Source organism: Lissotriton vulgaris, chromosome 5 (genome assembly GCF_964263255.1).
Source record: "Lissotriton vulgaris chromosome 5, aLisVul1.2, whole genome shotgun sequence".
NCBI classification, from domain to species: domain Eukaryota; kingdom Metazoa; phylum Chordata; class Amphibia; order Caudata; family Salamandridae; genus Lissotriton; species Lissotriton vulgaris.
This window is the reverse complement of record NC_141693.1, coordinates 309,764,486-309,908,664: the sequence shown is the minus strand read 5'-3', so window position 1 is coordinate 309,908,664 and position 144,179 is coordinate 309,764,486.

Below are 144,179 nucleotides of genomic sequence, written 5' to 3'. Positions count from 1 at the left end.
GTTTAAGATGCTTAAAACTTTTTCCAAGATAGAATTATGATCACTAATGGTCTTTGCAAAAATTAGGATATCATCCTGAAAGGACTGTACTCCTTTAAGACCGTGAAAAAGACTCTCAATCAACTTTTGAAACACGCTGGCAGCTGACGCCAGGCCAAAAGGCATCCTCAGAAACCTGTATAGACCAAACGGAGTGATAAAGGCTGTCAGATCTTTTGACTCCTCCACAAGAGTCACCTGATGATAGGCAGATTTAAGATCAATGATCGAGAAAAACTTTGCACCATTCACAGCCACCAACATCTCTTGTATCCTAGGGAGGGGATAGGTTTCAATCACAATATTTTTATTTAGTGAACGCAGGTCCACACATAGCCTAATATCTTGATTTTTTTTAAGAGCGATCACTATAGCAGAAACCCACCCAGAACTGTCAGTAGGTTCTATGATACCCTGAGAACACAGGTCATCCAAATGTACTTTAAGTTTGTCTCTCACTCTCAGAGGTACCATACGAACCTTATGTTGAACAGGTAAAGCATCTTTTTTGAGTTTAATCTTGTGAGAAAATCCTTTTACCTGTCCCACAACATCCTCAAAAACTTTTTCATACTTGTGAAGAATGGAAGATAAAGAATCACCTTCTAAAATAATGTTGCTAACAGGCATATCTCTTAACTGGATTGGATGATCAGAACCTGGACATAAATTAACACCAAGCTTACCAAGATCAAACCAACCCACAATATTCTTCCCATCAATTGCCACGTATATTTTAGTAAAAATTTGGCGAGTTTCAAATTTTAGATAATCTTCAAAGAAACCCAACATTTTAATTTTAAAATTACCAAACGCCTTAGGGTTTATGTCAGAAATTTTAAGTTTAACACCATTCCAATTTTCTTTGAAAAATACGTCTGACAAAATGGTTACTGGCGAACCAGAATCCGCCATGGCTTCAAACCCAACTTTTCCGACAAAAACAGTTCCCAAAGGAGCCTTAAAGGGAAGAATGACACTGCTAATATAGCTATCAAATGCATCATCATAAATAGTAATGATCAAATTTTGCATATCATTTTCAACATTAGATACATAACTGACAGTAGTATTCACATTTATTTTAAGAGTTTTGCAGAAAGAAGAAAAATGACCATTTTTACCACACTTAGTACATTTCTTTTTGAGTGCAGGACAATCGGAAGAATTGGCTAAATGTGATTAGGGGCCCGATGTAGGTAAGTAACATTTACCGATTCTTAATTACCGAAAATTACCGAATGTTACCGATTCAGTAATTAAGAATCGATAAATGTGAGGGGCGGGTATGTAGGGAATCCAGATGTTCCCTTTCACCGAATCGGTAAAAGTGGGTATTTACCGATTCGGTAAATACCGAATCGGTAAAGCCTATTGATTCCTATGGGCCTCAAAGCCCATAGGAATCAATATGCTTTACCGATTCGGTATTTACCGAATCGGTAAAGCCTATTGATTCCTATGGGCCTCAAAGCCCATAGGAATCAATAGGCTTTACCGATTCGGTATTTACCGAATCGGTAAATACCGAATTTCACAAGGGTGCAGGGGGTGTCACTTTGACACCCCCTGGCACCCCCTAAACAGGATTGGGTGCCATGTGGCAGGCATACAAGCCCTAGGGGCAGGTCTGCCTGCCACATGGCATAGGTGTGCATGCACACATGTGCATGCACACCGGAATCGGTATTTTACCATGAAGTTGGATTTCATGGTAAAATACCGATTCGTTAAGGCCTTTGGAACTCAGAAGAGTCCCACCTACATATGGAATTTACAGAATCGGTAAAATTACCGATTCGGTATTTTACCAAATCGGTAATTTTACCGATTCTGTAAATGTAGATTTACCTACATGTGGCCTTGAATTTAGGCCCCTACATACCGATTGGCCATTTACCGGTCGGTAAATGGCCTGAAACGGCCACCTACATCGGGCCCTTAGAACCACATCTAAAACAACTTAAACCAGACTCCCTGTTTGTCCTGAAATAGTTCTTTCCTCGGGTTTGAACTGAACAGATGGAAGATACACTTGCACTTTTAACAGACTCAGCTTCAATAATTTTGGAAGATTCTATAGATCTTTCAATGCCTTTGGCTAGATCGATTACTTCCCCCAAAGTAGGATTGCGGCACGCCAAAAGTCTTTCTTGTACTTTTTTGGAGAAGCAATTAAATACAAATTGATCTCTGATAGAGATGTCAACAAAGGCTCCAAACTCACAATTAGCAGCTAATACTTTTAAAGCCGCTACATAGTCTTCAACAGACTCATCACTCAATTGCTTCCTTTTGTGAAAGGCATGTCTCTCAATCATAACATTGGGTTCGTCTTCAAACTGCTTTTCCAATCTAGCAACGGCTTCTAAAAACACATTCCAAACATCTCCTTCACCTCCTGGTGCAGCAATAGGTTCAAGATTTTTAAAAATTTCTATTGCAGCTGTTCCTAAATAACTGAAAAGAATGGCTTGTTTCCTTTCTGCTGAAAATTTAGTTCCATCAGTTGCAACAATATAGTTTTCAAAAGACTCAAACCATTTCCTCCATCACAATTTTGGCTTTCCAGGAATCTGCAGAAAAACTGAAGGTTGATTACAAATTTGAGAAGAAGCCATGATAAACAGTAAAAGAGTTCTTAAATTAGAAACAAAATGTATATCAAAGGTAAAATAAAAAAAAACTGTAATGAAAAGAAACTGTATTATGAAGAAACGTAGCTTGCAATTTAAATAATAGCGTGCAAATCACTGAGTAGAATGAAACATAACTTGCACTTTAAATAATAGTGTGCAAATCACTGAGTAAAATGAAACGTAATTTGCAGTTTAAATAATAGTGTGCAAATCACTGAGCTTGAAGAAATAATTAAGTGAATAATATCAACTTGCTTTAAAGTGAGCGAATCACTGTGTTCGCTGTAAAAGGTTAGCGCTATAAATTGAAATGAAGTAAGAACTCTCGAGTTTGATAATAAAATGTTGTAAAGTGAGCGAATCACTGAGTTCGCTACTGCTGGTTAACACATTAAAGTGAAATATAACGAGCGCCTCCTTCGTGAAGACCAGAAACAATGCAGCGAAAATGGCCGCGACGTTGCGTGTCAACGTGAAGGAAAGCGTTTCAGCAGAGTTTTGTGCGTTCCAGCAGAAAATAGATCACGTGACAGCGTGCAGCGTCACAAAGGAACAGCTCGAGAAAGGAGACGATGAATCATCCAGCGCGTGAACTCAGCGCGAGCAAAGTCCAACGGCCTTGGAGATCGGTAAGGAAGGACCGCTTTAAATCCAAAAAGAGTATTAAAATCGTAACAGTACCTTAAAACATCGGAAAGTTTCAGGGATTTCAGTAAAGATGCCCAATCTTCATCAAAAGGACTGTGGTAGCCGGCACAACCACGCAGAAAGTCCGTATCAATAAACTTCATAAAAGAGGAAATTCTCCTTTTTTTTTAAAGAAAAGCTACACAGTGGGTCGGTAATTAATTAAATAAACCTCGTCGCCATTGTAAAGAGCGGTAGGAGGCAGTAATTAGGTTTAAAGTTATTTATTCAATTAGTAGTATTAAAACCCACTGGTGCTAGAGTCTAGGCATCTCTCCAGATCAGCTCCAACCGCTTCTCTGAAGTAGAATCTAGACTCACAACAAAAGCATTCCGAATTACATACCTAGGAATCTAAATGAGGTAACAGAACTACAGAACTAAAGAAAAGTGAAAGAACTACAACAGAAATAGAAGACATATACCACAGGGGTGTCTAATGCGTCCCCTTTCTGGCTATTGCTTGCCCTTCAGTTCTCTCAAGCTGGACTACTGTAAAGCTCTGATATAGGGCCTCTCCTATTACTCTTTCAAACCCTTGAAGAAGCCGTGACCCTTGTCGCCAGCATCTTGTGTAACCTTTCCACTTCTCACCTCCCCAGGCGGGCCCTACATGGTTTGTTGTGTAGTTTCTTTGAATGAATGAATGAATGAAACGTGATTTATAACCGCGCAACTTAGCCCTGTGGGCGTCAAGGCGCCTAGCTCAATATCTAGCTGAGTCAACAAGGTGACGGGAACTTACTGGTAGGCTTTAATGAAGCACCAAGTTTTAAGGGCTTTCCTAAAGAGATCCAATGAGGGCTGAGATTTGATCTCCAACGGAAGTGTGTTCCATAATTGGGGTGCCAAGATGGAGAATGCCCTACTCCCCCATCTGACCTTCCTGAAACGAGGGACTACCAGTTGATCCAGCTCTAGAGAGCGAAGACATCTGCTAGGCACATAGCGGGTAAGCAGAGACCCAAGATCATCAGAAGGGCCTGCCATGAGAGCACTGTAAGTGAGGCAAAGGAGTTTGAAAGAAACCCTGGAAGGAATAGGGAGCCAATGAAGGCTCTTCCTTGCCATAGTAGCAGATGAAAGCCATGGGAGGGCCAACACAAATCACGCAGCAGCATTCTGCACCACCTGCAAACGCTGCAGAAGGCATTTGTTGGCCTCAGCATAGAGTGAATTATAATAGTCAAGCCTGGAGCCAACAAGAGCGATCACGATCTGCTTGCGTGCCTGGGGGGAAAGATAATGAAGAATTCTTTTTAGGGTCCTGATAACTCCCCAACAGGTGGCAACTGTCCTATTTACCTGGAGCTACATAGAGAGCGAGGGGTCGAAGATGACGCCGAGATTCCTGGCAGATTGGGCGGGAGTGGGGCAGGTGCCAAGAGATGAGGGCCACCACTCGCCCTACCACACGTCCTGGTTCTTACCACAGACCAGGACCTCTGCTTTGTCGCCATTCAACTTTAGGGAGTTAAAGATCATCCACTCTGCAACAAGCTGCATGCAAGACCTAAAGTTGGACGCGGATGTACTCACAGAGTGGGCCAGGGACACCATAATCTGAGTGTCGTCGGCGTACGACACCACCTCCATCCCTGTGATCTTACTAATCTCGCAAGGGGGGCCACGTAGATATTAACCAGGGTCCTAATGTTTAAATACATCCATGATCCCACCTTTCACACTCCTCCCCTCGCTTTCCCTGTATAAGGGATCTCAATGTATACAAAAGTCCACACCTTTCTATCTTGCCTTCTCATGCCAAGGTGATTTTTTAGGTTTGGCCCAGAGGCAACATTAGGTGTACCCGGTCCATGTAATAAATACAAGTCATTAAACGTGCATACATGCAAACAAACATAGAGGGCATTTGGTTACCTCTCTTAATCCATTGGCCCGTTCACGTGGCATTCAAATGTTTTTCCTGCCCACCACAGGACATGCACTGGGCAGTGGCTAAACCCACTTCAGCAAACGGCTCCCTTTCAGCATGGCAGCATTTTGCCTGAGCCACGTTTGCACATTTACCTTGAAAGGAGTATACGTAAGTGCCAGGACTGGCAGATAAATGCTCTACTTTACCAATGCTTTTTTCTTTCCATCATTTATGCTTCTTTATTTTTCCAGCCATTCGTGTTTGTTTGCACTTCTTTAGGTCACAGTAATGCAAAGCAAATGGTACCTTTTCGCTGCACGAATTTGAATTATATGTTCAAGTGATGTGCATTAAAACTAAAAAGGGTTTCCATACATGGCTTAAGTACATCTGCTTGCCAGCACGCATTCTGTTCTTTAAAATTATATCCAATGTTTATTTTTATTTTTTTTGTCTAAAAATGTTATTGTAAGCATATGGCTGTCACGTTTAGGTAGTGCCATGTTTTCTTTTTTTTGTTCTTTCTTTTATTTCTATGGCATATGCTTGCAATAAAGAAATAAAAAATAATCATTGCAGCGGCATTGCCAAAGCTGGTTAGTACAGCGTTTTAAGTTATCCTAGGTATTTGTGGATTTAATTTGGAACAGTGGGTGATGCTAGTTGGGGAGGGAAGAACACAGTAAGGGGTGACATCAATAAGCCTGAAAGGCAAAAAGGGAGTAAATGCAAAGAGAGAGAAAGGTGGAGATGCAGGAATGGAGGACCAAAGAGGAATAAAGGGCATGTGCAGAAGGCGGAGGGCAATGGTGTTGTAGCGCCCCTTGCTTCATGTGGATGCTTTCAAGGACACTTATTTCTCCTGTTTTGACACATAAATGGCATTGTCATAAATTGAATAATTGGAGCTTGGAAAAGATAATAGTGCTTCCCTATTAACTGGGATACACATTCTTCAACCCTACTGAATACCTGTGTTCAAGATTTAGATCGCTCTCCAACCTGGCACAATGCCCGTTGAGCCCTCTGCCCTCAGAGTCATCATCCTCAAACAACCCTGAAGGCCTCCTCCTTCTGCTGGAAGAGTCCCATCATCCCTGCAACACACACAACTGACTTCATGGCCGTGTGACTAGATTGCACAATGAGTGGGAGAATGTGGTTCTGTTGGGTACAGAGTTAAATCGTGGTATACTGAATAATAACCAATAAAACAACAATACTCAAAACATTTCAGCAATAATCAATAAAACGAAAAGACCAAATGAGTCACAAAATGAAAAACCAAAAATAAATCAAACAAAGTTTGCATTTAAGGAAAGATCCATATATTTTTTACATTTTATGGTGTCGAGCTGACAGAAGGCTGTCAAAGTTCATGAACATACAATTTGTTCCAATGGCGCAAGTGATATGGTGCAAAAAGTGCCAAAAAAGTGCTAAATGTGAACAAGATATATACAGTGCTGCAAGAATTGTTGAAATTAGTCATTCAGAGGACATCCATCCCTAGGTACATGAAGCTCCACACCTCTTGGGACTTTAAATTTCCATTTTGCGTGGGGTGAAGAGAGTAAGGTCAGGATTATCACAAGTATGTTGACGTTTCAACCCAGAAACGTGCGTGATTGACTAGTAGGTACAGCTGGTCTTCCTCAGGACTAGACGAACCAAGGGACAGGCATCAAATACTTCTCATTTAAAGAGCTGTGATGGAGAGCTACAGTACTGTGCAGTGCCATTGATGTGATTCACTACCATCAAAGACCTCACTTCAGTCATTGCTTTGAATGCAACCGAACAGTGGACCATACCCTGCAAATCTCCTTTGATTTTGGCTGTCCCCTGCACAGACCCCACAGCAGGTAGCACCCAACACCACGGCTGCCTCCCAGGACACCCACAAAGAAAACCCTGTGTGTTGAGGTGCCAGGAGAATCTGGCTGAACAGGTGCGGATGGGCTTCGACCACATGGCAGCCAAACTAGATGCCTTACGTGGGTGTCTAAGTCCCACCAGGGACCAATCACAGTCCCTAACGGACACCCACAGTCTGCTCCATGCTCTTCAATGAACCATGGCTGACATCGCTGGAGTCCTGACTCAGAGACTAGAACAACTGTCTTGTCAGAGTGGCTCCAGCGATGTTGCACAGGAGTTGGGACAGATGTGGAGGTTAATGGAGTGGACGCAGGTGGAAAGAGCGGCTGCCTCAGCTGCACACCAGCGAGAGGTAGCTGGGTTCCTCAATGACCCTAAGACCATCCTCATGACATTGTTGCAACAAGGCCTGGCGCTAATGCAATCTGCTGCTACCAGTCCATCTACATCTCCGCCCCTGAAGTGTCAGTGCCACACAGTGTAGCAGGCATTCCACCTCTGGCCCCTGAGGTGTCACTGCCACGCAGTGCTGGAGAAGGCCCCCACCATCCACACATGAGGAACATGAAACAGCAGTGAACGAAGATGCGGATGAACCTGCCTTCGTGGTAAGAAGGACGCAGTAGCATTCATCTCTGCCATATGGCTGGTTTCTGCTTGGTTCTGCCCTGTGCATCATCACCCCCGATACACTTGGCGACAATCACCTTGGACCTCGATATGGACTGCCATATGCTGTTTGATTGCCAATGACACAGCGTTCAGATTGCGGACTGAACTCTTCCTCTTCTTTTGGACTTGTCATTCCATGAAGGACTCTGGATGGCCCTCCACAGGCCAACATTGTAATGCTGGGTTAGCATGGCCCTGTACTGCTCCAGCTGCAACACTCCACTGAATGTGCATTTTACATTCATAATCACACAAATGTGTCATGTCTGTGATATTTCAAGTGTGGAAGTATGGATGACTGTAGGGTCGGTGATTCCCCCATACCTCCATGTTGCTCATGTTGTGGAACTTGAGTCACAGGGTGACACATTACAGAAAGCGGTCCGGGTGGCGCCGGCACTACAACAGACACACACGCATTAGTTACTTCCTTGTCCATCCCAGCACTAACCCTTGTACAAAACAACAATCCAAGAATGTTCTAATCAAGCCTCTCCATTCCTTCCAACACACATCTCACATGATGAATTTATGGACCTGGTCAAAGCAAGCAGACCTGCGGGCAGCCCTTCTGACCCCTGTCCGCCACAAACTTTCAAGACAATTCTTTTAACAACCTCTGCTGCCACTCCAATAAGAAGAAAAATCAACGATTCCTTAACTACTGGAATATTTCCAGAAGAACTCAAAAAGTCATACATACGCGCTTGGACTCGCTGAACCCTGATAACCTCAGACCCATTACAAATGGACCTTTCCTGGGCAAACTGATAGAAAGAGCAGTGTTCACCCAGATGTCACAATTCATTGAAGAGAATGGCATACTTTCAGACTTCCAAACAGGATTCTGTCTGGGAAGAGGCACTGAATCTGCCCTCCTTGCCATCTGGGATGACCCAAAGAATACAGTTGACCACAATGGGGTTGCCGCGCTACTTCTCTTGGACCTCTCAGCTGCCTTTGACACCGTTGACCATGACACTCTGAAACAAAGACTTTATGAAGCTGGCATAGAGGGAACTGCTCTAGACTGGATTGCGTCCTACCTTCAAAACAGAACTAATGTCATCCATACCCCACCTTTCTCGTCCAAACCGTACTCCACAAAAGCAGGTGTCCCTCAAGGTTCTATCATCTCGCCGATGCTTTTCAACATCTACATGAAGTCATTACCAGTACTGATCAATAAATTTCACCTCACATGCTATAACTATGCAGATGACACGCAAATACTCCATCAACTGGAATGCCCCAAAGACATTGGAAAATCACCAAATTTCAGCTGTCTCAGAACCGTGGATGACTTGGAGCCATCTCAAATTGAATGCTTCAAAAACTGAAATACTCAATTGTGGCGATTGGAAACATTACAACCCGCTTGCCGCATGGCCTGATGAACTGGGATCACTGCCTAAAGTATCAAAGGAAGTAAGAAACCTTGGAATGACCATGGACTCCAAGCTGTCGATGAATGCCCAAGTGGATAAACTAGCAAGATCAGACTTAGCTACTATAAAAACGCTGCAACAAATTTTCCCTCATTTGGGATTTCCACACAAGGTCCAAGCTACCATCCCCCTTGTTCTGTCCAAACTCGATAACGCCAATAGCCTCTACCACGGATCACCTTTAACAACCATGAAAACACTACAAAGGATTCAGAACTCAGCTGTAAGAGTACTCTTGCATATCAACCAAGATGGATCGCACACCACTAGCCTCTCCTCCGGGTCGCCCCTTGGCACTCTGGTACATGTAGTTCATGTAGATGGACGAGTAAAAAGTAGTTCACCACCGTTGGTGCGAGTAGTTACTCATTATCCCCAAGTTCTCTGGACCCGAGACATGGCCCGGGTTTCGGGACAGTTTCCCTCGTCAGCAGAGCAGTGTTTGGGGTGGATGAGAAGGCCGCCAAGTAACCGTCACAGGCCCTGATGCCTCTCCGGCGCGCAGGTGCGTCTCCAAGAGCTCGTCAGCTCAGGGCTCACGGGAGCAGTTTAAGTACAACCAAGATGGATCGCACACCACTAGCCTCTCCTCCGGGTCCCCCTTGGCACTCTGGTACATGTAGTGCATGTAGATGGACGAGTAAAAAGTAGTTCACCACAGTTGGTGCGATTAGTTACTCATTATCCCCAAGTTCTCTGGACCCGAGACATGGCCCGGGTTTCGGGACAGTTTCCCTCGTCAGCAGAGCAGTGTTTGGGGTGGATGAGAAGGCCGCCAAGTAACCGTCACAGGCCCTGATTCCTCTCCGGCGTGCAGGTGCGTCTCCAAGAGCTCGTCAGCTCAGGGCTCACGAGAGCCGTTTAAGTACAACCAAGATGGATCGCACACCACTAGCCTCTCCTCCGGGTCACCCCTTGGCACTCTGGTACATGTAGTGCATGTAGATGGATGAGTAAAAAGTAGTTCACCACAGTTGGTGTGAGTAGTTACTCATTATCCCCAAATTCTCTGGACCCGAGACATGGCCCGGGTTTCGGGACAGTTTCCCTTGTCAGCAGAGCAGTGTTTGGGGTGGATGAGAAGGCCGCCAAGTAACCGTCACAGGCCCTGATGCCTCTCCGGCGCGCAGGTGCGTCTCCAAGAGCTCGTCAGCTCAGGGCTCACGGGAGCCGTTTAAGTACAACCAAGATGGATCGCACACCACTAGCCTCTCCTCCGGGTCGCCCCTTGGCACTCTGGTACATGTAGTGCATGTAGATTGACGAGTAAAAAGTAGTTCACCACAGTTGGTTCGAGTAGTTACTCATTATCCCCAAGTTCTCTGGACCCGAGACATGGCCCGGGTTTCGGGACAGTTTCCCTCGTCAGCAGAGCAGTGTTTGGGGTGGATGAGAAGGCCGCCAAGTAACCGTCACAGGCCCTGATGCCTCTCCGGTGCGCAGGTGCGTCTCCAAGAGCTCGTCAGCTCAGGGCTCATGGGAGCCGTTTAAGTACAACCAAGATGGATCGCACAACACTAGCCTCTCCTCCGGGTCGCCCCTTGGCACTCTGGTACATGTAATGCATGTAGATGGACAAGTAAAAAGTAGTTCACCACAGTTGGTGCGAGTAGTTACTCATTATCCCCAAGTTCTCTGGACCCAAGACATGGCCCGGGTTTCGGGACAGTTTCCCTCGTCAGCAGAGCAGTGTTTGGGTTGGATGAGAAGGCCGCCAAGTAACCGTCACAGGCCCTGATGCCTTTCCGGCGCACAGGTGCGTCTCCAAGAGCTCGTCAGCTCAGGGCTCACGGGAGCCGTTTAAGTACAACCAAGATGGATCGCACACCACTAGCCTCTCCTCCGGGTCGCCCCTTGGCACTCTGGTACATGTAGTGCATGTAGATGGACGAGTAAAAAGTAGTTCACCACAGTTGGTGCGAGTAGTTACTCATTATCCCCAAGTTCTCTGGACCCGAGACATGGCCCGGGTTTCGGGACAGTTTCCCTCGTCAGCAGAGCAGTGTTTGGGGTGGATGAGAAGGCCGCCAAGTAACGGTCACAGGCCCTGATGCCTCTCCGGCGCGCAGGTGTGTCTCCAAGAGCTCGTCAGCTCAGGGCTCACGGGAGCCGTTTAAGTACAACCAAGATGGATCGCACACCACTAGCGTCTCCTCCGGGTCGCCCCTTGGCACTCTGGTACATGTAGTGCATGTAGATGGACGAGTAAAAAGTAGTTCACCACAGTTGGTGCGAGTAGTTACTCATTATCCCAAGTTCTCTGGACCCGAGACATGGCCCTGGTTTCGGGACAGTTTCCCTCGTCAGCAGAGCAGTGTTTGGGGTGGATGAGAAGGCCGCCAAGTAACGGTCACAGGCCCTGATGCCTCTCCGGCGCGCAGGTGTGTCTCCAAGAGCTCGTCAGCTCAGGGCTCACGGGAGCCGTTTAAGTACAACCAAGATGGATCGCACACCACTAGCCTCTCCTCCGGGTCGCCCCTTGGCACTCTGGTACATGTAGTGCATGTAGATGGACGAGTAAAAAGTAGTTCACCACAGTTGGTGCGAGTAGTTACTCATTATCCCAAGTTCTCTGGACCCGAGACATGGCCCAGGTTTCGGGACAGTTTCCCTCGTCAGCAGAGCAGTGTTTGGGGTGGATGAGAAGGCCGCCAAGTAACCGTCACAGGCCCTGATGCCTCTCCGGCGCGCAGGTGCGTCTCCAAGAGCTCTTCAGCTCAGGGCTCACGGGAGCCGTTTAAGTACAACCAAGATGGATCGCACACCACTAGCCTCTCCTCCGGGTCGCCCCTTGGCACTCTGGTACATGTAGTGCATGTAGAAGGACGAGTAAAAAGTCGTTCACCACAGTTGGTGCGAGTAGTTACTCATTATCCCCAAGTTCTCTGGACCCGAGACATGGCCCGGGTTTCGGGACAGTTTCCCTTGTCAGCAGAGCAGTGTTTGGGGTGGATGAGAAGGCCGCCAAGTAACCGTCACAGGCCCTGATGCCTCTCTGGCGCGCAGGTGCGTCTCCAAGAGCTCGTCAGCTCAGGTCTCACGGGAGCCGTTTAAGTACAACCAAGATGGATCGCACACCACTAGCCTCTCCTCCGGGTCGCCCCTTGGCACTCTGGTACATGTAGTGCATGTAGATGGGCGAGTAAAAAGTAGTTCACCACAGTTGGTGCGATTAGTTACTCATTATCCCCAAGTTCTCTGGACCCGAGACATGGCCCTGGTTTCGGGACAGTTTCCCTTGTCAGCAGAGCAGTGTTTGGGGTGGATGAGAAGGCCGCCAAGTAACCGTCACAGGCCCTGATGCCTCTCCGGCGCGCAGGTGCGTCTCCAAGAGCTTGTCAGCTCAGGGCTCACGGGAGCCGTTTAAGTACAACCAAGATGGATCGCACACCACTAGCCTCTCCTCCGGGTCGCCCCTTGGCACTCTGGTACATGTAGTGCATGTAGATGGACGAGTAAAAAGTAGTTCACCACAGTTGGTGCGAGTAGTTACTCATTATCCCCAAGTTCTCTGGACCCGAGACATGGCCCGGGTTTCGGGACAGTTTCCCTCGTCAGCAGAGCAGTGATTGGGGTGGATGAGAAGGCCGCCAAGTAACCGTGACAGGCCCTGATGCCTCTCCGGCACGCAGGTGCGTCTCCAAGAGCTCGTCAGCTCAGGGCTCACGGGAGCCGTTTAAGTACAACCAAGATGGATCGCACACCACTAGCCTCTCCTCCGGGTCGCCCCTTGGCACTCTGGTACATGTAGTGCATGTAGATGGACGAGTAAAAAGTAGTTCACCACAGTTGGTGTGAGTAGTTACTCATTATCCCCAAGTTCTCTGGACCCGAGACATGGCCCGGGTTTCGGGACAGTTTCCCTCGTCAGCAGAGCAGAGTTGTGTGGCGGCCTTCTCTTCCACCCCTAAACAATCTTTCTCTACTGATGAGGGAAGTCATCCCGAAACCCGAGACATGTCTCGGGCGATATCCTAAACCCGGGACATGTATCGGGTCTAGAGATTCATCAGTCCTACAAGTACCGACTTGCACCCACTTGGTTGATCCACTGAAGAACTGCAAGTACCAGAGTCCCGAGGGGCGATCCGGAGGAGGGACTAGCGGTGTGCGCTCCATTTATGACGAAACACAATACGGCTCCCTTGAGCTTTGGGCCGACGGGCTCTTGGAAGACGCACCTGCGTGCCGGTTCTGGCATCGAAGCCTTTGACTGTTGTGTGGCGGCCTTCTCTTCCACCCCTAAACAATCTTTCTCTACTGATGAGGGAAGTCATCCCGAAACCCGAGACATGTCTCGGGCGATATCCTAAACCCGGGACATGTCTCGGGTCTAGAGATTCATCAGTCCTACAAGTACCGACTTGCACCCACTTGGGTGATCCACTGAAGAACTGCAAGTACCAGAGTCCCGAGGGGCGATCCGGAGGAGGGGCTAGCGGTGTGCGCTCCATTTATGACGAAACACAATGCGGCTCCCTTGAGCTTAGAGCCGACGGGCTCTTGGAAGACGCACCTGCGTGCCGGTTCTGGCATCGAAGCCTTTGACTGTTGTGTGGCGGCCTTCTCTTCCACCCCAAAACAATCGTTCTCTACTGAGAGGGAAGTCATCCCGAAACCCGAGACATGTCTCGGGCGATATCCTAAACCCGGGACATGTATCGGGTCTAGAGATTCATCAGTCCTACAAGTACCGACTTGCACCCACTTGGGTGATCTACTGAAGAACTGCAAGAACCAGAGTCCCGAGGGGCGATCCAGAGGAGGGGCTAGCGGTGTGCGCTCCATTTATGACGAAACACAATACGGCTCCCTTGAGCTTTGGGCCGACGGGCTCTTGGAAGACACACCTGAGTGCCGGTTCTGGCATCGAAGCCTTTGACTGTTGTGTGGCAGCCTTCTCTTCCACCCCTAAACAATCTTTCTCTACTGATGAGGGAAGTCATCCCGAAACCCGAGACATGTCTCGGGCGATGTCCTAAACTCGGGACATGTATCGGGTCTAGAGATTCATCAGTCCTACAAGTACCGACTTGCACCCACTTGGGTGATCCACTGAAGAACTGCAAGTACCAGAGTCCCGAGGGGCGATCCGGAGGAGGGGCTAGCGGTGTGCGCTCCATTTATGACGAAACACAATACGGCTCCCTTGAGCTTTGAGCCGACGGGCTCTTGGAAGACGCACCTGCGTGCCGGTTCTGGCATCGAAGCCTTTGACTGTTGTGTGGCGGCCTTCTCTTCCACCCCTAAACAATCTTTCTCTACTGATGAGGGAAGTCATCCCGAAACCCGAGACATGTCTCGGGCGATATCCTAAACCCGGGACATGTATCGGGTCTAGAGATTCATCAGTCCTACAAGTACCGACTTGCACCCACTTGGGTGATCCACTGATGAACTGCAAGTACCAGAGTCCCGAGGGGCGATCCGGAGGATGGGCTAGCGGTGTGCGCTCCATTTATGACGAAACACAATACGGCTCCCTTGAGCTTTGGGCCGACGGGCTCTTGGAAGACGCACCTGCGTGCCGGTTCTGGCATCGAAGCCTTTGACTGTTGTGTGGTGGTCTTCTCTTCCACCCCTAAACAATCTTTCTCTACTGATGAGGGAAGTCATCCCGAAATCCGAGACATGTCTCGGGCGATATCCTAAACCCGGGACATGTATCGGGTCTAGAGATTGATCAGTCCTACAAGTACCGACTTGCACCCACTTGGGTGATCCACTGAAGAACTGCAAGTACCAGAGTCCCGAGGGGCGATCCGGAGGAGGGGCTAGCGGTGTGCGCTCCATTTATGACGAAACACAATACAGCTCCCTTGAGCTTTGGGCCGACGGGCTCTTGGAAGACGCACCTGCGTGCCGGTTCTGGCATCGAAGCCTTTGACTGTTGTGTGGCGGCCTTCTCTTCCACCCCTAAACAATCTTTCTCTACTGATGAGGGAAGTCATCCCGAAACCTGAGACATGTCTCGGGCGATATCCTAAACCCGGGACATGTATCGGGTCTAGAGATTCATCAGTCCTACAAGTACCGACTTGCACCCACTTGGGTGATCCACTGAAGAACTGCAAGTACCAGAGTCCCGAGGGGCGATCCGGAGGAGGGGCTAGCGGTGTGCGCTCCATTTATGACGAAATACTCTTGCATATCAAACCGCAAGACCACATCTCCCCTGCCTTGAAAGCCCTGCATTGGTTACCGTTTGCCAGAAGATCCATGTTCAAGCTGCTTTGTATCACCCACAAAGCAATACATGGAATAGGACCACTCTTCATCAGGAATAAAATCACCAAACACATTTAACAAAGGAACCTCCGCTCTAAAGGAGCCTCTCGCCTCAAAATCCCACCATACAAGAAAAAAACCATGGGTGGCACATCCTTCTCTGTTCAAGCAGCCAAACTATGGAACTCTTTACCCCCCAACATAAGGTCCACGGACAACCACCTTATCTTCAAAAAACTACTCAAGATTTGGCTCTTCCCCACATAAGCACCATACGCAAACAGAAATTTACAACATATCCCTCTGTATATCAGCATTTGTTTTCACTATAGATATGTACCTATCTTTGTGTATTACTTTATAAAACATGTAAAATAATTATGTTGTTAAGAGAAGAGAAAAAACAAATTAATAATAATAATATTAATCAATAAATAAAAATCATATTTGGTCTACACTCTACATGTACATACTTCCATTGTGCATCTATGTACCTTCCATGTACTTGGATCTGTTACTTTTCTCCTGAAAAAGCATATCCAATGCACTACCCTATTTCTCATTCTGTGCCTCTATCAATATCTTTAATCTACATATACTTACCTCCTTATGTATCTCTATACTTTCAATGTACTTATGGATCTATATATTTATCACTTTCTTCTAATTTAGCATTTCCAATGCACTACCCTATTTCTCAGCCTATACTTCGCTCAACATATCTTCTAGCCCAACCTTCTGACTCATCTCAAACTTCTTTCTACTACTCCTTCCAATACACTACCCTATCTCTTATCCTATACATCTATCAATACATCCTCTACATCCACTCTCTCATTTATCCCAAACCCCATACCACTACTGTGATCGCCAAAATAACCCTTTCTAGACTCTCCCCTACTCTACCCCTCCTTGCATCATCTGACACCTCTTTTTACTAAACCGATCCCCTAAAACAAACCTTTCTAAACTCTTCCCTCTGACTCCTCCCCTCCAAAACTCCTTTTTACTCATCTAAAAGCATCCTCCTACTTCTAAAACCTAAAAAAAATCGTTCACTCTTGTTTCCCTCCACTATCCTTTTCAATCAAAATAACAGACTAACATGTTCACTTCTCAAATTCCATATTCAACTATATTACTATACTACCCAAATAACTGAATAACATATCCACTACTCAAATTTCTTCATATTTATACTATACTAATTTTCAACACTAATTCTTTATGGGTTCCGGAGTGGCGTGCTACTCGCCAGAAAAGCGCTTCAACACCCATCAGGGGTAACAAGTGCTATATTGCTATATAAAGGCAAATCTTTCTTCCCCTTTTATCCCTCTGCTATTCTTCTCACTCCAAGTAACTGACTAATATCCACCACTGAAATTACTTCATATTTCACCACTAATCCTGAATAGCGTGTGTCAACTAGCGCTTTATAAATACAAACCTTTGTCCTCCTCTATCCTTCTGCTATCATTCCAAATCCAAATAACTGACTAACCTATCCACCACTTAAAATGTACTTGCATGTTTCACTATACTAATTCAACACTAATCCTCTATGTGTCCCGGAGTAGCGTGCTACTCGCCGAAAAAGCGCTTCGACACCTCGTCAGGGGTAGTAAGCACTATATAAATACAATTACAATACAATGCAATACCCTTACGCTGGACTGGCATACGCCAGGCCAGCCCACTACTCTTACGCTCACAGGGGGGGACAACGCTACATGTCCCAAGTCTTCCCTGTAGTGATCTGCTGATCACAGGTCTAGTTGTCAGCATGCCACAGCCACTCCCTCACGGCTGGTTTACACCCACACCACACCCATCCAGCACACCCGTCACAGGACATGTGACCCTGCCAATAAAATGGTCCGAGCGCACATGCTCAACGCCATTTCCACTGTTTCTCTGGGTGTATCCATGTGGTTATTAGTTATGCATGAGGGCCTATGGCCCTGCAACATCACATTCCCCAGGGCCGGAGGTGACATGATGGTGTTCGCACGGCGATACTCAATCATAGAGGGTCCATGACTTGCGGGGCACAGGCATGGTGGCAATGGATACACTGCACTACAACACAAAGAGGAAGGGGGGGTCGTAGGGAAAATTTTAAAGACCTGCCCTGGTTCATATCCCCAAATACAATCTATGAACAATACAAGAAACCGGGGGTCTAAAGGCCACTAATCTGGTCCAGTCCCCCGTGCAGATGAGTGAGAATTTATTATGTTTTATTTTATGGTTAATATTGTGATATGAAGGAACTGTATAGTTGGAAATTGTTGTACAGTACAGCGTGTTAATATTGTTTCACTTAACATCTTTTGTAGATGGTACTTGCATTCACTGACACAGAGGATTAGCATCTTGCAGGTTGTATTCATTCCAATCTATATTTCATCAATTTGTCTATTACGTTGGTTTACCACGTTTTTCTTTTCTTTACATATTATGGCAGTAGCAATACTTTGAGAGCAAGGGCCCTGACGAAAGCCGAGGGACCATTGGCCCAACAGGCTGAAACATGTTGGCCTTTTTTTCCTACAGTTATTTGTTCTTACTGTCGTTTGCACTGTTCTGTTTTTAGACTAGGGGATGTGCCCATACTTCAATAAAAATAGCGTCTTTGGGACACATCACTCTATTTTAATTCACCACACCGTTATGACTTTTGCACTGCTTTTTTCATTATTATTTCAGCCATGATATATTAGCAGTCTTATGGTGGTCCACATGTGCTTGTGGGCATGATCCAGTCCAGAAATTACTGAATGGTAAAGGGTCTCGATGATCAAGGGACTTACCATATCTTTTGTTGGATAACCATATGATAAGACTGATCACGAAGTTCATTTGATGGCAATCCACACACTTTTGGTTTGGATCTTGTCAACTTGCACTGTATCCATCTGTTCCCACACTTTGGTTTCTTTCCATTTTTAGGTTCTCCAAGATGACTTTGGTACTAACTCACTAAGCGAAGTTATGGAGTGCCCCGGTTTCTTGTATTGTTCATAGACTGGATACACTGCTGCAGGCACAGGCACACCACCACTGGAGAGTGACTTTTGGTGCACTGAGGTAGGGGCACCTTAAGTGCTGAGCGGGTGTGCAGTCTGTGATGATTGCTCGTCCTGGCGATCCGGACTGTTCAGGATTTGTGTGCCCTGGTGGACTGCAGTGTAGGCCAGAGCCAGCAGGCAGTGCGGGCAGCGCAGGCCTACCGCCATGTGGCGTTGCCTCGCGGATCACAGAGTTGGTGGCACCTAAAGGGCTGAGCGGGTGTGCAGCCTGCGATGATGCCCTGTGCAGTGATATGTCCTCTGCCATAGCGAAATCAAGACCCAGAATCAAGTGTGCGACCTGGTGGCCCGCTTAGCGGGGTTGCATGATGTGGAGGGTGCCATGTTCGTGGGACCCGGGCTTGGGGCTTGCACCGGCTCGTGGTGGGCCCTCTTTGCGACTTGCCAGTGGCGGAAGATGAACAATGAGACCTGGCTGTGCAGGGGGGCAGCAAGCACCACTGGGCGGCGGGAGGAGCTGGATACAGCTGCCTGGGTGCACAGGAGTGGGCATGCACCGCTCAGCAGAGGGAGGAGCTGGGGTGCAGCTGCCTGGGTGCTCAGGGGCGGACAGGCGATGGTGGCGTGTGCACTTGTATGTACTTTGCCATTCATGTATCTGGACTGTTTCAGATGAGGCATCTGTTTCAGATTAGGCACCTGGTGAACTGCGCTACATACCGGCACATGGTTGGAGTCACACCGGTGGCATCAGGTGAGCAGTGACGCCTGGGTGCACTGTGTCGGCACTCTCTCTCTCTGTGCTTCTCTACTCTTCTCTGTGTCTCTCTCCCCTTCTCTTTCCATCTTCTTATCTCTCCCTCTCTCTCTGTCTTCCTCTCCCTCCCTCTCTTTCCGTCTTCCTCTCCCTCCCTCTCTTTCTGTCTCTTTCCGTCTTCCTCTCCCTCCCTCTCTTTCCGTCTTCCACTCTTTCCCTCACTTTCTGTCTTTCTCTCTCTCCCTCTCTTTCCAACTTTCTCTCTCCCTCCCTCTCTGTCCGTCTTCCTCTCTCTTTTCTCTCTCTCTGTTTCTCTCTCCGCCTTTGCTCTCTCTCTGTCCTTTGATGAGCGCATGACACACCATCTTATCTGGATTTTTGTCTTGCAGGCTGTGACCTACAGATTGTCCAGAGGAGAGCCGCCATGCGTCTGTGTCTTCATTTGTGTTCTTCTGTATTTTTTTAAATACATTTTCGTTTGGTAATTCGAAGGTGAATGTGTGAAGCTCATTTTTGTTACGACACATGCATGTTACCTGTTGTAATTGTGTGACATCATGCGGATTCTTCGGAACATGATTTTGTGAGGTAGATGTGACATGTCTTTGCCAGGGGAGGTGGGTGCCGGGGATGTGGTCCTGAGGGGGGTGGCGGTGGGTGTTGTGACCCTCTTGGGTGTCCGGCCTGCATGATCAGTGGCTCCGTGGCATCTGTTGTTCTTCTGGTGTGGCTCTGGGCTGGGCTCCCTTTTATGGTGCAAGCTGTTGTCTGACTTTACACCAGGTCAGAGCAGGTGTTAGTTTCCTGCTGCTAACACGCCTTATCGCCTGTTTTGTAATCTTATCGCCGATCTGGCTGGTCATTGAGAATGTTGCGAAGTGGTGTGGTTGTGGCTTTTTCCACGGGAACGCCTGCTCTGCATAACATAAGCGATAGTTGCCGGGGTCATCCGTGGCAATGTTTTTTGCGGCTGCTATCACAGGTAAACTGGTGATATGGGCTGTTAGCACCAGCTTGTGAATAGGGCGATAAATTTATCACCACTTTGGCTGCGATAAAGTGCTGTTAACACGGTGATAAATCTTTGAAAATATGCCCCTTAATATGTAGAACGGTTACAAGACTGAAGATCTGAAGCTTAAAAGTGCTGAACACACAGTATGTTAATTTGTTAATTTCGATTTATATAGCGCCAAATCACCGACAGGTCTCTTAGCGCTTGCTTTGGGAACCCGTCCTGGCTTTCCCTGCTAGATAACCCCTACTGGGCATCCCCATCCCAAGGTGAAGACCAGGCATCCCATCGCGGTGGGGCCATAGTGGAGATTAAGCAAGCTATTGCCCAGAGTTGCAGAGTGTGAACCCATGATTCAAGTAGGCACCGAGGCGAGAATTATCGAGTCTTATCGAGTCCGTGGACATTTGAGCTCAAGACCCTGCCGCGTCGGGAATTGAACCCTGGTCCCGGCTCTGACCTCTGCATCAGGGTCTGCCTCCTCTAACCAGTGAGCCACACTTCTCCATCTTGTCTTGTCTGATTCACTAGTTCTAAACACCAATTCACCACCGTGTTGGAGGTCTTCTAGTGCACGAGTGCTCTTGAACATTCAGATGTTGACTTAATATCACTCTTTGAACAGTTTCCAAACAATCAGGAATTAATTGATATGTACTTGGGCACCCATAAAACTGATCACTGACTCGTCAACTCCCACTGCCTCATGGCTGATTGCACACACCATTGTGCAATCAGGTTGGAACTCACACATTTGCAATAGTACTTCTTTACAACATTTATTAAGATGACTAAGGTTGACAAAGGCTCGTCCTGGTGCTAACTCTTCCTTGCACTCACTGTGCAACATATCTGAACACTTAGTTTACATATGCATGCTTCAATTGTTTAATGTACAGACTGCTCAAACATAAATTGGGTTTGAGCATCACGTGATGACGTTGGATCAATATAAAGTCAGAGCAGAGTACACGGGAGGTTGAGTGTTGGGTCTGGCCATGGGCACTCCGCTGTGTGATATGAGCACCAGGGAAGGTGGGTGAAAGCCTGGCCGCGGGCAAGGCACTGTAAACAATCCCTGTTGAGCATGACCTTGCGTCCAACCTCAAAAACACAGACAGCTGTGTTCAGCTGAGGTTGGACTCGAAAAAAGGGATATAAAGTATATCATCAAGAAAGTAAAAACATTACTGAAAAAATTTTGGTAAATGTGCTTTATAGTGTCTTCTGCTCAAACCCCTTAACATAAAAATGTTGCTTCTCTTTAAAATCCACAATCACGGTGAAGTTATGGATACTAAGAAAACTGCAAACGACCTAAAATTGGCAATTTATGGACATCTGAGAAAACCATAATTTGTGCCTGACCAGGCAACATTAACTCATATCCCAAAAGCTTCGTTTTCTGGAGTTTCAATATCATAGCTGCCAGTAGAGAATAATCCAGTGTCAGGCCGTAATTCTCAGGTGCAGCCAGAGAAGAGGTAAACTGTTAGTGTTCCCTAGAAAATGAGGCCTTTGCAGAGAAAAAGGCTTGTAGGTTCTTGGCAGGCTTCTACTTCTGCAGCTCCAAGAGGGCATTTCACGGTGAAAGAGTGTTTTATTAAAAAACGAAGACATAGCCAAAAATGCAAAGTCTTGCAGATCCCGGCTGCCGCTCAGGATCAATTTATTTTATCCCATGTATGTTAAACAGACTATGTTGTTTAAGAAGGATACATTTCCTCAATCTTGGATGACTCTGTTGTATATTATTGCAGTAAGGCAGCTCTCCAAAATACTATTGAACTGCAACGTTCTGACAGGTATCGAAAAGTGGCCTCTCACTACCCATTCTTGTCTCAGGCTATCCTGCCCACATGGTCAGAATATTCCACACTCCGTGATACTTCATTTTAACGTCCTACAAATGGCATGGATTCAAAATTTAATGTACAACGCTGAGTTATTTCATAACACAAATGATTTCAATTTGCACTTTACATCACATTGCAGCACTAGTTCAATTTAATTTTTAGATGTCCGGATACAGGCTGTTAACAACAAACTGACTACTACTGCATACAGAAAACCAACAGCAGGGAATGCAACGCTTCATGCCTCAAGCGCACACCCTAAACACCTAGTCGCAAGTATACCCTATGGGGAGATCTTGCGATTAAAGCACATATGCAGCACCCCTGAAGAATTTGAGAAATGTAAAAATGAAAGCTTAGAAAGAATGAAAAGAAGGGGCTACACAGATGACATTCTAACGAAAGCCACAGTTAAAGCTAGTGAAAGACCCAGATCTGAGCTATTACCATTATCCAATAGAGTGGAACATGAGATAATTGAAAAAGATGAGGCATCCAGACTAATTACTACATTCAGTAGACAAGAGCGCAAAATAAGAACCATTTTGAATAAGAATAGGCCAATTGTGTTAACAGATAGCATTTTAAAAGAAAGTTTACCAGATAAGCCTAATGTAACCTTCAGAAAATGCAAAAATATGGCCGCATACTTATCTAAAACCCAAGGAGCAGGGGTTCCTACTACTATGTGGTTACCTGTTAGACAGGGTTTCTTTAAATGTGCAACCTGTCGGGCGTGCAAATTTGGTGTAAATACTACCAAATACAGCACGCCCTTTACAAATTATGAACTGGAAATCAAGGGTAGTTATGATTGCCGCACGGAGTTTGCGGTTTATGTACTCACGTGCACCTGTGGGCTTAGATACGTGGGAAGTACTAAGAACCAGGTGCACGTGAGGATTTTACAACACATCAGAGCAATCATAAACTGCGACCCTGCCTATCCGGTAGCGAGACATTTTAAAGCGATGCATGACAAAGACATTAACTTTCTCTCATATTTTGTTATCGATATGGTACCGGTACCTAAGAGAGGCGGGGATAGGGAGAAGTTATTGAGGCAACTGGAGACAAATATATTTTAAATTTAAACAGCAAGTCTCCCAATGGCTTGAATAATACAGAGGATTTGCACACATTCCTTTAGGAATCTCTTCGTTTTCTGAGAATAGATGCAGAACTATACAGTACATGCATGGCATGACTTAAGAATCTAACAGTGCTCAATAATAAAAATAAGAATAAAAATAAAAACTATCACAATTATAAAATAAAAACAATAGAAAATAGACTTTGCTGAAAGGGGAGGAGTTAAATGTATTTTGGATTAATCCCCCGAAGATGAAATCTAAAACGCGACGGTCTTCACAGCTCTCTTTTTTAATTACCACTTATTTTTTTCATTATTAGCACCGAGCACTTTAGGCAATGATTAAACAGAACATTAGAGATGAGTAAGGGTGATGTGGCACGCGGGATCGGATGTCAACCTTGAGCTTATGGAAACTTATGAAATGCACTTGAAAATGTGAACCTGTAAATAATGTATGAACATCGGTAGAATCACAAGAGCAGCCAATCCTTGTTATATTTGCACATAGGCGACTGCATTGAAGCAGGATAATTTTGCACTAAATATTGCGTTATTTTGCACATGTTGTTTTCAGCATTCATGCTGGCATTTTTTTAACTCAGAATTTTTTAACTGAGTTTTTACAATGATTATGAGATTGTCTGGTTTTAAAAGTGAAAAAATCTTTTAAAAGGCATGTTCTCTTAGTTGTGAATAGTGTAAATAATATGATAAGTATTCATTATCGTATTTATTGATTATTTATTGCAAAATTTTGCACACAAAATTAACGCATTTATGCTGCTATATGTCAAACTAAAAGTGAAATGAAACCGATTACAATGAATGTATATTTACACCAGGAAGTGCACGTTTAAAAGTCTCTAACGTTGTCATTTATTTATATATGCACTTGAGTATATCTTCACTATTTACTATCACGTGGTGGTCAGCGAATGAGAAGAAATAAATGAGTATTTAAATGTGAATGCGTACTGCATGGTCGCTATGTGAGCAAGGGTATTCATTACCCGAAATGCGTCATACCAGAGGTGACTTTTGAAGAGATAATAAACCTTCTTTAAATACTTACGAGCTGCTTGGTGGTCCGTGATTCTGTGGTGTTACGCCGGTGAAACAGAAGCTGTGTGGATGTGGATATATATATATATATATATATATATATATATATATATATATATATATATATATATATATATATATAGATATATAGATATATATATATATATATATATATATATATATATATATATATATATATGCAACAAAAGTTCCCACGTTACTGGAGCCCAGGACCCTACAGAGAGGCCTCACAAAGGAATGGGCACGGGGCAGCCCATCAATACATTGCTGTAGCACAAAGACGTGAGGCCCACTACTGCAAATGCCATTTATTATTCCAAGTACAGCAGTGCATTATTCCATCTTCTAACGTTTCGGCATACTGCCTTGATCACAGAAGGAATTGAATAACATGCAGGTGTGCTGGGGCGCGCTTTTTTAAAGGTAAAGCACGTGACTGAAAATTAACTCCTACAAGCCCCATTGTGCATTGTGATGTTATTAAAAAGTTCAATTGGAAGTCCTCCGATGTTATTTACCTTTGTGGTACTTTTCCCTCTGAACACAAGCACTGGTCTTTATACGGTAAATACTGGAGTCAGTCCGGTAAGTAGAAGCAGTGTTTAAATGCTGGTAAAATACAGACTTGAAAAATAAACCTCACTCGCAGCACGATCATGGCAGGAAATAATCCTGTCTGAATCTCTTCCTTGCGCCTTCCTTTTTTGCACCATCATTGGCTTCTCCTTGCTACAGCGATATATTTATGGGCTGCCCCGTGCCCATTCCTTTGTGAGGCCTCTCTGTAGGGCCCTGGGCTCCAGTAACGTGGGAACTTTTGTTGCATATGAATGGAGGAGCCTGATCCACTTGCGCACCTAACCTACCAAGGAGAAGCCAATGGTGCAAAAAAGTACGACTTTATAAGGACAATCTCTTACATTAATTGGGAACCTGACATGTTAATGATTGTTTTAGATGTCACAGGTCTATATACCTGTATATGTCATCAGGATGGAATACATGATGTGCAATATTTTCTGAAAAGTCGTTCTTTGAAATTTGCATTACATAACACCATGCTTATTGAATTTTTAAATTTCTGCCTCACTAATAACATCTTTCTTTTCCAACAGCAATACTATAGACAGATCAAAGGCACAGCGATGGGGACCTGCTTCGCACCCAACTATGCAAACTTGTTCGTAGGCTGGTGGGAGAAGCAGGTTGCCTGGGCCAATGAGAATTACCATTGTGTCACTTCGATTATTGGGTGGCACCGATATATCAATGACCTTTTCATTTTTTGGAAAGGCTCAAAGACAGCCGCCAAAGCATACATAGCACACCTGAACACTAACTCGGTAAATTTGCATTTTAGTGGCCACATAAGTGACACAGAAGTCAACTTTTTGGATCTTAAAGTCTTCATCAGAGAATGCAGAGTTTGTACTTCTCTGTTTCATAAGACAACTGCAGGGAACTCTGTCTTAGAAGCCAAGAGCGGCCACCCCAAACCTCTCAAAAATAGCATCCCGTATGGGCTATTACGACTCAAAAGAAACTGTTAAAGAGATGAGGATTTCCTGGGAGCGGCACAGGAGTCAATTGACAGGTTCAGAGTGCGAGGATATTCTGATCAAATTTTACAGAAAAATCTTGAGAAGGTTATCAAAATCCCAAGAACATGTCTTTTGAAAGATAAAGTGAAACCACCAAAATGTCATTCTCTTTATCACAACATATTCCAGGGACTCGGAGAGAGGTCAACATGTCCTGTCACGAAATTGGCATATTTTTAAATCTGACAGCGTGATTGGGAATGATATACCAGATCACCCAAGAACGACATATAGAAGAAGTCGTTCCCTAAAAGATCTCTAGGTCCAAAGCCACTTTGATTCAATTCCTCGTAATCCGAGGTTGAGCAACCTTACTGTTTTTTTTCCATGTAACTGGTGCAAGGCTTGTAAAAATAGTACCAAAGTAATAACATATCAAATACCTGGTATGTCTGATTGTAAGAAAATTACCAAATGTTTAACTTGCACCACATCTTTTTGCTTATGCTGTGCCCATGTAATCTAAAATATATCGGCAGCACCATACACCCCACAAAGATCAAAATATTGGAACTCGCCAGGGCAATTGAACACAATGACCCGAATTACCCAGTTGCGAGGCATTTCGCTAGAGAACACCAGAGCAATCGTAATCTGCTCAGATTTTTCTGTCTGGATCATATCCCAATCCAAGAACGAGGAGGGGACAGAGAAATACGATTACGCAGATTGGGATCTAAATTTATAATAGACCTTCAAACCAAGACTCCTCTGGGTCTTAATACTGAGGAAGAGTTAGCTATTCTCCTTGGTTAATTCAATTCCATATTCTGATTAAATTGTAAACTTTTGCCCGACCTCTTTTCTGTTATCTTCGTAGATCCACTCCAAAGAGTAATATTGTAATTAACACTACTCACCACCCATAATCATGCTTCCCGCTTATAGAGGTGATAAAAATGTAATCATAATGAGGTAAAATATTTCACATATATTTGTTTTGCACATGTTAATGAATTTGCCCATCCAGGACGAGATGTTCTTTTTGAAACAAAATTGGAAATTCAGGGCGAGATGTTCTTTTGAAATCAAACTGTATACTGTGAGGTATTGATTAAAGACAAATTGAATTGTGTATTGTAAAATGATTCATACTTATTATTTTTTGACTGGATCGGTTTTGATTATTTAATCAACATCTTTCTTTGTGCCTCTAAAAACTCATAGTGCATTTTATTCCAATAATGATTTATTGTGCATGTAGATTAGTAACTATGAGAGTATAACAATGAATTACACACTGTACATATGTTCACGTTGGGAAGCAATTAAGCATTATGCAATTTTTCGTAGAAACACTGTAAATAATGTTGCACAACTGCCCATCCAGGGCTAAATATCATGGAAAAATGACAATTATCGACTTTTGCGTAGTGTGGCACTTTTATGTTTAACCATTCTAAGATGGCCGCCAAATTAATTGTTTGTAATCAACAGTGCATCTTCTTTGTTTATTAATTGACCGGAAATGACGCAATTGTTAACCCGGATACTGTATTGAATCTTTATCATTTAAAATGGTGGTCAATGTTTACGTGCATTACCAGTAAGAAAAAGGCACGAAGCCGAAGCATGTCCTGCTTGATATACGGCAATGAAATCCGTATAACTACTTCCATCTCAGTGCGGTCCATTCTTTTGTTTTTGCAAAGGAATCTGAGCTTGATATACATATATATATATATATATATATATATATATATATATATATATATATATACTAGCAGCCCTGCCCGGGGCAGAAGGGGCTGGGGGCAGCGTTTTGGGCTTTTGTGCAGTCCCGGCCGGGCCCCCGCCCGCCCTGACATTGCCTAGACCGCCTCCTGCCCCCCGCCCGCCTGCCCGCCGCCTCCCGCCGCCTGCCTCCCGCCTCCCGCCCGCCTGCTTCCCGCCTCTGCCTTACCGGAGCCGTGCTCCGGACTTCACCGCCACTCCCGGGCCCCCGCCCGCCCCGACATTGCCCAGACCGCCTCCCGCCTCCCGCCTCGCCTTACCTGAGCCGCCGCTCCTCCCCGAGCTCTGGACTTCACCGCCACTCCTCGCCGCTCGTCACCGCTCCTCCCCGCCTGTCGTCATCACGCACGTGTAGGTCGTGGTCAGCGCTACGTCGCGGACGGCGCTAGTTTTAGGGGACTACTTTGTTTGTAAATGTTTTTTTTAATTTACGTTTTATTTTTATTTTATGTCGCCTATGTCCATCTACACACCCTGAGGATTCCAACAATGTATTGGGTGTGTGGATTGGCGCTGTGGTTCCCGAGTTTACCTTGCCAAAAGGTTTCTGTTCTCTCTTTATACTAGTATATATATATATATATATATATATATATATATATATATATATATATATATGTACATATCAAGCTCAGACCCTCTCCCCCATTCTGTGACGAATTCCAATTGCTAGGGCAGACTTGTGATTCTGGCCTTGGGTGATGGGCTCAGAAGACAGACACTTATTCAGTTCTCAATAAATACTGCTGTCCTGTGTGCAGCACAGCAAGAGGCTCTTTAAACAAGTAAACTTATTCCTTGATGCAATGAGAGGGCAGATGGAAATGTGTGTCTGCACAGCACTGTGATTAATGTGCGTGCTCACCCTAACAAGCATTGGCAAACCCAATAGGTCTCATCTTTGGAATTCATTGGCATTACCAAAGGATTCTAGTCCTGCTGCACAGCATTCCTGATGCTGTACAGCATGGCTAAAGAATAAAAAAGAGACATTGACTAAGCCGCCTGGGTTATTTTATAGGCATGCACACCACACATGTGCATGCCTTCAAAGTGACATCTGTGCTTTTTTCTGTTTAGTTATTGATCCGAGCTGGATCTGAAGCTAAAAAGAAAAATCATGCAAAAGCATTTTAAATTTAAAATAGAAAGAAAAGCGGTTGGAAGAAGCAATTGGGAGGCAGAAGCAATATGGGTAGGTAAAAGCAACACAGGGGCAACAAGGGGTTCCAAGGGGGTAAGCAATGCACAGACTCCAAGCCCAAACATGCTCTTGAGAAGTCCACAATATGTCTTGCATGAGCTGTCTAGTAGGCAAGACCTAAAAATCGGGAGATATTTTCTTTTATTAAAAAGCTCTGGGATGCCAGGACAGTGCTTGAAAAATCAGGACTTTCCATCCTGATCCAGGACCTCTAATCAACCTATTAATTATGTGTTTTATTATGTGCTGTATTGTTTGGTGGTGGGACCACAGACACCAAGAGGGCTGGAGATCTTGGACTTTCTTCATGAAGTACTGATTCCTCATCTGTGGTTGTGTGTCTAGCTATTTGTCTGTCACTTATGAGAGCGTAAGCAGGAAGGAAGACATGAAAATACTAACAGAGCGAATGCTCAGTAATACCCATGGCAGAGGAGATGCAGTGGTCTCCCTTGATCTTATAATGGGGAAGCACATCACACACAATGATATGGGACCAATGGTGGAGACCCCCAGCAATTCTCCACTCAGTTGAGAACAGTGGACAGAAGAGGTACCACCATAGTATGCAAAGTGCCAGGGCTGCCAGTACGGAGTGAAATAGCTACATTTGGATGATGGTGGGACATTTATAAGCATGGGCGAATTTTGCGAATCTGGCGTTCGTGAATTTGCGTATTTGCGAACTCGCAATCCGCAAAATCCGCGAATTCTCACAAATTTGAGGATTTTTATTTTTTTTTGTGTTCGCAAGGGTTTCTGCCAGTTCGCGGGGGTTTTGTACCAGTTCGCAATTGCGAACTTTCTTGTCGGCTCGCAACGGTCGCGACTATGTTGTTTCTACGTCTGGTTCATCATCACAGGTTCCCAGCACCCTCTGTTTCACCACTGCCACCCTCTGTTTCACCCATGCCACCCTCTGGTACATCAATGCCACCCTCTGGTTCATCATCACTGTAGATTATGGGGGGGAAAAGCAAGCACACCTGCCCTGCTTCAACTGACATGAATTAATTTGGGGTTGATTTACTAATGTGTCACTGTTTTAAAATTCCAGTCTGGCACCTGCTTCCTTATCTGTAATTTGCTTTCTGTTGCAGTGCAATTTTTTTCTCCAGGACCTTTGTGGCCTACTTATAGCTATTCTATGAGCCTGCTGTGAGGGTCAGAGCAGGGTCATAGAATTGTTGCAACTAGCAACTGAACTGTGGAGGGGCCCCAGTCAGGAAGCACTACAGGGAATGGTTACTATTACTAATGATGAGTTTGAACTTTTGCACCTGCTGAGTGCTTTCAGTTTTGCAAAACTCGTTTTTCTGCAGAACAGCAACTGTAATGCCCCAAACAAACATAGGCAACTGAACTCTGGAGGGGCCCCTCAGGAAGTACTACAGGGAATGGTTACTAATGATGAGTGAACTTTTGCACCTGCTGAGTGCTTTCAGTTTTGCAAAACTCGTTTTTCTGCAGAACAGCAACTGTAATGCCCCAAACAAACTTACTTGTGAAAGTTGATTTCTAATCCAAAAGTGATCCAAAGAAAGTCAAAAGGCCTCAAATCCAAAAAAGTGCAGGCAAATGTCCCCTTGAGGAGTTATTCTGATAAAAATCATCATTTTCAGAAGGTCTATGCTGCTTGCTAGTGGATTTCTTGTGCAGAATTGCAAATTTGGTAATTTCGTGAGTGCGAGATTGTTGCTGCCCGCCGCACCTACATGTTCGCAATTGCGAACTCTCGCGATGCGTCACCAAACTCCCACGGGATCCCGCAGCAAGATCCAAAATGGCACAGCACTCACAAAATATCGAGAAAAACAACCCGGCAAACGCTGAATGACGGTAAGTGAACACCGCACGCCGCAAAAAATCCGCTGCGTGCGAATTTGCGGATTTTCTGTAAATTCGCGAGCGTTCGTGGATTGCGAATTTACCGAAAATCCGCAAAATCCGCGAGCGGAACGGATTTTCCGCCCATGCTTAGACATTTAAGGCATATAGAGGCAGACACCAGAGTAAAGTGGGATCTAGTAAGAAACTCTGCCCCAGTGAAGGACTGTCCTAAACTTTTCTACAAGATCAGGAGCTGGCTTACACATGACTGCTGCTCCGTGAACTTGGATCCTTGGTGGCTCCTCTTTGATGCAACGTACTTTGTGGAGCCCCTGACTGAGCAGTCTTATGGCCACATTTTCTGCTTGCTCGGAGAACGACCATGGATGGCAAGGAAAATGAATACGGGTGATTTCTTCAAGCCATGTGGAGGTCTCAATAAAAAGAGGTTGCTCAATGTAGCAGATGATATGACAGAAAATGTGAGCTTCGGGTATAGTAAGAGGACACGCCTGATCAATTGCATATCAACCTGGCTGCAACAATTGGAGACGTGGCAAAAAACACTGAAAACTCTTGAGAAGTTGGAATCCTTAGATCAAGGTTCAGGTCCTTAAGGGCCAGTTGCAGGAGTCTGAAGAGGCCTTAAATGGGAAGGTCTCCTTCCAGGACTTTCATATATCTAGGGGCTTTCCAGGGCAGTTGGCATGATTTATACCTGGATAATTTGAGGAGACGGTTGATACTTAGGGTTCTGAGGGTCCCTGCCCATTTCTCTTAGGAGTTACTTTTTGACTAGACAAATTGAATGTTATCAGGGTTATTTGGTCCTATGGTAGGACTAGGAGAGCCAACATATTCATATTCTTACCTAGGGGCAGAGGGGTATGGGGGCTCCCTAACTTCAAGTTATATTATTTAGCCGCAGCTCTGCAATACTATGGGCCTCTCTTTGGTATCAAGGCAAGGGATGGAGATGACCCCTGTCATGTTCCGTCAATATTTGAGATATTGATTGGAGCACAAGCTAACAACTGCCTTTTGAAATTCTATGAAGCAAGTTCTTAAAAAAAAAAACATGGTTTAAGGTATTAACCACGGCTTTCCATAATTGGGTAGGCATAAGGAAGAAACTTAGGGTAGGTAGGTTTAGTAGGTACACCCCTATGATCTGGAACTATCAGCATCCAAAGGCCCTACAAGATGAGTGTCTGGTAAGGTGGGGAAAAGGTGCTTTTACAGGATAGGGGGCCATCTGGCTGGGGACCACATTGCTTCTTTTGACGTAGTTTGGGAAAGATTTAGTATTGGCCCCAGGGACTTTTAAAAATTTTTACAGCTGAGAAATGTCCTGCTTTAAAAAGCTGGTGGCGCTGCGGGCTTTGGGCACGTATCACTAATGGAATTGCTAATCAGTAGCTCGGGCTCCTCAATTTGACAAATATATAGATGCCTGCTAGGAGGAGTGCCATATGGTCTAGATAAGCACAGGTTGAGATGGCAGGATAAGTAGGGGGTTACGGAGCCTTGTTTTTAAATCATTAGAAATAGGGGATACCGTCCTGTGCTCTGCCAATTTGTGGTCACAACATTTTAACCCCTTCCATGCTGATGACGGAATCGCTCCGTCATCAGCTACAGTTGAGCTGTGCTGATGACGGAGCGGTTCCGTCATGGCCCGGCCGCCGCGCCTGCGCGGCGCTGATTTCGCGCCTGCGCGGGCGTTCTAAAGAGCGTGGCGGGTCATGACGGAACCGCTCCGTCACCAGCACAGCTCAACTGTAGCTGGTGACGGAGCGGTTCTGTCACCAGCATGCGGCGGCCGCGCGGCCGCCCCGCCCCTTTAGCGCTGCGGCGGAATAGCCGCCGCAGCGAAGGGGTTAAGACTTTATTTGATCTTTACATAACGCCTGCGAAAATTGCTAGATGGGGAGGAGTGAAGGGAACTCATTGCTTTAGTGTAAGGCATAGGGTGCGATATAGTACACATTTTTTCCACTTGTCCTCGCATACAACCGATAGGCCGTGAAATATCTGTTTTTTTACAGCATGTATCCCTTTGTCACCCCAGCTTATATTATTAGGTGTAAATAAACAAGAGGAGAAAAACGGAGAAGAGTTGACCTTCATAGCGATGGCAGTTCTTAGGCTCTGTGTCGCCTCAGTTTGCCTAGATCCACAACCCCGACCTTTCAGCAGTGGAAGAGACGATTTTTGCACATATATAACTTGGAAAAAGCACTTCATGAAAGAAGAGGCAGAAAGGGTAGGATTAAAGGGAATAGGATATGTGGCCATTTTACTACCTGGGTTACCCCATTCACTCAATCAGAATGATTTCTATGGTAACAAGTAAAACATGATTTGGTGTATAAACTGAAATAACTTAATCTAAAAATCTTTTGCCTACTGCATGTTTTTAGCTTTTATTACATTCTATTCTCTAGCCTATGGCATACTGCTTTATAGGATCAATGCACTAATAGGCTGATTATTATTTCAAATGAAATTTGGTTTTTGGATTTTATGTATTATTATTCTGAATTTTTGCTGCATTTGCACAGTTTTTTCTGGGGGAAAAAAGGAATGTTAGCAGGGGTTTTTGAGAGAGGTGCAGTGATGGGTATAAAACTGCAATCTTTGGAATGGAGGGGAACGTTCTCACTGAGGTCACCAAGCAGAAAGTTGTGACTTGAAAGCAAGTTGACCTCTGTTCTTCCCTAATACCTGGTTAGTTGTCAATAAAGAGAGTTCTCTTGGAGATCTGTAAATTCATGGTGGTTAAGGGTCTGTTATCCTTGGTGACGGTCTGTATGATACTGCAAGTGATATACCAAGGGGCAGATTTATGTTAACTGGCGCATCCCCAGGGATGCGCCAGTTAACGTGCGCCACAGTGCGCCACAGCTCCGCCACCCATGGTGCGCCGCATTTATAATGCAGCGCACCATGGTGCAAAAACGGCACAGATGCGTGACGCATCTGTGCCGGAAATGTGGCGCATTGCTGGAGTTGCGTCGCAAGCGCGACGCAGCTCCAGCAAGTCTCGGGGGTGCCCCATCTAGACAATGCTGCGTCAAGACCTACGCCTGCTTCAAGCAGACGCAGGGTTTTGACGCAGCATTGCCCTGAAAGTGACTGAGTGAAATCTCATAGATTTCACTCAGCCACTTTCAGGAGTCGTTCCTGCGCAGGAACGCTCCCCCCAGCGCAGGAACGCCTCCTTATGGCGCAGTGCTTTACAACGTTACGCATCTCCTAGATGCGCCACGTTGTAAATAGGGCGCATTGTTTGCGCCGCAGTTGCATCAAAAAAAGTGACGCAATTGCGGCGCAAAGAGGCGCAACGGCCTCATAAATCTGCCCCCAAGTGTTTACAAAAGTACAGGTTGCTAAATCCTTTGAAGAGTTTTTACTTGGATTCAGAGTAAAATGAAGTGTCTCTATGCTCTTACAGGGGGCTGCTGTGGTGGCTAAAGGGTTCGTGGCAGCTTCAATAAGGTCTCAGGACTTTTTTCTGGGTAAGGGAGCAGAGGTGCTAATTTTTTGGCAATCACTGATATGCTGAATTTTCTTAACTTTGTCCCTCTGCTCTTCCTCTTTACATCCCTGCGATCGTGGGGTCCATACTGTGTATTATCCAGATGTATTTCAAGCAAGAGTATTCTTTGTAGTAAATTTGGGGGTTGAAAGTGTCATCTTTCTGTGAGGGACAGTGCGAATTTTTGTGGTTGCTTAGTACGGTTGATAAGTTTCTTTCACTTTGATTGCGGAAAAAAATATTGAATCTATAAATATACCTAAGATATTATATCTCATACTACACTGCACTGTAAAACTGGGACATGCTGGTGTCCATCCCTATGGCTACACGGAGTGCTTGCATGCAGGAAGTAGGAAGCACATATTTGTGTTTTTTTATTCTAATAAGATGAGTGTTATCTGGTTGCATGTGGATGCATCTCCGGTAGGCCTCTCAGGTGGGAGTGCAGATAAGGTAGGATAGTCGAGCGGTATTCCCTAGTTGAAGGTGGCTGGTAGCTTGACTTGCTGTCATAACTAATATATGTGTATGTATATGGCAAGGTGGACACATAAGAGATTCTGATGGCTGCCTGAACTAGAATATTTTTGGGTTAGGGAGAGGACTCTGGGTAGATTACTCAGAAAGTGAGACAGGTTCTTAACACAGTGTGATACACACTGGATCAAGCACTCCTCCTGGTAGGCCCTCACCAGGATTTGACAGGCGCGAGTAGGAGCACAAGAATAGGTCGCTTGAGGACTAAGTGTATCCTAGCTGCTGACCAGTGATCCTTCATTTTGTTTGTTTTTTTTTTTTTTTTTTTATCCTCATATTGCGGTTTAAAGGAAAGAATGACAGGCATTTGGGAGACCAACGTCCAACGAGCCAAGTGTTTAACTTGAGCTGCCTCTAATCGTCTAACGGGAGGTACAGAAGGCAGGCCTTGCTCTTGGTTTCATCCGTTCTCCACTGCATACCTCCATCTTATTCAATAATTCCATTGTCTTGGTAGATCTTTGACCCATTAGGCACTTAGCAGACTTCCAGTCATGCCAGGAATTATTGTCCGCTTAATCATTGGAATCAAAAAGAAAAAAGAAAAAAAAGAAAAGAAAAAGAAAAGGAAAAAGAAAAGGAAAACAAGCGGACGTAACACAGGGGCCTCTTGTACAGAGAGATAGGTTATTGTCTAGATTCGATATACTTTTCCAAAATCTCCCAGTATTTCATATTTTTGTTTTGTTTCCTTTTTCTATCTAGGTTACTAATTCTTATTGCAGTGTTTAACCAGCTTTCATGTGTTGGGGGAGATGGTTTTATCCAGTTGATACATATCTCTCTACGTGCTAAGAGAATCATAACAAATAATAGACTTTCTTGATGTTTATCTAGCCTTATCTGGTTGGATTGAGTATTGAGGTATATCCCAAAAATAATTAAAGTAATACTCACAGTTATTGGAGTTACCAGCATTGCTGTCAGGGTCTTACCAATTTCTTGCCAATACGGTATAAGCGAAGGGCACCCACCAAACATATGTATATCATCCGCTTTTTCCTCTCCACATTTACTGCATGATTTTACTGCTGCACCTCTGAATTTTGACAGTTTTTTAGGGGTCCAGTAAGCTCTATGTAAGGAGAAAAGGTGGTTTCTTTTTAATGGTGCGGCCTTTACACATGTCCAGCATTTTTCTACTGATTTATTCCACAGTTGGCCGAGATCTGAAACTTCGTGTTGTAAGTCTTTCTTCCATGTCTTTTCAACAGTTGTTTGATCTTCTTTTCCTGTCTCAATTAATGCCCAATACCATTTTGATACTTCTTTCTTTATTGCCGTTTCGCTGATCATTTCTGATTCTAAATTTTCCGGGTCTAGCTCTCCTTTTGGAATGGTGCTTGCCCAGCTGCTTAATTGATAATATTTAAACCTCGAGATTTTATGATCTGCAATTCTTTGCAAGTGGTCCCATGATAGTAAGGAATTCCCAGATAGAAGTTGTCCCCATTTTTCAATTCCAGCTTGTCTAATTGGTTTTGATAAAGAATCTTTTAAACAATCAGGGGTGCCTGGGGAGTCCCATATTGGAGATGAGTTACTATAATATGGAATTTGTGTGATTGCCCTTATATAGTTCCAGATCTTAACTGCATTATTCAGAACTTTTAGTTTGACTTTTTTGAAAAATTTCGGATGGCCGAATTTGAAGAGAAAATGATCCTCCCCCTTTGTCAAATGAAACAGATGTGTTGGATATGCTTGATGTGCTCTTAATAAGACCCTGATGTTTTTGAATTGAAAGGATCTGTAATACTCATATATATCCGGACTTGCAATGCCCCCTTGTTCCTTCTTTCTCCTAAGTTTATTCCATGAGATTCTTGTGCTCTTGGATGCCCAAATGAAGCTAGCTAATTCTCCTTGTATCTTTTTTAGGGTTTCCTTTTTAAATTCTAGTGGAATATTGTTGAAAAGATATGTGAATTTTGGAATGATTGACATTTTGATTATATTGGATTTGCCTAGGAAGCTTAGTGGTAGACCTGACCAAGTTTTCAAAAGTTTTCTAGTTTCATTCATGACACGTGTGAGGTTTGTTTCTGCTAGTTTTCCAAGATCTTGTGTTATGATGATTCCTAAATATTTTATTTTATCCTTCAAAAGTGGTGTAGTTAATTGTGAGTTCCAGCTCATTATTTCGGTTTTATCGATGTTAACCAGATATCCAGATACTTTACCAAATTTATTCATCTCTTCCTCGATTGCCTGATTAGAGTTATTATAGTCATCTGTGAGCACCATTAAATCGTCTGCGTAGAGCGCTACTTTTCTTGTCCATTGTGAATATCTAAACGGTGTGATGTTAGTATTATTTCTGATAGAACATGCCAATGGTTCAATATATAGATTAAAAAGTAATGGGGATAGGGGACAACCCTGACGTGTGCCTCTTTGGATCTCAATATTTGCCGTTAGATTGTTATTAACAGCTACCTTTGCTCTTGGACTTGAGTATATATCCCTTACCATGTGATTAAAATTAATCCCGAATTTACTTTTCTCTATACATTTAGTTAGAAAAGCCCAGTTAACCCGATCAAAAGCTTTAGCAGCATCATAAGTAAGAAGTGTAAGGGGCAGATTTTCATGAGTAGCTATATCAATTGTTGCTATAAGCTCATGAGTGATTTCTTGTATCTGTCTTCCCTTAATAAAACCTTTTTGGTCCGTATCAATTAATTTAGCCATAACCTTAGATACTCTTCTCGCTATTATGTTCATGAAGATCTTGTAATCACAATTTAGAAGCGATATTGGTCTATAAGAAGCGCAATTCATCGGGTTTTTCCCTGGTTTTAATAGTATACTTATCGTAGCGTTGTGCCATGAGTCTGGAAGCCTTTCATGTTCTATATATGATTTATTAATTGTTTCCGTTAACGGTTCAATTAATGTTTCTTCCATTGCGATATAAAATTAATTGGGCAAAGCGTCTGGACCTGCAGCTTTCCCCTTCTTTAAATGACTTATGGTGCTCCTTACTTCTTCTACTGTAATTACGGAATTCACCAATTCCGCTTCTTCCTCTGTCAGACACGGAAGTTGAATCTTCTCAAGATATTTTTTGATTTCTTCCTCCGTAGGATTTATGTCTTCTTTGTATATTGAGGTGAAGAAATTAAAGAATTCCGTTCTAATTGCACTATCATCTGAGAGAGTAACTGATTGATCCTGGTTATATATATTTAGTATATTGTTTCTGGATTGATCTGTTTTCATTTTCCACGCTAGAAGTTTCCCGCAGCCTTCGCCATACTCATGGTACGCTAATTTACTGCTCTCCCATTTCTCTTTGATTATATTCTCTAAATAAACTGTCAGGTTTTCTTTTGAGTTGCGAAGTTTTTCTTCCAGATTTTCCTTTTGAATTAGTGGAACATCACACTCCAAGTGTAATTCATCTTCTTTGATTTCTGTTTCCAATTTTTTGATTTCCTGTTTTTTTTGTTTGTGTCTGTGAGCGCCTAGACCAGGGGTACTCATAGTACGGCCCGCGGGCCAGGTGAGGCCCGGCAAGCCTTCCCTGGCGGCCCGCGGACCCTGCAGACATCGCCCTGCAGACATCGCCCGTGTTTTCCATTTTTTTTTAAGAGTGTCAGGAAACACCCTGCGCAGCGCGACTCAGACAGCAGCTCTGTGGGGGCCAGGCGATTCCTATCATTGTCAGAGTGGGGCTCCAGGGGCGCAAAGAGGTGAACAAAGCCTCATTAACATCGGAATGGTCTTTTAACGACCTGTGAAATGCTTGGTGTTGTGTTTGCGCGTTCGTGCACGTGTGTGTTCATCTGCACATATATTATCGTGCTATTGTAATCTAATTAGTGTGATCCTGAACAGAAGTATCCTACACAGCAGCACAAAAACTAATATAAAGCCTCCGGAAGACACCTCATCACATAACGAACTGCACCCCTTCGGTGTGGGGTTTGGCACTTGTGATAGACTAGGTGTGACCCAGCAGGGCTACAGCACACCCTAGATTCGCCTCCATGCCACTTTCAGCACATGCCAACTTGCAAATTTCTGAAAGAATTCCTGCTGAAAAACACATTTGTTTGCCACCTATATATTAGCAGAGCCCTCGGTGACTACCAGGGTACTGACTGCTGTGTGTGCCGGCGGGGAAAGGGGTCAGTCAGTAGCGGTTAAAATGAGCCCAGTGGCTTTCCATAATGCAACCAATTCGGATCCCGCACTAAATGCTTCGAAAGAGACAGCAGCATGACGTCAGAAGCACACACTAGCACCGCATTAACCGGAACCTGTAATGCAGATTAATGTACAGGAGCTTCCCTTGTGACAGCCTCATAAATAAGGCATCAAACCTAGTCCAACTGCACATTCAACTATTTCTGTGTACACATTTGTTTGCCTCTGAAGCAGCTTCCACGACACTCACAGAACAGCGGGTTTACTTTGATTCTTTAAAATAAAAGCAATAGGTATTATGTTGTCATTGGAAACGTGTTCTATTCGCAAAACTCCTGAGAGCTCAATGTAGACATCACAATGCCTAAGACTTGCTCTTTCTTCTGTCTTCGTCTCAGAGAAAGTAACGCTCAACAGTACCTCGACTGTCACCCACAGCACCCGTGCTTTCATGCACCCTCTGCTGCTTCCTGACATGATGTAGGAGTCATTCAAACCTCCCGGCTTCACCTCACAAACTGCATGACCGACCCACGCCATCTGCCTTAACCACACAGCGCTCAGTACTTTTATACACCTCTACGTTCACTGCATAAAACTTTTGGTTTTTCCAGTACTTCTACCCTCTCCTACAATAAATGCACGAATTTCTCACGTCCTGTGTCTGTCCCTGCTTTCCAGCACTTCTGCCTGCAGCAACTGTGTGTGTGTGTCTCAGCCCGGGCGCAGGGGGAGACAGGGAAGGAGAGGAGGCGAGGGAGACCTCAGAGTGAGTGAGGATGACAGAGGGAAGGAAAGGAGAGAGACAGAGGAAAGGAGGCAGCAGGGAGGGGGAGGGAGGCAGACCTCAGAGTGAGGGAGAGGGAAGGAGAGAGAGGGAGACAGAGGAAAGGAGAGAGAAAGAGACGGAGGGAAGGAGGCAAAGGAGGGAGGGAGGCAGAGGAGGGAAGGAGGCAGAGGAGGCAGGGAGGGAGAGGAGGCAGGGAGGCAGAGGAGGCAGGGAGGGAGAGGAGGCAGAGGAGGGAGGGAGGCAGGCAGAGGGAGGCAGAGGGAGGGAGGGAGACATACCTCAGAGTGAGGGAGAGGGAAGTAGAGAGAGGGTGACAGAGGGAAGGAGGGAGAGGGAAGGAGAGAGAGGGAGACAGAGAAGGAGGGGGAGAGGGAAGGAGAGAGAGAGACAGAGGGAAGGAGGGAGAGGGAAGGAGGGAAAGGAGAGGAGGGAAAGGGGAGGCGGGAGAGGGGAGGAGGGAGAGGGGAGGAGGGAGAGGGACAGAGGGGAGGGGGGAGAGGGAAGGAGCGAGAGGGAGACCTCGGAGTGAGGGAGAGGAAAGGAGAGAAGGAGAGAGAGGGAAAGAGGGGGAGGGAAAGAGAAAAAGGGGGAGGGAGAGGGAAACAGGGAGAGGGAAACAGGGGGAGGGGGAGGGAGACACAGTGAACGAGAGAGGGAGAGGGAGGATGAGAGAGGGAGGGAGAGAGAGAGAGAAAGATGTGTGTATGCCGGGTCTGGTGGCTCAGTGGACTAAGGCGTCCGCTGCAGGGATCTGTGATCAACCTCATGGTCACAGTTTTTTTTGTTGCTCTAGCTCCGCCCCCTCCCCCACTGACCCCGCCCCCACCGGTGCGGCCCTCGGACACAAACCACACTGTAAATTTGGCCCCCGAGAGAAAGTTTGTGAGTACCCATGGCCTAGACTAAGCAATTTTCCTCTGATAACTGCTTTATAAGCGTCCCATATCATGCTTTTAGCTGTGCTGTTTGCGTTATCTTGAAAATATTGTTGGGTAGTTAATATTAGTTCCTCCACGCATTGGTCTTCTCTGAATATTGTACGGTCAACTGTCCACCTGCTAGGCATTTGTAGTTGCGGTAATGCTATATTTAATTGAACGGCAGAATGATCCGATAGATGAGCAGGTAGATGTTCGATACTTTTAACTTTATCTCTCAAATTTTTGTTTAATAAAAAGAAATCTATTCTTGATTTGTGCCCTAATTTTTTATTGTGGAAAGTGTATGGGTAATTCTTTATTCTTTTTAATTTCCACAAATCTTCAAGCAGTAAGTCTTTTTTATAGATACCTAACCACTCCCTCATCTTTGGTAAGTTCCATTGCTTTATTGGTGGGGATCTATCAATCTTGGGATCTCCTATCAGATTAAAGTCCCCTCCCATTATAATTGGAGCTGGGTATGTTAAAAGCTCGGAATAGAGTTTTTGGAGTGGCTCCGCATCGCCCCTATTAGGACCATAGTAACCCACAATAATCAAAATGTGCTCTTCAATTCTGACTTTGGCAATTGCCCATCTACCTTTACTATCCACTTTCTCCTCCTCTACTTTGGCTTTGAGAGATTTCTTTATAATAATTACTACCCCTTTTATATTACACTCTTGCGTGGTATGTATACTTGCTCCAATCCAGTTTAAGTTTTTTGCTAACTGAGACCATTCCTCATTTGTTAGATGGGTTTCTTGTAGGATAATAACTTCGCTCTCTGTTTCTTTGAGATATTCCATAATTCTTCTTCTTCGTGATGTTGTTCTTAGCCCGTTAACATTCCATGTTAAGATTTTTATAGATTTCTCTTTTGCCATTTTAAATTGATTTTGCACTTGAGACAGCTTTCTTCTCCCTTGCCAATCTTTTCATGTTCCAATTTTGAGGATTTTTTTTGTTTTTTTTCCCTACTTTGCTCCCCACCCATGTGTATTTACAATTCTGTTTCTTGTGATTTCCTTTCGGTTTCCCTCCCTGGGGAAGCCTCCTTTTTTTTCTTCCAGGTGTCGTTTCACCCGGTTTCGTGCTCCGTTTTCTCCAGGTAATTTCTTCTTTAAGTTTGAGTTAGTGAGTGCTTCAGCCCATGCATTTCTATTTGTCTTTTCTTTTCTGCGTCTCAGGTGGGAGTGCAGATAAGGTAGGATAGTCGAGCGGTATTCCCTAGTTGAAGGTGGCTGGTAGCTTGACTTGCTGTCATAACTAATATATGTGTATGTATATGGCAAGGTGGACACATAAGAGATTCTGATGGCTGCCTGAACTAGAATATTTTTGGGTTAGGGAGAGGACTCTGGGTAGATTACTCAGAAAGTGAGACAGGTTCTTAACACAGTGTGATACACACTGGATCAAGCACTCCTCCTGGTAGGCCCTCACCAGGATTTGACAGGCGCGAGTAGGAGCACAAGAATAGGTCGCTTGAGGACTAAGTGTATCCTAGCTGCTGACCAGTGATCCTTCATAGTACCTATATTTCCAAAATGCAAAAAGAACAATTGATGGACAGAATGCAGAACAATGTCATACATTCACTCCAAACTTTCCTTTGGAAGATGGGACAAATAATGATACCAACACCCTTATCCTGGACCTGGAATCACTCGGTCTTACTCAAAGGATTACAAATAGCACACACGAAGCAGGGCATACCCTTGATGGGCTATTTACTAATGACAAGAATCTACACATTACGGAAATCATTCTATTGGGATGGACTGATCACCATGCAGTCGTATTCACTATTCCATCCTTCCCTTCGTCCCATAAGGAACATAATTTTCGACCTATTAAAACGTTTAAATCCTGGAAAAATATTGATTATAAACAACTCCATGAATTGCTGTCTGCTTCCGTAACTAATCTGCCTCCAGATCCTAATGACGCAGCCACAGAATATACGAGTTGGCTTACTCAGACTCTAAACAAACTGGCACCTACCATAACTAGTTCAAAAAATCGGAGTACCCCATCGGCACCCTGGTACTCAGAACAACTAAGATGCAGAGACAACTCTGTCGTAACAAAGAAAGACATTGGAGAAAAACCTACTCCAATCAAGACAAGGAAAATTATAAGAGAGAAATGTCTATATACAGGTCCCTTATTCTTCATGCCAAAACTTCCTATTATTCGTTGCAAATTGAGCAGGCCAAGAATTCAAATAAAGAACTTTACAAAGTAGTAACCAGATTATCACATTTACCTCCACAAACCACTCCTAAGCCGACTCAGGCATTTTGTAACAACCTAGGCACATTTTTCTACGATAAGGTAAACAACATCTATGCCAAATTTTCACAAGAAACTCAGTCGGACCCCTGTCCTAACCCCGCCCCCATCAATCACCCCACTTTTTCACAATTTCACAAAGTCAACCCTATTCAAGTCGTCGAAACCATGAAAATCATCAAATCAGGATCAGCCAAGGACCCGTGTTCAGTTTCCATTCTCCTTCCTATTTCAGATCTCATTGCACTCCAACTTGCTAACATGTTCAACATCATGTTTAGCACTGGAGTCTACCCCGTAATCTGGAAGGATACTATTCTCAAACCCCTTCTCAAAAAATCCCACCTTGACCCGGAGGACACCAATAACTATCGACCAATAGCCAGTCTGCCATTTCCAGCAAAAGCAGTCGAAAAATTGATGAATTCCCAAATATCACAATACATAGAAAAATACTCTCTATTGGACGATAGTCAATTCGGCTTCCGTAAACTTCATAGTACTGAGACTGCACTCATCAAATCCACCGATGAGATTAGGAAAGCACTTGATCAGGGAGGAGCGGCGGTCCTCATTTTGCTGGATCTCACCGCGGCTTTTGACAAGGTCGATCACAACATCTTGATCGACCGTGTCAATGCCATTGGCATCCAAGCCAAAGCTAAAGATCTTATAAGATCCTTCCTAACAGGCCGTACTCAGACAGTTCAGCTAGACACATTTTCATCAGAACAACTGACCTTACCCTGTGGGGTTCCTCAAGGCTCGTCCCTTAGTCCAACCCTATTTAATATCTACGTCACTGATCTGGCAAGGGTAATTAAGGACTGGGGGATGAGCCTAACATCCTATGCTGACGACACCCAGCTGGTTCTCACCATCAAGGAAGACGGAGGAAAAATAGCTGCCAGTTTCCAACAGGGCATGCTAGCCATCAGTCACTGGATGTCAGCTAACTGTCTTAAATTAAACTCCAACAAAACAGAGGTTATGATTTTTGGCAAACTCACTCCTTCATGGTCAGAAGCATGGGGGCCTACTGATTTGGGCCCCCTCCCTCCCCCTGTCACCAAGGTTAAAAACGTTGGTATAACCTTAGATAATACACTCTCCTATTCAGCCCATGTCAATACTACTTTGTCATCTTCCTTCTTTAAACTGAAAGCTATAAAAAAAGATTCTTCCATTTCTTCCCCCCAACTCTGGTAAAACCCTGGTCACCTCATTTGTTATGTCCTCAGTGGACTATTATAACGGACTTTTAATGAATGCCCAAAAGAAGGTCATCAAAAGGTTACAATCTATACAAAACGCCGCGGCCAGACTACTTTCCGGCACCCCCAAATTCAAATCCATTGCTAACATTATAAAAAACTATCACTGGCTCACAGTCAACAACAGGATAAAATTCAAAGCACTCTGTATAGCCTAGAAAGCCGCGCATAAACAAGGCCCGCGCTTTCTTATCAATCCATTCACGTATCATGTCCCCAATCGATCACTTCGCTCCATGAACAACTTCACCATGACAGTCCCTCGCACCAGAACAGTTGCATGGGGAGATCGCAGCTTCCACATTGCAACCGCTAAACTCTGGAATTCTCTTGATCTAGAGACCAGGTCAGCTCCTACTCTCATCATTTTCAGAAGAAAAATCAAAACATGGCTCTTTGATCAATAAATCAATCCCTTTTTCCTTTCTTTCTGCCTCATCCATAGCGCCGAGACGCCCTTGGGCAATTGTTCGCGCTCAACAAATCCCATAAATAAATAAATCTGGGCCTAAATCCATCGTTTTTTTACTCACCATGCCATTCCAGTTTGGACCCAGCCATATGCAAATCAGTCTTGACCCTGCGCCTGATTTGAACAGTCCAGCCCGAACTGCCAGGCCAGGTCCTCCCTGGACTGGAAACAAGCATCCTAGGACCGGTTTCAGGCTTTCAGCCCTCATCTGCCAGGATAGCTAACTCCAGTGGAATGGAGAGCACAGGACCCACAAGAACGATGGATTTAACCCAGATCTTTTGACTAGGAGAGAATATTTGCATAGTCAGCATTCCGTCCATCATTTGTTTGCTGTAACACTTTTCGCCCTAAGTGGGATGGGTTTGGCCAGACCTGGGTCTCTTGCTCACTGTGCCACTGTGCCAGCTAGCCTGGCTGAAGAAGGGTGATATACCCTGAAACTTGTCTCAGGATGCTTGTTTCCGGTCCGGGAAGGACCTGGCCTGGCAGTTCGGTCTGGACTGTTACCATGGGGAACAGGGTCAAGACTGATTTGCACATGGCTGGGTCCAAACTGGGGTGGCATAGTGGGCAATAGAACGAGAGTGTGGCTCAATGATTAGAGCGGCAGACCCTGATGCAGAGGTCTAGCCCGGGACCAGGGTTCAATTCCCCGCCTCAGCGGGTCTTGGGCTCAAAATTTCCACAGACCTGACAATTCTCGCCTCGGTGCCTATTCCAATCATGGAGTCCCACTCTGCAACTCTGGGCAATAGCTTGCTTAATCTCCTCAACGGCCCCAACAACGCTAAGGATGCCTGGTTTCCACCTTGGGGGTGCCCAGGAGTGGACGCCTCACAGGGAAAGCCAGGATGGGTTCCACAGCGGTATTCGTACAAGCGCCTTGAGACCCTTGCGGGTGACTGGTGCGCTATACAAGTATCAATTTACAATTTACAACAATGGATTTAACCCAGATCTTTTGACTGGTGGAGAATGTATGCATTGTCAGCATTCCGTTCATCATTTGTTTGCTGTAACAATATATTTTCACTAAGCTATTGCAGGTGGCATGACACTGAGTGTCCGGCGGAGTGTAATGAGTCAGCCCACCAGCGTCAGGCCTTGTTACAGTTTTCTACCAGTTCTTCCACGATTGGTGCTGTCCAGATGTGCTATGAAGAATCCTGGGTATCTCAATCCTTAAATAGATTTCTTAGTGATAAGAAGAAGCACACATGGTATGGCACATGGCACTGCTGGGTAGGCAAGATGCAGGCAGGTGGACAGCAGAAATAGGGTGGGACTCAGGCAGCACACCGCAGTGACACTAGTAGCTGGAGTAACATAGAAGACATGTCTTCCAGGAACCGGTGTGCTCACTTTTGGTGGCTTCCACTCTCTCGCTCTCCCCACTCTTGAGGGGCGGAAACTAATCTCCACACGGGACAGAAAGGGGAATGCTGGGAAGAGCTAACAGAGGACAAGTGACAAAGGGTGTGGGACACTGGACTGGGCAACAACATATGGCAGGGAGAGGGAACAGAGCGCCATCAAGCTCTGGTCACATCTGCACAATGTGTTGTTGTCCTTGTGTGATGCCGCCACCGCACACAGCATCACTTCTAGCCCAGCGCCCTTGAGCAGCCCGTGCAGGTAGGAGAGGTGGGACGTGGGGCCGGGTTCGGGAGGGATTCGACAGACTGCCACAAGGGAAATTTTAACCCCTTGCATGCTTCTGTCGGCCAACGGCCGTCGCGCGCACTACCTTCGTAGTACTGCGCACGTCTGTTGGCCAACGCGGCCCCACCCACCCCGCTGAACCGCCGCACCGCGATGGAATTGCCGCCGCAGTTAAGTGGTTAATATTTCATTTTCCGTCGTCATCTGTCGAAATCCCCCCCACCCAGCCACACCTCTCTTACCTGAACGGGCCGCGGCTGCCAGCGCCCACGTTCCCAGCCCACTGTTAGGACCAGCTCTGGGTATCATTGCAAGCTGATAAAAAATATTTTTTTAAAGCGTATAAATGTTTACCCCTCTGGATATTGCAATGGAAGTTCTTCGTAGAAAGAGTAAGGATATGAGACTGCAAAGAATTTTGTGATAAATGCACCAGCTACCTTGACCGGGAATCCATTAGAAGGAAGATAGTCCCCAATAGTTTCCGCCTAATGTTGCTATGCTTCAGTGACTACATAAATAATAAAGAGCATAAGGGCTGTCACTGATAGTTGATTTTTTCACAACATGCATTCCGTGCATTATGTCTATTTAAAGCAGACATTGACAAAGCCGATAAGTCTGCCTTTGTGTTCATAGTGAAACTCGTTTATCAAGGATGAAGATTTGAGTTATGCTTCTCGAAAATTTTGCTAGTGTAAGGTAGATGATTTCAAAGAATAATAATGTTAAAGACTCTATACGTTTATATCTGTGTGGGAGAGAAAGAGGGGCCAAAGAGAGAGAGAAGAACTAGGAGCATGCGATATTTTACTAGTTGTACCAAGAGACAATTTATAATTCTAATGATGACAATGGTTTTCAAAGATAATTACAGCATTTAGATCACTAGAGCAAAGATGTAACTTGAGTGTAAGTAGTGAGTATGTGCAGCAGGCATGGGAATAGGCAACGTGATATAATGATAGCTATTTGGAGCCAAGGTTCATTGAACATGCTCTTTTTATCTGATTCACAAGCTATTAATTAAAAAAGGCATGCCAGACACTGACTGCCCTCCCCCTTACTGTGTGCACATTTGTTTCTTTCTTTCTTTCAAAAAGATTGCTCCTCAGCTATTTTTTCTATTTTTCTGGTTGCTTTCTCTTTCAAAGCGTCATTCCTAAAGATTATGCTATTTTGAAACAAGCACATACCTTTTAAACATGATGGTCTTCTAGTACCCATAACAAAATACTAAATGAGAAGAAAAATGAAGCTCTTGTTAGCTAGACCTAAAAAGACGGATCTGCTAGGCTGCAATTATAAATGAATGCCACTGCAGGAGTGATTAAACATTAAAAGTTAACTATCTTTTGAAGCGCGCTACTTCTTAAGTGTCTGTTAATTGCTTTATTTTCATGAGCTATTTTTGTATCTGTACGTATTATTTTCGGTTGACTTGTTATAAAGCCGGCTCACAAGCAACATATGGATCTGTAGGCGTGTTTGTGTTACATTATGTTTGTTATGGTAATTTTATGCAGTTGGGCTATTTATGTTAACGGTATGCACGTGGATTTAATCAAGCTAAACTAAAAGACACACTGATAGGGGCTGGCTTAAATATTAGTTCTAAATTCGGGGAGGAATTATTTAACCCTTTATTTCCCATGGTGCACGCACACCCCCATTACAGTATTTGTTTAATTTTTTTTAGTTTGCCCAGGGTTTTTCAGCACTGGAGACTTTATCAAATATAATAATCCCTTCCTGCTTTATATCCAGGGGCCTCATTTATGAGAAATGACGCATCGCTGCGTGAAAGCAGCGATGCGTCACTTCTCAGTGCGCACTCCTTGCGACATTCCTGATGCGTCATATTTAATGTATGACGCATCATGTGGCAAGGAGTTACAGATACGTCAGTATTACTGACGTATCTGTAAGCGCAAAAGTGACGCATTGCTGGAGTGTGTCACAAAAGTGATGCAACTCCAGCAATGCGTCCATTCACATGGGGCAAGCCCCATGTGAAAGGGCCTGCGTCAGTCTTACGCCTGCTGTGTGGCAGGCGCAAGATTTTGACGCAACGGCGTCCTAAAAGTGACACAGTGAAATCTCATAGATTTCACTGCGTCACTTCTACGACCCTTCCTTGCGTCAATACGCCCCCCTTGCATACATTATATCTGGCGCAGGTATAATGTGGCGCAGGGGTTTACAAAGTGACGCATCTACCTAGATGCGTCACTTTGTAAATATGATCGCAACAAGGCGCATTTTTTACGCCACTGGTGCGTCACAAAAAGTGACGCACCGGCGGCATAAAAGTGACGCACAGCCTCATAAATGAGGCCCCAGATATTTAAAACTAATGTCTGAAAAAGAAAATTCCATTAGTGTGCTCCAGGGGCTTGTAATTAAGCCCCTAAATGTAATACGAGAGTTTGTACCTGGATTTACAAAAAGGCACATAAAACTAACGCAACCCCGGTGCAAAGCAGAAGTAAATCTAAGTCTTGGTTCGTACATATGGAGGAAGTACAGCTGAGCACAAGCAGTACCAGGTAGATTAGTATTCACATAGTATTTGGCGTGAGCAGTACTAACTTAGTCCAACCGAACGTCAGGATTACCAGTTTAACCAGATGCCATTCCGGTGTGGCTATTGCAAGTTGCTGATTGGTTTGCTTTGTGACCCACCGGAATTCATCCTACAGTTCAGGCACCCAGATTTTAAGAATTTCTGGTTCAGGACATGGTGAGACACAGATCATTCATTCTGAATCTCCTTGGGGGAAGCTTTAGAAAGGCCACAGCTTAAAAGGGAAAGAAGATCTTTTTTTCAAAACATTTTGAAGTTGTATGAAAGGTTGAGGAGTTTGTTTTGCCCCAAAAAAACAGTGGTTGTTTTTCAGATCTGGGAAATAAATTACTTGTTTGCCTACAGGGCCTAAAGATTCACCCTAATTAAGTAAGGGTAACGACTGAAGGCTGCAGTTCCCACACCCACCTGCCTCACATCTCCATTTTTTTCTTTTCCTGCATATTTTTTTAATTTTTGCCTTTCAGGAGAGACCTTTCATTCTATGATACCACTGGTGCCCCAAGGGTGCAAAAGTGTCTCCACACCTAGCTTGATCTTGAAAGGTTGCAGCAGCCTCAGCTCCTTTACACCTGGGTCCTGGCAGGAATGCCGATATCTTTTGGCGGCACAGTGTGGCTGCACACCAGGGGGGTAAAGATCAAAAGGGAATGAATTATGTGTCATGGGATTCCAGGGTCTATGAATGGTGTTCAAATGCCCTCATTCACTCTAAATTGTTAATAGCTGTATATCTTGGTTCTCCGCTTAAGGTAGTTAGGTGAGCAGTTTCATTATTGGGTCCTTTTCCGCTTGAGTTTCAACCACGGCCCGTGGAGGGAGTTTCGATGGGGCGGAGAGGCGGGGTGGGTAGGGGCAGGGTGGGGATGCTAAAAACTGGAGTATGGATAAATGAAGGTAAGTAAACAATTTAATTAATAAAAGGAATTTTGTAGCGCGCCCTGCATCACAAAATGAGATGCAGGGTGCGCTGCGAAATTCGTTTTATTGACATGGTCATTCTGTATAATCAGCATTGGAATGTTTTGACCAACCAAGTGTCTCAAAGGATACAGCTATTTAAACATCTGGATATCAGACCTTTTGAGTGGCTAGAACAAGGCTGGACTACGGCAATGCCCTCTACTCTGGAACCACGGCTACACTCCAGAAGAGAATCCAATGCATACAAAACGCCTCCGCACGCCTCATCCTCGGACTCCCTCGCCACAGCCACATCACCACCCACCTTAGAGATCTACACTGGCTCCTGGTCAACAAGAGGATCACCTTCAAACTCCTCACCCACGCTCACAAAGCACTCCACAACGTCGGACCAGCATACCTCAACCAACGACTGTCCTTCTACACCCCGAACTGCCAGCTTCACTCCGCCGACCTCTCCCTCGCCACCGTCCCACGCATCCGCCAAACAACCACAGGCGGAAGATCCTTCTCCTACCTTGCCGCAAAGACCTGGAACACCCTCCCCGACCACCTGTGTCAGACTCAGGACCTGCTGACCTTCAGGAGACTCCTCAAGACCTGGCTGTTTGACCAGTAGCTGACACCCCCCTCAGTGCCTTGAGACCCTCACGGGTGAGTAGTGCGCTCTACAAATGCTTGATTGATTGATTGATTCAGTTCCAGTAGATCAAGAGAAATCAAAAGCTAAAGTTCAGGTACCCCAGGATACTAAGTCTAACCAGGGCTTTCAGGAGCAGTATTATTGGGACTTTTATTATGTTGTTTTTACGTGTAATTCAACTTAGATTCTATGTTGCATCAATTGATATAATTTCCATTTACTTCAAGAAATAAGTCGATGAGTAGTCAAAGGTTTAGTAAGAGGATTAGTTGTGGGTCCTCTGCAGGCACTTTTCAAGCATATGATCTGTTCCACAAAGGATCCCTTGATACATTATTTCAGCACTCTGAACTGTTCGAGAGCTGCCCATGCTACTGAAACTGCTGTCAGATAACTTTGTCCCATTGATTCCTGTGAAATGCTCCCTAGCCGGACCAACCTAACCCGAGCTGCTGCCGAAATGGGCCACCAAGACATGTGCCACCTTCAACCCAGGCAAACCTATAGATCTCATAATGTTAATGGTTAACAGTCTTTTGTTCTTCATTTTCATTTTTACTATTTGACAATTGTAAAGTTTATCAATAAAATGTTCACTTTTTATCAAAAAGAATAACTTTGGCTCTATATTCCATTTCATTTCAATGTTAATGACTGTGTTTCTAGACGTAACCTTCAGCTATGCCTTGACCACGTGGAGTAAAGAAGATTTTGGGGGGCTAGATTTCTGCATCCTGGTCAGGAGAAAAAAACACATTCTTGGCTTTGAAAATTCAACTCAATCCCTACAACTTCAAGCATATTGAGAAAATCTGACTGTGAAATTATGGAGAGAAATGACTAGTTTGACGTACAGAAGAGCAATAGGATGAATTTGTCACAGTTATGAGGTCACATCTAGAATTCATGACACAACCCTGGTGGAAGGAGACTTGCCAGTTCACTCTCTTGCAAACACATGGGCTGGTTGTTTTGGGTTGGAGAGCATCAGGGAGGAGGTATGTGCCTCTCACACTCCTCGCTTCAGAGAGTGTTGGAGATGTGTGTGAAGATCGGACAGTCTATTTCTGAAGAAGCCGTGCTCATACACTTGATATGCTGTACACTGTGTTTCCCAGCTATGCAGCTACCTATAAGTAGCTCTCCAGTGTGCCACAAGGCATACTAAATTAGAATCTTTGTTTGGTTCAACAAAAATATGTATCCCAAAATTGAAAGGTGTGTTGTTGCTATAAAAATGTGTGAGAGTTCAGAACTCATAAGCTGTCGTTTAGAGAAAAAAGGATTTCCAAAATATATTTAAAGCTTATATTTGAGTATAAAATCATGTAATATTACCCTGATTCTTGGTGCATTCAAGCTATGGCTGCTAGGTAATACCCATGTAGAGGCATTCAGGTAATACCCATGTAGAGGCATTCAGGTAATACCCATGTAGAGGCATTCCAAATTGAAAAAACCTTTTTTATATTAGTGCTCGCAACTCTGTGTGGTGCACTGAGGTGATCACTGTTAGGAATCATGCTTGGAGTGGCCACTAACTTAATCTTGTCTGACGTGGTTACTATTACAACACTATTAATATTGCTGGCTCAGGATAATTTTTATTGAACATAAGTAGTTCTAGTTACAGAAAAGGTTGGAGACCCCAACTTCCACTTTAGGCCCCACTATGAGCTGCATGCTGAATCCCATGCTGTCTCCTTTATCGCTATCACCTTTCCATTTCCAACACTACTCAGCATCCGTCACGGGGTGCTCATAATTAAGTCTGGGTAGTAAACTTTTCTCCCCTCCACTCATGAAGTTTGTGGAGTTTTCTGCATCCTGCGTTGCAGGAGCTCGCGCGTTACGAAAAACTCCACTGCACGCAGTGCAGTGGATTTTTCCCCTCGGTCGCATTCATCAATGTCAAGTTTGCGAGCGAGGAAAAATCACCTCCCGGCAAGATTTTTACTCGTTTGCGATTGTCAACATCAAGTTGGCGAGTGCGAGCGTGGAAAAGCATCCTCCCGGCGGGATTTCTCAATGCAGGGGGTCAGATTTCTCATTGCAAGTGGTCGCGTATGATTGCGACCGCTCGCATTGAGAAAGCTGCTGCTCGAGTAAAAATCTTCTCGAGCGGCAGAAAGGAAGTAGCGCCCACATGAGCTGTGCATGATGCCGTTCGTGATTATTGCACAGTGCGGACAAGCACCTGGCACTGAAAATCACTGTGAACTGCATTTATCTTAAGAAACCCCGCTGCTCGCAGAGCTCCGCGTAGTGTGGCAGAGTGTTTTTTTGCACTTCGCAAACTTTGCCCAGGGTTACTAATAATCAGAGCTTCCCAGAGGATGTTATAAAGGATATTGCGAAGCGCGCACGACTTTGGTCCATGATTTTCTGGGACATTCCGTGACATTATTTGTGACCTTTGCTGACTGTAACCTGTTCATAAAATTCACCCAAAGAGAGCATTTCTAAACCTAAAACAAAACATTGGGGGAGATTTACTAAGATTTTGCACTGGGTTTGCTTCACAAAAGTGATGCAAATCGCTGCAAAATCTTTTTTTCATAATTTATTTTCCTGTGCTAAACTTATTGTTTAGCGCCAAGGTGGTGTACCAAGGGTGGTGCATGGCATTCCCATGAAACCACTCAAGGTTTCTCACACTAAACCCAATTTACTAAAAAAAAGAGATTGGGTTTAGCGTGAGAAAAGGCGCACATCAGCTGAATTCAATGGCTGTGCTAGTGAGAGGGATGTATGACATCACAACGCATGCTTTTACATCGCATGCTTTTACATCGCAAGTTTTACAACGCATGCCTTTACAACGCATAGTGTTGAGGGGTGCTGGATAGTGAATAGTTTAATTTACTATTCCAACTCCAGTCCCCGTGGATAGTAGGGAAGGTGTTGGATAGCAAATTAAATCTATTCCCTATCCTAGAGCGCCCCCCAGCGCAATGCGTTGTAATGGTTTGCGTTGTAAAAGTTGCGATGTAAAAGGATGTTTTCCAGTAAGAGGGCAGAAGAGTGCCTTATTTTAGTAAATGGGATGCGCTTTTCCTCTCTCCTTTTCACGTAGCACAGTGCAGCATTTGCTGCTGCTGCAGTACGCCACATAATAATTGTAAATCTGCCCCATTGTATTCTGAAATCAGTTTAGAACTGATTTTGGATGCGAATAACTGATTAATAAAACAAAAGAATACAAACGTATAAACATAAAAAAATAAAAGTTGACAATCTAGTATTGTCAAGGACACAAGAAGAAAGATATATTATAACCCCTAATGTATTTTTAATGGGATTTATTTTTTATGGTAATATACTTGACACATGCTTTTGTACTGAAAAAACACGTGTATTCCCCAATGAACGTGATTCAGAGTATTACTTTCATGTACAATTGCCTCTGATGCTCAAAGGAAATTCAGACGTCAACTTTACTCGGTAGGATAATGCGCGCCGGGATAATGTACCTGTCACCCGACGCCTAGGATGTCGATGTCGTTAGAGTCAGAGAAGCTTGTCTCACATTGTTTCCCCGCGAGGAGCGCGCGATAGACTCTCGCGAGGGCCCAACCCACTTTTGTCCAATCACAACCTGCTGTTCATCTCCTCAAAAATCAAAACCGTCTTTCATCTCCCGCCCACTCGGTAGTTTTTATTTGGCAAAATCGTGTTGTTTTTTTGCAGCGATATAAATGCAAATGATCAGCTAAGCATAACATCTCGCGCTTTGTTTACCTTGAAAAAAAAAACTAGAAGTGACAGAAGAAAATGAGCCCTGATTTGTCAATGTGATAATTCTTTCCAAGGGAATTTTTATTCAGGCAGTAATAACTGACAGTAGACGTCGATTATGGAAATATGATTTTATACTTGACAGCCCTAGTACAATGGTAAGTCAAATGAAGTAGCACTGTGAACTGTGATTGGTCTCAATTTTTATTGTTGTTGATGAGATGGAGGACTTAATTACATTATTTAAATACTGAAGAGAAAAAATAGACTACGTTTTATTTGCTGCTTACTCAAGATTGTGGTTGAGTCTAAAACGATGATGCCCATAAAATGGGATTCTCTTATTTAGCCAGAACTTAATTTGTGAAAGAAGCATTAGTGCAGGGACCAAGGTTTTATTCAGGGGCACTCCACCGGCACCGCTGCATATTAAGGCATAGTTTTCGACAAAAAACAACCTAGGCAACTAATGTTTTAAGATGTATAACAATATACTATATAAGGACAATTGGCTACAGCTTATTACAAAAATACTTATTTTATTATTAGTTTTCAAACATTTAGAAAAATCAATGACATACATGCAATTAAAAAATAACAATTCAACAATATTGGAATCATATTTCATACATTATCAATACAGATCATACATTCAAAACAATATACAGGTTAAAAAAGAGATTAAAAATCTAAGTGGCAGAATGGGTCTCTACGCGCGTTTCGGCGAACCAGCGCCTTCTTCTGGAGTAGCCACATAAACTGAGAATAGTGATAATACAGCTAAGGTTGATAACGTTTCAGTTTGTTGCCTGAATATTCACTTTGTTGATTGAATGTTACAGGCGCTGATTAGATGAAGCCTATCAGTATGATTCCCGCCAACCGGAGATTTGTAGCAAGCTGGTTATGTAGCTTTAGTCAAATGAGTCTTCCTATTTTACATAATTCAGAATCCATATACCAGATTATCTTTGGTTGTGTATTGTTACGGTAGGATTATGAGAGGTTCTCCAAGGATCATTGGTGATAAATATGAGGTGATTGTTTTAAAAGGTCTCCCTGCCCGAAAAAATTCGGCAGAGCTCCGTGTGTCGATATTTTAAAAAAATGTCTCCCTGCGACTCGATTGCAGGCTTGATGCATCAAGCCTGCAATCGAGTCGCATCTTCCTGACGTCCCGCCGCCGGTCATATGGAGCCCTGCAGAATAACCTCTGGCAGGGAGACCTTTTTTAAAAAATCGACACACGGAGCTCAATCACCTTGTCGAAAGCTTGTTTTCCCTGACCTAGGAACCATCGTATCCTCACTTTCAGGGGGTCCTTGTTAAATACACGTCTATTAAGGCATAGTTGCCATCATTTAAAAAAATAATCCCAGGACACCTTGCAGCACAGGGCTGCTGCAAGTAGAACGTTCTTGTTTATGCAACAATATTACCCGGAAAAGCCTCCAATTTGCCTGGACTGTCACTGCAAAGACGGGACTGTTGGCAACTATGATGAAGGTTGCAGAATAGCAAGGCTGCTGCCTAGCCTGGATTCCACCTCATGCCTCTTTCTTCCACCACCCTACATTTCTTGTGTCTTTATCTCATTCCTGGAGACTCTTTTTACATCCCTGCGAACTCCCTATCTTACTGGTTTGTTATCTTTCTCTTCCACCTGCTTTCTACATGTTTGTCCTTTCTCTCTATTCCTGCTTTAAAGTTTGATGATGAAAAGTTTTGGTACCCACAACCAGCCTACACTGGCACAAACTAGGCACTGTTGTAGACCCACTACCTCGATTAAGTCATGGTTGTTGAAAGCCCACGAAGTGAATTGATGACCTTGATTAAGCCCTCGTCAGTGAAGGTCATTAAAGTGGATTACATTCCTATTACCTTGTGTTAGTGGCTATTGTTGTACATCCACGAAGAGAGAGAGGAGAAAGAAGGGATTGCAAGTCTAAATATACACGGGTCTCCAGGAGTCAGACCCTTAATAATGCATCAACTGTGTTGGGCACTACAAAGTGCGTCCACAACACCTGCTGCATGGGACGAGGGCAGGCTGCCCCAGGGCAGAGCCCAGGCCTTGGATGGGCCTGTCTGCACCCTCAGAGCTTGCAGAAGGCTGGGTCACCCACCTTTAATTTAGTCTCATGTGGATTGATGCAGTAAGATTTGTCATAAAGGATCGTTACATCGAATATGCACCATTAGAAATCCTCTAATCTGCTTATTTGTTATGTTTGTGTTGTATACTATGATGGGGAAAAGGAAAATACAGCCGCTAGCTGAAATATCACTCCACCGGCAAAATCAAAAACTCCATGGATTACAAATTATCTGATTACAGTAATGGGGGCTCTCAATTTGAAAATTGGCCTGGTGAAGGAGAAAATTGATGCGGTGAAGGGGCATTTGTTATCATTAGCTGCAGCTCCTCAGTCATCAGTTTAGGCAGAGTGCAACAGTTCATCCTCTCCAGTTAGCGAGCCTCTTGCCTGTAGCTCAAAGGCAGATAGGGTCTCGAGTGAGTCTATGCACCCAATTGCAGGAGCAAATGCAGATACACAAGACAACAAGGGAAGAACTTGTGACTTGCACCAGCAGGGAAAGATATGTGAGGGGCTCTGTGTTAATGTAAACCGCTCAGTAACTAGTATAGACCTTACCTCTCATTTGAACTCACCCCCATCCAAAAAAAGCAGACGAGGCAAGCGGATTCCAACCAAGAGGAAGCTCCAGCATCAATCTTTTACAATCGGAGAGCTTGATGGTTTCTCACCACTAAAGGAGCAACAAAAGGAAAGCACCACCTCTGGTATAGTGGCTCAAGTAGATGCTTTGTTAAAAGCTCGTCATTATGTTTTATTTAAAAGGTTAGAATCCCTGTTGAGATCTTTAAGAGAGGATTTAACAGAAAAAAATTGAAGCACAATAGAAGGAGGTGATAACTTCCTGTGGCCAGCTTTCGCAATATCATCTGGAAAAGGTGCACTTGACGAATATTAGCCTGGCACAGAATCTTTCTACTCCATCGAAAGCCATGAACTTATTGCTAGAAAGTGAGAGTAATATCACTAACAATAAGGGGAGACAAATCGTCAGATGCTCGGCAAGAGAAGGTTCCTCTGATGGGTCAAGAAAGTTAATGAACCCTAATAATAATAGATCAATGCAAAATTTCTAAAATCATCCACGTCTCCATTTACCACTTGAATCAACATCTTATGTGATTATCTTGGACAATGTCCCAGTTTTACCTATGGGGACGAAGGAAACAGAGGAAGATTTCAAACATAAAACTATGAACTGGTTGAAGGCTAATGCACACTGGGTGAACAATCTCTCTTACGAAATATTTACAGTGAAAAGAGTAGCAGGAGTAGACAATGGCCAACAATCTCCTTCTGGGGAGTGTGTAATTGTAAATTTCAGATCCCCTTGGGTGGTGAGGAATTTCCTAGTAGCATTAAACCACCTGGCAAATTTCCCCTCCCGAATTAGAGCTTTACCCTTAGGTTACTTTTTTAGACCTTCAAGGGTTTTGAATAGGGGTCAACTGGTAAATTGGTTAATCCGGTTGCCTTGACACAGCCTCCTACATTAACACTCACCAATAGTTTCTCTGTGATAAATAGCCTTAACGCTTGATGCCCACTGGAGAAGAGTCAGCTTGATCCTAAATCAGAATATATAACTTTTACGCCCCTTGAGCTTGGGAATCATGGCAAAAATTTAAATATTCCTTCTGTCCAAGTTGACTCATATCACACCTTCTCTATGCTATCCTGAAATATTGCTGGGAGCCACTCGAAATTAGCATATAGGGATTGGCCGCACTTTGACATTAAGTTTGAAATGATTTGTTTGCAAGAGACATGGACCCTGGAGAACTGTTATGTAAATGTTTTTTTGTATTGTATCCCTGCTGTTCCTGCGGTCTCGGGGAGGGTGAGGGACAGACTGACTATTTTAATTTTGGTGAAATGTAACAAGGCAAAAGTGAAGTTACTAGATTCCTCCCCCCTGGTATCAACTACTATTTCTTTCAGGTTTGGGTGATATTGAAATGATGATTGTGAACTTCTAGCACAAACTTTTTGACCATCAAAACACTAGTGCTGTAACTATGGTAAATGAGGCGATTGTGAAGGCAAGTGATGTCAGTCACCCATTTTGCATTTCATGGGCAGGGGAATTTAACTGCCCAACGTGTCAGTTTAACGATTCAAGAGTGTGTGGTATTGAAAATAAGGAGGGTTAAACATCATGTCACTTCAAACACTCCCAGTATGGGGATGCACTAAATAATATTTGGATTACAAATTAAAATTTATTTTTTAGCTGGCAGTGCGAAGGCTACCTCTCATTACCACACAACTTTTACAGGAGGAAATATTAGTAGTACCATAGATTTTATGTTAATTACAAATTAATATAATTGTCTGGTAAATGATTTTAAAGCAATTCCACATCCTGCCAGTGACAATAACCCTTTAGTAGCTTTCTTAAAATTGGATCATGCTACAGTTGACCCCAAGTCAATAACCGCACCCCATTGCTTGTAATGCAAATAAAGGGTGCAGAATATTAGGGGAGCAGGTTGATCCGAAAAATTTTAAAGGTAAAATTGTGTCTAAAAATGATGAGATAATAGAGAGTGGGGCGTGGCCAAGCAGCATGGCTGACAGGACGTGAGCCATACCATCTCCCGTCTTGCAGACCCGAAAATCCTGGAAAAAATCCTGCCCGGGCTCTGATTTGCAGTATCTGACGACCGGAGGCATTGCTGGTGACGGGGGGACCATCCTGGCCGAAATACAGCGGGCAGGAGCGGCGATTCTGCCGGGGAGCAGGCCCGGTGTCCCGAGCGCGGCCGCCACTTCTACATGAGTCCGTGGTCTGGGCCTGAGCGGACGGGAGTGGCTGAACCCTGTGGAGTTCCTGAGTGACAGCGGGCAGTTTGGAGATCGGAGGAGCCTTTCCCGGATCGAGACCCTGCCCCAGGAGGAGACGTTGCACGCTGAGGTGCGGTGGCCGGCGCCGGATCCGGAGACGCCTCAGGGAGAGTCGCAGCCCCGGAGATACTGTCCACAAGCTCCGGTGAGCAGGGAGGGGGGCCTCAGGTCCACGTGAGCACACCGGAGTGAATCCTTGCCGGAGCATACCGCCGCCTGAACGGGTGAGGGGGCTGCCTTGGTGAAGCCGGGGAGCGGCGGGAGCGCCCGGGTCCGGTGAGTGCCCCTCCCCCACCGAGCCGCCATATTTGGCACGGCCTTCCAGGCCGGGAAGACTGGGATTGTCCGGCGACATTTAAGGGCCTTGGGGCCGAAGTGAACTGATACTGATCTTCGGCAGGAGCGGGCCGGGGGCCCGGAGTGGCGGACCCGTGGGCGCCGGCGGTGAGAAATTAGGACACTGACCCCCGACCGATTGCGCAGGGGCTACTGGGCCTACCTGTCTCCTGGGCCTACCTGCCTCCTGAGGCGAGGTGGAGAGGGGCGCAGGACTCAACACTAGCTCCTGGGCCTATGTATGCGGTGCTGGGCAGGGGGGTCAATTTGGGCCACATAGCGATGGCGCGGGGGGGGGTGCTCGCCGCAACCCTGGGACCCCCCGCCTAGTCATTGAACAAGTAGCGGGGCCGAACGAGCCAGTTCCTGAAACTGGAGCGGCCCGCTGCCTGTCGAGACCGGCTGGTCGAAGTGGCGGAACCTCGCATCTACCCGATTGGGACCCGAGGGTGTCTCTGGCGAAGCGGGGTGCCTAGTGGACTCTAACCAAGGTTGCGCTGCCCGGCTGGGAGCGTGTGGGTGCCGGTTTTCTGCTTGCCGGACCACGACTCGGCTCACGAAGACCCGCAACTGTGCCTGGGGGGTCCTAGAAGGTGTCCTCAATTGGTGAGCTGGCGGAGCATGGAGACCCGCATGCCTGCCAGTGGGTGAATGGGCACCTCACAGATCTGTCTGCCGACTGGGGTGCAGTGGGTTGGTGTCTGCTGCAGTACCATAAGCACGCTATCCCTCCGTTGAGCGTACCCGGGAGATGCGCAAAGACAGGATGTCCCGGGCGACGCAGGCCAATACAATCACCCAGTACACCACACAGAGGCAGCTGTCCCAAAGGATTACACGCCAATCGGGCCAAGATGAAGAGCCGGGGGACCCTGGCGAGCCCTCCCGGGCGGAGTTGCTGAAGGCAATACAGGGCTCCCACTCAGCGCTGGAGAGGCAAATCGAGACTGTCTCCGTCGACGTCAACCTCCTGCGGACGGACCTCCGCAAGGTGGCGGACAAAGTCACGGATGCGGAGGCCAACATTGAGCAGCTACAGGGGGAGGTAGCCTCCCTCAAAAAGACGGTCACGCACCTTACGGCTGCAACAAGTGCCTTGGAACAGAGAGCGGAGGACGCGGAAGGGAGGGTGCATCGCAGTAACATAAGAGTCCTAGGGGTCCCGGAGCGGATGGAGGCTGGAAATCCTGAACGTTTTCTTGAAGCATGGATCGGAACGAAGCTGTGTCCACGGGGTCTCTCAGAAGTGTTTGTTATCGAGCGTGCACATCGCGCCCTAGTTCCCCCGCCGCGTCCGGGGGCCGCTCCACGAGCCCTGATTGCCAAAATATTGAATTATCGGGATCGGGACTGCATCCTACGAGCGGCAAGGGAAACGCCGGACCTAGCCATTGAGAACAACCGGATCTCGATATACCCTGACTATACACATCAAGTCCAAGAGATGAGGAAATCATTTCTGGGGGTTAAGCAGAAGCTCCGTGCGATGCAATTGCAATACATGCTGCTGTATCCCGCCAAACTTAAAGTGCTCGCTCAGGGCAAGGCGCACTTCTTCGAATCCCCGGAGGAAGTTTGGGATTGGTTGGAAGTCAGAGGAGACAGGGAACTGTATATACATTGTCTCTGGTTGGCATCTGTAGCTCCTGGGGAGGGAAGGGGTATTGATGCACACTGAAATTACATTGTGGCCGGAACCACCAGACTTCGCATTGCGGGGTAGGGCATGGGGACATTTGCTCTGTGAGACCTGGAGAATGATCAGGAGTTGGATGTGCTGGTAGTGGCTCTGGTGCTACTTTGTCATATACGGTCGTAACGGAGCCGGGCGTACTATATGTAAGCAGTGGGTCGTGCGGGGAGCTGGGGGGGGCGGTGCTTCAAGTGTTATAGTTTGTGTGGGTGTGTGATGTGTTGTGAGGGGTGTGTGGGGAGGCTGTGTACGTCCAGGCACCAGCAGGGGAAGGGCGGGGTGACTTGTTGGGTTGTTGTCATTATCCTGCTCGTGGGTGGGGGAGGGAGGGTGTGTTCCTCGAATGTCAAGATACAGGGGGGATGGGGGGAGGGGGGAGTTGTTGAAAAAAGGTATTTCCGGCATCATGTGTATCACTGTTCAGGCCCTTAGGAGGCGGTATTTTGGCAGCAGACTTTGTGGCCCGGCTGGGCGATCACAGGAAACATGGGATACAAGTTCCTAACTTGGAACGTGCCTGGGCTGGGCACTTGTACCAAACGACACAGGGTCCTATCTTTCCTTCGGAGGCATGGCATCTCTATTGCATGTTTGCAAGAAACACATCTGAATGAGGAGGGTGCGCAAAAGCTGGCTAAAAAATGGCGGGGTCAGGTGTTTCACTCTTCTTTTCCACATATGCGCGAGGGGTCTTGATCTGGGTGGCTCCCGGGGTCCCCCTTGCTGTACAATATGCTGAGGCGGACATTGAGGGCAGGTACCTGCTGTTGAGGGTGAAGCTGAATGGAAGGGACCTTACACTACTTAATTCATATGCACCTGATATAGATGACGCAACATTTTACTCTCAAAAGGTCTTAGTGTCGGAATTGGATAGCCCTCTCCTATGGTTTGGGGATTTTAACTGTGTTTTGGACCCCGTCTTAGACAGGTGTCCTCCCCGAGCAGGAACGAAACCTCGCATGACGGCGAGGCTCCGCGAGGTCATGGCTAATATCGGGGCAGTGGATGTGTGGCGTCAGGGTCACCCCTCACAGAAACTGTACACCTGTTACACTCCAACGCACAACACCCGTAGCAGGCCAGATAGGATCCTTGGTGTAAATATGGATGCGTCATATTCATTGAAGGTCACACATCTGGCCCGCTTCCTGTCTGACCACGCCCCGGTGTTGTGCGCTACACAGGAGGTCGACCAGCCTTGCCGCCCCACACTTGGCGGATGCCTACAGACCTTTTACAGGACCAAGTGGGTAGAGACCATGTGCAGACGGCCCTCACAAATTATATCGACTTGAACTGGGAAGGGCCCGACATAACCCTGTCGACAAAATGGGACGCTCTGAAAGCAGTGGTGCGGGGTAAATGCATGGGCCTCACCTATGGGGTCCGGCTACAGCTGACCCGCGAGCTGCGGGAAGCTGAAGACTACCTGCGGGCTCGTCAGGCCTCACCAGATCCTGGGGAACCAGAATTGGCGTTGGAGCGTGCGGCCCGGGAACGCATACATGATATACTTGATCGCCTCGATAAGTTTACACTGGGTCAATTTAGGCAGCGCCTTCACCGGGAGGGGGACAAATCTGGCCGGCTATTGGCCTGGATTTTGAGGAAAGAAACGGCCCCGGTTCGGATAGTTGCCCTGAAGGGCCCTGATGGGGTTATGGTACATTCGGAAACAAACATACTCTGTGTTCTCCGAACCCACCTGCAGCAAGTGTATGCGGCGGATCCCCTGGTCACGGAGGCCTCCTATCAGCCTTACCTCCAGGGACTGCCTCTTCAGGCCCTTTCGAGAGAGGAGGCGGAAGAGTTGGATGGGGCTTTAATCCTTCATGAAGTGCGAGTAGCGATGGCTGGCCTACCAAGGGCTAAGTCCCCGGGAGGAGATGGGTTTCCTTCCGAATTTTACCACACATTCGGAGACATCCTCGGCCCCCTCCTCCTTCAGGTCTTCCTTAAGGCACTGGAGGTTGGATCCCTCCCGCCCTCAATGTATCAAGGGGAGATCTGCATGTTTCTAAAGCCGGGTGGGGATGGTTACGATCCTGCGGCATTCCGCCCCATAACGATGATCAACACGGACGTGAAGATCCTGACCAAACTGTTAGACACCCGCTTGGCGCCACGCATGGCCCAGTTGGTTCACCAGGACCAGTGTGGGTTTATCCCCGGCCGCAACACCGCAATGAATCTACGGCGATTAAACCATATCCTGCATGAGGTGCGCGGCAGGGAGGATCCCCAGGTCCTGGTCGCGATAGACTTAGCCAAAGCGTTTGATACTGTTAGTTGGGGGTACCTGTTAGCAGTGCTTCAACAGGTGGGATTGGGGCCCGTGTTTTGCAGATGGATCCAGATGTTATACCAGGCACCTCGAGCCAGAGTTAAACTTGGGGCCGCTCGCTCTGCAGACTGGATGTTGGAGAGGGGCACCCGCCAGGGGTGTCCCCTCTCACCGCTTCTGTTTGCCCTGGCCATTGAGCCATTAGCGGTTGCAGTCCGTACCACGATGTCTCAATGGGGGATCAAAGTAGGGAACACTGTGCACACGGTTTCCTTGTATGCCGACGATGCTCTGTTTTACTTAACCTCTCCGCGGGAATCGCTGCCGGTTTTGCTGCAGCTGCTGGACCGTTTTGGTTCAGCCTCGGGCCTGTGAATAAATGCAGGGAAGTCCCTGATATTCCCCCTAGCAGGATATGATATGGACATGCGTGGGGACTTACCAAACTTAGGACTGCGGTGGGAACTGGAGGCCTTCCGCTATCTGGGGATCCAGGTGGCGACGTCAGACGAACAGTTACTGACCCGTAATGCGGATTGGGTGGTTAAATTTCTGCACCAGTCGGTGTCCTTTTGGAACACACTGCCGCTCTCCCTCATGGGACGTCTGGCGGTGGCAAAAATGGTGATGTTGCCGAGAATGATATATGTATTGCAAAATTCGCTGTGCCCACTTCCCCCGCGGATATTCCGCACCCTTAACACACTCCTCACTACCTTACTCTGGGCGGGCAGGCGTAGTAGAGTAGCTCTGCACACGGTTGTCTGGAGTTGGGAGGAGGGGGGGCTGGAGGTGCCGAGGTTTGACCTTTACTACTATGCGGCTCAGCTGTTGCCGGCTGCCAGGTGGTTCGCAGACTCAGACAACTTGGAACTGCAACTCCTAGCGGGGAGGGCGGACGAGAGAGCGGTGCAGATGGCTCTGATGCACGGGAGGGGTGCAGATGGAGCTCTACCATACATAGTGCGGCACACCGCGGCAATTTGGCAGCGCTTCGTGGAAAGAGTCTTACGGAGGGCCCCCTTTCACAGGGAGCTGCCGATATGGATCTTGGCCCCAGTGGTGGCCATGGAGGAACATATGCCCTTCCAAGAGTGGAGAGCCGGTGGATGTGAGTTGTTAGCTGACCTTTACTCGGACGATACGTTTCTGTCCATCGAGCGGGCAACGGAGACCTTTGGACTTGGTGGGGGCCAATTCTTGCACTATAGAGGCCTTCAGGCAATGGCGCGGGATACCTGGCCGCAATTCCCTGAAGCGCCCGACGTCCCATACCCTCAATGTTATCCTTTCCTGTGGTAGGGGTAGGAGGCTGATAACCCTACTGTACTCAGCCATGCGGCAGGACTCCACCCCGCCGGTCCCTCCGGCCTGGGCGGCCTGGGAGACTGACCTGGGGATTGTTTTGGAGCCGGAGCAGCGCAGACGCATAGGTACTCTCACCCGAAAGGTGTCGTGCAATGCAAGGTTTAAACTGACTTACTTTAACCATATGCACCACACATATGTGACTTTGGTCGCCTTGAGACGTATCTCCCCGGATAAACGGGATGATTGTCCTAGATGTGGCGCGGCAGGAGCGACCTTCCTCCATCTGGCGTGGGACTGCCCGTTAGTTAAAGCCTTCTGGCAGTCAGTGGTGGTGCACATTAGGACAGTTACGGATCTCCGGATGGAGCTGACTCCCCTTCATAGTTTATTAGCCTTGGTCCCCAAACCCAGGAAGCGTAATTTATCTTACAAAATGTTACAAATGCTGCTGGTATTGGCGAGGAGAAGGGTAGCGATTACATGGATGGGACAGAGGGCCCGGAGGTGGTGCAATGGCTTAGGGATGTAGGGGAATGGTCCCTAGCGGAAGAAACATTCATGCAGAGCGTGCGTAGGGATGTAAAGCTACAAGACGACCTGCTTGCGTGGAGAATGATGCGTGTGGTGGGAGCGACCGCTGAGGATTCAGACGGCACGAGTGCGGACTTGTTCACCCCGGAAGATACAGGGTCCGAAAGTGAGGGCGGGGGGAGGGAGGGCATTGATTGGGGGTAGTCCCTGGCCGTCCACGCACGTGTATGTTACAGATTGGTGACGGTGTGACTTGATCCCTGAAGGTTTCTTTCCTATCCTAGTTAATCATTGCTGTTTTATCTGCCACTGGGAGTGCCGTAATGAGGTGGACGAACTGTATACACATGTCTTATTCGTTGATGCCAAGTTTTTGGGGGGGGGTTTCTATTGGGGAGTTGGGGGGTAACCTGAATAAAAGAAAAATAAAAGCGGATCAGAATATCCTGCCGTACAGTTGTATTGCAAAGTTCTCCGCCAGTGTTGGCAAGATACCTCCTACTGCCGCCCGGCCTTCGGGATGTGGGCTGATGGGCCGTGTAAAGATTACCTGTAATTTGATGGAATGTCATCATTACCAATTGCGCTGTCGGCACAACTGTTTGTATGCTATAAATATCTGCGACAAAAATAAAGTTTAAAAAAAAAAAATTATGAGATAATTAATACGTGTTTATCGGATGACGCCTCCCTGGTGTGTTTAGTCCAGGACTTTGAGAGCTTATGTTCTGCCATTTGCCATCCATTAACGATTTCATACCCCACATCCGATTCCTCCACCCCTTAGTGGCTTAGTAGTGCCTGCTCAAAAGCACATAGGCATCTAAAATTGGTCCTGAAGGCTGTCGGTGCCAAAAGACAGGGAAGCGATTATTACTGCCCGGAAGGTCTATAAGGACAAAGTCGCAGCAAGAAAGGTTGAGCTCAGAAACGAAGCTCAGAAGGATTTGTTGGCTACAGGACGTTTAAGGGAAATTGAATTACAATTGCATTTTTAACCCTTTTAATAAAATGTTAGCTCTTCAGAAAGAGGAATCGAATATGGGGCAAGGAAGAGAATGAACTTTTCAGGTGAGCCAATCTATTTCAATAAAGGAAGTTCAGTAGTAATTAGGTAAGGTAAACGTCGAAAAGCTGTAGGACCTGATGGAGTCTCAGTTGATCTGTTCGAAGAAAATCCTGACTTATAGGCTCCATTGTTTGCCAATATTTGAGGGCTGCCATTATTGTCCCACTCACTTCATCTTGGAAAGAATCCACGGGGGCCTGCATCTTTAAAAAATGTGATACAGCTGACCCGGTGTGCTACAGGCTGATCTCCCTAATAGATTCTACAGCAAAGATCTTGGGGAGGGTAATTTTAGCGTACCTAAAGGAGTGGGCTATTTCAAATAATATACTTTCAGAAGCCCAATATGCCTTCAGGTAGGGAATGGGCCTGGATGAGCAGTGTATTAACTTATTGCTCGTTGTTGGCAAATACACCAATTCCAGAAGGGCTCTCTGCATCTAGCATTCATAGATTTGTGGTGTGCTTTCGACACTGTCAACCATGATAATCTGAGGGACATGTTGGGTATTATGGGGGTGGTATCTGGTCACTCTCCTCTAAAGATTGCATTAGAACACCATGGTAAAGATTTGCTGCGGCCCGGGGGAGAGCGTACACCACCTCTGGTTTCAACTGAGGGCGGCTTTTGCCAGGGATGTTTTCTGATCCCATTTTTATTTCTCATTTATATAAATGGTCTAGAAACCCATCTACTCCAGAAGAAGTTAGATTTCGCATGGGTGGGTACTTGCTCTATACCTACACTCCTTTATGCAGACAATGCTGTCATTCTAGCAAGGATAGCAAATAGCCAGCAAAAAGCCCTTGATACCTATGTTGACTTTATGTCTTCTTTGGATATTAAGATTAATCACGAGAAGCCATTTATAATGGTATGTGGGTCAAAAAGGACTAAATCGAAGACCTTTTATATCCAGGTTGTCCAATTTTTGTTATTTAGGGCTTCTTTTTATTTCATAATTATCCTAGGACCTAACGTTGGTCCCTAGGTCCCAACAAACAAATTGAGCTGAAGAAGCATTTTTCAGTTTTAGTGCTAAATTAGGCCATAATCCAGTGAAAAAATTGACAGTTTTTAAAATGCTGCTTGTGTATTGCAACTTAAGGGGCTGGGGTGTGAAGGTACCAACGTTGTACCAGACTCCAAATATATAAAATGGTTTTCTATGTAGGCTCTTGATGGTCCCCCAGGGAGCCTCAATGTTTTTTTGTCATTCTAGGGCTGATCTGACATTGTTAGATGAAAATGTGAGTTTGGACCCCATACTGTTGTGGATAAAAATTTGGCCGATGCCGAAATTGGAATTCTGTAAATATATTCTTCAGGATTGTCTGGCCCTGGACAATCCTGAAAGCATCCCTTGGCTTGGTTACATACATCGCAGCTTTAAGGAGCTGGGGTTTATAGAGTTTTTTATGGATCGAGACAAAATAACACGAACAGCTAGATCTTCAATTAAGACAGCCTATTAGGAACCTACCCCTAGATGCATCAACAACCCATTTTGTGATTCCTTAATAGCGAAAAATACAGATTCGCTATTAAGGAATAGCAAAATGGAATGCATCAAGAAATCACTAAAGAAATAGCGATTTCCTAGAATTCCTTAATTGCGACTCGCAAATCGCAATTAGCGAATCGCACATTGAGATTGCGATTACAAGGGTGCAGGGGTGTCCGAAGGACACCCTGTTGCCCCCCTGAAATTGATCTGTGCACATATGTTGCGCACACACATGGCATGTGTGTGTGCAACTTGAAACTTTGAAAAATGCACTTTAGTGCATTTTTCAAAGTTTTTGCAAATTACCATGAAGTTGTACTTCATGGTAATTTGCGTGCCCTATTAGCGAATTCGCTATTTTTAAAACTTTCATGCATTGCATTTAAGGAATCTCAAATTGAGATTCCTTAAATGCAAATAATCGCAATTTAGCGATTTTTCAATTTGCGATTTTTGCATTTGGGATGATGCATCCCAAATGCAAAAATACCGGTCGCAAAAGGGCAGGTTCTGAGAATCTGCCCCTTTGCGAGCGGATTTTTGTTAGATGCATCTAGCTGAGGGTCAGTTAAGTGTGGGTGCAATTGCCTTCAGTCCACCTCATTAATACATTGGGAAGTTAAAATAAATATTCAGCCAGGAGACCAAATCTTATCTTCCTCTCACAGAAAACTCGCAATATAGACTTTACTTAACCAGGACCCGATTGAACACTGTACATTTTCTAGTAGTATTTTCTGTTCAAGGAGGATGGTCTGATAACTTGCCACCGTGTCCATGCGATAATATTTCTTGGCAAGTTACTCTGCATTTTCTACTATTTTCTGCACTTTATCAAACAGCAAGAGTGAGATTTATAGCTCATTTACTGAGTAGGCGCAGTGTTAATTCATATCTAGAAGATTTTTTGTTTTTTAATTAATTTCGAAACCCCTGAAATCTGCTATACTGTTATAAGTTTTATTAGAAAAGCACTTTATATTAGGAAAGGTTATGGCCAAGTATTCCGTTTATGATGCTCGGGCCTGGGGTTATTGTAACGTGATGAATTATGACGTTGTGTTAAATGGCTAATTGAATGTAAAGTATTGTAAGTCATTTTATGGCTTATTCTTTTATGACTTTGTAAGCCAAATAAAGATTTTGAATCTGAGTGCTGGTGCTCACCACCAGACTCCACTGGCACAAATAAGGCATTGTTGAAGACCCATTACCTTGATTTAGTCAGAGTTGTTTAAAGTCCAAGAAGTGAATTAATGACCTTGATTAAGCCCCAGTCAGTTAGGTCATACACATGGATTAAATTCCTATTACCTTATGTTAGATGCTACTGCCATACATCCAAGAACCAGGGCTTAATTTGAGCCTGTGCTTTCCGGTGCTCAGCACCAGCACTTAATTGTCAACACCAGTATATATGACAGTCTGTACCAAGATGTGTAATTTAGAGAAGAGCACAACAACAGATGCTTATTAATTCAAGATACATTAAAATGACTATTTCCAGTGTTTATGCCATTCTGATAGCTTTGAGGACTTGGAATAGTCTGAATAGTCACACTTTTAGAAGTATGATAGTTAATAGTTGTGTTGGTACTGCCATGAGCAGTGCTGGCCAGATCAATGGCCGGTGCAAGCTGCAGTGGCCTCTTGGTGAGGGCCCCTGCACTTATTCTTTTACAAACTGAGCACTGTCAAAAACAGAGCAATATGTAATAGCTACTGGTCCAGAATGTGTGTTTGCTTACAGATTATTTGTTCACAAACTATGTTTAGTCTGGTTTGCCACAACCTCCTAAATTCAAATTACTGTAGGGCCGAGAGTGATTTAAAACAAGGGGCACTAGAATTCCACAACAGAGGAGCTCCAAATTATGTGGCAGGATTGACTAAAATATGCTGCAAGTAGTGAAACATTATGTGGCGTAATGCAGCACATTTTGTGGTAGTACTACTTCATTAATTTGTCATTTTAACACGTTAACTGTGACAGGACAAAGGTTGAACATCATTAGTATAAGTTTAACACCCCGAAAGAGCAATAAGTTAAAGAAAGGTGACCAGTAAACCTTTACAAAGTGCCGTCAACCGTTTTTAGTATTTATGTATTTATAAAGTTTTATATAGCGCAAACTTGATCCCAAAGGATATCAGAGCGCTTGTCATGATTACTTTGGTGATTAATGTTCTTCCTAGAGAGAGATTGGAGTTTTGTCTAGTGGAAGGGTTGACTCCTGGAAAGGTAGCGCAGAGGGTTTATATGCCTGCTGCAAAAACATGTACCATGCAGATCACAAAGTGCACATAATGTTAACTAGGTTAGTAGGTTACTGATTTTGTCAGAGAGATCCTTTTGTTACTTGCAGTTTATAAATTAAAATCCATGCGGCGTTTCGTGAGTAGACAAATATTCACCTTCTTCAGGACAGTTTTCTCTAGTGTAAGGAAGTCTGTACTTTTCCTTATCGACAACAAGCTTAACTTGTGTTAACAGCTATCTTTCTCTTCTGTCACACCGGGGTGGGCGAACTTTAAATACATTTGAGGTATAATCTGTTGTGTTAAAATCTATAGATTATGCAGCAGATACATGATGGATGATATGCTAAACCTGCCAAGTCCACATTTTTGGGGAAAATGCTCCTTCTGCAAAATCAACCACAGTTCCAAAATACCCCATAAGTCTAAATGACAGTGCATTCAAGAGCAGGTTCCCATGCCTGCCTCACTACTTCAGCAACATATCCTGCTACGCACCCTCCACCCACACCCTATGCTACTTCCAATTTAGATAACATTTCCTTTTTGCTCTCCTCCCCTGGGCACCATTTCCTATTATGAATTTAGCCTCCACCATAAGCACATTTAAATGTTGATGAAACAGTCTCCAGCGACTTGAAGATCCAATAACTTGGATAAAGAACATCAAGATGATTTTGAGTGCTATTATGTAACTTACATTTGTTGTACATTCTCACTTCCCTCCCTATATCATACACATTGGTTTGTTACCAAGCATTGAAAAATTATGTCTACCGCTCGTGAAGGATATTCTATGGAATATTTCTATTTGAGACTCTGCCCAAATACTGAAATGCAGATCTCTGATGCAACAATATTACATCTACTGTGCTTCTGCATAAGCACTGCAGGATGTCAGAAGCATAGGCCAGTGTCACAAACACTAGACCCTCACTTGCACCTGTGCTGTGAGATTTGCATAGTCTAAGGCTTGCTATTATTCCTTGTGGCGGCTAATCCTCTTCCTGATATTACCACGAAAAATGTCGGATGGGGAGGGTGTGTGACTCTTAGTTTGCAAATATACCATGTTATATAGTACTTAGGCTGAAGATAGCTCTGCGGGTGGAATAATTAGGGTGGGCGTTTGGGGAGAATAAATGACAATGAGCTGATATATCCGGGTGTACAGTTTTAAGCATAATGATATATCTATGCATGGTTAGCCTAACTGCATGTTGATGTAACATGCAACTTCAATTAGTAAATGTATAAGAGTGAAGCCACACATATAGATGTGTACTGTATTTGAATAACGAATTATGCACAAAAATTGTAGGAATACATACTGTATTTACATACCTGTGAATTCCAATAAAAATTGTCTTAAAAACAAATACAGTAATTATGCCTACAAATGGGCCATATGTGGTTCATAATTTCTGGTCGCTCCTAACTGTGGAAGTCTAAAGGGAGGATCTGCGGTTTCCCACCTTATTCTGGTCGTCCATAATTACAATCCGTGTCCTCAAGGGAGCTGGTCTATAGGGAAACTGAAGTAGGGTTCCACGGTAGACCTCACAACGACGGTGCAGCAATATGATCCCTTATTAGAACCCGGCACAGTGCTGTACATGCACTCAGTTAATCAGAGATGTGTACCTACAATGAGAAAGCTTCATTCTGAGATCTTTCTGCTAGTAGATGCATTGCCCTGCCCTGATTCCAGCTCCTTCTGCTGTTGCACTTCTGTCACACTTTTGTTTAAGGAGGTAGTTGGTTGCCCCTTGTTCACACATGTAGAATGGTGTGCGTCACTGCAGAAGGGCCAGGCATAGGGACAAAATGTCTGCCATTCTTTCAGGAAGTTCATCTCCTTAGTAGGATACAGTATCCAAGAATATCTGCCAATTTTGTCAGCAAAGAAACTTGGCAAATTCATGTACGCAGGAAGCTGCTCCCATCTTGGCACTCAAATCACATGTTATGGCTGATGGAAAGTGCAAAGGTGTATAGTGCCAGGAAATTAAAGAGCTACCTTTTCACAAAAGTCTGCGACGACGACTAGAGTACAGTGAACTTTACAGTTCTTGGCAACTAGGACAAGACTTCCAACTTTGTCTAAATATGGCCTTTGTCTGAGAGATGCTGCCATGAGATTTCCTGTGTCTGAACTCCTCGTCTTGATATTTGTGACAAGATAAATGTACCTATGTGTAATCTCTTGCAGCTTGAGGAGCCTGCTTAGCTGCTGTACCTGCTGAACCTTCAGTTGGCTATTTGTGCTGCCAATGCTTGTTGGGCTTGTCGAGCCGCTTGTGATCACCTGGATTTTCATTGCTGTTGTGTACTTGGCTTTTTCCCACATCCTGGTAGCTGGAACCGACAACATCTTCAGAACACTGTTTCAACTGAATGTTTCCCTGCCAGCGTTCCAAAGCGCCATTGCCTCTTCCTGACTGAAGGCCAATTTCCTTCACAAGCTGACATTAATCATGTCGCAACGCTACACTACATGCGTTGATGTGATTTTAGATGTGTGCATTTGTCCATAACCGAGGGTCAAGCAACAGTTTATTTTCTGACATGCTGTATGGGCTATACATTTATGTCTCTTTCAAAGTGCATATGTGCATATACCCTGCCTCGCAATTTTATTTCAGCATATTGATTTGTATTTCTATATTTGTTTTCTTTTTGTTACATCTGCAAGGGAAATGTCTTCAGTACAATAGTACGACTATTGTACTGAATTATTGAACTGTAGTGTAGTATAGTAAGCAATTAGTAATATTGCAGTTTGCTACCTTGACAGATATTTCTCCTCCACGCCTTTCCCGCAAATTCAAGGTCAACCACATATTCCTTAAAAGGAATGGTTCAGGGTACTAAATGCTTTCCTTGGCAGTATTGATGGATATGAATTCAAACCTGGTTGGAAGAAATGGTTATTAGAACATTCTCTGTGAATGAAGGGTCAGAATATCTTCACCCAACTCCCACCATTTGCTTCTGAGGATGAGGTTGAAGAAATTGAGGAAAATAAGGAAGCTGTCAAACAGTTGGAAATGTACATTTCCATACAACCTAATTTAGTGGTTAGAAGATATGTTATTTTCCAGATAACAATCAGCTACAGAGACTGTAGATATGTATGTGACAGTTTCTAGAGTTTTAGCTGCTAAATGTGAATTTGAAAATGTTGCAGATCAACTCATAAGAGTTCAAATTTTCACTCATGTCTGCAATACGAAAATACAGGAAAGACTACTTACATACAAAAGTTATTTTCTTGATTAAGCCATTGATGTTGCCAACAGCATTCAAGACTCTAAGAAATGGGTCAAAGCTCCAAAAAAGAGGAAGAAGAAACTGTTGGTGTTGTTAAAGGAAACAAATTTGTGAACAAGTTGTAAAAAAGAAAGACTTTCAGCCTGATTCATGAAGCGAAATAGCGCCCGCAATGGCTGCAATAACGCAATTGCGGGTGCAAAAGACGGAATCGGCATTCTAGTACGAAATAGCGAAATCGCTAAAAAATAATTGCGATTGGAATAGCGATTACGCAGTAATAGTCGCAGACTCCGGGAAGTCGAGCATTAGCGATACGGAAATAGCGACCAACCACGGAATCTGCAAAATGATTAGCGAAACGCAATATTGTCGCAATCGGCATTCATGCAAGAAATACATTAGCGAAAAAGCGCAAAATCGCACGTTTGCGCGGCGCAATTTAAGGACAGCTCAAAGCAGGTGGTAACCATACAAGCCATGATGAAGGCAAATTTGAAAAACTGTTAGCCAATCACCAACAGGTCCAGGCCTGACCAATCACACATAAGGACATTCAGCAGCAGCATAAGGCGTTCCACAATGCCTGGGATGTACATGGTGGTGAGGCGGCGAAGGCTACAGCGAGCAGCACGGAGGAGACGCATGAGGCAGGCAAGGATTTACCGGCAGCGGGTCACCTTGCTGGGCCAAACCAGAGAACAGATATATGCAAAATACAGGCTGAATGGGGAAATGATCACCTGGCTGATACAAGAACTCGACCCCATCATGCAGCACCCAACAAGGCGAAACAATTCTGTGCCCACACATGTGCAGGTATTGTGCAGCCTGCACCTCCTGGCCTCCGGCAGTTTCCAGGGCATAGTAGCCGCTGCTGGGGGGATATCCCAGCCCACCATGTCACGCTGCCTCCACACTTTTGTTGACGCCATGCTCAGCCAGCTCCACCGGCACATCACATTTGCCACGAGCCAACAGGAATTGGACCTCACTAAACTACAATTTTATAATGTTGCCCATTTTCCCCATGTCCTCGGCTGCATAGACTGTACCCACGTCGCCATCTGCCCACCAGCTGGCACGGAGTATATGTACCGCAACAGAAAGTCCTACCACTCCCTCAACATACAGATGGTCTGCAATGCCAAGAGCATCATCACTGACATTGTGGCCCAGTACCCAGGGAGTACCCATGACTCCTTCATCTTCAGGCACAGCGGACTCCACACACGACTGATCAGGGGAGAGTTTGGGGAAGGACACCTACTTGGTAAGTACACTTTGTCGACAATGTCACATTGCTATGAAGTAACTGCGCTGCACAGGCAATCAACATCTGCTCCTCTCATTCAGGTGACAGTGGCTACGCCCTACGGGAATACCTCCTGACCCCTTACCTCAACCCTGCCACACCTCAGCAACGGCGCTACAATGTTGCGCACATCCGGACAAGGAACTGTATTGAAAGGACATTTGGCCTGCTCAAGAGCAGGTTCCGTATACTGCACAAGACAGGTGGGGCCATGTATTACAGTCCTGCAGCGTGCTGCCGCATTGTGGCTGTCTGTGCAATGCTTCATAACATTGCCACCAAGCGCCGGATACCAGTTGACATCTCAGGCAGTGAATCTGAGGGGGACGACCGGCCACCAGCAAATGCGCACCATGCACGTGGGGAGAACCCAGCTGAAGGCCACAGACGTCGCAACCACATCACAGCTAACAATTTCTAGCCCACCCCCTTCCCCCACCCCACATATCACAATTGCATGCAAAATGTAATGATAACACAAGGCGAATGTGTGCTGCAAAATAAATGTATTTGTTTGATTCACAACAGAAAAGGGTCATGGTAAGAACTATTTACAAAAAAATACAGTATTCCAGCATACTGCATGTGAATGTTCATGGCAGGCTTTGCTTCAGCCTGCGCCTGTGTCCCTGACACAATGTCATTGGTGCTTCCTGCGCACATTTCCCAGGCGCCTTTGAGGCTCATCCTCATCCTGGGCAGATGGACCAGGCGTAGCCCTGGTGCTGCGCCTAGGTGGGGGGGCCTGCGTGGCAGAGTTGCTGCTCACGCTGGAGGCAGCCTCACTCGCATCGTCTCCCCCTACTATGGCCGGTAGCACAGGTGTGAGCAGTGGGATCACGGCGGTGGTCAAGTGCTCCAGCACCCGGGTAATCTCCTCGCAGCACTGGACCAGCTGGTGCTGCTGGGTCATAGAGCGCCGCGACAGCTGGGTGGTGGCATTTGCTGCCACATAATTGGAGCGACTATAGGTCGACATCTGGCTCAGCAGCTGGTGGTGGCGCCTGCATGCAACACTGCGCTGCTTCCCCAGCGCAGCAGTATTGGCCTCCATTGCCGCCGTCATGCGCTCAATGGCCGCCGTCATGCGGTCCACCCGCTGGCCGACTCCCGCCACATTGCGGCCGATCTTCTGCAGCTGGAGCTGGATGGCTCCTTGCTGCTGCGACTGCCTCTGGTGTAGACGGAGCATTCGCCGCTCCACACTCATGCAGGCATGGAGATGCCCTTTGCCCCTCCTGCTGTTCTGCCGCTGTGTAGCGGATGTGGCTGGCCCAGATCGTGGTGGACGAGCTGCAGGTGTTGTAGCAGCTGGTGTCGCAGGTGCGGCGGGCACTGGAGGCACATTGGTGGGGGGCCTGGCCTTGGCAGCCGGTGGGCCTGCAGATGTTGCAGCAGGTAAGGTGGGGGGCCTGGCCTTGGTAACTGGTGGGCCTGCAGATGTTGCTGCAGGTAAGGTGGGGGGCCTGGCTGCTGGTGTTGGCGCAGCGGCAGGGGATGGTGGCTGGGTAGCGGGTAGGGATTCCTCCTCCTGGGCCTCCTCGACGATCACCAGCCTCTCACTGTCACTGCTATCATCCGCACCTGTGAGGGTAAGTGGATACTCATTAGGTGCATGTGACTGTCAGACGTGCAGATGTTACATGCATGCTGGGTGACATTCCCTGGATGGCTGTGGATTTGTGCGCTTTGGAACCTTTCTGGCCGCATTGTGGTACTACTACATTGTGGACATACTACATCTCCCACAATGCCTCAGGGCATTTCCTGATGCACAACATAGGCATGATTAAGGGCCAATGAGTGAGCCTATTCGGGCAGGGACGGTCATAGGGGACAGGGTCGCAGTCGCATGCCACTTACCTTGGGTGTTTTGGGTGGGGCGGGAGGAGTCCAGAGTGGTCACGCCAACACACGCCTCCCTCTCCAAGGTGTCCTCTACCTGGTCCTCCAGGGGGGTGTTGGGTGGGACAGTCGGTCCACCACCTCCAGTGCCTGATGACTCACCGAGGCGCGCCGCCACCTTCTCCTTGGCACGCCCTCGGAGGTCGTACCAGCGCTTTTTAAGCTCCTCCACCGACCTGTCCGCAACGCCAACAGAGTTCACGCTGGAGGCAATCCCCACCCAGATCCTCCGCTTCTCCTGTTCTGGGACCCTCCTGGAGTTGGCACCAAACAGCTGGTCGTGTTTGGCCACCACCCCTTCTATGAGGTTCTCCAGCTCCTGTTCGGAGAACTTCAGTTTGCGCTTGCGGCTAGCGCTGTTGCTGGGGCCAGGCAGAGGTTGTTCAGACATGGCGGTCGCTATTTCGGCCGTGTCGGGAGTCGCTAACGGCGGTTTGGCGGCAGCTTTCCGTCGTGTGCAGTCGGATGATTGCGTCACTGTGGTGTTTGGGGGTGGGATATGGCTGCTTCCTGGTTGTGATGTCATCACGGTGCTCGGAATGCGTCTTCCCGTATTTCCGGATCCCGCGAGAATGCGAGTCGCAATCCCGATCGCACGGGATTGCGAGTCGCAATCCCGTGCGATCGGGATTGCGAGTCGCTATCCCGTGCGATCGGGATTGCGAGTCGCAATCCCGATCGCTGGTGCCCGGAAATAGCGATTATTCTGCGTTTTTTGTAGGTCGCTAACGGCTTTAGCGCCCACGTGCGAGTCGCTATTTTTTCCCCGAAAAGTACATGAATGCCGTTTTGCGTTTTCTCAATAGCGAGTCGCTATTATTCGCTATTAGGGACACGCAAAACGGCATGTACATGAATCAGGCTGTTTGATCAGTAACAACATGTGCTACCAATAGGGATTTCAATTTCGTGTAGCGTCATTCAAACAATGTCCTTCTCTAGGCAAAGATAGTGTGAAATGTGGTGTTATTGGATATTTTGCCAGAGTATGTAAAATGAGCAACAAGTCCGGAAGTGTGCATCTCATGGTTGATGAGCCAGAGCTTTCACTTTCATCCAATTTAGACAATTTACTATCAAGAGTGAGAGTACATGAGAATGATTTCCCAAGTCCAAAGACCCTATAGCAGATTTCCTTGTGGGTGATGGGCTCATCCTCTTCCTCGCTGATTCTCGGTCCAAAAATACTATTGTATTTGAAGAAACCTTCGTCAAGAAAGGCATTCAGAAAACATTGGGTGCTCCTTATATCGGTCCTCAAGGCTACAATGGTTCAACTATTGCCCTAGAACTTGACTCGAACACTGTCGTGGTTCGAAGGATGTGAAGTTCAAGGAAAAGTGTATGTCTCATCTCATGGGCCAGACATATTAGGATGGCCCCATTGTGGTTGCTTAGGCATTATTCTAAAACCTTGTTGTGCTAAACACATTTGTGTATAGAGGAAGTTGATTTAAGCATATGGGTTCACACTGTGGAGAATGTCCAGGTGTTTTATGAGAAACTTGGGCAGCTTGAAGATTTTGACCATAAAATACCTTTGATGGGAGTTAATAGTCCGGTGAAACATAAATTGTTGTGCGTGCCAATGAGTGTTCAAGATAGTTTGGATAAGTTGCCTATTTCACTTGAAGGACCGGGTTTTAGAACCCAGCGGCGTCAGGGAGAACGCCCGATACCTTCGAGTTCTCCTGTCTTGGCACACAGAGACACTGGATACTTCTTGATGACGTCAAAGACCAAAGTTTATTGGCTGCAACCAGGAACAGAGATCTACGGAGCACACACGGGTGGTTCGCTAGAGACTGCACAAATTCAATGAGCGGAGCATGGTCACAAGCCTCAGGCAACATTTCAAATTAGCATTAGGTGCATACAAACTGACCAATAGCAATGTCACAATTTGAAAGTAGCGTATGACGACAATCTCAGACAATCCCATTTTCCGTTGTCCAGCCCACCAGAAATGACCAAGCACATTCCAATATCCTGTTCGATCAGGCCGGACAAACCCATCATAAAACCCTCAACCCAAATCAGTAATTATGTCGTAAAGGAAAGGCAGAAACAGATTGGAAGTGAGATAGAAGGGTGGGAGCAGTGTACCATAAACTCGGGCACGTCCTGCTCTTTGATCTTTATCAGACCAGCTGCTTAACAAGGAACTGGCTCAGCGAGGTCAGCCTCGGGCAAGGAGTCAGTTCGGCCAGGTCACTCAAACGTCAGCTAAGGCATACGTGTCTCAGGGACTCATTCAGCCACAGTCATCGGGCCTATGTGAGGGCAACCATACAAAATGGCTGCCGTACACAAAATGGAACCCGAAGGTTCAAACTAAATCCTTGAATACGGAGTGTTCTCATATATCGATTCATGTGAAAACACTCAGACACGCTACACTCGTCATTTGCGGTCTGCTGACACCAAAATCGTCCATTTCCGATGACCTTTATTGAACGGGTTCGGAACCTTCCAACCTCACTCGCAAACCAGAGAACTACAGACCCTCCTTTTGCCCTTACATAGGCAACAGACCCAAACCCATGTCAATCTGAATCCGGATCTATATTCATCAGATCATCGATGTGCTGCTGTAGCATCATCCTATTACTTAGTACCTCTCTCTGGACAGGTCTCTTTGCACACGAAGTAGCACAGAGGCCACAAATTGCAGGAGCACACTGTACACAGAGACAGAACAGGAAAAGGATAGCTAAGACCATCCCAATGACCATCAAAATCTTCCAACCCCAGGTGGATATCAATCCCCATAACCATCCCATTAACAACCAATCTCCTTTGTCCAAATGGACAGAATCGGAGATCTTATGTAGCTTGGAAATGGCCTGGAAAACTGACAGAGCGTTGTCTGGAATGAAAACGCAGCAGCTCGATTGAATCAGTTTACAAACTCCACCTCGATCTGCTAGTATTGTGGAAAGTGAGCCCATAATTCTAACGATGCCCAGGCTGCTGGCGCAAACCGCCTCTCAGTTCCCATTCTGAATAATTATCAAATAAAGAGACGGGCGCTGGGAGCAGGAATCAAGAACAGAGTTTATTTCTCATGAGGAGAGCATGTCATTTCGGACACGAAACACAGTGTCTTTCGGGAGGTGCTCTAACAAGTGAGCGTGAGACTCCGGCTTTTATACATTTGCAGAACATTTGATGATACAATCGGGTCAATGTGTCGCAAAAGGGAAACATTCCTATAATCCTCGTGATGATCCTATTCCACATACATTCACAATGGGGACCCTTGACCTGCTGATAGGAGGGGAGGGCAACCATGCAGCTGAGTGTGTCGTAGGATGTGTGCGCCTGATCATGGCCCAGGGGGTGGGGTGGCTAGGCATACAATAAGGGCAGTGAATGGTATCTCCTGGCTTAGGCGATGGCCTCGGACATGTGTGGTCAGCCGGACTCGGGGGTAGGGGTCATCAAAGGAGTGGTATTCATGTCTGCGTGGACAATCGAGCGTGGAGGGAAGGCTCGTCAACAGAGGGACATTCATGGAAGGGGAGGAGGTGCTGGTCAGGCGCGGCCGTGACTCGCAAGGACAAGGCTTTGCGAAAGAAGAGGGTTTATGGCTTGCTCATATGAGGAGAAGGAGGGGGGGTCAGGGTGCATGCAGGGCTAGAGTCGCGCAGAGAGAGAGAGAGAGAGAGAGAGATCTTATGACCTGTACATGGGAGAACAGGGGCAGCCAGATACAACTGGGGGGGGGGGGCTATGTCAGCTGAGGCGAAGGATGCTTCTTCGAGAGGGAAATGGGGAAAGCCTGGGTCAAGCAGGAGGGTTACCTTTCACATCAGGATCGCGTAGAGGGAGCGGGTTTCATGGGCTATACATGAGAGAGGGGGTGCAAGATACGCGCAGGAGGGAAGCTGGGGATTCCAATGGGTAAAAAGGCCATGGTACCTAGAATGGCTGTACATACGCATAGGGGTACGGGTTCTTACTGGCAGGGTGATACGGTCGATAAGTTGCAGTATCCATGATGCCCACAGGGAGAGGAGTGGGAGAAGAAGTGAAATGAATGCTGTCTATGTACATAGATTTTGTCAGATTTCACAGTCGCCCCTTTTTACATAGCAGCAATCATTTTTTGCAACTGACGACTTTACAGGCAGGCAGGCATCGTTGATGAATTATCATTTTGGTAATACTAACATGTGGCGTATAATCATAGGCAGTGAAGGTGATGGGCGGATTGCGGTACATAGGGAATTACATTTTCGGTGTATTCCTGACAATTAAACGCATTACATGGCACAAATCTTTCTAACTAAAAAATGCGACCAATGAACAGTTTTGACCAGGCAGTTGAGAGCGGAATTCAGTTCAATGCACAGTATTTCTTCGTCACAGTGTCTTTTTATCAGCGAGCCATCACTGGTAGGCTCTAATCCGGGTACTTTCGGTGGCGCTGTTGGGCACCGGCGATGGAGCTACGGGTCCAGCTCGGTTCCATCCTCACGCGTTGCAGGGTGCGGTCAGTCCTCTGCTGTTAGACCACAGTCCTGTTCCCTAAACAGTCCATTTGGCGGTGCCTTATGCTCGGCACCTAGAGTTCTATGGCAACACCCTATTCCCATATGAATGCAGTTCTTTCCTTTGGCAAAAGGTGACGTGGGAAGGTGGGTGAATGTTGTTCAAACAGTCAATGGGAGAAAGAGTGAGCGGAGTTGGGTCAGAGTTCCTGGGACACACAAAAGGGACCAAGGGAGCAAAGGATAACAAGCAGGCAGGCCCATCAATCGGGCCCAAAGAAGGGGGACGGAGACTCCAGGCACACGTGGGTTAGCAGACGGAGGGCTTCAGGGCAGCCCGTCATTTTTCATTTTCCACGTCGAAAGTGCTGTCTCGTCCGTATCTTGTTGCTCTGCAGCTCCACCTTCGGTCGAGGTCACACGTGTCCCAAGATCTGTAGCCAGGCTGTACGTCACATCCGACCCATCTCCTTCGGTGATCGTGCATCTTTGAATGAGTACAAGACAGTGTTTTAGAGAAATGGCAGAAGAAGATATCTACGCATGTGAATTCCTCCCTCAATTTTTCGCATTTTGAGTTCTTATGGTCATTGGTCACAGTCAGAGGTCTATTACCAAGCAGTGCATGTGTCAGCATTCCTACTGAATTTATGGCAGGTATATTCATTGGCCCATTTATGATTCAAGTAAGGACAAGATAATATTTCCATCAACTGTGCATTACATCATTTTCAACATTAGCGCAGCATTTCCCTTCAGAACCGGCTAACATTTTCAGACAGGGCGGGGGTGCTATCGTCGAGTGTCGGGCAAAACAAGATATCCTCAAGGGTCAGCAGCTACCCATGGTCATTATGTTTATACCGGGGACAACGGAAGCGGTTCTATCAAAAATGGGGCGGGGATGCTTCGGGCGCTTGCGCTTGGGTGCAAAGGGGTGGGGCAATCTGGGTATTGGGTGTCAATCTAGATGTTGGCGTTCGTCCCTGAAGAACAGACATAGGATGCCATTGACATACAGTTCCCCTAGAAATGGCCTGATTTGGGGGACTTTAGTCGTCTTACCTGTCCTTTCCTTCTTAGCCAATTCAAGTTCATTCATTTTGCAGAAAGGAGAGGCAGTAACATGGCAAGATACAGTCATTTTAGTTTTGGTCAATTTCGCTGAACACCTTCGTGTTCAAATACGTATCAAATCGGGGTGGTGCCGGTGGGGCACAATTTTACCAAAAAGATGGACAGAAAATAGGGAGGCTCTCAAAGAGAGTGAGAGTCGTCCGCAGTCTAAACGAGCCATTCGGTACACGTATGACATGTAAGGAGAGAGAGAGAAAGAAGGGTGGAGAGAGAGACGTGTACGAAAATAGGTCATTTAGTGCGTTCACAACACGGAACAGCAAAGGTCAGGTAACATGCAGATATAGACAGAGGGGAGACATATATTCGTACGTTACACACACACAAACTCAGACAGGGAAGACGGCACATGTATTACACATAGACAAGACATTCACAACAAGACGGGAAACAATTGTTAGTCCACAACATCTGCTTTTTATATATATATCCTACATATCTTTACTATCCTATTTATCTACGTGCTTAGCTCTTTCTGCCTTTCCCCCCTTTTTCTTCTCGTTTGTCACGCCTGTGAGCGTTCCCAATTACCAATACTCACACCTCCGTTGGCTGATCGGAAATTAACCTGGTCATGCTAGTTACCCATGGTTGGATCTTAAACCATTTTTCTGTTCCCTCCTGTGGTGGGAAGTTCTCCAGGCTGAGGCAACGGCAAGTATTGATCGGGAAAACAGTCGGACAGCTTGGCTATATCTGCAAGAGTGTGAGAAAGGGAGTAGTGCATTTTGAACATCGGCGACATTTCTAACTTCCTAGACGGGTGGCGCCGTGGCAACCCTTATACGTACGATTTTCTTTGTCCTTTCCCTACCTATTCAAACGTCCGGTTACATTATTTAACACGTCCTTTCTAGTCAAAATTTTGTTCGTCATTCAGTACCTGTCCAGTTTCTATGTCAGTCCATCCTCTCAGTCGCTATGTCCTAAGGAAGAACAGTCATGTTAAGTCTACGTCTTTTCTTTTAAGAACCTATCGTTATAACGACTTCACACATATTTCCTCTTTTCCTTTTTCGTCGGTGGTCTGACCGTCGCTCTTCCACACTTCAGCCGACGTTCCGACGTGACCTGCAGAAGGGAGGGAAAAGAAGGGGTGGGGGTGGCAGCATTCAAAGTACATCAGCATGTAGTAGCCCGAAAATGTTTTTACTTACCACATACTCGACCCATCTTCACGTACCGCCTTTCTTTACCATCTCGGCGTTTAAGCCCAGATGGACCAGAGAGGTCAGACAGATAATCGTTGACGATCTGTGCGACATGAGCTACTTGGTCGTAACCTCTTTTGATCGGGTACAAGGGTGGCGGCCAGGTGGCATTTCTGTGGTGTCGTTTCAGGGCTTCTAAAGCACCTTTCCGGCTGCCTGTCACACATAGTGTGGCTGCTAAATATCGGGTCCTTTTTAACCTTTCGCCTTCATCATACTTTCTCGTTGCTCATAGTAGTAATTCATTCAAAACTCATTAATGCAATCCGCTACAATGATGCTTTCGTTTCCAAAATACCTTTAATAAAAGAGGGTTGACACATAAATACAGGCCTACAACCCGGTGGGCTAGCCACGGAGCAGATTGGAACTGTGCATGGGAAGAACGAAGCTAGTGGCAGTTCATTGTATAAAGTGCGGCAGTGCAATAAAATCATATTAAACTCTCCTACAGAGCAAGCATGATGCATGTCAGTAATTCATCTTAAATACGTTCATAAATACATCGTCCAATGATCATTCATTTATACCAATTCATTTCCCAACTCATAAACAGTACCCACCCTTAAGTCAATTCATTGTTCAAGCACATACTCAATACCCTTCATATTTACTTTCATTATCCAAACGTTATATATATCTCGGTGCAAAAAGGTTGCGCGATCAGGGTGCAACAAAGTTCATTAAAAACGTCACATTTCGCGTCGGCGCCATTTTGGGTGGGGTCAGGCGAGTTCTAGCACAGTCAGAGTGTCTCTAGTCTCGCAAGGTTGGCCCAGAACTTTCCATTGGCAGTTCAGAAAGTCTTGTGCAGTGTGGTTAACAGTCTAACAATATGGACCATGAGTCAAAGAGTGGGAAGGGCGGCAACAATTTTCCTACCGGGTCATTCTGGTGTTCCTCCGGAACTGAACAAGCCTGTGCCGTGGCGGTATCTTAGCCATTTCCGATCCGAGTCTGGTGCCGGCAGGAGTAGCACCGATGTCGAGGTTCCCAGTGAAGGGGGCGGGGGCACCCATGCAGAGGGTCGGGGGCCCCCCGGCTCTTATAGAATCTTCAAGGTCGAGGAGAGGCGATATGGAGCGTGTGCCCGTCCTGGGCAGAGGACCTCTTTTTGATGTTGACCCTTAAGCGAAGAGCGTTGGGGTGTCGCTGGAAGCCTCCACCTGGAGGGAGGTGGGGGAGGGCCGTTCGCGGCACCTCCCCCTTCCAGCGACCCTGCGCCGTTCCCCGGCTCCATAGTTTTCGACATCGGCCATGCCAGCCATTGATGATGGGGGGGGGGGTGGTCGGCGGCTGAGGCAAGACAGCCCCCCCCCTTCCCTCGGCGACATGTGGCGGGACTACCTTCAACTCTCCAGGGAGCGTGGAATGTGGCTGGACCGCCTATACCTATGAAGGCAGGCGGTGAATTTGGCATGTGGCGGGACTATCTGATTTGCCGCCGTTCTTGCCTTGGCTTCGGCTCTGGACCAGCAGATGATGGCATGCGGCGAATTTGAAATGTGGCGGGACTACTTGATTCGCTGTCGTTTCGCCTTGGCTCCGGCCCTCAACAGGAGCCGGATCGGGTGAGAGAGAGGGGTGGTCGGCGGCCGAGGCAAGACAGCCCCCTCTCTCCCCGCGGCCTGCAGGGCGGCAGAAGGGAGAAGACGGAGAGGTCCTTGTCATCCTTTTTGGACCGCCTGCCCAACATCGTCTCCTTCTGACCGTGGGCAGGCAAGTCCCTCGTGCCTTCAGGCCTCGCCTTCCGGATGGGCGTAACCGCGGGCCTGTTGCACTTCGGGAGCTTCCGGAATGGGGGTAGGTACCTATTGAGTTGTTTCTATTTCATGTGACCGTTATTTGGGCGGGGCGGGCAATGAGGCAGACATGTTGGGAACAGGAACAGGCAGTGAAGCCTAGCTACCTCGTGGCTATGTTCTGATATCGAATCTTTTCGCCTTTTTACATTTCTTATTACGAACTACTTCTAATGATTCTTATTTTTGGTGAAGTCAAAAGCTCATCAGGGGGTTACTGACTTAGCCTGATTTCTTTTTATTTTTCTTTCTCTTCCTTAGCGTGTTTCGAGCTAAAGCTTTTTGTTAGTAGGGAACGGTGATCACTTCATATTTTTATGTGTCCTTTTCACTAGGGGGGTACATCTGGACGGACCAGACGAGTCCCCTCCAATAAATGGTCTGGGGTGGAACGAGATTATCGATCAAAAGGGGAACATATATTCCTTCATTAGGGTATCATCCTGGACAGACCGAGCGATGTACTTCCACTTACTAGGGTAGCCTCCTGGACGGACCAGTCGGTCTATTTCTATTAAATGGCCCATGAGTAGAGAGCATATGTCCTCCATAAGAGTAGTCTCCTGGGCGGACCATGCGAGCTACCCCACAATAACCAACCAGTGGGGAGTGGGTAGGACTGACGAATTCACAAAGGGGCATAACCTACCCTTTTCTACTTGCAAAGACTAGACAGAGTGTTTCTATTTCACGTTGTTTGCAAATAGAAAATACCTCAAACGAAACAATTCCTGGAACAACAATGTCCAGGCAACCAACCAATCAGTGGGGAGAAAAACAGGCATGACGGATTACAACGGGGACAAATGTCTGCATTACCTGCCCTTCGCTATCCATAAAGGGAACAGAATATTCCTATTCGTCTCTGTTTGTGGACAGGGAAGATCTCAAAGAGCAACAATCGATTATTAATCGACTTCAAACAATTCAGTGGGGAGAAAAGTAGGCATGACGGATTACAACGGGGACAAAAGTCTGCATTACCTACCCTTCTCTATCTGCAAAGAGGGACGACGTTCCTATTCGCCGCTGTTTGCAAACAGAGAATGTCTCGTTCTCAAAAGAGAACCAATATGTCAAGTAGCCCTCAAAGCTAAATGAACCAATACCAACCAATACAATATCAGTATACAAATACCGATTTCAATACAAACAATCAATCAATCAGGTGGACAGGGCCACCCTACCAATCAGGTGTAAAAACACCCTACTTAATCTTACCCGGACCGGACCATACGGACAGTTCTTCGACTCCTTCCTCCAGCGCCCGATCGTTCTCTTACTCCATGTAGCATTCCTGTGGGATTCCAGTCAGGACAAAAGGTCACTCAAGAGAGGTCCGTTCAGAATTGGTGAAGTTCTGTCGATCGGCAGCCGGGCTAGGGCCCTCTCAAGGCAGGCATACCCCGATCATTTTAGACGTTCACTTTTTCGTCTGGATCTCTCTTACCGAACCCCATGTCACTGATGGACCCCGCGTTGGGACGCCAATTGTGGAAAGTGAGCCCATAATTCTAACGATGCCCAGGCTGCTGGCGCAAACCGCCTCTCAGTTCCCATTCTGAATAATTATCAAATAAAGAGACGGGCGCTGGGAGCAGGAATCAAGAACAGAGTTTATTTCTCATGAGGAGAGCATGTCATTTCGGACACGAAACACAGTGTCTTTCGGGAGGTGCTCTAACAAGTGAGCGTGAGACTCCGGCTTTTATACATTTGCAGAACATTTGATGATACAATCGGGTCAATGTGTCGCAAAAGGGAAACATTCCTATAATCCTCGTGATGATCCTATTCCACATACATTCACAATGGGGACCCTTGACCTGCTGATAGGAGGGGAGGGCAACCATGCAGCTGAGTGTGTCGTAGGATGTGTGCGCCTAATCATGGCCCAGGGGGTGGGGTGGCTAGGCATACAATAAGGGCAGTGAATGGTATCTCCTGGCTTAGGCGATGGCCTCGGACATGTGTGGTCAGCCGGACTCGGGGGTAGGGGTCATCAAAGGAGTGGTATTCATGTCTGCGTGGACAATCGAGCGTGGAGGGAAGGCTCGTCAACAGAGGGACATTCATGGAAGGGGAGGAGGTGCTGGTCAGGCGCGGCCGTGACTCGCAAGGACAAGGCTTTGCGAAAGAAGAGGGTTTATGGCTTGCTCATATGAGGAGAAGGAGGGGGGGTCAGGGTGCATGCAGGGCTAGAGTCGCGCAGAGAGAGAGAGAGAGAGAGAGAGATCTTATGACCTGTACATGGGAGAACAGGGGCAGCCAGATACAACTGGGGGGGGGGGGGCTATGTCAGCTGAGGCGAAGGATGCTTCTTCGAGAGGGAAATGGGGAAAGCCTGGGTCAAGCAGGAGGGTTACCTTTCACATCAGGATCGCGTAGAGGGAGCGGGTTTCATGGCCTATACATGAGAGAGGGGGTGCAAGATACGCGCAGGAGGGAAGCTGGGGATTCCAATGGGTAAAAAGGCCATGGTACCTAGAATGGCTGTACATACGCATAGGGGTACGGGTTCTTACTGGCAGGGTGATACGGTCGATAAGTTGCAGTATCCATGATGCCCACAGGGAGAGGAGTGGGAGAAGAAGTGAAATGAATGCTGTCTATGTACATAGATTTTGTCAGATTTCACAGTATGACATCAAGGGCAACTCTATTTTGAAGTGTCATAAGTCTATCCGACTGGAGCTCAGCAGTCAAGTTACCAAGGGCACCGGCAGTTTCGACTATGGTGGACTCAACCACTCTCGTCAACTGGCGAATATTCCTACTGTTAGCCATCGATCCCCAGAACGGCAGAAAACCCTTAAAGAAATCTCCCAACTCTTGCCCTGCAGTGTCTTCTTGACTAAAGACACCTCTAGCAACTCTCGTCTTATGGCAATCTGCCGCAGCTGTAAAAGTGGGAGGTAACAGAAAAGAAGCAAAACATGTGCCCGAAAAATCAGGGGGCAACTATGTATACGCTTTGTCGTAGCAGACAAAGTAGGTACCCTTAGCAGCTAAAAATGCTGGGGAAGACTGAGACACAAATACATAAGTCTCAGTGCAGACACTCTTCCCTAACTGAGCTCTCGGATTCTTGCCATTACCCTGCAGACAATAGCGACCCTGATGGGGCACTATCCAAATCGGTGGAGAACTCTTCGCTCGCTGGTTAACACTCAGACTAACTCCATATCCAGTAACGTTCCAACCAATGTAGGCTAGTGTCTCATCTCTCGGAATAGTCTCATACGAGCTAATCCCTCTAATCATATCGATTATACCCTTGACTAGAGCGCTATTCTTCGGGTTGTCTTTCACTGAACGTTGGGGATAGACACTATGGGCATAGATAAACATCGTTCTATAAGCCCAGATCGAACCATTTAAACTAAAAGGTAAAACTAAATACGGAATACCTTTATCAGTCGTATGGGGCATTAGACCACAAATCCAACAGTTTGTCGTGTTCATCACTAACTGGTATTGGTGCAAAAGTTGGATGAAGGAATTATTTGCAAATTCCATTCGTCTAACTACCTCATGTTCAGGCAGAGGGTGAAAAGAATGAGAAGAAATAGTAGGTGGAGGTGTAGGTTGCACAGTGGGATTAAACGTCACTTTAAAAGAGAATGTTACATAACCAATTATGAATATCATCAGGCTCAATAGCAAAAACAAACATGGTATCAAAAAACTTTTCTTCGATATGATTTTACATATCCTCTTTCTAAAAGTCATTGTTCGTGCAGGACTCTCCAACTTAAAGAAATCCATCCTAAACTAAATATGCTGCCCGCGGTGGTAGGTTGATTCTGCTAAGGAATGCCTCTGTCAACCCAGGGCAACTCCCTTAGGCCAACCAGAATAAGCATGAGCGGATTTTGCGGATTGGCAATCCGCGAATTTTGCGGATTTGCGGATTCGCAATCCGCAAAATCCGCGAATTCCCGCGAATTTGCGGATTTTTTTTTTTTGTGTTCGCCCGTGTTTCTGCCAGTTCGCGAGGGTTTTTACAATTTCGCAATTTGCGAACTTACCTGTCGGGTCGCAAGTTTTGCGAACTTGTTGTTTCTACGTGTCCAGCCTGTTTGGGACACTCTTCTTCATCACTGCCACTCTCTGTCACCACTGCCACTCTCTGACTACTCATGCCACCCTCTGGCCCACCCATGCCACCCTCTGTTTCATCACCACACCCTCTGGTTGTCCAGTGTACATTATTTTCGGCAAAGCAAAGCACACCTTCCCTGCCTCAAGTGACCTGAATTAATTTGGGGCTGATTAATGTGTCACAGAATATTTTTTTAGCTGGCACCTGCTTCCTTAGTGCGCCCTGATTAGTGATCTTTTGCACTTGCTAAGTGCTTTCATTGTTGCAAAATTAGTTACAACACCTGCCCTGCCCCAACTGACAATAATGAATTAGGGGCTGATTAATGGATTTTAACTTCCAGCCTGGCTCCTGCTTGTCTCCCTTAGCTGTAATTCAGGACCTTTGTGGCATATGTGTAACTATTCTGAGGTTCAGAGCAGGGTCACATAATAGTTTCAACTGGCAACTGAACTCTGGAGGGGCCCCTCAGGAAGCACTACAGGAAATGGCTACTAATGATGTGCCTGAACTTTTGAACCTGGTAAGTAGTTACTTTCAGTTTTGCTAAGATCGTATTTCTGCAATTTTGCACTTATTCGCGGGGCGCGAACTCACGCGAACAGTGCGAGCAGCGCGAGCAAAATCCGCTGCTCGCGGATTTGCGGATTTTGCGGGAAATTCGCAAATCTCGCGGATTGCGGATTTCCCGAAAATCCGCAAAATCCGCGAGCGTAACGGATTTTCCGCCCATGCTTAAATCAGAACCCTCGACCTAGTGTCTCAGGCTTGCACTCCAAAGACTTACGGCAACCGAGACCCTAGCAGCTGAAACCGGATGGCGGTTCGAAAAACAAAAATGAGTAGATCCTCAGTGGAGAGTTAACCTGCAAACAGAAAAATCATAAAACTTTATTTGTCTTTATTTATTTGTCCATGATTCTTGGTCGCAAATTATAGCGGCTTCTTCCAGACAATTCTTGATCTTTAAATAAGAGTTCAGGCTCAGTAGTGTTCAATCGATTCATAGGAGGCACTGCTTCTTGCAAAATATCATCACTTTCTCTTTCAGAGTTCGTACCAATCAGAAGAGCATCGCTGAATGGTAAAAATCGTGGAACACTGTCTGTTTCAGAATCTGCAAGTCCCTCCTGGACCCACTTATCGTATGGTAAGGGCAAAGGTGCCCGCTTAGCATGTACTCCGTGGATCTAGTTTCGCTTGCCTTGCACTCGGACCGCAGATCGTGTCGACAGGAGGACTTGGAAGGGCCCCTTCCAGCGGGGCTGATCGTTCTTGCTCCGCTGAAAATTGCGCACGAAGACCCATGAGCCAGGTTCGATAGAATGGCCTGGGTCCTCTGAAGCTTGTGGAAGGCTATTGTGAACCTGTTGGTGTAAAACACGCAATTTAGTCGTCAATTCACGCAAGTAATCCAGCAACACAGGGTTTTCGAGGTCACTGAACTTTGTTGGTCTTGGTACGCCCCTAATATTCGCCGGGCGACCAAACACAACCTCATACTTCCCCAAACCCATTCACGAATGCACAGTCATTCTCGTGGACAAAAGCGCTAAAGGCAAAGCATCTGGCCACTGTAAACCAGTGCTCACTTGGATTTTGGCCAATTTCAATTTAAGAGTACCGTTATAGCACTCGACTAAACCAGCTGATTGGGGGTGATTTGCAGCGTGGAATTTCTGCCGAATTCCTAGTCCCTCACACACTCTCTTCATAAATTGACCCACAAATTCAGTCCCATTGTCACTCCAGATAATTCTCGGGAAAAACTCTTTTATCAAAACTTTCGCTGTGGACAAGGCAGTATTGTCCTTAAGGGGATAAGCTTCTACCCATCTAGAAAAGGAGCAAACAACCACTAAGACATATTTCAAGTTGTTGCATCTTTCCATGTGGATAAAATCTAGCTGCAAAGCCTCGAACGGATACGTAGGAGGAGCAAAATGACCAGTTGGTGTTGGAGTTCCTCTACCAGGATTGTACATCAAGCACACCATACAGTTCTTCACCAAGTTCTCTGCACATTTTGGAATTCCCGCATTCTGCCAACCGGAGCCAACGACTTGCAAATCCCTTTCACGCTAATATGTGCCATTCCATGAGCCATTGTGACAACCGGAAGCACATACGCGTTAGGCAACAACCATCTCTGATGCTCTGACAAATCAGTCCAATAACCATTCGAATCCAATCTACCCTTGCTTTCTCTTCATTCATTCAACTCTTTCTCTGTAGCTTCAGCTTGAATGGATTTCCCACTCTCAATCGTATCTTCACAATTACTCTTCTCTGGAACCCATCTCGCCGGACCCGCAATGTACATTCGACTCATCACATTTCTCTCAGTTTCTTTCGCAACTTCATCCGCAAACGCATTACCACGGCCAACATCATCCGTAACTTTCTTATGGGCACTGCATTTCACGATCGCTACTTGTAATGGCAATGTAAGAGATTCAAGAAGTTCATTCACCAACTGTCCATGCTGGGTCTTCGTCCCATGCGAAGTTAAAAATCCACGTTCACGCCACAAACGTCCAAAACTATGAGCCACGCCAAAGGCATATTGGCTGTCAGTATATATGGTCACTTTCATTCCTTTCGACAACACGCACGCTCTCGTAAGTGCAATCAATTCTGCTGCTTGTGCTGAATTATGTGGGATACGTGCAGCTTCAACAATCGTATGCAAAGTCATAACAGCATATGCCACAGTCGTATCACCATTCGGCAACTTAAAGCATGAACCATCAACCCACAAAGTACCATCACATTCAGGAAGAGGAGTGTCCCTAAGATCTATTCTCCCTTTCGTCTCTTCTTCAGTTCTCAGAAAACAATCATGCTGTTCTTCACTATCATCGTCTGTCTCAACTGAAATCGGCAACAACGTGGCTGGATTCAACATGTTGCATCGCTTAATGTGCACATGACTCGCTAACAACGTCAACTCGTAACCTGACAACCGAGCACTAGTTAAATGCTGTGTCTTCGTACGGTTCAACAAGGTATCCACTGAACCATTACCACTAACGCATTATCCATAACCAAACCAGCAGACTGTCGAATTGAAACAGCCGCTGCCGCTGTAGCTCTCAAGCAACTCAGCAACGCTCTAGCTACCGGATCTAAAGTCGACGAAAAGCATGCACATTGGCGTTGCTTATCGCCAAACTGCTGAGTCAAGACTGATAATGCACATCCCTCTCTCTCGAGGACATACAATGTGAAAGGCTTACTGTAGTCGGGAGTACCCAACAAAGGAGCCAAACACAATGCATTGCGTAATTCAGAAAAGCTCGTTTGACATTCCTCAGTCCAAGTAATAGGATTTGGAGTATCCTTAACAGTAAGAGCTATCAAAGGTTTCGCTAACAAGGAGAAATTAGGAATCCACTGTCTACAGTACGACGTAATACCCAAAAACGCACTTACTTCTCTCTGTGTGGTAGGCACACTCATTTCTGCAATAGCTTGAATTCTTTCTGGGGTCGGTTTCCTTCCCTCCTTCGATAAGAGGTTACCTAAGTAGGTTACTTCTTGTCGACAAAATTGCAACTTGGAGAGAGAAACTTTATGATGACAATCAGACAAGTGGCGTAGTAGCGACAAAGTTGTTTCCCTGCAAATCTCTTCGGTATCAGCGGCAACTAGCAAATCATCGATTGAATAAGGGCTGCACCATCAGGTAAAATCAACAGATCAAGTTGTGTCTTCAAAGCTTGACTATAGATCGATGGACTCTCACAATAGCCTTGAGGAGCGCATTTAAAGCGGAAACTGCGACCTCCTAAAGAGTATCAAAAAATGTCCCTACTCTCCATGGCAATCCGGATGCTGAAGAAAGCATTCTTCAAGTCAATCACCGAAAACCAGGTAGCAGTAGCCGGAATCAGAGTCAACAAGGCTTTAATATCAGGCACAACAGGAAATTGTGGAACAACAATTTTGTTCACTTCGCGAAGATCGATGACAAACCTATATACAGGAGGCTGTGAAGGATCAGTTCTCTTCAGAACAGGGAAAACAGGACTATTGCACACATTACCTCTCGTTTCCTCAATGACACCCTTTTCGATCTGATCATAAATAATCGCTAAAAGTGCACGCTCACCATCACTCGAGATACGATATTGTGGAATGCGCGGTAACTTAGCATTCGCCTTCAGTGTTACAACATATGGGGGAATGTCCAGTAGGCCCACATCATTTGGACCAGTAGCCCACAATGAATCTGGTAACAGAGACAATTCAGATGGAAGACTATCTTTCGACAGGTACATCGGAGAGATCACTCTCTCACCTAAAGTAAGATGAACTCCTGATGGAGAACAATACAATGTCGCATACAATCTCTTCAACAAATCCAATCCCAACAAATTCTCATTACAACCTGTAGTCAAAAGAAGGGGTGCTTCAAACTTATGAGGACCAACAGAAAGAGACAATGGAGCAGGAATCGGATTCGTAACGGGGGCGCCAGAAAAACCTATAGAAACATTATCAAAGCCAGACAAATGTGCGCCAGGGAGTTTAGAATGCATAATAGAACTCTTTGTAGCACCAGTATCTAGCAGAAAAGGTTCTGACACACCTGATGCAATCACTTCAACATAAGGTCCACTCTGATCTACTGGAACTGAAACAACTCCCTCTCTTTGTCCATGGCTGTCCTAACAGTTATCACCGTTTGCTTCGTCACCTTCAACATAGTAATCATCCACATAGTACTGTGCTGTCCTACCAGACGAACTCTGCTGTTGATCAAAACTATTCATCGAGTTCTGCGGAGGCAAAGGACGTACATTCTGTCCGCGACCTCTACCTCTAGGCGCTTGTTGAGCGCCTCTACCTTGTACACCAGAAGCACCATTCGTGCGCTGTAACAAAACCGGACAACTATTCTTGTAATGGCCCTCTTCTTTGCAATACGCACACTGATTAGGCCCATACGGGAAACGCTGTTGAGAAGACTCGTTCCTTTGCGAGTTTCTCAAATACTGCTGAGGTTGCTGATAATCACGCTGACTATTAACATGGGTGGATAAGCTTGTTGTAGAAGAACTTTAGTCTTCAATTCCTTAGTCTTCTTATCCGCTTTCTCTAACTCATCCTTGCGCCTATTTTCATAGTACTGAGCCGTAGCTAAAATCTGCGCTGACGTAGAAACGGGCCAAGCACTCTCAGAATCTTTCAACTTAGTGCATAGTTCGGAAAGTAGATTATGCACAAACTTGTCAACGAACAATCTCTGGCCACCCTCGGTAGCCATATCCTGCCCACTATGATCTACAAAAGTTTCTTCAAAACGCGTGAAGAAATCAGACACAGCCTCGTCTTTCTTCTGCTTACATGCAGACAACTTGTCCCAATTAACACGCACTTCAGGCATCAAGGTCTTCATGAAATTAATTATCCTACCAGGAAGTTCAGTAATAAGATCTTCAGGCTTAGCACCTCCAACTTGTCTGTCATTTGCAGCAACAAGATTAACCCATGTATCACCCAATTAGTTATCATGATCCGTATGTCGAATCACATTTCAGATAGGCTGTGGAATAACATTACCAAACAACATGTCTATGTCCGCCAAATTCATGACGCACGAACCCACAGTTTGAGTGAGCTCTTTATAATATCCCGCCGGATTTTTTTGTGGATCAGGTAAAGTCTGCTTAAGTGCTAGGACTTCCGCACGCTTCCAAGGAACATGTACCCACACTCGCTGAAAGTGCGCAGGAACATTACCATCAGTAGGTCTCCAAACTGGAGGAACCTCACGCATCGGATACTGACGCGCTTTTCTCCTAACTGACGAATCAGGCTCGAACAATCGCTCAGTAGAAGCATTATTACAAAACGGCAATAACGTCGACACCGCTCTCTCGATGTCAAGGAGACTCACAATCGTCCCTTTCGCAAACTCGGAACGCACTCGATACAATTCTTCAGGAGCTTTACCCACTTCGTCCATCCATTGTTCATGGAGGAACACACACATCATTTCAAAAACGTACCGTTGCTTTGGTGCTTTCCATTGCTGAAAAACATCCATAATACCCTCAAGATCGTACTGGGAGGTATACGTAACCCATCTACGTGCCATATGATCAAAAACTGTACGTTCATCCACATCGGGCAATTGGCTACGCAATTGTCTACTCTCAGTCGCAGGAGACATACCCAATTGTCCCAACAATGGAGTCAGAAAACCAGAAAAAACCAGCAGTCATTCGCTGTCTAGTAGAAGGAGAAGATGGAAGGATAAGGGAAGACGGAACAATAGTAGAAGAATCCAGAGTCGGAGCAGGAGGAGCATTTAGAACAGACGTAGAAGTAACAGGCAAAGGCAAAGTTGGCGGCCCCTGAGGAGGCTGCGCCAAAGGAACAGTAGCCAATGGAAGAGGAGCTGGCTGTGGAGAAATTACAGGTGGCACAATAACCGGAGGTTGCACAGCCACAACTGGTGGCGGTGGTGCCGTAGCACTCTGCGGCTAGGGTGGTGGCGAACTTAAAGGATCTTTCGCAAGATCTTTCTCGTCTTTCTGCTCTTTAGGCGGCAAGACTGGGTAGCATCTATCTACCGCTAACTTCTTCACTCTAAGCATCTGTTCGCTCTCTTGCTCTTCCTCATTACCCCTATATGCAACAGCAGCTTTTACCATTGACATACCTCGTTCTCGCTTATTCTTCTTCGCTAATTTAATTTCTTTCTGTTTGGCTTCTTTGTGCCATATGCGGAAAGAGTCAAACATTGCCGGCCGGGCTTTCTTCTTGAACAATTTCACTTCGAGATTGTCTAAAATCTCAGCTTCAAAACTACCGTAACGGGGCCACTGTAGGACACCGTCTTTCCTCGTATACTTTACCCAGATCTCATTATAGCTAATAGGGCCCACACCATGTTTCATGTACAAGTCGTATGTAGGAGTTCCAATTGGAGGAACTGGACACGAATCCTCTAACCGGGAATCCTTAGAACAACCACAACCAAACAATTTTTCCAAGTCTGCTAAAACCAGGCATCGTGCACACTAGTCTAGCTTCAAACAACAAGGGAAATCTCAAAATGATAGCCTTGCGAATACACGAGTCCCTTGGCTTTGGGGCCTGCAGGTACCAAATCAAAGCGATCCACTAAAGGGATACCAAAAACAAACTAAGGACTAGGAGACGCTCCACTCATACTTAACTGAAATGTCGATGGCGTCACCAGAAGACCGGTCAATCGTCTCGCTCTACAAACGTCTAGGGCTCCAAAACAGGGCGACAGTCAGGGCAGCAGTCCTTCGTAGCCGTCGGAAAGCGGGAAACCTCGCAGCAAAGACTTTCGGACCACGCCGACATACAGGGGTCGATGAAGTGGTTGGCCTTCCTCCAGAATTTTCACACGAAGCTTCTCACGATCTTCGAGCTTGGACCGGTACCGCTGAAGCCGCCCATAGTTGGGCGTCAACTGAAGGACCGGGTTTTAGAACCCAGCGGAGTCAGGGAGAACGTCCGATACCTTCAAGTTCTCCTGTCTTGGCAAACAGAGACACTGGATACTTCTTGATGACGTCAAAGACCAAAGTTTATGGAAAGGGGCGACCGAATCGGTCCCCCCGAACTTATGGCAGAGTGCCTCGATCCCCCCGGGAAGCCATTTTGGGCGGGAGGCGCGTCTCAGCTGGTATGCCCGAAGCGGCGTAGCTGGGGCGCGCTCGTTCCCGCCCTAGAGTGGGCTGGCCTAGACACCGACGCAGCCAGCCACGCCCTCAGGGGCAGGCAGGGGGCGGGTATACGCCCGCCCTGAAGACGGATAAAAAGGGACGCAAGACCAGAAGACATCCTCTTGTTCTTGTGCTCTGAAGCTGCACCTCCTCGCTGCACGTGAGCTCGGGACAGAACGAAGAGCCAATTTTGAGCGTTTTAATCTCTCTCTTTGTCTTTTAGATACTTCGTCGAAAGGATGCCCAAGAAAGGAGCAAAGGGAATGTCGACTGACCAGTTGGTTCGGGCACTCATGAAGGACATGTCCGAAATTAAGAAGCGGTTGGCGGAGCGAGACGGCGAGGAGGGATCGGGGCGTCCACCGGCCGGAGGGAAGCCAAAGAGGCCGAGAAGGGGGCCGGTCGGGGGAGACGTCCCGGTTCCCTGTTCTCCGCTCGAGGCGCCAGCCCCGGTACCGGCCCCGGTACCGGTTGAGGGGAATCCGATTCCCGTGATAGTCACCCCGACGTCTGCCGAAGATATGCCTCCCGAATTGGCGGCACAGTTAGCAGCATGGTTGGGGGACAGTAATGGGGGCGCCATGGCTACCGAAGCGCAAGCACTCATAAAGCAGTTGCGCGAGAAACGTGATGCAGCCAAGGTGCCCGCGCCGGATGCGGCGATAGACAAGCCACGAGGGACGGAAGCAGCGTCCGGTGCAGGTAAGCGGCCATTGCCGATTGCAAGGGATGAGTCAACACCCTCTCGTAGAGAAAGATTGGGGCAACATGTTCCTTTGCCAATAAAGGAAAAGATTTGGGCGGGGGAATACGTTAACATTTTCTCCCTGCTCGTTGATCACTATGAGGTCGAAACTGTTAAGGGTCAAAAGGATCTGATGCATCCGAGTGTTTGGCGCGCAAAAATGGCCGCCTTTAAAGTGAATGAAAATATTGGTAACTGGGGGAATGCTTGGGGAATTTTCACGGCAATTTTGGGGGAACGTAGGCCTGATTTGCTCCCTGAATTTCCAGTATATCAGTCACGAATTATGGGGTACTCGACATCACACCAAGGTAACCAATGGTTCTGTTATGATAACCTTTTCAGGAAAGCGATGGAGCATAACAAAAGTTTAACCTGGGACTGTTACGATTCTTTAACATGGAATAAGATGAAAGAGTCGGGAATGTTGAAAGTGCCATTGGTGGGGAGTGCTGTTAGTGAGTCCTCCCGCCAAAATGGGGGGACACCCTTTCGGTCGGGTACGGGTACAGACGATTACCCGAGACCCGCCGGTAATACAGGGAAGAGGGGGTTCTGTTTCAATTTCAACAGAAGCAAATGTACTAGGCCCCCGGGATCTTGTAAGTTCAAACACGAATGTAGTGGTTGTGGGGCACCCCATCCTGAGTCCTCGTGCAGAGCCAAATTGGGTGAAAATGGGGGTAGAGGAGGCGCTAAACAGGTCTAATATAGTCCGAGGGGCGCCTTTACCAACCCCGATTGATACCCTGGCGATGATTCCCTGGCTCAGCGAATACCCAGATCGTACTTCTGCTGGGGTGCTACGAAACGGTTTTTCATATGGTTTCCGCATCCCGGTGGGTAACTTTCAGGGTGTCGGGACGTGCAAAAATCAACTTTCCATCTTGCAGCATACTACTGTAGTACAGGATAAGATCCGGAAAGAGGTTACCCGAGGTCGGGTTGCCGGCCCGTTTCCTGCCCCCCCGGTACCGAACTTTGTTTGTTCTCCTTTAGGGGTGGTCCCCAAGAAGGACCCGGGTGAGTTTCGATTGATTCACAATTTATCAGCCCCTCATGGCCTTTCTGTAAACGATGCAATTAATCCAGAAATGTGTTCGGTGCGGTACGCATCATTCGATGAGGCCGTAGCCATTTTGAATCGCCTGGGGCCCGGGACGCTGATGGCGAAATCAGATATCGAGTCAGCGTTCCGTTTGCTCCCGGTATACCCGGATGACCAACGTTTGCTGGGATTCATGTTTCAAGGTTTGTATTACATGGACAGGTGTATGCCAATGGGGTGCTCGATATCTTGTGCTTATTTCGAGAAATTCAGTAGTTTTCTGCAATGGGTTTACACGAAGAAAACAGGTTTTCGGAATGTGATGCATTACCTCGACGACTTTCTGTTCCTTGGGGCCGCTGGGGATGATGAATGTGCCCGGGCCTTGACTGAATTTTGTGTTTTAATGAATCAATTTGGCGTGCCGTTGGCACCAGGTAAAACTGTGGGTCCCACGACTTGCCTCGAGTTCCTCGGGATCGAGTTGGACTCTAGTGAGGGTTGTTTTCGTTTACCAGCTTCCAAAGTATCGAAATTCAAGACTGCCCTGCAAATATGTATCACTGCATCTAAAGTTACGCTGCATCAATTGCAGCAATTGGTGGGGAAGTTGAATTTTGCCTTAAGGGTGATCCCGATGGCCCGCCCCTTCTCCCGTTCGATTGCACAGGCGATGGTCGGCCTAAAGGAGGGTCACCATCGCACGAGGTTATCGGCCGAGGTCCGCCAAGACATGCGTATTTGGTTAGCATTTTTGGCGGATTTCAATGGTCGAGTCGTCTGGAACAAACCGGCCTTGTCCTCTGAAGAGCTTGGTCTATGGACGGATTCAGCGGGAAGCATGGGTTTCGGCGCCATCTTCGGCACAAAATGGTCGGCACAAAAGTGGCCAACATGGTGGCACGATGAGGGGCTGACGAGTAATATTGCTTTCCTTGAGCTGTTTCCTATTTTGGTGGCCCTCAGATCCTGGCCAGATGGATTCAAAAATCATTCTGTCATATTTTGGTCTGACAATATGACCGTTGTAGAATGCATTAATAGTCAGGCAGCACGTTGTAAAATGATTTTGAGGCTGCTTAAAGAAATTGTCTTACTGTGTATGCAACTGAACGTGGTATTCAGAGCAAAACATGTCCCGGGGGTGATGAATCAGGCTGCTGATGCACTGTCTCGTTTTCAAATGCAGGCTTTCTCGGGTTTCCTTCCCTCAGCGGACCCCGAGCCAGCACCCTTTCCCGAAGCTCTCTGGTCTCTCGGTGCCCCGAACTTCGTTACCTCGTGGGAGAGAGTCTAGCACCAAGGACGAGGAAGGCATACGAAGGGGCGTTTCGGGCTTATTTGGCCTTTTTGGGGACTGAGAGAGGGGGACTTTGGGGGCATGAGGATTGGGTAGTACATTTTCTGATGTCCTTGCGTAAGGCTGGGAAGTCGGTGGCTACAGCCCAGAGGCATCATGCTGCCATCTCCTTTGTTGCCAGGGCTCATAATATCCAGGACCCGACAGCGTCTTTTGCTGTACAGAAAGCGCTGCGTGGGTGGCAACGCCTTGAGGGTCGCAGAGTAGACGAGAGGCGCCCGATAGGTCTGGATAGGTTGTCCCAGTTGCTGGCCACACTCCCCGACATATGCTCGTCTCAGTTCGAGGCCTGTTTGTTCCGAGCCGCTTTTACGCTTGCATTTCACGGGGCTATGAGGATAAGTGAGCTGGTGGCAAGGAGCAAGCGGGATGTGGCGGGGGGTTTGTGCCGGGAACACGTTCAGATCAGGGGTGAGACTATGACGGTATCCTTTGTCAAGTCAAAAACCGATCAAAGTGGGGTGGGAGACTGCATAGTCATTCGCAGGATTCCAGGGTCCTCCATGTGTCCGGTGAGGTGTTTAGAGGATTACCTAGCACAAAGGGTGGCATCATGGGGGGGGACAATGTTGAGACACGCGGACGCCACCCCACTGACAAAGTTTCAGTTTCAGCGGGTGCTCGCGATGTCAATTACCGCAGCAGGCTTGGACCCGGGTGAGTTTGGGACCCATTCCTTTCGGATAGGGGCTGCCACTGAAGCTGCAGCCAGGGGTCTTAATGTGGAACAAGTAAAACGAGTGGGGCGTTGGTCCTCCAATTGTTATAAGAGGTATGTGCGGTTGCACATGTTGTGAAGCTGTAACAATGTACTCACGCTTCTTGTCTTTTGTTTGGTTTTCAGTTACGCAAGCCTTCGAGGCGGGGCGGACTATGCAGTCGACCCAACACCGGGCCAGCGGTCAGACATCACCGGCTGTGAGAAAGGAGGTGTGGGTCGTGGGCCACTCATACGTGAGGCGTGCCGCAGACGTATTCAAAGCAGGTGACATGATTCACGTAGCTGGGGAATACGGGTACAGGATGTCCTTCTACGGAAGGGGCGGTCTCTGTATTGACCAGTTTCAAGCTTACTTTGAGGGTTTGTTAGGGCGGATGAGGTCACCGCCGTCTATAGTCATAGTACATTTAGGGGGCAATGATTTGGTCACCACCGGTAGACGACTTCTCCTGGAGGCAATGCTTTCCACCGTAAGTTGGTTGGCGAGGAAAGTTCCGGGGTGCATAATTGCGTGGTCTCATATGATCCCACGAAAAGTGTGGCGGGGGGCTATTTCGATCCCGGCTTTGAACCATTCTGCTAGGAAACTTAATAACAAAATGAGTAGGTTGTTCCGTTCCAGGACATTGCATTCTATCTCGCACGGTTGTATTAATGATGACAGTATGTATATGGGGGATGGTGTGCATTTGTCTCGGGTGGGAAATGAGTTACTCATAGGAGACTTCTTAGCATGGTTAAAAACGTTGGAACATGACCTTTAGCTAGGAGTTTTGGTGGGGGGCCCGGATAGCCGGTCAACTATCCGGGCCTGTGGCGGTAAGGTCATGATCGGTGAGCACTAATTAGTAGATCCCTATGAGTGGGCGTCACCCAACACGGAGGGGAGCGCTCGGGAGAGGTGGCCATTGGCCCCTCAATGGGGAGGCGGTCCCTTCTAAGGATGGGTCGCCGGAAGTAAAGGAAAGGCGGTCAAGGCCCCTTCCTTTGTAGGAGGGGTTACAGCCCCCTCCTGGGGAATTTCCCGGGGCCAGTGACATCTGCGACGGCAGATGCGGTAAGTTGTGTGGGGTTGGGATAAGGGCCACGATACCTTCTAGATACCTCACACGAGTATTCGAACGACCTTTAACTGGCGTCGAGTTTTAGGTGCCCCCGTCAAGTCAAGGGAAATTGGTAGTAGTTGCACTTGAGGTACGCCTCCGTGCTGTCGCCCATCCCAAGTGGGAGGGGTAAGTCCGGTTAGGGATCTTGACACCGGTTATGACCTTGCCGTTGGCCCTTAAACGTTAGGTTGTACAATTTCAATATGTCAAGAAATGTTTTGTAGGTTGCTAGTTCGGCTAGGAGAACCTCTGTATTAGAGAATCTGTTAAGGTTAGCCAAACATCGCAATATGGTAATGAAATTGTACATAACATGAAACGTTTAATGTTTTAATTTTGTTTTAATAAATACGGCCGGGATGGTCACTCCATCCCACTTCCAAAAACTTCAAGAACTGTTTCCGGTTTCACTCCTTTTGGGGATTGTGTTGAGAGGGGGTGGCGGGTATCTCGGCTATATGGAAAGGGGCGACCGAATCGGTCCCCCCGAACTTATGGCCGAGTGCCTCGATCCCCCCGGGAAGCCATTTTGGGCGGGAGGCGCGTCTCAGCTGGTATGCCCGAAGCGGCGTAGCTGGGGCGCGCTCGTTCCCGCCCTAGAGTGGGCTGGCCTAGACACCGACGCAGCCAGCCACGCCCTCAGGGGCAGGCAGGGGCGGGTATACGCCCGCCCTGAAGACGGATAAAAAGGGACGCAAGACCAGAAGACATCCTCTTGTTCTTGTGCTCTGAAGCTGCACCTCCTCGCTGCACGTGAGCTCGGGACAGAACGAAGAGCCAATTTTGACCCACCCACCAGCCCCTGAAGACAGCCAGTGTGTATAATAAAGTTGATTAATTTTGTTTTGTTTTCGTTTCCAGGTTGTAGTGCCATGTTGATTGTGAGTTAATAAAGAAATGTTCGTTTTGAGTATGTTTGCCATTAAAGATATTCAGTTAGTGTCGAATTTTGATATATGCTCTTTCAGTCATAGTGGCCAATGTATTCTTAGGTTAATTTACACTGTCGTATTTATTTTGGTAGGCGGTAAGGTCATGATCGGTGAGCACTAATTAGTAGATCCCTATGAGTGGGCGTCACCCAACACGGATGGGAGCGCTCGGGAGAGGTGGCCATTGGCCCCTCAATGGGGAGGCGGTCCCTTCTAAGGATGGGTCGCCGGAAGTAAAGGAAAGGCGGTCAAGGCCCCTTCCTTTGTAGGAGGGGTTACAGCCCCCTCCTGGGGAATTTCCCGGGGCCAGTGACATCTGCGACGGCAGATGCGGTAAGTTGTGTGGGGTTGGGATAAGGGCCACGATACCTTCTAGATACCTCACACGAGTATTCGAACGACCTTTAACTGGCGTCGAGTTTTAGGTGCCCCCGTCAAGTCAAGGGAAATTGGTAGTAGTTGCACTTGAGGTACGCCTCCGTGCTGTCGCCCATCCCAAGTGGGAGGGGTAAGTCCGGTTAGGGATCTTGACACCGGTTATGACCTTGCCGTTGGCCCTTAAACGTTAGGTTGTACAATTTCAATATGTCAAGAAATGTTTTGTAGGTTGCTAGTTCGGCTAGGAGAACCTCTGTATTAGAGAATCTGTTAAGGTTAGCCAAACATCGCAATATGGTAATGAAATTGTACATAACATGAAACGTTTAATGTTTTAATTTTGTTTTAATAAATACGGCCGGGATGGTCACTCCATCCCACTTCCAAAAACTTCAAGAACTGTTTCCGGTTTCACTCCTTTTGGGGATTGTGTTGAGAGGGGGTGGCGGGTATCTCGGCTATATTGGCTGCAACCAGGAACAGAGATCTACGAAGCACACACGGGTGGTTCGCTAGAGACTGCACAAATTCAATGAGCGGAGCATGGTATTATGTGGTAAAATTAAATTACCTATGCTTAATTTATGCGGTAAAGTTCAATAAGAATAACTCATGAAAAATAAGAGGCAAAATCCGTGATATTTGAGGTTTTAAAAAGGGGTTTTATTCCTTAAAAAGGAATTGGGTATTTGGCTCGAGCCAAGGTGGCATACCATTCCGTCACCACGTAGGTTCGGGAAGGGACTGACAGACAACCTTTTATTAACAGACATTCATATATATAGTCAATGCATTACAGTAATGTCATATTGCAGAAGGCGTAACAGCTGAGAGGGGAGATAAGAATGCATATACGTAATAAAAAGGCGTTACAATAGGCGTGCACAAAGGCGTGAACTAGAAACGTCATTAACATGAGGTCACAAGTAGGTGGATCCATAAGTGAATCCTACGGTGTCAGCAGAAATACATGGCAGAGATGCGCGCGCAGCAGCATGACGTGTGATTTACGTGTAACTGTTGGGTGAAGGGGGACTTGACATTTAGCCCTACATGTGGAGACAGAAGTCTGGAGTGTCAGATCAACCTAATCCCGAATCGTATCTAATATCTTATGTTTAAGGAACAGTATTATCTGGAAGGGAAAGGTCTCTCGGACAGAAGCTATTCTATACTGACTGTGAGTGCGTGTATAAGCGTCTACGTGTCTGCATGAGATGCGAGGGGGCATGGGCCTACCATGGAAACAGGAGCTATGAATTACTTGCACGGAGACAGTGAGGCCGGGCCCTTTGCTCTGCAGCTGGAAGGATGTTTACTTGAACTACGAGACAGGAATGTATTTTCGAGGAGCGGAGCAGATAATTCGAAGGTTGAATACAGTTTTGGCAGGCAACAGGCTGAGCCAAGCGCCATGAGCCGCGCAGGAGTAAGGCAGAGGTCACGGTACAGAGGCAGACCCAGGCTGAGGCCTTTCAGAGTCAACAGGCAAGAAAAGCTTGATGGCAGAATTCAGGGCCTACTTCGCCAGAACTGAAAAACGTGTAAAGTACACCACAAAAAGACGTTGGCATGGCATACTTAGAAGCGGACTATTCGACCCATTCAGGGTGGGTCTGGAAGAGGACATGTTAATGTTGGACGCAAATGTGTTTGCGTCTTCATAACTGGCACTTTAAGTTCGTACATGGAGACGGTGGGGTACACGTTAGGGAACATTTCTTGACCATAAAATTTATATTTCCTCATTCCCTCCTTGTTCCCTACGGACCCTTCATGATATATCGATCCTCATGAATCGATCGATTTGTTCACGTAACATCATTTGCTCTTCTTTCTTCTTTTCTCGTTTTGAATGGGAATGGGAATTTGAATGCGGGAAACATGATGTGGCGCACAAGCCGCAAATCGCTGGTCCACATTGTAAACACAGGCAACAACTGAATACTATGAGAAGACCAATGCCTAGGAATGATAGGATCTTCCATCCCCAAGCGGTCAAGGTTGTCCAGAACCAACCGGACCAAGTCCAGGTGCCTGGATTCTGATGTATCAAACTTGCAATCTTATGAAGACGTGTTATAGCTTTATATACCGTTGGCGCGTTTTCTGGAATGAAAACACAGCAACTCGACCCGATGACCTTACAGGCTCCGCCCCTATCTGCTAGGATGACGTCAATGACGAGACGATTTTGAAGAACAACAACCCGCATGGCAGACTGTTCCTCTGTTAAGTTGCCTAGAGCAGAAGTAGTTTCATTCACTACCGCTTCGAGGGTTCTAGTTAATTTGCGTATCAGTTTACTATTAAAGACAGCACCTAAGTAGGGGAAGAAGCCTTTATTGAAGTCTGTGTATTGTTCCCATGCCGTTTCAGTGTAGTCGACAATCGGGAGATCTCTTCGAAGTCTATTGTTTACTAGATTGGTATTTCTGTGGTAATCAGGAGGAGCTAGAAAAACAGGTGGTAGAAGGAATGCAATGTAACAGGTACCATCCCAATCTAAAGGTAAGCGTATGTATGCTGTATGACCACAAACGAAGTAGGAGTGTCGCGTAGCTCTGAATGTAGATTTGCCTTGATCATTGAATTCGACTATGGTAGTACATTTACTATGACCCAAGTGTACTGAACCATTCTTTCTGATACATGATTCACCCGTGACTGGTAATACTGACATAGCAGGTAATACTGGTGCAGCTTCTGATTCCACAGTTAGGATCATGAGGTTAATTGTGTAATTACCTAACCCATATACTTCATTTTCTAGATCAGTTCCTGTTCTAGTGGGAAGTCCCTTCTTGTCAGGGTAACAGACTTTAAGTAGAACTGAGTTCAGGTTTCCCCAAACCCAATTCCCGTCAAGGACAGCAATGTCAGAATCTAAAGAATTAATCAGTCTAAACCACGCACCACATGAGCCGTTGTGAGTGAACGGGTTCAAAGAGAGGGGCAGAACTCCCTTGTCGGCCACATATCCAACAGTTTGTAGCGTTATTAGTTTGATGTGAGTGATGTAACATGCTAATGAAGGTGTTGTTGCGCAGCGCAAGTCTGTAAGACAGTTCATGTGGAGGTAATTCGCTGAAAGAATGTTCGGCAGTAACATTGTAAGCAGATTGTTCATGCCTGAAGATAGGATAGTATATAGGCAGCAATATACTAGCAGCAATAATCAAAAGGCTTAGAAAAAACATAATCAATAACGTCACTATACAGTGACTACGGAGTGATTTACAATATCCACGTTTCTTGAGTTGTCTCTGTCTATCTCTCTCTCTATCTCGGTCTAGGGGATACATGTCAGGAACTAATTTAACCGATTCACCTAGGGGAGGACTTAAACAATTAAACTGTCTGACTTGCTAGACCGTAGCTTGAGTCTGTATTCTTCAGAGGCGGTTTTCTCAACCAGGGGGAGTTTTGAATCAGTCTGTGGAGGAGGGCAGGGCTTAGAGTCCAAGTCCGAAGAGAGTCCGTGGAATTTTTTAATGTGGCTCGAATGTAGCCACCCTTTTCTGCCCTCTACTTTAACAGCGGTCCTCGTCGTCAGAAGGACCAATTTCGGAGTTTGCCAGCGGGGCTCCAGTGGACTCCTCCGGTCAAAGTTGCGAACGAAGACAAAGTCGCCAGGGACCACTTCATGGGGCTTCACCTCGGTGTTGTCGGGAAAGGCGGCAGCTACCTGTGAACGACAAGATTGTAGTGCAGACATCAAGGAGGCAAGGTAATCTGTCAGCATAATACAGTCAACATCTGTGATTTTACGAGGTATAGGCGTCCCCCACATATTTGGTGGCCTACCAAAGACCACTTCATACGGGGATAACCCGGTTCGAGAATGCGCCACCATCCTCATATAAAAAAGGGCAACTGGCAAGGCTACTATCCAGTCAACGCCTTTCTCTCTACATATTTTCGAAAGTCGGATTTTCAGAGTCTGGTTATGGCGCTCCACGAGACCTGCTGCCTCGGGATGCCGAACACAGTGGAACTTCCACTGATAGCCTAACAGGAGTGTAATGTGTTTCACAAGCTCGGATGAGAATGGCTGACCGTTATCTGAGTACACGATACGGGGCAAACCATACCGTGGGAAGAATTCGCGAACCAGCTGCTTGGCAGTGGTCGGAGCAGTGTAATCTGGAACTGGATATGCTTCTGTCCATCGGGAAAGTGCACATACGACTACGAGGACATACTTGAATCCTCGACAACGTTCCATCTGGATATAATCCATCTGGAGGACTTCAAAAGGGTGATCGGGAGGCTGAAATCCACCTTGCTCTACTGGAATGCTTTTACCTGGATTGAACTGGCAACAAATCATGCAAGTACGCACTTTTTGTTTCGCTGCTGCTCGTAAGTTTTTATTGTACCATATGTGTTGAATACTGTCTAGCATGGCCTTTTCTCCTAGGTGCGCTGGACTATGTACTGTGTTAATGATTACTTGAACCATAGAGTCGGGGAGAAACCATGTAGATTTTCCCTTCATCATCCATCCTTGATCTGTTTGGATCCCTCCTAGTTCAGTCCACTTCTTCATTTCGTCTGGTGTGCAATGTGTCTGTATGTCAATTACATCATGTGCGGGATCCCTGACTGTCAGGCAGTGTGTCAAAGTCGGGACTATTGTCTTTGTCACGTCAGTTGCATGAATTCGATTCTGGGCAGTCTGCTTAGCTGTTCGGTCTGCCAGGTCGTTACCCTGGGAGATAGTGTCGGTGATTTTTGTATGTGCCTTACACTTCATAATAGATATCGCGGTAGGTAGATGTATTGCATCTAACAGAGCTTGAATGAGGGGACCGTGTTGGATGTTGGCACCGTGAGAAGTTAAGTAACCTCTCTCTCGCCAGAGGACTCCAAAGTCGTGAACGACTCCGAATGCATAACGTGAATCAGTGTATATGTTAACTTTCTTATTTTTGGCTTGAATACAGGCTTGTGTCAGAGCGATGAGCTCTGCTGCTTGAGCTGACAGGGTGTCGATACAATTGGTTTCTATAACTTCGGTGTCTGTCGTGACTGCATAGGCCGCCACTAATTCACCTGTACCGGTTCTCATGCATGAACCATCCACATAAAGTGTCAGGTCTGGATCTGGTAATGGAACATGTGTCAAGTCTTGTCTGGGTTTCGTCGTAATAGTAATGACTTCAATACAATCATGTTTCAATGGATCTACACCATTTAATGGCAAAAGTGTGGCAGGATTTAATGTGTTACAACGCCTGATTTCTATGTGTGGTTGAAACAATGTCAATTCATAACCTGTCAGTCTTGCTATGGTCAAGTGTTGGGTCTGTGTACGATTTAAAAGAACTTCCACGGAGTGTGGAACTTGTACTGTCAATTGATGTCCTAACACTATGGAAACACTTTGTCTGATTGCTAAAGCTGTCGCAGCGACTGATTTCAAACACGCAGGCAGGGCCTGGGCTACTGGATCTAATGTGCTAGAAAAGTAAGCACATGGTTTGTGTGAACCTGCTTGTTCCTGAGTGAGGACTGACAATGCAGTACCTTCACGTTCTGTGACAAAAAGTGTAAAAGGCTTACTGTAACATGGTGTTGCTAAAACAGGTGCTTGACAAAAGGCTTTCTTTAAGTCCTCAAAAGCTTGTGTATGTTCCTGAGTCCAAGGGAGGACAGTCGATGTCGCTGCCTCCTGAGTTGTCAACTGAATTAGTGGTTTTGCTAGAAATGCATATTGGGGAATCCATTGTCTGCAGTACGAGGTGAGGCCTATGAAAGCCCGCACCTCCTTTTGTGTTTTCGGTGGTGACATGTTTACAATTAACTGGATGCGGTCAGGAGTGAGCTGTCTCCCCACTTTGGACAGCAAGTGACCCAGGTACACAACTTGCTGAACACAGAATTGCAGCTTCGAAGGGGATACTTTGTGCCCCTTGTCAGCCAGGAAATTTAAGACCGTCAGTGATGCTTTTTCACATTCGGGTTCGCTTCGGGCGGTGATCAGCAGATCATCGACATACTGAAGCAGAGCGGTGTTAACAGGCATGTGGATACTGTCAAGTTGTCTTTTCAGTGCTTGGCTATAGATGCTGGGGCTTTCTGTGAATCCTTGAGGTGCGCGTGCAAATTTGAAACTTCGTCCATTTAAACTGAATCCGAACAAGTATTGGCTTTCCGGATCGATTGGGACACTAAAAAAGGCGTTCTTGAGGTCAATTACAGTAAAGAACGTCGCTTCTGAATCAATGGCTGTCAATAATGAAGAGATATCTGGAACCACAGGATACTGTGGTACAATACATTTATTCAATTCGCGCAGATCAATAACTAATCGATAAGCTGGTGGTGCATTTGGATCAGTACGTTTAAGAACTGGAATGATAGGAGAATTACATACATTGGAGTCGGTTTCCACGACCACTCCTTGTGCAATGAGCTCGTCAATGATTCTCAGTAAAGCCACTACAGCATCTGGGGGTAACTTGTATTGTCGAATTCGTGGTAATACCACTCCTGCTTTGAGTGTGACTCGATATGGTGTAATGTGCATACAACCTACATCAGTGGGGCCTTGCGCCCACAAGTGTGCAGGGACATTCTGCAACCGGTGATCCATGTCTCTCAATACATAGTGTCCTTTAAAATCTCGCAAGAATAATCGCACTCCTTCCGGAGAACAGCATATTATAGCTCCTAGAGCCTTCAAAGTCTTTATACCTAGCAAGTTTTCCGGACATGATTTTGTAAGCAATAAATCTGTAGTCCGTGTCAGAGGACCAACTGCAAGAGGAAGGGGTTGTGATACTTCATTAATAATAGGCTTTCCTGAAAATCCAAGGGAAACATTCTGTGAGCCTGAGAGGGGTGCCCCTGGAACCTCATTGTGACTTATTGTGGTCCTGCTTGCCCCTGTATCAATGAGAAACTTTCTGTCTTTCCCTAATACTTGACTGTGTACATAAGGACCTTCTTGATCTACAGGAACCTCAATAAGAGGCAAACCAAACTCCCTCTCTAGGCTATTTCATGTGTATCGCTGATAATCGGGGTAATCATTTTGTGCATACTGGTACATCTGTTGTGTCGTGTTCTGTGTTGCGGTAATGGGCTGTTGCTGTGGTACTGCTACAGTCTGTGATGAAGCTGGCATAGGCGGAATATGTTGTATATTCTGGGGTACTTGTTGCTGGGCCTGATCTTGTCTAGGGGGACGCGGTCTCTCCTTGGTCTTACCCGTGGAGATATTGTGTTTCAGGACTGCACAATCGTTTATATAATGACCTGGTTGTTTACAATAGTTACAGACTCCTTTAACAGGAGCCGTCGAATTACTAGGCTGGGTCGCACCCTTCTTGTGACCGTCAGCAGGAACTGACTGGGCAACTAACATTTTCATTTTCGTGTCCTTCATACGTCTTTGTTCATGTTCTTGTTCTTCTCTGATTCTATTCTGGTGATACTGTAACATTTGTAACATTTGTGAAGGGGTGTTAGCTTGCCAAGTACTCTCGACTTTCAGTACTCTGTTCTTTACCTGTGGTAGGGAATTCTCGACTAATTTCGTTACAAAAAGGTGTGGATATGATTCACTACCTGGTTTCAGGCCGCTGTTAATACCAAAACATTTTTCAAAACGGGAATAAAAATCACTAGTGTCTTCATCGGGTTTTTGTTTACAGGCTGAGATTGCACCCCAGTCTTCCTTTTTCGTACTTAATAAACGTGGCAACACTTGTACTAACAATCCCGGTAATGCTTTAACTTTGTCTCCAAGCCCTAGGCCTGGAACCCGAGTATTCTCTTCGTTCTCTAATGCTGCCCACTCAATCTTTGCATTTCCCACTTCCCACTCTTTTTCTTTAAGTTTCTCATAAATGCCAGCAGGCAGTAGTACTTTCAGTATTTTCATAAGGTCAGGATAAGTGTAATCACCCATGAGTAACATGTCTTTTATTTCACGGTGAAAACCTGCGGGGTCTTTGTCATGGCTGGGTACTAGTTTTTTCATTTCCAGTAATTCTATTTTTGTTATGGGTGTGTACACAAACACACGTCTAAGCGTATTATCAGGATTCTGAACTGGGTGCACTTCTCGTAACGGATTCTGTCTGTCCATGTAATACATTTTTCTTTCCATGGAATGTGCTGAATCAGACTGTGGACACAGGAAGGCACTATATCTATGCCGATGTTCTAAAATCACTTTAATTAGATCGGTACCTAGACCTCTCCATTTATTCATGAGCAGTTCTGCTAATATATCCGGCAGGGGCCCTGGATCAGAGTGCTGGCTTCTATACAATAAGAGCAGGTGTTGTATCATGTACGTACCAGCTAAACGCTGTTCACTTGGTGTCATGTTCAAAAATGTGTGTGCTAACGCATCATCACTATATTTCCCCGCATCGTCAGCCCATTGTACTGCTGACCTAGCTAATTCTTGTTCATCCATCGAATCGAGTACATGGTACCCCATTCGTTCTCGAAGTCTGTTATCAGCGGCTTGGAATAAGTGTTCAGGAGTTCTCGGATTACACATGGCTTCTTGAAAAATTCTTTTACTTTCTGGACGCACTGGGCTCATTGAATTATTAAAGGGTCTTCCTTTACCTACATACGCTATTGTTTCTCTAACTGGTAATTGTGCTTGTCCGGTTGCCGTTTCTGGTTGCTCCTCCTCCCCTGAAGACTCAAACTTGTCTGATTCCAGTTCTGGTTCTGACTGTCTTGTTTCATGTATTTTTATTACTACGCTTCTGATTCTTTGATACATGTTTTTTATACAATTCTGTTTATCGTGGTTCCCGTCTGCTATATTCTGACCCCATCTATGAAGTGCTTTCATTTCCTCCGGGTCTACACCCGGCCTATCTTGTTCTCTTATTAAGCAGTTTATAAAAAAACGTAATATCTTGGCTTGAGTGTCAACTTTCTGGTGAGCCATGGCCTGGCCAATACTCTCAGGGCCTTCCCCTGTTTGAACAAAATGATATATTCTGTCTAGATGATCAATCATTCCGGGTAGTGTCAATAAGAAGTTGGTGACCCGTCTTAGTCGTACTGATGCGAGTATTAATCTGTCATCATTTCTACCGGGTACTGGATCATATCTACAATCCCCGAGACGTTCCTTTATTATATCAAAATCGGCTGCCCGAGGGGTACGTTGTTGTGCTAGATCCCTGTAAGTCCATCTATGTGCTTGTGGTGGTGTCTGGAAACCTATCGCCCCTCCTGACGCGCCTCCTGATGCGCCGTCTCCGAAGGGATTCATTGGGTGTAAGGTAGAAAGGTTAGTTGTAGGGAGAGGTGGAAGGACTGCTGGAAGACCAGGAGGGACAGCCGGGACGGGAGGAAGAGGAGGAGGAGTAGCTTGTCGCGGAGGTGGGGGCGGATTGTCTCGGGGTGTAGCGCCGCCAGGAGGAGGTGTGCGTGGCGGTGCAGTATTAACATATTCGGGGGGTACATCATCTAGATAGGAAGAAAGGAAAATGTCCTTTGCGGTTTTCTGATGTATTTTAGTCGGGAGCATTGGAGGTGGTAGATCTTTTGGTACTTCCGGGGTGGCCTTAGGTAAACCTTCCGTTAAAAGAGGGTACATACCATTCATAAGGGTGTTTCGTTGTCTATCTACTTGTTCTATTTTTACTCGGATACCTTCCTCAACTAATACGTTTTCTTGGGCCTTGTCTGAATCCTATTTCCTTTTCTCTTCCTTTCTGTGTGCTTTTTCTGTGCGCCTATGCGATTCTTTACGCCATAATTCAATAGCATCTTTCTGTGACTGTCTGGCTTTCTTTTTCCATAATGCTTCTTCTACTCTCATGATGCAATCTGCATCCCATGTCCCAGCAGCGGGCCATCTCTGATTCTCCGCTAGATCCTTGGTGTAGTCCACCCATAACTCGAGATATAAAACGGCATCTAGGCCATGTTTGTGGTACATAAAGTACCCTGGAGTGTCCCTAGGTGGAATGGGAACGGCTTCCTCGAGTATCCCTTTTCTAGTGTTTATTTGTCTTAATTTAGAGAATAACGGCATCTTAAAACCAGGCTACTTGATCCTTATTCAGATATGAACACACTGATCACGATAATGAAGATCGAACAATCACTCATACCACGACATTTAAGACACATTAAAACATTTTGAGACGAACAACAATGATTAGAATAAAACTAGCTGACTGCATAATACTGGATGTACTGCTAAACAGTACAGATACACCGCTAAACAGTGCAGACCAGATATACTGCTAAACAGTACAGATACACTGCTAAACAGTGCAGACCAGGCCTGTGTACCCAAACCCGTCTTGACCGGCACAAACTAATGCGCACGTCTAGATGCGTCCCCAGCAACGGTACTCACCGGGATGCACGGAAACAGAAGGCCTCGGAAACTCTGGACTGGACTGGACCGGACTGGATTCGGACTCGACTCGTGACGCGGATACTTCGGAACTTCGGAACCTGGTGGGCCTCCGTATACCTCGGATCTTGCTCTCTCAGCTAGGCTCTGGTCGGGATCCTCCGCACTCCTCACCGCCTCGTCTGGGTGTTGATCGCAGCCTCAGTCACCTCCGTTGGCCTGAGGGAGATACAGGAAATCCTGCGGGTACGCGTAGTGGTCCGTCCGGCTGTGGCAGGGGGCCAGGCCTGCAACGCACCTCCGGTGCGTGAGATGGGGGAGGGGTCCCTATTCGGGCGCCAATTATGTGGTAAAATTAAATTACCTATGCTTAATTTATGCGGTAAAGTTCAATAAGAATAACTCATGAAAAATAAGAGGCAAAATCCGTGATATTTGAGGTTTTAAAAAGGGGTTTTATTCCTTAAAAAGGAATTGGGTATTTGGCTCGAGCCAAGGTGGCATACCATTCCATCACCACGTAGGTTCGGGAAGGGACTGACAGACAACCTTTTATTAACAGACATTCATATATATAGTCAATGCATTACAGTAATGTCATATTGCAGAAGGCGTAACAGCTGAGAGGGGAGATAAGAATGCATATACGTAATAAAAAGGCGTTACAATAGGCGTGCACAAAGGCGTGAACTAGAAACGTCATTAACATGAGGTCACAAGTAGGTGGATCCATAAGTGAATCCTACGGTGTCAGCAGAAATACATGGCAGAGATGCGCGCGCAGCAGCATGACGTGTGATTTACGTGTAACTGTTGGGTGAAGGGGGACTTGACATTTAGCCCTACATGTGGAGACAGAAGTCTGGAGTGTCAGATCAACCTAATCCCGAATCGTATCTAATATCTTATGTTTAAGGAACAGTATTATCTGGAAGGGAAAGGTCTCTCAGACAGAAGCTATTCTATACTGACTGTGAGTGCGTGTATAAGCGTCTACGTGTCTGCATGAGATGCGAGGGGGCATGGGCCTACCATGGAAACAGGAGCTATGAATTACTTGCACGGAGACAGTGAGGCCGGGCCCTTTGCTCTGCAGCTGGAAGGATGTTTACTTGAACTACGAGACAGGAATGTATTTTCGAGGAGCGGAGCAGATAATTCGAAGGTTGAATACAGTTTTGGCAGGCAACAGGCTGAGCCAAGCGCCGTGAGCCGCGCAGGAGTAAGGCAGAGGTCACGGTACAGAGGCAGACCCAGGCTGAGGCCTTTCAGAGTCAACAGGCAAGAAAAGCTTGATGGCAGAATTCAGGGCCTACTTCGCCAGAACTGAAAAACGTGTAAAGTACACCACAAAAAGACGTTGGCATGGCATACTTAGAAGCGGACTATTCGACCCATTCAGGGTGGGTCTGGAAGAGGACATGTTAATGTTGGACGCAAATGTGTTTGCGTCTTCATAACTGGCACAGGAGGGAAATTACATGCACTTTAAGTTCGTACATGGAGACGGTGGGGTACACGTTAGGGAACATTTCTTGACCATAAAATTTATATTTCCTCACTTTTATGCCAAAAATCAAGCCTCAGGCAACATTTCAAATTAGCATTAGGTGCATACAAACTGACCAATAGCAATGTCACAATTTGAAAGTAGCGTATGACGACAATCTCAGACAATCCCATTTTCCGTTGTCCAGCCCACCAGAAATGACCAAGCACATTCCAATATCCGGTTCGATCAGGCCGGACAAACCCATCATAAAACCCTCAACCCAAATCAGTAATTATGTCGTAAAGGAAAGGCAGAAATAGATTGGAAGTGAGATAGAAGTGTGGGAGCAGTGTACCATAAACTCGGGCACGTCCTGCTCTTTGATCTTTATCAGACCAGCTGCTTAACAAGGAACTGGCTCAGCGAGGTCAGCCTCGGGCAAGGAGTCAGTTCGGCCAGGTCACTCAAAAGTCAGCTAAGGCATACGTGTCTCAGGGACTCATTCGGCCACAGTCATCGGGCCTATGTGAGGGCAACCATACAAAATGGCTGCCGTACACAAAATGGAACCAGAAGGTTCAAACTAAATTCTTGAATACGGAATGTTCTCATATATCGATTCATGTGAAAACACTCAGACACGCTACACTCGTCATTTGCGGTCTGCTGACACCAAAATCGTCCATTTCCGACGACCTTTATTGAACGGGTTCGGAACCTTCGAACCTCACTCGCAAACCAGAGAACTACACACTCAGTGAAAATGGTGTGATTGAACCAGTGGAATCCTCATTGTGGTTATCTCCTATTGTTGTTGTAAAGATGGATAATGAAATAAGATTTTGTATTGACCTTAGGAGCCTCAACAAGACCATTTGGATCCATGGTCATACTTTGCCTAAAACTGCAGAAATGATTGTCACCTTAGCTGGAGCCAAGGTTTTTTCTACACTTGAGGTGAGTTAAGTTGTCTTAGCAAAGGAATTTGGACACCTAACTGCTTTTGTTACTCCTAGTGGCATTTTTCAATTCTGAAGAATGCCTTTCAAGCTCACTTTGGTGGCTGCTGTGTTTCAGGGTGTGATGAGTGACGCGTTGAGGGGACTGAGCGGTGTTCTTGTATTCAAGGATGTCATTTTGGTCAATGGAAAGTATAATAAAGATCCCTTAAAGAGGTTGGGCGCTTTGCCAAAAGCTCTCGGTTATAAAGGTCTTACATTGACAAAGGAAAAGTGTGAGTTTGGGGGGAGTGAGGTGGAATATCTGGGACATGTAGTATCTGACAAAGGAATCAGTCCAAGTCCTGGTTTACTGCAAGATGTTGAAAAAGCACTTAATCCTGAAATTGTGAACAACTTCAAGCATTCTAGAAAATGTACACATTTTATGCCAAATGTATTTCTAATACTGCCACCAAAGATAAGCCTCTTCTTGATTTATTGAAAACAAATGCACATTTTTCAGGGGACTAAGCTCAGAGTCGGGCAACCTGTGAAACCAAACATGAACTCATTCAGGCATCTCTACTTAATCCACATGTGCCTGGCAAACCTCTTTGTGTTCCTGTTGACATCAGCGTGGTTGGCATTGGACTGTGCTCACCCAGGGTTGAGGGGAATATAAGTGTACCATTGCATTTGCTTCCTGTGCCCTTAGGCCACCGGACCATTCTTATTCAACCATTGAGCGAGAAATGATAGCGTGCACCTGGGTGGTTAAGTCCTTTAAAACATGTAGGTGGGGACAAAATGTACATATCGTACTGATCATAAGCCCCTCATTCCTACTTTGAGCAGTATTAATTTGCATACATCCAAGGCCACAGCCAGGTTGGTATGGCTAACTAACTTTTGGAGCACCATATTTACCAGGTGTGAAAACAAAAATGCTGATTACGTTTCTTGTCTTCCTCAACCTGTAGATGAATTGAAATGGTGTTTTAGTGATCAGCACAATGGCCCAACTGTATGGGAGTTCCACCTATCCCCAAACCAGCCATAAAAAAACCTTGGAATTTTGCTGGAGGATACCCGCAAACTGGATTGCCAATCCAAGAAGTTTTCAGGGACATGTTTTGCCCTTCTTAAAATGCTAAGGAAAATCATTGATGTAGTTCCTGAGCACCTGAAGAAAGAAGGGATTCAATCTCTCCTTATCTCACGACTGGACTATGATAACTCGCTGTATCTGGGTTCACCAAAGTATGTTATAAAGAGACTCCAAGTGGTACAGAACGCGGCAGCTAGACTCTGGTTAAAAATCCCCAACTGCATTTCTGCAAAGGAACCACTCAAACAGCTGCACTGGTTGTCTATCAAAGCCAGAGTTAAGTTTAAAACCCTCTACATAGCATGCAGAGGCATTAATAACACTGGGCCTGAAAAGCTGAGGAATCTGATATCTAGGTACACCCCTACTAGACACCTCAGATCCTCCCAAAAACAGCTCCTTAAGAAACCAGAATTAAAAGGGCTAGATGGGGCGGCAGATCTTTCGCCCATCTAGTACCCAAGTTGTTGAATGCCCTCCCACTTGAAATCTGTGCTGTATCTAATGAAACCTCTTTCAGATAAAAGCTGATAACATGGCTATTTCCCCGCTAATTATACGGTGGTTCAGCATTTAACCAGCAACATTTCTCCTTTAGCGCTGGGAAGCCCTCGGGCAGCTATGCTCTCAACAAATCCCTTAAATAAATAAATAAATAAAATAATAACAAGATGAGGATTATTTGGTTGCCAATTTATTTTTGCTGTTTGATCAGATATATTAGTGTGAAGAATTAGAGAGATACTCTTGCTGGAGGAGGTTTTACTACAGAAAGTTATGGAATATACTAGGAAAGGTTGGCAAATAGAGACTTCTCTTTCTATGGGACTTTAATAGTACAGTAGGGAACCATTTGAATTGTCCATTGAGTCTTTTTTGCTTTGCAGGAATGATACAAATTATTCCTCCTAGTGCTGTTGGAAATGAATTGTTGAAGGTCACCCACGAAGCATACGTATAAAGAGGGTAAGAGAGATTGGTCGGTCCGTGAAGCAATAAAAGAGGTATGAATTTCCAGGCATTTGCTATATTAACACTGTTGAAAGGGTATTCAATGATGTTTTGGACTCAAAATCGAAATAAACTAGTAATCACAGTGTCTCCCTGATTAGGACACAGGTTCTCTCACTTACTGAGATGGCATGCTTCATAATTGAGACCTGCTCCTCATCTGGCTGTGGGAACAATACTGGATGGGCATCTTTACAGAGCTTTTTAAGAAGATCTTTTATCTCAAAGTTCAATAAAGTCAGTGCGGCTCATTGAACTTCCTCATCTGAGAATTTGCTTGTTTTGTTTTGAGGGATAACAGTGAAAGAATGGACAAAAAGAGAAAAGGAATGGTTGAAATTCCCTATGGAAGTCCCTAATGTAAGTCATTCATTATGTGGATGGCTTACATGGTAAAATTAAAAACAGGGGTGGATTAATGGACATAATCATCCTTAGAATATGGTTAGGTTGACATGTTTCTTGTCTATAAACCCCTGCAGGGTCTATGGCATTCCTCAGGATCAGTTTGAAAAAGTCCTAATCTAATGATTTGTAGTTGCAAATTATTTAGCAGTACCTCACATCTTATTCAAAACACACAGAAATGAACGCCCCACTTTTTAGCGCCACTTCTCAACACACTCCAAAATTATGCATCAGTATGCGTGAGGCGTGACATCGTATTTCACCATGGCTAAAAAAGGGTCAGAGCGTCACGTTGAACGATGCCTGTCAATATCCAGTCAAAGGAGTTTCTGGAAAAAAGGTAAACAGATGCCATTATCAAGACCTATATGCTGCTCCTGTTCTACCTGATGCTCGCAGTGTTCAGCCGCACTACATACTTCTCCAAGTTGGACAAGCAAGTAATTGCACCTAAATGTAATCCTCTGTGCCCTGAATGGTGAGATCAATTTTCCTTCCAGTTTTAAACCTCATCAGGACGCGGTTCCAGGTGCTCCATCATGGACAGGCAGGACTGTGCGTGGGAGTCATCTTGCGTCATTAAGGTGGGACTGTGCACAGATCACGTTTCATGTGATAGGTTGCAGGACAATGGCAGCTTTAAAAAAGGTATATTTTCAGCAAAAATACATATTTTCAACGAGACGGAAGCTCTTTAGGATATTCCATGATTTTATTGTGTTGTTAATGAAAGACATAAAACATCTGATGTCTAAGAGTAGACGTATAAGTAGACATAAATCAATCTGAGTGCACACTGCGTTCCTCGTGAAAGCAACAATTTATTTAAAAAATCATGAGAAAAACATACAGCAACACTCAGAGAAATCTGTGTCAGTCGTTTTGAAATGTTCAAATGCCGGTAAATGTATCCATGCAAATATGGCATGATTGAAAACTAAGCATGTTCCAGGGTATCTCATTGTTAAGCCCAGATTGGTCATTTTCAAGTTTAAACACCCATCTTTGTTCTTTTTTTTAAAAAGTCTGGTTTGCATATGGAGTGGTATTTTATAGATTAAAGTACTACCCATAACATCTCATTTGAGCTGTGATTATTTATCAAATTATGGGCAGTAAGATTTGGGGCTGCTAGTTTACATCTGACAGTGCTGTGAGGTTCATTAAGCCTGGTCTTAAATTTACAAAAGGTCCTTCCTATGTATCGCATTCTGAACGGACAGATGATCATTGTTAGACCTGGCACCCATGCCATGATTGTCCCTGTCTTTTTTGCCCCTACCTCCTGTATTTTTGACTGTAAGCTGGACTTCGTTTTGGCTGGTTTATGTGCACTGGGCACATTTCCACTGCTGATCAGTGCTAAAGTGCAAGAGCTCTCTGTAAAGTGTGAAATGCATGATTGGTTATTCATGGTTGGCATATTTAATTTACTGGTAAGTCCCAAGTAAAGTGCACTGTGTGTGCCCAGGGCCTGTAAATCAAATGCTAATAGTGGGTCTGCAGCACTGATTGCGCCACCCACATGAGTAGCCCTATAAACATGTCTCAGACCTGTCACTGCAGTGTCTGTGAGGACAGATTTGGAGCTTGCGCTGAGGATTTTAAACTACATCGTTTAGTAATGGTAGTTTTTAGATTGTGTTTTTAAAAATGACACTTTTAGAAAGTGGGCTTTTTCTTACTTTACCATCCTGGGCTTCTGCTGATATCTGGGCTGTTTGTGCCTTCACCCTAGAAAGTCACACAAAGGGAGCTGAGATATGCCCTGCATATCCTGATGGCCCATCACCAGGCTGATTTGCCTTCCTGAGCTAGAGTGGTGGGAGGAGATGTCAACAACACCTATATAGGGCTGTGCCTGGCCTCTCACAATGCTGTCTCCACCCCCTGTAGTGTGTCTGGAGCCAGGGCAGGGCAAGACAAAACGTGTGCACTACAAACACTAGCCTTTGAAGTATGCCTACTTCAAAGGCCAAAAGGTGTATACGTATTGGACCTAAAACCCCAGATTTTTAAAACACTCCTGAACAGAGGACTCAGCCAAGAAGAAGATCTGAAGAGCTGTCAGGAGAAGTACTGTCCCTTTGCTGTGTGTTGCTTTGCTAGGTTGTCCTGCAGTTGCTGCTTCTGTCTGTCTTTTTTCAGTGAAAGAACTGAACATTGCTTTGTATCTGCTTTTCCCAGTTTCTCCAGGGGCTTGTGTGTGCTTGCCTCCTGTTGGAAGTCTCAGGGCCATCAAAGAATTTACCTGCAGCATCTCTGTACTCCACGGCTGGGAATTCCGACCTGCCTTGTGGCGTCAATTCCAGTTCTAGGCCCATGGAGGTTGTTTTTCTGCTGGAAGCCTTCAAAATTGACACATCGCCCTTCCAGTGCCAGTTTTTCCAATGCAACACTGCCTTGGGAAAGGTGTTTGCACGCACTGCTGGAGTGCTGCTGAAGAAATCGACCCAGCTCCTGTCACGGCTGAAGAAACCGCCGCAGCCCATGTTCAGCAAACCGAGTCTCCGACTTCCGAGACCACTACACTGACTCCTACGCAGGCCCTGCTATGCGGCTGAAAGAATCGACGCACCACCCGTTTGCGGCTAGGAGAATTGACGCAGCACATGTTGCTGCTACCACCTCAACTCCAGCGCACCCGGTTTTTCACACATCACACCTGTGCACCAAGATTTCCACTGCATCACCCGCAAACCAGAACCGTCTTCAGATTTCGACGCCTCACTTCTCCTTACAGTCCAGAACCGATGCAACACTTCTCCTGCGTGCAGCAGGACTGACGCATCACTTCCCCAGGGACTCAAGAATCGACACAATGCTGTGTTTCACCGCACCCATAAAGTTCTATGGACAGAATTGCTTAAACATTTAAAAAGTGATATCTTGAGTTCTGTATGTTGGATTTTTGTCATTTTGGTCTTGTTTGATTTAGATACAGATTGTTCATTTTTCTAAACTGGTGTGGTGTTCATTTGCAGTGTTTTCCCGAAGTTACTGCGTGTGTTATGTACAAATGCTGTACACATTACCTCTGAGATAGGCCTGACTGCTCATGCCAAGCTACCAAGGGGTTGAGCAGGGGTTATCTTGGGTGTGTAACTTTCTTATCCTGACTAGAAGGAAAGGTCCCTACTTGGACAGGGTGCATACCACTGCCAACTACAGACCAACATTTCTAACAATCATATGTTTAGCGTTCTTTGTGTTGCAGTTGGTATGTTTCCGTAGTAGCCATTTTTGCTCTGATCCTAAATCTAATTCCTTTCTAAGCAATGGTGAGATTACATACATTACAATTTCCCCACTAGAAATGCCCTGTGATTGAGGGTAGTGATGGGCCCCCAAGACTTCTCCATGGTTGGTGTCCATTCTTTTTACATGGTCTATAATGTACCAAAATATCACTGAAGGTCTCTAGGTTTTGATGAACCGTTTGTCTGGCGTAGGGGTACGAGAGGTTGCCTGGAAACTCCTGCAATCCTTACTATGCGAAAGAACACAAACTGTTGGCCTGGACAACAATAAATCCCAGCCGTTGAGCCTTCCTTGTGGGGTCCCTCAGGGGTCATCATAGAGCCCTACACTTTTTAACATTTACGTGATATCTCTGGCGGCCCTGATCAGATCTTTCGGTTTTCAATTGACCTTATACGCAGATGACACACAAATAGTGTTATCCCTCAAAGATGGAAATGAAAAAGAAACGGGAGTATGCTTTCATAACTGCATGAAGGTCATAGCAGGATGGATGTCGACAAATTGCTTAAAATGAAATTCCAGCAAAACTGAGGTTATTGTATTTGCAAACAATCCTCATGTTTGGACACCTAACAGGTGGCCAGCAGACCTGGGGAACCATCCGACCACTACTCTGAAAGCAAAAAACATAGGGGTAATAGTAGACAACAGACTGACGTTCAGTGATCAGATAAGTTCCGTAGTATCTGCATGTTTCCTGATACTGCGATTCCTAAGGAAAATAAAACCTTATCTTTCAGAAGGAAACTTCAGGAAGGTGGTCACGATACTTGTAATGGCACGACTGGACTACTGCAAAAGCATCTATCTGAACGCCCAAAAACAGAATATCAATAGGCTTCAGATAGCCCAAAATACAGCAGCCAGGCTGTTGTCAGGCACACCCAAATTTGTATCTGTAAAAAAAGAATTAACTTGGTTACACTGGCTTCCTGTGAAACAAATGGTACGCTTTCAGGCCCTCTGCATAGCCTTTAAGGCCCTTAATGGAATAGGCCCAGACCATTTGAAGCAAAGGTTCAAATGGTATGCTTCCGCCAGGATCCTTCGGTCCACAGGAGCAAAAAATATCCATATTCCTTCCTTTAAAAAAACTAGCTGGGGAGGCAGGAGTTTTATTAGCTGCACATCCAAGGCCTGGAACGACCTGCTGTTCCACCTGAGGAATGCTGCAGATCTCCTCTCCTTTAAAAAGGGACTGAAGACCTGGTTGTTCACTCATTGACCCTCTCCCCACTAATTTACAGGCAGTGCACAGCGCCAGGACACCTTAGGGTAATTGCAGCGCTTGACAAATAAATTCAATTAACATAACATAACATTTCTCTCAAATGCAAATAGTGGTCTCCCTCTCTCTCTCTCTCTCTCTCTCTCTCTCTCCCATTTAAATAGACATCAGAAGAATAATCAATCAAAATTGGCAAATCATCAGTTTCCATACATAATTTTAACCATTTCTTTTCTCATTCGCCCAATCTTCCACTGCTATTACGCAAAACACGAGAATCCTCTGAAGGAGGCGTATAAGAGGCCACACTGTCTTTATTGAAATCTGGGATAAGAGATCTCCATAAGGAGATTCCTAAGAATTGTGTGTTATAGTGCAAAAAATTATGAAAGGTTCAAATATATCATGCCACCCATGAGCGTAGCACTTGCCCTTAAAAGGTTTAGGATAGAGTTAGCTTTGATTTCCTTGGTCAATGGTGGAATTGCCCATGAGTGGTTAAAGTAGTGCTTAAGTCTGTCACCTCCTCTGAGTGTGATGTTTCTGTTTCTCACGGTTATACTAAAAAATGTTGTGCTGACAGTGCTAAAGAACCTGGCATGTTCCAGATGTGTGAAACCTCAACTGCAAGATATATCTGCAAAATTTAATGTTTATATTATTGGTTGGAATACGCAATTGCAAAATACCTGCAACATTTTTCATGAATATATTATTGATTGAAATGTGTTATTAAACCTGCAATTTATGTGCATGTCGCCTCTATGGGTTCATGCATCTCTCTTTAGTTTTTTAGTTTTTCCTTGTTTTTTTTTCTTTTTATATATTATTCTTGAGGGAGAAGGTGTGTTGTGTTCCATCTTTGACCTTTTCTGCTGCCATAGCCTTGTCATTTTCAGGTGGAAACTTTTTTTGAGTTTCCGGGTTCCAGGACAGAGGAACGAGGCTGATGCAATGCAGGAACGGTTGAGGGCCATTGTTTCTGCCTGTACAGAGAGCGGCCTGTATTACTATTACTCGCAATCAGTGCCTAATTTGAGCTGGTGGTTCCCGGTGCTCGGCACCAGCACTTAATTGTCAACACCGGTGCTTGTGACAGTCTGCTAAAAGGTGGCACTGTCTAGCTAAGTTAGAGTTGACAAAACAACAGTTAATAATGTATTCAATATACATTAGAAATTATTATTACCTGCAGCCCAAGCCATTCTAATAGCTATGGGTGGCTGTAATAGTCCGAATTGCCACGCTGGTAGGAGTGTGATGGTTAGTAGTTGTGTTACTACTGTCTATCTCTAACACCATCTTTGCCTTACAACTCTCTCTATCCCACCCTCGCTGTACCTTTGTTAACCAACTTTATTCCTCTGCTTTTCTTTTGTCTCTCTTTCTACAGCTCATCTCTTGAACCTAAAACTATTCAAAAGGACTTGGGGGCATATTATCAAGGGATTTATCTCCGCTTTTTTGTTTTAAAAGCCAAGAAAGCGGAGATAAAATTATCTCCCTATTACCTAGCTGTCGCTAACACCAGTTAGCGACAGCTAGTAGGAGATAGCGACCATCTTGGGTCCTGCTTTGCATGTCAGAGAAATTTATCACTAATGACATGCAAAGTGGGCGTGCCAAGATGTTAGCGACTGGAAACATTTGCTAACATCGCTATCTCCTATTACCAACTTTTGGAGATATTCGCGCTAAGCGTGAATATCTCCAAAAGCTAACACCTGCCCTGAGCAGTTCTTAGCCATGTTATCCAATGGGAGGTGGATAACATGGCTAAGAGCATTCGCTCGGTAATGCATGAATATCGCTGACTTTACAGCGATATTCATGCATTTCGGCCGATTTTTATCGTTTCTGAGATAAACCTTGCTAATAGTAAGGTTTATCTGCGATAAAAATCGTCGAAGCTCGGCGATAAATTTTTATCGCTAACCAAGCAATAGCGATAATTATCGCTATTGCTTGGTAATATGCCCCAAGGAGTGTTATGCCACTCTCAAGCATGCGCTTTACCACATCGGCGCATTCAACAAGTGTGCCAGGCATAGTTATAGAGGGACTGCGCCCTATTGTTTATTGTTGTAGAGGAATGACTATTTTCTAGCCAATGCACTTTATATGTCCAGGCAGCAAACTTCCTAGAAGTATAGTTGATTATTAATTGCACTATCGAACTTTCAAAAACTGACACTGATGTTGGGAAGGGTCTTTCAGTTGACAATTGACACACTCTTGCAGTGCTTAATTTGACCAGGAGGTTTCCGGTGCTCGGCACCAGCACTTAATTTTCAGCACCAGCACAAGGCAGTGCTGTCTGATTAATTTACAGATGACCACAACAACAGTCCATTATTAATTCAATATACATTTAAAAAGGCTATTAACTGCCACCCAAGCCATTCCTGGCCTGAAATAGTCTGAATCGTCACACTTTTAGGAGTGTTATGTTTAGTAGTTGTGTTGTTGCTATCATTGGCAGCACTTGCAGGGGCAATGGGTGGCGTAAGCTGCAGTGGCCTCTTGACGAGAGCCCTGGCACTTATTCTTTTACAAATTAAGCACTGCACTCTTGGTAACGTTGACTGTCACTCCGAGGGTCGCTGTTTATTTTATTTTAAGAAACATTTATAAATTGTGAATCTAGGCCCAGAGAGCAGTGGAACACTGCACATAGCAACATGATACCATGGGTCAGATGTACATAGAATCCCATTTGCAAATTTCTAATTGCGAATTTTGGTGATTCGCAATTAGGAAATGGCTAACGGCGATGTACAAATGTGTGTCACAAACACACATTTAGCGGTTTCTATTGGGTTTGCAATAGACCTACCTCATTAATAATCATCAGGTAGGTCGCAATTTGCCCCCCATCAGGAATCGCTAAATCACAGGGATTGTGACCTGCTGGGGTCAGCAGACCGCCATGTCTATGCTTGCTTTACACTAAGCAATTTTTTTTAAAAATACTGCTCGTTTTCCTTAACCCCTTCCGTGCGGCCGCGATTTTCCCCGTGTGCGGCCGCCGGCCGAACACGGGCGGGCCATGACGAACCCCAGCCGTCATCAGCACACGAGCACCGTAGTGCATGACGGCTGGGGTTCGTCACCAGCATCGAAGGGGTTAAAGGAAAACTGGCTGTGTTTCAAAAATAAAAATGAAAAGTTTTAATTTTATTTTTTAACAGTAGTCAGTGGTCCGTGGGACCACAGTCTGCTCTGAAAACATGTTTGTACTACCATTCACAAAGGGGATGGTGTGCCTTGGGGACTCCTTCCCATTTGCGAAGGGTTACCACCAAGTTGAAGTTCATGGTAAAATGCGAATGTTTTGCAACCGCATTTCAGTCACAAAACTTTCTTACAGACCGCTGTAATTCGACATTCAGAAGGGACACCCTATACATGCCCCTTCCTAACACCGAATCGCAAACCCTATTTGCTATTCGGTAATACGTTACCGAATCACAAATAGGGTTTGGTACAGCAGAAAATGCTTTTTCTCTGGTTGCAAACATCCAGATTGTGCAAATTGGGCCGTTTACGAGCACAAAAAATCTTTGTACATCGTGTCCATAGTCACCATGAGGACGGAGACATGCAGGTATGTTTGCAATAAGAACTCAGGCCTGTAAATAGTTATACATAAAAAAGAAGCACAGCATGCTGAGGAAAAAGGTACAGTATAGGATGGGAGGGAGATTGAAAGAAGTTGACTTTGAGACTACCTGAATTACACCAAGTCTGGGGTGCAAAGGGAGCTCGCTGCTGAGTCTAGGCCCTTAGGACGAAAGATAACCTGACAGGGATGTGTTCCTGGTAGAGCATACACCATTAAACAAGCCGGGCTGAGAGGTGAGGCAGTCAGATCTGCACAAGTGATGGCCATAATTATCATGTAACAAACCTTGAAACTAATCCAGTGAGGGAATGAGAGCCTATCCAGCTCTTTCAATGCAGGCAGAGATGCTGGGTGTGTCCTTGAAGTCTCGGGGTTTTGCGGAAGAATGAAAATGGTGACCGGCCGCAATCCACACTTACTGGACATTTCTAAACATACCCGGGTGCTGTCAAAGATAAGCCCCTGATAGATGGGATGTCTAGGTGATTTACGAACACAGATGTATACATGAGGACAGAAGGGTAGGGCCACTCGATCGATCCAGTCTGACTATTCTCTGCCTGTAGAAGAGCCATAAACCGGATGCGTCTAGTGTAGGTTCAGTAGAGCTGATAAAATACCTGAGTTTTAGCATGAGCACTGACTATGTAAATAAGTTAGTTCCTTCTACATTAAACTAATACAAATGTATTTTATGTGGAAATCCTGAAAATCCGGTGTGGATCCATTGGGCCTGGCACCTTCATTGTGCACCTCCTGTTATATACAACAGTGTGATGGGCCACATGCCTGTCCCCCTCAGAATTTTCTTCACGGAAAACTATTTTTTTACTTCTACAGAGCATATAGAACAGGGCCCAAACACTGTGACCCTAAAGGATATCAGCGGTACTCTCTGAGCAGGATAATGCCCCGGTAATTCAGACTTTGATTTCGACAGTGAACTTGATAACTTGTAGCAAGTGAATGCACTTGTAATAAGGTGGAAAGTATATCAGTCACGTTTGTGACCGAGTGCCCGTCCTCCAAACTCCAAGTTCCGTTACAGAGCGCACACAAGTTGAGACAAAAAGAGAAGACCGATCCCTGCTATTCAGAGGCAGACTGCCCTACAGGCTACTCGGAGGCTTTGAGACATGCTGGTTGCTCTAAAAGGCCAATAGTGCTTGGCCAAAGTGGGACAAGAACCTACACTGCTGAAAATTCCAGTGCACCTGTTGCAAAGGGTTTCTATATGATGGAGATGCAGCATACAGGTTTTTGGACCTTGAATTATAGGGCCTCCTTAAGAGTTTGGTGGTAATCCTGACTTGTCCAGTAACTCCCATTATCAGCTGTGGCAATTTAAATAGGCCAACGTTCTTAGATATATCTGGAATTTTCGTGGCAACAGCTCAATATAATTCAGTGGGCCAATTTGATGCTAACTTTATACATTAGAAACCATGGGGCATATTTACAAGCTCCTTGCGCCGCCCGTACATCACGTATTCCCATATTAAAAGTGACGCGCAAGGGGCTTTTGAATAAGCCCCCATGTGTTAATAATGGTCTACTGGAATTTCCACATTGGCTGGGAATGTCCCAGGCCAAAATTCTGAGGCTAGAAAGCTAGAATGTGACTCACTCTGACCCAGCCTAACTTGCCTTTCAGGGCCAATTGTTGATCATTACATCATCTCAGACTGCCACCGAGGCAGTCTGCCTCTTGGGGAGGTAGAGGGGTAAAGGCAAACGGGGCTAACTATAGGTGGTATATGAAACAAGACCATCTTCATTGAAAAATTAAAATCCATCCAAACAAACAGAGTTTAAGGGCCGGGGTCCAGAATCCCTGCAGCTGGCGGATCCTTAGATCCGGTGGTGCTGCTGTCGTCATCTGTGAATTATACCATAGCACAGGTGGCGGCAAAGGCTGGAAGACGCCCAAACCGTCCCACAGATGGCCGCCGGCTCTCGGAAATGGAAGAAAATGAAAATAAATTATCTTCTTTTCATTCTCCCCGACATTTGGACACGAAGGAGGAGGGAGATGTGTTTCTTCTCTCTTTTAGGGCTTAATTATTATTCCTATTAAAGCAATTTCCAAGATTCAGTGGAGCAAACGCCAGAGCGCCGTGTTCTTTGCAGACGTGAGGGAAAATATTGCGCCTTGAGCGCGCGGGAACAGCTGAGTATTTAGGGCAAAGGGCGGCGTAGGACACATCTGAGGGCTGTAATGCTCTCGGCAAGACACCTCGCGCCTAACATCTGCCCTTCAAACCCCCCTCCTTCACCAGACACAGTTCCGAAATGGGAATACAAAATAAACGGAAAAGATATGCGGCCAATATTTTACGGGGGCTTTTTTTCAGTTAGGTTTCCAAAGACATTTGGCCTCTAGGTCCACTACATTCCTTGGTTGTGGGGAAGCGATCTGCCCGTAGAGTGGCTCTGAAGAAGGAGACAGAGTCAGGCAGGTTTCAGGTCAGTGAAGTAAAGCAGTTTCCCTTGGTTGAGTTACTGAGAAAATACACCCAAATATTGGTCTTGGACATAAAGCTTAATTGAGCAAAAGCATAAACAAAAACAATTTTATATATAAAATGTAGACATTTTATTAAAACAAACCATTAAAACATATTAAAAAACATTCATATTTCATAAAAGGATGTTTCAATTTGAGATGTAAATGTATTGCGATTTATATAGCGCACGTATCACCCGAAGGTATCAAGGCGCTTGCCTTGGGAACCCGTCCTGGTATTCCCCTGTGAGATAACCCCAGCAGGGTATCCACAAGGTGAAAGCCAGGCATGCCGCCGCGAGGGGCCGTAGTGGAGATTAAGCAAGCTATTGCCCAGAGTCGCAGAGTGTGAACCCATGAGTCGAGTAGGCACCGGAACGAGAATTATCGAGTCCGTGGAATTTTTGAGCCCAAGGCCCGCCGAGGCGGGGAATTGAACCCTGGTCCAGGACCGATCTCAGTTTCTGGGTCTGCCGCCTCTAACCCCTGAGCCACACTTCTCCACACTTCTCAGCCAGGTGACATCCTCCCTAGAGACTGTCAGTCGGTGACCCTTGCAGAAGAGGAATAACCCTAAGCAGAAACTCAAATAGAGTCCATGGCAGTAGGATGTGGATGGATAGCAGCCACTGCTTAATTTGAGCGAGCGGTTACAGGTGGGGCCCACCAGCACTCTTTTGTGGGAGATCAGGACTTGTTTTTCATCATCATCAAACTTCCAACCAGAGCAAGAGGAAGAAAGGAGGAAAAGGGGCAAAGAAAAAGGGGGAGGCGGGGGACAGTGACAAAAGGAGAAAGTATGGATGAAAAAGAACCTGGAAGAGAGAAATTAAAGGAAAGGGAGCGTTTGGTGATGGATGAAAGAGTCAAGAGGTGAAATCAGGATTACAGACATGTTTTTCAACACCCATGACATTTGGCAGTGCAGGCCAGGGGCTTCTGAGAATAATTTAGGACTTATTCTTTTACAAGTTAAGAACTGGTTGCAGAAGTCACTATTGCTTGCTTTTTGGTACCCTTGACTCTGCCCTTGCTACTTCTGGTTTCAAGGACCACCACAAAGTGGCTGGAACAGTAAGTAAACAGGCGTCCATGTGCCATATTTACTCCAAGCAAGATATGCAAACTACATAGAAATATATGATAACTTAGAGAGACTACTAAGCAATAATCAAGAGACTAGCAAATTCTATACTGCATAATGAATTTTTCTGGTGCTTGGATGCCGAGAAAAAACCAAAAGACCCCAAATGTATCTTTCACTTTTTTTTTATTGTTTGTTTAAAACAAATATTCTTATTTTATCAAGTTACATTCATTGCGTATATATTAAGCTGTTAGGCACTTTAAAAAAAATGTTCTCTCAATAGTGAAATTTCGTTTTATCCTGACTATGATTTCGTATATGGGTGCCTGTGTGATGACGCATCAGCACGCATGCATGTGCTATGAAACGATGTGACCAGTGGACATGCAATCACATTGTTTCTTTTCTTTCTTTTGGGGGGGGGGGGTTGCACAGCATTGGCAAACAGCTTTGGAAAAACCAACAGATCCAAAAGGTGAAACGTACAGGCATTGCCAAGTCTTGTTATACTGGTTTGGTCCAATCGTTCTATTTGACTGATGGCTTCAACCATATTAGGTCTTCTGGGGGGATTAGGTCTTGCCCCCCTCATGCTCACCTTGTATCAGTGTGTTCATACTCCTAATTTCATAGTGATGACTGATCCTTAGATTGCTGGTACCTATTAGACTCATATAAAACTTTATAAATAAAATAAATAAATAAATAAATGAAGTTTATATTTTTTTCTCAATTGTTAATCTTTCATAGGGGGTCATTTGGTCTCTGAAGAACCGGGTTTTAGAACCCAGCGGCGCCAGGGATAACGCCCGATGTCTTCGGATTCCCCTGCCTCGGCCAAACAGAGACACGGGACACTTCTTGATGACGTCAAAGACCAAAGTTTATTGGCTGCAACCAGGAACAGAGATCTACGAAGCACAACACGGGTGGTTCGCTAGAGACTGCACAAATTCAAGGAGCGGAGCATGGTCTTTTATGCCAAAAATCACATTCCAGGCGAGCATCGATTACATACAAACTGACCAATAGAAACATGATATTTCAAAAGTATCACATGACGACAATCCCACTTTCCGTTGTCCAGCCCACCAGAAATGACAAAGCAAATTCCAACTTTCCTGTTCGATCAGGCCGGACAAACCCATCATAAAACCTCAACCCAAATCAGTGATTAAGCCGTAAAGGAAGGAGCAGAAACAGATGAGAAGCAAGATAGAATGGTGGGTGCAGTGTACCATAAACTCAGCAATGTCCTGCTCTTTGATCTTTATCTGACCAGCTGCTTAACAAGGAACTGGCTCAGCGAGGTCAGCCTCGGGCAAGGAAGTCAGTTCGGCCAGGTCACACAGAAGTCAGCTAAGGTGTACGTGTCCCAAGGACTCGCTCGGCCGTAGTCATCGGCCTATGTGAGGGCAACCACACAAAATGGCTGCCGTACACAAAATGGAACCCAAGGGTTCAAACGAAATCCCTGAATACGTAGTGTTCTCATTGATCGATTATTACGAAAACACTCGTACACACCGCACTCGTCATTTGCGGTCCGCTGATACCAAAATCGTCTATATCCGACGACCTTCATTGAACGGGTTCGGAACCTCCGAACCACAGACCCTCAAATCACGGAACCACAGACCCTCTTTTTGCCCTTACATAGGCAACAAACCCACACCCATGTCAGTCTGAATCCAGGTCTATATTCATCAGATCATCGATATGTTGCTGTAGCATCATCCTAGTACTTAGCACCTCTCTCTGGACAGGTCTCCTCGCACACGAAGTAGCACAGAGGCCACATATAGCCGGAGCACACTGTACACAGACAGAACAGGAAAAGGATAGCTAAGATCATCCCAATGACCATCAGAATCTTCCTTCCCCACGTGGATATCAATCCCCAAAACCATCCCATCAACGACCAATCTCCCTTGTCTTTATGTACAGACTCGGAGATCTTATGCAACTTGGAAATGGCCTGGAAGACTGTCGGAGCGTTGTCTGGAATGAAAACGCAGCAGCTCGATTGAATCAGTTTACACACTCCATCTCTGTCTGCAAGTATGACATCAAGAGCAACCCTATTCTGAAGTGTCATAAGTCGATCCGACTGGAGCTCAGCAGTCAAGTTACTAAGGGCACCGGCAGTTTCGACTATGGTGGACTCAACCCCTCTCGTCATCTGGCGAATATTCCTGCTGTTAGCCATCGGTCCCCAGAACGGCAGAAAACCCTTAAAGAAATCTCCCAACTCTTGCCCTGCGGTTTCTTCCTTACTGAAGACACCTCTAGCAACTCTCCTCTTATGGTAATCTGCCGCAGCTGAAAAAGTGGGAGGCAACAGGAAAGAAACAAAACATGTGCCCGAAAAGTCAGGGGGCAACCATGTATACGCTTTGTCGTAACAGATGAAATAGGTACCCTTAGCTGCTAGAAACGCTGGGGAAGTCTGAGACGCAAATACATAAGTCTCAGTGCAAACACTCTTCCCTAACTGAGCTTTCGGATTCTTGCCATTACCTTGCAGACAATAGCAACCCTGATGGGGCACTATCCAAATCGGTGGAGAACTTTTCGCTCGCTGGTTAACACTCAGACTAACTCCATATCCAGTAACGTTCCAACCAATGTATGGTTGTCTCTCATCTCTCGGAATAGTCTCATACGAACTAGTTCCTTTAACCATGTCGACTATACCCTTGGCAAGAGCACTATTCTTCGGATTATCTTTCGCGGAACGTTGGGGATAGACACTATGAGCATAAATGAACATCGTTCTATATGCCCAAATAGAACCATCAAGACTAAAAGGCAAAACCAAGTACGGAATACCTTTATCGGTCGTATGGGGCATTAGACCACAAATCCAACAATTTGTCGTGTTCATAACTAGCTGGTGTTGGTGCAAAAGTTGAATAAAGGAATTATTGGCAAATTCCAATCGTCTAACAATTTCATGTTCGGGCAGAGGGTGAAAAGAATGAGAAGAAATAGTAGGAGAAGGTGTAGGTTGCACAGTGGGCATGAGCGTCACTTTAAAAGAGAATGTCACATAACCAATTAAAAACATCATTACGCTCAGCAACATGAATAAACACAATATTAAAAATCTTTTTCGGGTCATCAGTTTGCAAATTTTGCTCTTAAAGCTTATTTTCTCAACAGGTCTCTCCATCTCGAAAAACTCCATCCTTCACTAAATTGCTGCTCACGGTGGTAGGGTGTTCTATGCTAAGGAATGCCTCTGTCAGCCCAGGGCAACTCCCTTAGGCCAACCAGAACCGTCAACCTAGTGTCTCAGGCTTGCACTCCAAAGACTTCGGCAACCGCGACCCTACCGCTGAAACCGGATGGCCGTTCGAAAAACAAAAATCAAAGTAGTTCCTCGGAGGAGAGTTAACCTGCAAACAAAAAAAAATCATAAAAAGAGCTTTACTTTTTTATTAGTCCAGCGACTCTCGGTCGCAAACTATAACGCTCTTTATTGGGCAATGTCTGTTCACGGAATAAGAGTTCAGGTTCAGAAGTGTTCAAACGATTCAAAGGAGGCACAGCTTCTTGAAGAAGATCGTCACTTTCTTTCTCAGTGTTCGTTCCAATCAAACTGGCATCGCTGAATGGCAGAAAACGAGGCACGGTCTCAGTCTCAGAGTCTGGAAGTCCCTTCTGGACCCAACGGTCGTACGGCAGGGGCAAAGGAGCCCTTTTGCAGTGTACGCCGTGGATCCAATTCTTTTTACCGTGCACTCGTATTGCGGAACGGGTGGACAACAAAACGAGGTGGGGTCCTGTCCAGCGGGGCTGCTCGTTCTTGCTCCGCTGAAAGTTCTTATCAGGATCCAGCTACCAGGTTCGATAGCATGTCCTGGATCTTCAGAAGGCTGTGGCAGAGAGTCATGAACCTGTTGATGCAAAACACGCAATTTAGCCGTCATTTCATACATGTAGTCAAGCAACACAGGATGTTCTATCTCACTAAATTTTGTCGGCCTTGGCACACCCCAAATGTTCGCCGGGCGGCCAAAGACAACCTCATACGGACTCAAACCCACTCGCGAATGCACAGTCATTCTAGTGGACAGAAGGGCTAGAGGCAAAGGATCTGGCCATTGTAAACCAGAGCTCGCTTGGATTTTGGCTAACTTCAATTTCAAAGTGCCATTATAGCACTCGACTAAACCAGCTGATTGGGGGTGATTTGCAGCGTGGAACTTCTGCCGGATTCCTAATCCATCACACACTCTCTTCATCACTTGACCCACAAATTCACTCCCATTGTCACTCCAGATCATTCTCGGCAAACCATACCTAGGGAAGAACTCTTTGATAAGGGCTTTCGCTGTGGACAAGGCAGTTTTGTCCTTCAAAGGGTAAGCTTCCTTGGTTTCAGTTTATGTTCCTCCGGGCTTGCAGACTGGCACCTTTCAGGACCTTGGTGGCGCCATTTTGGACCTGCCCGCGGGGCTGTTGATTATGGGGGGTGACTTTAACTCGGTTTGCTCCGGATCCTTGGACCGACATCCGCCTAGAGACCTCCGTAACACCCAACTATGGTTGCCCACCTTTCTTGAGACACTGGGGCTGGTCGATAGTTGGCGACTCCCGGACCCCACCCAAAGCCAATACTCCTTCCATTCTTGCGCTCACTGTAGCCTTTCCAGAATCGACTACGTCCTTACCCTGGCGGCTCACGCGCTGGCGGTTTCAGAGGCCCGTTTTTTGGCGCAGGGTATTTCTGACCATTCCCCGCTGTGGGTCTCATTCGATTTTAATATTGTTATGTCGGAACGACCTGTGGTGGTCAACCCATGGTACTTCCGGAACCCCAAGACTCGTAGCCTCCTGGCCAAAGCCATCGACCTTTATTTTACCGAAAACGTGGGGTCGGTTAGGTCAGCCGCCACTCTGTGGGAAGCCTTTAAAACAGTCTTGAGGGGAGAGGCCTTTACTCTCATTGCAGAGGCCCGTAGACTCAGAGATGCCGACATGGTGCGTGTCGAGGAGGAGATCATGGAGCTGGACTCCCGGTTAGAGGCGGGACCCGAGCCTGCCCTACTGCACAGCCTCTCCCTTAAACAATCGGAGTACCGTGACCTCGCTACTGACGCTGCTCTCGTCCTGGGTAAGGAACAGCAGGGTCGGATTTACGACGTCGGCGACAAGGCCGGGAAGTTGCTGGCCTGGCTGGACAGGAGGGAGAGGGCCAGCCGCGTCGTCCCCGAGATACTGGGAGAGGACGGAGTGGTGGTCACTGACCCGAGCGCCATTGCTGAGTCCTTTGCGGATTACTTTCGGGGTGTTTCCACCTCTGCCTTGGACCGGTCTGAGGCCGACTCGACTGCTTTCCTTTCTGACATCGATCTCCCGTGCTTGTCAGACACGGATCGAAATGATTTGGACAGAGACGTTTCCGTGGATGAGGTCGCACTTGCGATTCGATCTTTGAGGTCTGGCAAGGCGCCTGGTCCCAACGGTATTCCGGTTGAATTGTACAAGATTAAACCGGATGTGGTGTCCCCACATTTGAGCAATATGTTCCTGGAGGCACGGGAAAATGGCCTACTTCCCCCTGACCAGAGATTGGCCACCATTGTGGTCATCCACAAGGAAGGGAAGCCGAGGGATTTGTGCCGGTCGTACCGTCCCATCTCTCTCTTAAACGCAGAGCCTAAGATTTTAGCCAAGATGCTCGCCAATCGCCTGATTGGCGTTATCGGCGACTTAGTGCATCCGGACCAGTCGGGCTTTATTCCACACCGTAACACTGCCCTTAACTTGCGTCAACTCCACGGTGCCCTGGCTAGGGCCCACACGCTTGAGGAGCCGGCTGTCCTGGCGTCCTTGGACGCCACGATGGCTTTTGACTCCCTCGAGTGGAGTTACCTGTGGGCAGTGTTAGCGAAGCTCGGTTTTGGCCCGGAATTCGTTAGGTGGGTTAAACTACTATATGCCGAACCGCTGGCTAACATCGCCGTTAATGGCCGTGTTTCAGCGACTTTTGCTCTTCACAGAGGCACCAGGCAGGGCTGTCCTTTGTCGCCCCTCCTGTTCGCGCTCGCGCTTGAACCACTTGCGGCCCTGTTGCGGACTCATCCTGATCTGCATGGTATCAGGTGGGCCCCTGGTTTCGAGGACAGAGTCTCTTTGTACGCAGACAATATTCTGCTGTACCTCACCTCCCCATGCACGTCCCTTATTGTAGCCTGTGATGTGCTGCGGCTTTTTGGTCGGTACTCTGGCCTTGTTATCAACTGGACCAAATCGCACCTGTACGTCCTGAAAGGAGGAACACCGCGCCTCCCTAGAGGCTGCGGCATCCAGGTGGCGAGCCAGGGCTTCAAGTACTTGGGGATTTATATCTCCAGTAATGCGAAGGCGCGCTACGAGCACAATTTGCTTCCCCGTCTTCTCCGCCTTCGGCGAGACGAGGAGGGATGGCGTAAACTCGCGCTCTCTTTGCTTGGGCGCGCGGCGTTGTTTAAAATGATGTCCTTGCCCAGGTTCCTTTACGCTTTGCAAAATACTCAGGATCCGGTCCCAGCCCGATACTTCCGGGAGATCGAGAGCCTGCAACGTGCCCTGCTCTGGGATGGCCGACCCCGCATCGCCATCACGAAGCTCACGCTTCCGTGGTACGATGGAGGAATAGCGTTACCCGACGTGCGAAGGTATTATTGGGCCTCCCAGCTAGCGGCTATCAACCACGGTCTGTACGGTCCGGAGAACAACCCTGGATACGCCATGGATAGATGGCTTCTGGGCGACGGGAATTACTACAGGGCGCTCTACTCGAGGTCTCTCGACAGGCGGATGTCAGGTCCAACGAAAACCGCGGTCCATATTTGGAGGGCACTTACCAAGGCTCAGGGATGGAAGGGTAGATTGACTAAATTGACCCCATTGTACGATTCGGACATCCTGGGCACGCTGTGGCATACCAAGGGTTTTGACAAGTGGGATCTAATAGGTATCTCCAGGGTGGAAGACATGTTGTCGCGAGGCGAGATTAAGACCTTTGCCCAACTACATGAGGAATTCCAACTGGGTGCAACGGAATTCTTCCGGTATGCCCAGTTACGGCATGCGTTGCTGTCTGCTAAACCGGAGGAGGGAGCGATTCCTGACAGCTCCCCATTGGAGGATAGGGTGCTGGACGGCCACATGCCGGACAGCGCCATCTCACTGTCCTATAAAAAACGTATAAATGTCCGCACCGACCTCTTCCTGGGTGTGAGGGACCAGTGGACGCGTGATGGATTGGAAATTGACGATGAAGACTGGCAGAGTGCGGTATCCTCCCCTAAGGAGGTTGCCATCTCCTCCCGTCTCAGACTGGTGCAGCTTAAGATCCTGCACAGGGTTTACGTCACTGGTCCCCGACTCGTGCATATGGGCTCCTCCGTGGATGGGCTTTGTCGTCGTGGCTGCGGTGCCCTTGCCACTTTTATGCACATCCTTTGGGAATGTCCGCGATAGTTTCCTACTGGCGACGCGTGCACTCCATTATGAATGAGATGACTGGGGTAGTGGTGCATGCGGAAGCCAGGAGATGCCTCCTTAACATCTGGGATCCGACGGACCACAACGTGGCCCAGACTCAATGGGTAACCCTTGGCAACATGGTGGCTAAACGTGATATCACGCAGAAATGGGGTGCTGCAGCAGCTCCTCAGGTGGTACAATGGAAAGCCAATATGGATTGGTGTATGTTTAGGGAGAAGACCGTGTATGTTGCCAGGGGCAAGCCTAAAAAGTGGCAGAAATTGTGGGGGGCCTGGAATGCATACAGGGGAGACATCTGCATGCCCCCGGAATCTGCTCCGCTGGAGGAACACCTGTCGCTGTAGCCTGTGACACCAACTGCAATACTGTATATGAGCTATCCTGTGTTTTCCTCCCTCCCCACTCATGGTTCCATTTCATTTGGTCACATTTGTGCTCGATATGCCCTCCCGACCCTCCTACAACGCCTCACTGTTTCTCATATTCCATTGCCTATCTTTGCGCCTGGTCTGGCGCTTCTCCTCATTTCTTACTTTCTCTGTGTTTTTTCTTATAAAAACTAAAATCAACCTTCATCGTCCTGCTGCACTAATTCTTGCACTATTGATTTCCTGATTCAAAATGCTGCCTTGCCTCCGGGATGTCAGGCTGAATAGCTGTGTGCATTGGTTTTGAATAAAGGTTTTAAAAAAAAAAAAAATAAAAAAAAAAAAGGGTAAGCTTCCACCCATCTAGAAAAAGAGAAAACAACCACTAACACATATTTTAGGTTGGTGCACCTCTCCATGTGGATGAAATCTAGCTGCAAAGCCTCAAACGGATACGTTGGAGGAGCAAAATGACCAGCCGGGGTTGGAGTTCCCTTACCAGGATTGTACATCAAACACACCATACAGTTCTTAACCAGATTCTCTGCACATTTGGGAATTCCTGCATTCTGCCAAACCGGAGCCAACAACTTGCAAATCCCTTTCACGCTGATGTGAGCCATACCATGAGCCATTGTAACCACTGGAAGCACATATGCATCGGGTAACAACCACCTTTGGTGCTCTGACAAATCAATCCAACAACCATTCAAATCCAGTCTACCCTTACTCTCTCTCCATTCATTCAACTCTTTCTCTGTAGCTTCAGCTTGGATGGATTTCCCACTCTCAATCGTATCTGCACACATACTTCTATCTGGAACCCATCTCGCCGGACCTGCAACACACATTCGGCTCATCAAATTTCTCGCAGTTTCTTTCGCAACTTCATCCACAAATGCATTACCGCGACCAACATCATCCGTAACTTTCTTATGCGCACTGCATTTCACAATCGCTACTTGCAATGGCTAAGTAAGTGATTCAAGGAGTTCATTCACCAACTGTCCATGCTGGATCTTCGTCCCATGCGAAGTCAGGAACCCACGCTCTCTCCACAAACGTCCAAAACTATGAGCAAAACACCAAACGCATACTGGTTGTCAGTGTACACAGTCACTCGTTTTCCTTTCGCCAACACACATGCTCTCGTTAATGCAATCAACTCTGCTGCTTGCGCTGAATTATGTGGAATACGTGCAGCTTCAACAATCGTATGCAAAGTCGTAACAGCATATGCCACAGTCGTGTCACCATTCGGAAGCTTGAAGCACGAACCATCAACCCACAAAGTACCATCACACTCTGTAAGAGGAGTATCCTTAAGGTCTATCCTCCCTTTAGTTTCTTACTCATTTCTAAGGAAACAATCATGTTGTTCTGTGTCATCTGACTCAATTGAAATCGTCAACAATGTGGCTGGATTCAACGTGTTGCATCTCTTAATATGCACATGACTCGCTAACAAGGTCAATTCGTAACCCGACAACCGAGCACTAGTTAAGTGCTGTGTCTTGGTACGATTCAACAAGGTATCCACTGCATGTGGAACCATCACAATCAGTGTATTGTCCATAACCAAACCAGCAGACTGTCGAATCGAAACAGCCGCTGCTGCTGTAGCTCTCAAACAACTCGGCAATGCTCTTGCTACCGGATCCAAGGTCGACGAAAAATAAGCACATGGACGCTGCTTATCGCCAAATTGTTGAGTCAAAACTGACAATGCACATCCCTCTCCCTCGTGGACATACAATGTGAAAGGCTTACTGTAGTCGGGGATACCCAACACAGGAGCCGAACATAACGCATTGCGTAATTCTGAAAAGCTCTTCTGACATTCGTCAGTCCAAGGAATAGGATTTCGAGTATCCTTAACAGTAAGAGCTATCAAAGGCTTCGCTAACAACGAGAAATTAGGGATCCACTGTCTACAGTACGACGTAATACCCAAAAACGTACGTACTTCTCTCTGTGTCGTAGGGACACTCATTTTTGCAATCGCTTGAATTCTTTCTGGGGTCAGTTTCCTTCCCTCCTTCGATAAGAGGTGACCTAAATAGGTAACTTCTTGTCGACAATATTGCAACTTCGAAAGAGAAACCTTATGATGGAAATCAGACAAGTGACGTAGCAACGACAAAGTAGCCTCTCTACAAATCTCTTCATTGTCAGCAGCAACTAACAGATCGTCAACGTATTGAATAAGAGCAGCACCATCAGGTAAAACCAACAAATCAAGTTGCGTTTCCAAAGCTTGGCTATAGATCGATGGACTCTCACAGTAGCCTTGAGGAGCATGCTTAAAGCGGAAACTTCGTCCTCCTAAAGAGAATCCAAAGATATCTCTACTCTCCACGGCAATCGGGATGCTGAAGAAAACATTCTTCAAGTCAATCACCGAAAACCATGTGGCTGTAGCCGGGATCAAAGTCAGTAAAGCGGTGATGTCAGGTACAACAGGAAATTGAGGAACAACGATCTTATTCACCTCGCGAAGATCGATCACGAACCTATATACAGGAGGCTGTGAAGAATCAGTTCTCTTTAGAACAGGCAAAACCGGGCTTTTACACACATTACCTCTCGTTTCCTCAATCACACCTTTCTCAATCAGATCATAGATGATCGCCAAAAGTGCTCGCTCACCATCACTCGAGATACGATACTGCGGAATGCGTGGTAACCTAGCATTTGCCTTCAGTGTCACAACATATGGCGGAATCTCTAAAAGACCTACATCGTTCGGACCAGTAGCCCAAAGAGAATCAGGGAGAGAAGACAATTCAGGTGGAAGTCGATCTTTAGACAAATACATCGGAGAGATCACTCTCTTACCCAATGTAAGATGTACTCCCGAAGGAGAACAATACAGCATCGCATACAATCTCTTTAACAAGTCCAATCCCAACAAGTTCTCACCACAACCAGTCGTCAGAATGAGGGGTGCTTCGAATTCACAAGGTCCAACAGAAATAGACAACGGACTAGAAATCGGATTCGTAACCGGGGCGCCAGAAAAACCTACTGAAACATTCTTTAAGCCAGACAAAGGTGCGCCAGGGAGTTTAGAGTGCATAATAGAACTCTTCGCCGCACCAGTATCCAACAGAAAAGGCTCTGACACACCTGATGCAATCACTTCAACATAGGGTCCACTCTGATCTACTGGAACTGAAACAACTCCCTCTCTTTGTCCATGGCTGTCCTAGCAATCATTACCATTCACTTCCTCACCTTCAACATAGTAATCATCCGCATAGTACTGTGCTGTCCTACTAGACGCACCATTCTGCTGATCAAAGGTATTCATAGAATTCTGTGGAGGCAAAGAACGCGTATTCTGACCACGACCTCTACCTCCAGGCGCTTGTTGAGCACCTCGACCTCTCACACCAGAAGCACCATTCGTGCGCTGTAACAGAACCGGACAACTACTCTTAAAATGACCCTCTTCTTTACAATACGCACACTGATTAGGACCTACAGGAAAACGTGGCTGAGAAGACTCGAACCTTTGCGAGTTTCTCGGATATTGCTGATTCTGCTGATAATCGCGCTGATTATTACGGGGAGGATACGCTTGTTGTAGAAGAACTTTAGTCTTCAATTCCTTAGTCTTCCTATCCGCTTTCTCTATCTCATCCTTGTTCCTATTTTTATAGTACTGGGCAGTAGCTAAAATCTGTGCTGAGGTAGAAACGGCCCAAGCACTCTCGGAATCCTTCAACCTATTGCATAATTCGGGAAGCAAATTATGAACACATTTGTCAATGAACAATCTCTGACCACCTTCGGAACTCATATCCTGACCACTGTGGTCTACAAATGTCTCTTCAAACCGCGTGAAAAAGTCGGACACAGTTTCGTCTTTCTTCTGTTTGCACGCAGACACCTTGTCCCAATTAACACGCACTTCAGGCATCAGAGTCTTCATATAATCAATAATCCTACTAGGGAGATCAGCAATCAAGTCTTCAGGCTTAGCACCACCTACTTGTCTATTATCGGCATCTCTAAGATTAGTCCATGTCTCACCTAGTTCCTGTGCATGATCCGAATGACGAATATTACCCTAAATAGGCTGTGGAACAACATTCCCAAACAACATATCTATGTCTGCCAGATTCATGATACATGAACCCGCAGTTTGAGTCAACTCTTTATAAAACCCTGCTGGATTTTTGCGCGGATCAGGCAAAGTCTGCTTAAGCGCCAAAACTTCAGCACGCTTCCAAGGAACATGTACCAAAACACGCTGAAAGTGTGGCGGAATAGCTGGATTAGCAGCTGCATCACCAGGCCTCCAAATTGGAGGAACCTCACGCATCGGATATTGACGCGCCTTTCTCCTAACCGACGAATCAGGCTCAAACAATCGCTCGGAAGGAGATGCATTCCGAAGCGACAACAACGTTGCAACTGCTTTCTCAATCTCGAGACCCACAACAGTCCCTTTCGCAAACTTGGAACGTATACAGTACAACTCAGGCGGAGTTTGTCCTACTTCGCTATCTTCCCATTGCTCACTAATGAACAAACACATCATGTCAAAACGTACCGTTGTTTAGGTGGTTCCCATTGCAGGATAACATCCATAACACCCTCAAGATCATATTGCGTAGGATACGAAACCCATTTACGCGCCATGTGATCCAACACTGTCCTTTCATCAGTATTAGGCAATTGACTACGCGATTGTCTACGCTCGACAACAGGAGACATACCCAATGAACCCAACAGAGGAGAAAAGATACTAGCAACTGCATCAGTCATTCTCTGTCGAGCAGAAGGAGAAGGTGACAAAAGAAGAGGAGACGGAGCAGAATGAGAGGAAACCAGAGACAAAACAGGAAGAGTATACAAGACAGGTGTAGGAGTAGCAGATGAAGGAGGTAGCAAAGGTGGTGGCCCTTGAGAAGGCTGCACCTAAGGAATAGGAGCCAACGGAAGAGGAGCTGGCTGTTGAGGAATCGCAGGTGGCAAAGCAACCGGAGGTTGCGCAACCACAACTTGTGGTGGTGGTGCCATAGCATTCTGTGCATAAGGGGGTGGCGAACTCAATAGATGCGACATTAAAGGATCTTTCGCAAGATATTTCTTCTCTTCTTGCTGTTGAGGTAGCAAAGCTGGGTAGCACTTGTCTACCGCTAATTTACGGATCCTAAGCATCTGTTTGCTCTCTTGCTCTTCCTCATTATCTCTAAACTGTATAGCAGCTTGCACCATTGACATACCTCGTTCACGTTTATTCTTCTTCGCTAACTTAATTTCTTTCTGTTTGGCTTCCTTTCGCCATAAGCGGAAAGAGTCAAACATTGCCGGCCCCGCTTTCTTTTTGAACAGTTTAACTTCGAGATTGTCTAAAATCTCTGTTTCAAAGCTACCATAACGGGGCCCCTGTAGGACACCGTCTTTTCTCGTGTATTTTACCCATAGGTCATTATACCCGATGGGGCCCACTCCATGTTTTACGTAGAGCTCATAGGTTGGAGTTCCAATCGGAGGAACCGGACACGAATCCTCTAATCGGGAATCCCTAGTACAACCAAAACCAAGGGGCAGATTTACGAAGGCCTTGCGCCGCCGGTGCGTCATTTTTAACATGGGAAAAAGTGACGCACCGGCGGCGCAAGTCCTTCATAAATCTGCCCCCAAATATCTTTCCAAGTCTGCTAAGACCAGGCATCTTCGCTCACTAGTCTAGCTTCAAACTTCAAGGGAAATCTCAAAAACGATAGTCTCGTGAAAACACGAGTCCCTCGGCTTTGGGGCCTGCAGGTACCAAATCAAAGCGATCCCGAAGGATACCCAAACAAAACTAAGGACTGGGAGACGCTCCACTCATACTTAACTGAAAT